This window comes from Nycticebus coucang, chromosome 9, assembly GCF_027406575.1.
Source record: "Nycticebus coucang isolate mNycCou1 chromosome 9, mNycCou1.pri, whole genome shotgun sequence".
Classification (NCBI taxonomy): Eukaryota; Metazoa; Chordata; class Mammalia; order Primates; family Lorisidae; genus Nycticebus; species Nycticebus coucang.
The window spans coordinates 38,907,840-39,029,735 of NC_069788.1; the positions used below are offsets into that span (position 1 = coordinate 38,907,840).

The 121,896-nt window shown below is 46.3% G+C and overlaps 1 long non-coding RNA gene across 2 annotated transcripts; it reads right to left on the reverse strand.

The window, feature by feature from the left end:
- Positions 1-69,372: 69,372 nt before the first annotated feature.
- LOC128594925 (uncharacterized) lies at positions 69,373-106,140 on the reverse strand. Of its 2 annotated transcripts, XR_008382657.1 has the most exons (6): positions 105,927-106,140; positions 88,951-89,022; positions 88,579-88,706; positions 86,200-86,308; positions 70,357-70,460; positions 69,373-69,655 (listed from the first exon to the last, which is right to left on the reverse strand). It is a non-coding gene; the product is annotated as an uncharacterized LOC128594925 (long non-coding RNA). The 2 variants fall into 2 exon arrangements; XR_008382656.1 differs by lacking the exons at positions 88,579-88,706; positions 88,951-89,022.
- Between the last annotated feature and the right edge of the window lie 15,756 nt (positions 106,141-121,896).

Consider the following 121,896-nt stretch of genomic DNA (forward strand, 5'->3'; position numbering starts at 1 on the left):
CCTTAACACAATAACTAAGAAAAATGGCAGGAAGGCTATGTTAACCAGTGTGATGAAAATATGTCAAATGGTCTATAAAACCAGTGTATGGTGCCCCATGATCGCATTAATGTACACAGCTATGATTTAATAATAAAATAAAATTTAAAAAAAAGTGGCCAGAGGGCACTGGGGCATGGGGTAAAGTGGTGTGCATATCTGGGGTTGGGGACGTGTCGGTGGCCAGGGATCAGAGATAGGCTTCAGGAATGGCTGTGATTATGCATGAAGACTATTGCCCATGCTACCATGTCCTACCATTGTGTCATAGACTGTGAGAGACTCTGCAAACAGAGACACAGATGGCAATAGGTTCTGCAAACCATGACACAGAGAGTGACACCAACAGTGATGTGGTTCAACAAAGAGTCACACAGAGAGACTGCCTCAGACACCAGAACTCCAACCATGACAGGCTGTGCACGCAGAGACCCAGGTGGTAAAGGGCTGTGTAGACAATTCCTCTACACAGGAATTGTGAGAGACTCTGAGCGTCCCCTCGGCAGACAGTCACAGTGATGTCAACACTCACAGGCTCAGCAAACAGTGGAATAGGAGAAAAGGGCTCTGTCGACATCATGATACCAACGGACACAGCGACAAATACTACAAACAGTGACACAATCAGTGTTAGCCTCTCCCCGTAATACTGAGCTCTGCAAATAAAACTCAAATTCCACAGAATGACAAACAATGCCACGCTCTCCAAATGGTGACACAGGCAATGACAAGCTTTGCAAATAGCTTCAAGCTCTGCAAATAATGACACACAGGCCCAAGCTCTGCAAACAGCGAGTGCAGCTGCACTTGGGTGTGGACAGTCACCCAAGGGCCACTCCCAGTTATTTCAGACACTGGCCCTGAAAGCACAACCCTCCTGTCATCTTCTCCAAAATTCCCCATCTCCCTCGCCCTGTCCCCACTGGCTCAACTCTCCTTTATTTTGAAAATCTGTCACTTGGTCACTTGACACGGCTCGTACTTCCTCTTACCTGTTGGTTTTCCTGCCTTTTAGAGCTCCGCCTTCAAAGGGAGGGCCCGGCCCAGGGCCCTCTGGAGCCCACCACTGAGCAGCCCGAGAAGAAGCGTCTTCCATCTGGACCCTCCCCCAGTTTCTATAGCTGAACTGCCCTCAGACTTCAGACTATCCTTTCCTACTTCTGGTTTCTGGAATCTGTCTGTATCTGCCCAAAAGAGAGGGCAGGGAGGGGAAGGGTGACGCCCAGAGCACCCTAAGCCTGTTCGCACATTCTCCACTTGATGCCCCCATACGACTCAGTAAGGATGAGGAAACAGATGCACACAGAGGGGGCTTCACCTGCCAGGATCCACAAGGATCCCGCAGTGTTGTCTGGCATTGGAGGGTGTGTGCAGGCCACAGGCAAGAACTGCTTACATGTTTGCTCCGTGATCTGTGGGACATTGCTTAACTTCTGCGCTCCTCAGATTCCTCCTCTGGAGAGTGGGGCTAAGAAGCATACTTGCCTCAGAGCGTTTGAGTGAGAACTGAACGGGTTGCTTTTCTTGCCCCAGCACCTTGTCTCTTGACTTACTGGCTGTCGTGTGGCCAGTGGTACAAGCTTGGACTCAAGTTACATTCTGCTGGCACCATCACCACCAAAGGTGCAGGCCTCAGGGAGGGCAGGGAGCCTGGAGGGAGGGAGTTGCCAATGTAAAGGGAACAGAGCAGGAAGAGCCTCATGGAGCTGGGTCTACGGGCAGTGCAGGTGCTGTGCCGTGCTCCCTGGAGCCGGCCCCGGAGGATGATCCCTGTCCTTGCACTCGCTCCCAGGGGTTCTGTCCTGTGGAAGGCGGGCAGTCTTTGGCTATAGCTGCCCGTTGGCAGGGTTCAGGAGGCGGCGAAGGAGATGACTTCTTTCCTAACCTGACTCTGATACTTTTCCCCTCAGCAAACAGATACTGGGGGCTGAGAGACAAGAAAACCAAGCTGTCCAGGAGAAGGCAAGCTCCCCTGGGGCGGTGAGCAGTAGAAGGGAGCAATTGTCTCCTCTGGGACAGCCTCTTCCCTTCTGCTCTCTGCCTGTGACACAGTTTCCCCCTCAACTCCCAGAGAAGGCTTGGGCTGGCAGAAAGGAGAGAGGGAGACTAAGGAGAGGACAGGCGGAGGGGAGGAGAAACCAGAATGTGCCTTCAGAGTGGTGCTGAGCTCAGACACGCGGGCTCTGAGTCTGGGACATCGCTGCTTTCCTTTTGAGGAGGTGTCTCCAGCCCAGGGGGAGGCAGGCTTGCTCAGGCAGCTGCCTGGGGCACTCTCTGAGGCCTCACGTTCCAGAAGTGCAGGGTGGCCCGTGTTGCACAGAGCAAAGCCTCAAAGCCCTAGCTTGATATGTCTGGACCACAGAGGGTGAGGACTCTGCCCTGCTTTGGAATGCAGTAAAGTAGGTACCTTCGTTGGGTATCACCATCACTGAAAGGCTGGCTTCCTATGAAGGCCAAAAGCAGAGGCCCTGGGTCTATAGTGGTCCTCTGAACATCAAATGCTGTAACAGCACTTTAGGCTTTTTTACTGCTGGGCAAAAATGCTGTAGGTCAGGCAAATGTCAACTTAGTAACCTCCCAGTCCTGTTATCATGTGGCTTCAAGGGCCTGGCTGGAGGGCTGCACTGTACCTTCTGTGGATCCAGCCTCTTTCCCTCTCCTGTCCCTGCTCCCAGTCGCTCATGCAGGAACTCTCCTTGTGAGCTCCTCTGCCGCCTGCCTGGTTATTCCAGAGCATGTGGGAGAGAATCAAAGCTTTCCTATAGAATCTAAGGGGTACAGGTTTCATATTCTGAATTATTACTAGAAGCAAATGAATAAGCAAGACCAGGACATGGGGAGAAGCAAGAAGAAGCAAGAGACAGACATCAGAGCTTCGGTCTGACCACGTGGGGACCTAAGAGAGTGGCTGGGGCAGAGCCTCACCACGGAGGTTACCCACCTGATCATGCTGGCTCACGGCTGATTCACTAACTTTGTGAGTGAAAAGCCCCATTCATTCATTCACCTGCCCATTCATTCATTCAACAGACAGTTACTGAGCACCGGCCATGTGCCAGTATGGGGCAGTACAGGCCATAGGGTGAATGAGAGACATGAAGTTCACAGTGCAATGGGATTGAGTTCCGAAGATGCTGAGTCCCCTGCGGGTGTGTGTGGTTTCTGCATATGTAGCCCAACTGCACATGGACATTGGGGTAGTGTGTGGGGCAGTGTGGATGGGCTCAGAGCCAGTGACAACTCAGGCACTAAGGATTTGCAATTTCAACTCTGTACACTGTTCTCTTCATAGATCCTTTTGATCAACTTCATCAAGTCTGGAGTTATGGAACCTGTTTGGGTACCATCAAGCACGTATGCCTGAAATGGGTAGAGAGGCCGTGATGATAGGGACTTCAAGTGCGTGAAGTCAGGGAGAGGTCTTTAACCCATGCCTTCCCCCAAATATACACACACACACAATTTGTACACATGTTCACACACAGACTCACATGCAGACACACACACATGCAACTTATCTGTATACGCAGTCACACATACATACATAAACTCACATAGACACCCACACACACACTGTCTCACACACTCTCCTGCAAACTGCTGTCTTAAACAGACTCCTTCCACCCAGACAGTGCTGCAGACAGGAGGCTTAGGAGAGTTCCAGTTAGAAGGTGGGCTCTCTGGAGTCAGATAGCCCTAAATCATGCGCTGGGCCTTCTGCTGCGACAAGCTCTGCATCCTTGGCTAATACTTCTGCCTCTCCCATAATGTTCTGATAAATGAGGATCACATGTCCACTTCTCAGTGCTCTTGCAAGATTTACACGGGAAAAACATGGTCGGGCACATGAAGTGGACAGCCGTCTTTCTTTTTGGCAAGCATCTCTCTCTGTGAGTCTAGAGATTTCTCCCTGTGCTGGGTCTGGGGTGGATGGCACAGCGTTGTACATCTCCACTGCAGAAGACTTGTGTCTGCCAGTCTGATGCACCTGCCCAAGACTCTGGGGGACCCTGAAACATTATTCTCTGGCTGCTACAACCGGTTTTCAGAGTTCCCAGGACAGTTGTGGCTGTGCTGTTAATTTGGTGGCCAGCATCCAGTTGGCATCAGTGTTGAAGTGCCAAGTCCAGGTCCATCCCAACCGCAGTGATGTCCAAATGTGGACCACTTTCGCAGCAGCATCACTTTGGGTGCTATTCTTGACTGTGTGGTACCAAACCTGGCTTGTAGAATTTTAAGAGGTTCTATGAGCAACCGAAGATGTTTTTAGTGAATCCTTTTTTCTGCTTAAATCAACCAGAGCAGTTTCTGTTGCTTGCAGTCAGAGCCCAGTGTATAAAGTGTTTGGATCAATGCCCAGAACACACATAGCAGGTGCTCAATAAAGTTAGCCATTGGAGACCACACGCATGCAGCTTGAAGGATAGATTGGTGAGGGCAGGATGGAGGGGATAGAGGGAGGAGGCTACGAGGATGGGACACAGCTGCAGCCCTCAGGCAGAAGTGATCAAGTCCCCCTACCCTTAGTCTTTCCAGCCACAAGGTACCAGAAGCCAGAGGGAGGTCCTTTTCCCTTTTCCCTGGTTCCATCCCAGGCAGGATCAGGTCTATTTAAACTGCCCCGCTGCCCAGGAGCAGAGGAGGGGCAGGATGGCAGGAGAGGCAGTTCATTGCTTTTACTTCCCAAGCAAACAAGCCTCTATCGGCTGCTTGGCTTCATCATCTCCATTTCTGCTCCAACAAATCCCAGATCGCTGAGCTTCAAGAAGAAATGCCAGGACGTCAGAAGGCTCCTGAAGGCAGAGGACTCACGGAGAGACCAGCACCCAGGGTCTGCAGGATCAGACTGCCCTCTGCCCTGCTGCCAGACCCCTCAGCTACGTGGCTCTTCCTCCAAACTCCCCTGCTCCCTGGGAGATCATGTCATCTTTCCCAGGAAGGCTGCACACGGTGCACACAGAGATGCCAGCTAAAGGTGATACATGTAGAAAGGTTCCTGGATCGAGGCTGGGACCTGGAAGAAGGGGAACATTTTTATCTCTTCAAGGGATTGTCCATGTCCAAGACATGCCTGTAGCCCTGCCGGGAGTGCTTAAAAACTTAGCATGATATTATTAGCTTAATTTGGAGGAGTCAGCTTCTCCTCATATTCTGTTACTTAGTGCTGTGGTTTGAATGTGCCCCTGAAGTTCCTGTGCTGGTAATGTAATCCTCAGTGCAACAATGTGGGGAGGTGGGGCCTGACAAGAGTTGGTTTTTTTTTTTTTTTTGGAGACAGAGTCTCACTATGTCACCCTCAGTAGAGTGCTGTGGCATCACAGCTCACAGCAACCTCAAACTCTTGGGCTTAAGAGATTCTCTTGCCTCACCCTCCCAAGTAGCTGGGACTACAGGTATCCATCACAATGCCTGGCTATTTTCTGGTGTTGTCATTGTTGTTTGGCAGGCCCAGGCCAGGTTCGAACCCACCACCTCCAGGGTATGTGGATGGTGCCCTAACCGCTGAGCTACGGGCGCCGCCCTACAAGAGTTGAGTATGGATTGATGTTGTTGTCTGGAGAGTGGGCTTGCTACAAAAGCGAGCTCAGCCCCCTCCTGCTGTCTCGTGCTCTCTTTCCCATCCACCTCTGCCTTGGGATGAAGCAGCAGGCAGGCCCTCCCAGGTGCAGGGCTTCCACCTTGGGCCTTCCAGCCTCCAGAACTATAAGAAACAAATCTCTGTTTTTATAAATGACCCAGTCTATGGTATCCTGTTAGAGCAACACAAAAGAGACTAAGACACTCAGAAATACTCCTTAAGAATTCCTAGGGGAGAAACCCGTCTCGAGCCTGGGAGTCCCTCTCAGAGGGACTTTTGTAGCTGCCATAATTAGCAGTGGCTCGCTCTGGTCAGCCACAGGGACCTCCATGGCAGCATGATGGGAAGGGCTTCATGTCCTGGTCCTAAATTCCCCTTACATCTCTTCTCAAGTCTTCCCAGCAGTTCTGTGAAGGTGCAACAGCAGGGCACTGCGAGGGCAGGGGCCACATCCGGGAGCACCTTCTCTCAAGAGGGATCTCTTGACATTGGGGCCTGTGCCACTCTCGGGCTAGTAGAACCTGGCCTGTTCTTACTGACAGAGCCTTTCCCTGAAGGACCAGAGCAGGAAGGAGGAGAGGAAAAGAGGCTGTTCCTTCATCCAACTCAGTAGCTGTTTCCTGCTTCCACAAGCCAGAAGCGCTTTCCAAATTACATCTTCAAAGGAAGGTTTCTCCACATGGTTGCTGTCTCCCCCAGAGGCCCTCCTTTGAGTCTCCTGACCTCCTCCTGCAGTGGCCTCCTCTTTCAAGCCCCCAGGCCATTTCCCCACTTCCTCCATGGAGAGCAGCCTTTCCTCTTTCAGAAGGAAGAGGATTCCCCATTCCCAGTTCAGCCCTATCCTCAGAACTTCTCTTCTGCCCGGGCTATGCTGACTCAGAGCAGATAGGGTGGTCTCAGATTCAGGGACAGACAGCCACGTGTCTTCTCAGTCTTTTTTTTTTTTTTTTTATCTCTGTTTTTCCATCCCCTTTTTTTCTCCTTGCAACTTACTGACGAATTTCTGATCTGGAGAGTTGTCCACTGTTTGGGTTTTGTTGCTTGTGTTGGGACTCAGAAAATAATACCCCACAGGGAGGGCTTCCCAGCAGTCTCAGAAGCGAATATTCTCTCTGACCTTCTCTTGATGTCCGTCTCTCAGTCCTGTTCTTCTCTAAGGCTAGACATAAAAATCAAGAGTTCTTCCTCCTAAAGGCAGGTCGTAGAAATTAGAACCCCTTTTCCCCAAAGTCTACTGTAAAACCTAAAATTATTACTCTAACTTTCCCTCTACCTTTCTGTGTAAAAACTGACCATAAAGAAGTTATCTGACCTGCCTTGTTTGTCTTTAGATCATAAAACCCCCATTTGAGAAAGGGCCCTGTTCAAGACAGCTCAGAGTTGCAAGAGGAATCTAGCCAGACAGGCCTAGCTGGGTTTCCCCGCTCTGTCTATTCACATTAGATCATTCCCTTTTTGTCCAATCATATTTCTGTATCTCTCTCCCTACTTTGATGAACCTTAGAATGAAAATTGACACTTTCCCCTGCATCTCTGGGTTTTCATTCCGGAGACTCCCATGTAGGCATTAATGAAATATCTATGCCTTTTTTCCTTTTAATCTGCCTCTTACCAGTGATTTTTAGCAAACCTTCAGAGGACAAAGCTTCCCCTTGGCCCTATCTGGTACTGGCACCATGAACAGGATCAAAGCCCCACTCTTCTAGAAGCCACAGTTAAGGGAATTCAGGACCCGATCGGTTGCAAAAAGATAAAAAATTTTTACCTGCTAGGCTCCCTTGCAGATATGTGCAATCTGATGAAGTAAAAAATCACTATTTTTCTGTGCAAAATGTTGATCGATGGGCAAAAAAGGATTTGTGTGACTAGCTTTGGTGTGGAAACCCTGGTGTACTTTTTGGTGTAGAAATTCATATTATTTGATACTTTTCCTCCTAGAAAGAGTCTTTGCATTGTTCTGTCATAAATAGGGGTGCTGGCTGAGGTTCCCTCTCACCTTGTTTCATGTCCTGGAGAGCTTTACTGTGGCCAAGTGTAGCACTCGCCCTTGGTCTTTGCCATCTGGGGGTATAATTTTCAGGTCATGTGAGGTGGCCAGTCTGAAAATGCCTGGGAACAAGACTCTTTGTCTAGGTCAAGCTCTTGGGAGGGTTTGTCTTAATGAGAAATCCCATCCACAGGGGCTTCAACCCTCATTGTGTGGTTAGTTTGACTACCTTAGCCTATTCCTGGGAGTGAATTTGTTTTGGGGGAAGGGGACTTTGGGATCGCTTCTTCTGTGCCCTTTCCAGGAAATATCCTGATCTGTCCATAGAGACTGTTGCCCTGAGTCACTAAGTACACCATGGGAAATTCTAATCATCAATGGCCAAAAGATGGATTCTTTAAATTAGGCTCCTAATTTAAAAAAGGGTTTCAGAGACTCTTTATTCTACACAATTGGTGAGAAGATCAAGTTTTTAAAGAGATAACAGGGTCATGGCTAGCCTTAAAAACTCCCTTGACAAAATTAAAGAGCAAAAATCTGACCCAAAATAAAGTGAAAATCCTGCTGCTCCTGGGTTCCATTCCCGGGCAGGAAACCAGTCCTTTTGGTCTGACATTTGGGTGACCCTTGACTTTTGGGGGTACTCATTCACCTTTCTGGAGATGTCCCATGTGTCCTTGGTTAAGGCTTATTGGTTTCACTTGTTAAACAAAGAAAAAATTCAAAAGCCAAAACTATCAGCATCAGATAATAGGAAATTTAAAAGGATTGTTTTTAAAGAGCTCTGTAGTCGAAAGTCAACTTAATTAAAACTGACGTGTGTGTGTGTGTGTGTGTGTGCATGTATGTATTACATATGTATGTGTGTGTATATATAGTTTTAAAGCCTCTGTTCTCTCTTGTACAAACTTCTCCATTGACTGAATCCCTTTCTACTGAAACCCCTAGCGGCCCTGTGCGCTCCCTTTGTCGGCTTCTCTATTGCCTTCTACCTGTCCTTCCTCTTACCACCTCAAGGCCTCATTTTGGAACCTAAACACTGCTACTGGCCTAAGACCCTTACGGCAGTGGTTCTCAACCTTCCTAATGCCACTACCCTTTAATACAGTTCCTGTGGTCGCCACCCACAGGTTGAGAACTACTGCCTTACATAAACAGGAAAGACGGCTGGGTGTTGTACTTCACACCTGTAACCCTAGCACTCTGGGAGGCTGAGGCAGGTGGATTGCCTGAGCTCAGGAGTTCGAGAGCAGCCTGAGCCAGAGTGACATCCCCATCTCTACAATGTAGCTGGGCCCTGTGGTGGGCGCCCGTAGTCCCAACTACTGGGGAGACTAAGGCAAGAGGATCTCTCGAGCCCAAAAGTTTGAGGTTGCTGTGAGCTGTGATGCCACAGCACTCTACCCAGGACAAGAAGTGAGACTGTGTCTCAAAAAAACAAAACAGGAAAGGCACCACAGACTCTTCCTTCCTAGAACCACTACGCTTGTATCTTTATGGCATTCTTTTGTATTTTCTCTGTCTTCTATAGCAGCCATGTATTATGAAAAATAGAGAAAATGTATTCAAGGGCTGGCTTTCCAGACAGCCCTCGTATTCTGGAAGTAGAAGCTGGATCCGGGAGCTTGAGCAGATTTTCTCTGCTTGCCCTCTCTCTCCCCAACCTCTCTCTTCTGGAACTCTGGTTCAGTCTCACCACTGACTGCTTTGGCTTATGTCTTCACTAGCCAACCCAGGAATCCTACACTCTGCTATGAGGGGCACTTGATAACTTCCTTAGTGGGCAGGTCACCTGTGCCTGTCAGTAGCTCTCTTGATCCTGGCAATGTGGCTGTAACAGTTTCAGGTCCCAATCATTTTCACATCTCCCTGCGGACATGGGAGGTGGAGAGTGGTCAGGCATTTCAGTTTAGCCCCACCAGTCCCATCATTCTAGGAAGTTTTTTCATTGTTTTGTTTTAGAGGCTTGCTCTGTCATCCAGGCTAGAGTGCAGTGGCACAGTGGTATCTCACTGTAGTCTCCAACTCCTGGGCTCAAGCGATTGAGCCTCCCACCTCTGCCTCCAGAATAGCTAGGATGATAGGTGTACACCAACATGCCTGGCTAATTACATCTATTCATAGAGATAGGAGTCTCACATGTTGTCCAAGCTGGTATCAAACTCCTGGCCTCAAGTGATCTTCCTGCCTTGGCCTACCGAAGTGCTGGGATTACAGATGTGCCACCTTGCCTGTCTCATTCTAAAAAGTTATCTTTTTCTTCCCATCTCTCAAATAGGCCCTTTCCCCAAAGACACATTCTTCTCCCTTCTCCACTACCTGTTTCCCAACCCATCCGATTACCAAAAGGGGCCCAGCAAGGGGATGGGTGGGATAGTATGGAAGACCTAGGGCCAAGCTCTGCAAGCAAGATGTTTATTCATCACAGCATGGGGCCCGATGATGAACAACTATTTTTCTACCTCTTCCTGGACTTAAACCTAATCCAATTTGGATTAGGGGATATTCTACTTTGAGACAGACAAAGAGCCATCATGACATTTTTTAAAAGTATTTATTGGTTGGAGTCATGATTTAAATAAGGTTCATACGTTTTGTGTGATTGATATGTTCTTTAAGTCTTTCTTTTTCTATAGGTCTTCCCACCTCTTCACCCCCCTCCATTGCAACTTATTGATGAAATTGGGTTGTTTGTTCTGTACAGCTTTTCTCTATTTAGTCTTCACTGATTGCATTGTTTTACTTATGCTTTAATATATTCCTCTATCCTCTGTATATTCTATAGATTGATAATCCACAGTCTTGAGTAGATCCAGCTCCTTCCTTCCTTCCTGCCTTCCTTCCTTCCTTCCATCTTTCCTCTCCTTCCTCTCTCCTTCCCTCTCTCCCTTCTCTTCTCTCTATCTCTCCCCCTCTCCAAGACTACCTCATGGTCATGGTGGGTGTTGTATTCTTATGTTGGAAGGCACAGAAGTCTGATGATGGTCTCTCTTTTTCTGGTATCAGCTGCCCTACAAGCAATGCCTGGATCTGTGAATTCATGGGGTTTTGCTAAAGGATGCTATTTTAATTTTATTATTTTTTTCTTCATTAATTGAGTGTGTTCTTAATTTCTTAGCTGGATTAAATCTATAAAGAGAAATTTTCCCAGATCTACTCTCTGCACTCAGCGGAATACCACGTTAGGAAACCTCCCCAGCTTCCTACTCGCCAGCACACTCACGGTTCCAGCCCAGGTGGAGGCTCAGTGTCATCTAGAGTGTCTACCTCGCAAATGCAGGACCCACCATCCTCCTTCACACCAATTTCCTAGTTCAAGTTCTGGAGAGAAAGAGGTCTTTGGCTTGAATCCTGCTCTCAGGGGGCCCTAGTCTGAGTCACAAATACTGATTCTTTAAAAAAGTAGTATGATTTCTTATTGCCACAGTGGCTCCTTCACGTGGGCTGTCTGTCACATTCTGTGTGATGAAGAATGTTTCTTTGTTTAACCCCACTCTTTCACTTGCTTTTTACACACACAACCAGTATATTTGTAGTAGCAGAAGCCGGAGGTAATGAGGGAGGAGGAGGTGGTGACATCATGCCATCAACAAGCAAATTACTTGAAATTGGATTTTAAACATCCATTTTCTTCAAATGCCTCTGCCTGGTCTCAGTGTCTACGCACGGGGTGCTCCATCCTCCCAACATGTTTTAGTAATTACTTGGTTTTCCTATCCTAGATCCTGGGCCGGCCCTGGCCTTGCCTCCTGTTTCTATCCTTTGCTTCCCCCCGTCCCAAAGAAGCTCTTGATGTTGTTGCAGCTCCCAGGGCCTCTCCTTTCAGACCCACTGTGATGCTTCAGGACTAACTCCCAAACAAAGAGCTACTAGAGCCATTTGCCTGCAGGGGAATTATGCTCTTCCAGCTGCTAGCCACAGTTGACTGGGGTTTTAAATAACTTTATATTTCTTGCTTTTAACAATAATAAAGAAAATGAAGCTCAGTTACCTTAAGGACTTGCCATGTTTCAAAGGTAGTAAGGCAGGCCTCGAGTTGAGATTCAAATATAGATTTTTAAGCTGTAACCCCCTAACATATGTCCCTGTCCTCCACTGCTTATCCACCTGTCACAGTAGCTGGCACCTCTCTGCAGGCTGAGAGCAGATATACGGCTCATCCAAGAGCACTCAAAGAAGGGCAGATTTATCTAAGGGGAATGGAGCCTGCGGGCTACACCTGGCTCTTATTTCGGCAGTTAAGCTGGACATTTTATGAGAGCCTTTAAAAGCGAGCTACTTGGGGCATAGCGTGGTATAGTTAATAGGCAAGAGTGCACACTCTGGAGTCATGCTGCTTAGGACCAATGCCAGTCCCGCCAATTATTATCATGTGGCCGGAGGCACCAATGTTGCTTAGCCTGTTGCCTTGGCGGCCTCCCTGCATAACAGAGATTATTATCACAGTCCCTACTCCATACGGTTGCTTTGAGGTAATGGCTTAAATGGTTGCACCATTAGTATCATCTGGGAGTTTGTTAGAAACAAAAATTTCCAGGCCCTTCCCAAGTCCCACTGAGTCAGAAACTAGAGCAGAGCTCAGTGGCAGTCTGTGTTTAACACATTCATCCCCAGGGAGATTGAATGCTCAAGTAAGTGAGGCCCGTGCTCAGTTCAGCATCCTGGGCTCCTGTGCGCTGGTCTGTCTTGTCCACTGCTGAGTGTCCAGCTCCAGGGCAGTGCCTGGAACGTGACGTGGACTTGGCAGTTATTTACTGTGTGGATGTGACATCTCTTCTCACTCTGGCCTTGAGTAGATGATGGGTCATTGGGGACTGAGGAGCGGACTTCAGCCCATACTGGGAGCACCCTACCTCTAGAAGCATTCTCTGCCTATGAAGGATTTGATTCTCATCCCTTTTTGTTTCTGTTAATTAGAGTAGAAGTGTGTGTGTGTGAGAGAGAGAGAGAGAGAAAGAGAGAGAGAATGTTTAGAGGTGTTACCAGGTCCCTGTGTTTATATCACAGTGTAGATATGAGAAAAAGACAGACAGAAAATTAGTATGGCCTCCATGGAGAGAAGTATGGAGACTCCTCATAGAGCAAAATGTAAACCTTCCATTTGATCCCACAATCCCATCACTAGGTATCTACCCAGAAGACAAAAAGCATTTTACTATAAGAACATTTGCACTAAAATATTCATCATAGCTTAAATCACAATCACCAAGACATGGAATCAATCCAAATACCTATCAACTCATGAATGGATTAATAAACTGTGGTGTATGTACACCGTGGAATACCATTCAGACATAAAAAGGTGAAGACTTTACATCTTTTGTGTTAACCTGAATAGAGTTGAAGAACATTCTTTGTAGTAAAGTATCAAAAGAATGGAAAAGCAAGTATTCAATGTATGCAATACTAATATGAAATTAATAGATAAACAACTACATGCCCACATGAGAGAAAAACAATTAATTTCAAAGGGGGTAAAGGGGGTGAGGAGATAGGAGGAAAAGGGGAGAGGAAGGAGAGAGGGGAATTGGTGAGCTCTCACCTAATGGACACCATGTAAGGGTATATAGCACACCCCCAGTGAAGGGTCAACTACAACTTGAACTTCACCTAACCGACACAATGTAACCTAATCATGTGTACCCTCCCATTAATCTGAAAAAAAGAAAATATTCTCAGGAATAGAAAAAAGGGAAAAGATAGATAATTGGAGAGGAGAGTGAATAAAAATCTTGTGCATTACTTAATTAGGGATAGCTGAATGGCCAGTAAATATGAAAAGGTGCTCACCATCATTAGTTGGCAGAGAAATGCACATTCAAAGCCTGGTGCGATGCCACTACACACCAGAATGACCAAAATGAAAGAGATGACAATTAGTGCTGAGGAAGATGTGGAGCGACTGACTGACGATTTGGAAATCTCTGCCAATGTGTATCCTGTGGCTTGGTATTTCCACTTCTAGGTGTAATACATCCTTCAGAAATAGACCTATGTCCTCCTCCAAAAGACATGTACTAGAATATATATAGAAGCACTATTTTTCGTAGCTCTAAACTGGAAACTACCCAAACAAACTTGTCTATCACAAGTAGAATGGACAAATTAAAAGTGCTATGTTTGCTCAATAGAATACTACGTAGCAATGAGATTTAATGACCTGCCACTACATTCAGCAATACGATAGAATCTCAGAAACATACCCGTGTGTGAAAGAAGCTAGACGTGAGAGAATGTGTGTATCCAGTTTGATTCCTTTATACAAAGTTCAGTAACAGACAAGACCAGTCTATGGCATTGGAAGGTAGACTGCAGTTGCCTGTCGGAGCTTAGTAATTAGAAGGCAGCGCAGGTGCTGGTAAGGTATGTTGACAACTTAACAAGTGCTAGTTCCTGCACTGATGTGCTTAGTCCGGGAAAATTCTTTGAGATGTGTATCTTTGATGTGTGCACTTCTCTGTGTGATTACTTTGGCAGAAAATTGAAAAATCTAAGAACTCATAGGATATCAGGCAATTCATGTCTGCTACTATTTCTGAAGAGGCAGCGCTTCTTCATTGAAGAGAAAGAGTTCAGAACCCAAGACCTAGAGCCTGCATGCAGACCCTTCAAGCATCTCAAGTCCAGTGTCCTTATCAGTAGATGATGGGGAAGTCCAGACACTAGAGGAGAAGGAAATCATCCAAGGTTGTATGTGCAAGGGCTGCCAGAACCAGTGGCTTTGTCTTGGCCACGTGCAAGAAGGTGGCCAAGGCCCTGGCCATTTGCTTTTAGAATTGGATGTGATGACGTCCTGGGCGTGGTTGAGATGTGTAGACAGCTACTACAGGAAGTACAACCGCATGGATTTCTCCATTACAAACCAACTTCATGCTCATTCTTTGCATTAATGTGCTCCGGTTCTTTTTTGAAATTGATTACAATTCCTAAATGAGCACACAAAAATATCATTAACTAGGGGAAAAATGTACCACCTGAGTGGATCGTGCATCAGAAGGAGAAGCACAGCAGCGTGTGCTGGACTAGCTGCCCTCGACTCCGCAGAGAGGTATGTTCAGCATGGTGGTTGCATGATGGGATGTGGTGTCTGGAAGCTTCCTTGTTTAGGACAGCATTTCCAAAGGGTGTTCTCAAGAACATTAGTCCTATGAGATGTTAATAGGTGACAATTAGATTTTGAGAACTACTCGGTTAAATGTTGTAAGATGCATCCTTTGCTGTAGGACTTTCTCAGAGACTTTATTATGTTAGTAGATATGATGAGTCACCATGATCCCCAAGATGGGGATCTGGTAAGTAGCATTTTTCTAACTTGTTTGATTATTCAACTCTTTTGGGTTTGTAGAATGCCTTGTGAAAAAATCTTTCCTCAATCCTAAAGTGAAAAATGTTGACATAGATATAACCGGGGTCAAGATTCAGGGGATCTGACTTGAAAATTCAGCTCTATTATCAAGCAGTGAGATACCTTGAGCATGTCCTTCTCTCTGAGCTTCAGTTAATTGGAAGGAAGGAACTTGAAGGAAAAGAGGGATGTGAATTTTCCAGAAAGTGGAGAATGGTATCCTAACCATTATCTTATTGCTTTTTGTTCTTTTATTTTTACATTTAATACCATGGCGTTAGGCAATGAGGCATATATAAACATGGGCAAATACTATTGATAACTTAATAATGGTCATTATCTTCCTTTCTTGATAAAAGAATCTTGATTTTTCTCATGTGATAATGGTTCCAGTGATTGGGTACAACCCATTCTTTTTTGTTTAGGTGCTACTTTATGAAATCAGTTCTGGCCAATGAGATGGTAAGAGAAAGTTTTCTGAGGAAATCTGGGCAAGACTTTCTTCTCTAATGAGATAGACCCACTTAGGAAGAAACCCTCTTTTTTCATTTCCTCCTTTTGATTAAAAAGTGGTCATGTGAACATGTGATGGTTGGAGCTGTGGCAGCCATGTTTTGGCTATAAGAACCTGGGATGGAAACAGCCAGTAAGCTGAGGAGGCATAGACGGAGGAGGGATAGACGGAGGAGGGAAAGAGCCTGGGTCTTTGATGATATCCTTGATCTGCTGACCTACTATCTGAACTGCCTACCTCTGACTTCCTGTCAAGTAAACAGGAAGTTTCCTCATGGTTCTAGTCACCATTAGTAACTTGCTGTTACTTGCATTACAGAAACTTACTGCTAATATTTGTGCCTGTTTTTTATCTTTCACTATTCTATTTTCTCACTTGTAGTTCCTTAGTTATAAGATGAATTTCCAGTTGATTTATTAGTAAGAATAGGATAGGAGGCTCTGATACAATAACAGAAAAAAAAAACAAAACCTGGAATCTTAGTGACTTAACCAAAAAGTAGCTTATTCTTCATTCTGTCATCATCCACCATGGGTTGGAAAACACATGGCATGTAACTCAGGTTAAACTGAGTTAAAACCTTGTTAAGCAAGATTTTAAACCTTTAAACAGGTTAAACCTTGTTAAGCAAGGTTGCCATAACAAACTCTGAAATTTCAGTGGTTTAATACATAAAGGTTTATTTTTGGTTCATGTAAATTCTATTCTTGGTCTTTTGGCTTTCCAAATAATTTCTCTTTCAAGTGGTGACTCAGGAATCCAGGCTGCATCTTATAGACATATTCTTTGGGACAGGAGACTTCCCATTTGCTGAAGCAAGAAAGGAGAGAGCTGAGGATCATGCACCAACTCTTAGATATTGTGATCTAGAAATGACATAACTTTTCATTATAGCCAATTTCCCAGAACTAGTCTTAACTTAACTACAAGGAAAGCTAGGAGTTATGTGGTGAGTACCAACTGTTCCTGATGCAATTTAATGGTAACAGCTTTTGCGATAACCTTTAATGGTAACAGCTTTTGCAATAACCTTGCCTCAGACTGAATTCATGAAATGTGTTAAATGGAGGCTAGGCTATGGTGCCCAAGAAGAGGTGGTGTGTGAAACTTCACACTGAATCTAGCTTCTAGAGGCCAGGTCAGGCAATAGGTTCAAGGTAGCACATGGAAAGACCCAGCTTAGGACCCAGAAGTCTGGATTCCAGTCTCTGTGTTCCTATTAACCTTGGGTAAGCCCCATTTATTGCTTAATCTGTAAATTAAGGGTTTTGATTCTGTTTTAGTCACTATGGCCTACATCACAGGTCACCCCAAAAGTTAAAACAATAATCATTTTTTATCTTACATGACTTCCATAGGTCAGGAATATAGAAGTGACTGGACTGAGTGGTTTCTGCCTTGGGGTTTGTTATTTGCACTCATCTGAAGGTTTGACTGGGGCTTAGGACTCCCTTCCAAGGTGGTCACTCATGTGGTTTGCAAATTGGTGCAGGCTATTGGCCTGAGGTCTCAGCTCCTCTCCACATGGGCCTCTCCACAGGCCTGCTTGAGCATCCCCACAACACTGGTTTCCTCAGAACAATCCCAGCCACCAAAGTGGAAGCCACATGCTTTTTTTTTTTTTTTTTTTTGAGACAGTCTCACTTTGTCACCCTCAGTAGAGTGCTGTGATGTCACAGCTCACAGCAACCTCCAGCTCTTGGGCTTAGGTGATTCTCTTGCCTCAGCCTCCCGAGTAGCTGGGACTAATGAAAAAGCTCCTGACCACAGTGCCACAACACCCAGCTACTTTTTGTTGCAGTTTGACTGGGGCGGGTTCAAAACTGCCACCCTCGGTATATGGGGCCGGCGCCCTATTCACTGAGCCACAGGTGCCGCCAGAAGCCACATGCTTTTCTGACTTAGCTTCGGAAGTCATACAAAAACACTCCACTGTCTTCTTTGGATCACACAGACCCATCCTGCCCATGTGAGAAGGGACACAGGTACTGAACACTAGGAGATGATATTGGCAGGCTGGCTTCCCATATGCTATTGCTAAATTCTGGCTTTCTTTACTTATGATCCCTGATGGTCATTCTTCTTCTCCTTCCAAGGACAGTGCAGGTAGGATCAGTTCTTCCTAAGATTTTCCTAAATGCTCCTGGGCCTCTGGGATAAAGCTATTTTTTAAAAACAAGAACCCTAAGAGGAAACTCATTTAATTCTTTGAAGAACTCTATGATAGAGGTGCTATATTTATCATCCCCTTTTCACAGGTTGGCACACTGAGGCCTGGAGATTTGAATTGCCTAAGGTCATGGGAAGCATATGCTGAATCAAATTTCAAACCTGTTTACCTTACTCAGGCCTGATGGCCCAGCACCAGGGGGGCGAACCACACATCTGTTCCTTGTACCCCCCAATGTCATCTCTGTAGCCTGGAGGCGGGGCAGCTATTGTCTCCCCCTCCCAGGAAGTGCTTGGCAGAGCCCAGGCCCACAAGGCGCCCATTTCTTCCCATGAGGTTCTCACCTCCTCTGGAGGGGTTTGGCACTTCAAGAACTTGCTGGAGAATGGAAGACCCTTAATCCTTTTGACATTTCTAATGCACACAGAGCTAATGGTGTTACTGGCAGAACAAAACTGTGCGTTCCTGTTTAAAGGAGTGATAATGGAGTCTGATAAGTCAGAACAAGTAGCGATTTCTTTGTGAGCCGGCATATGAGGGCTTAGTTGTAAAACTGACCTTTTCTTTAACTGCCACCGGCAGGTGAAAAAGCTCCTGACCACAGATTTATTAAATGTTGTGGACTTAGATAAGATGATTTAAAGTTCATGCATTCATGCTTCTGTTCCTAATCTGGCTATCACCAAGACGCTTGAACCAAGACATAGCCCCTCTGAGTAATTTGCCTGTATTTGAATGAGACAAATGAGCAATTTCTTGGGGTCTGAGGACAGGAGAGGAACCAATGAGCTCCTCCCAAGCAGCTTTGGAAGGTTCTTCCATTCCATGCTAGGGAGGGACCAGGAGAAACACGGGAAGCCACTGACTTGGCACGTGTCTCCAAAGCCTGTGAGGTCATGAAAAGTTGGGTGTGAGATGCCAGGAGAGGGACATGTGCGGAGAGGGGTGTGTGTCCTGGTGGAACCCTGGAGGTACAGGCCACAGAAACACAGTGGAATTGCTGCTCTCCCACAAACAGCTGGGAACCTCAGTGGGTTTCCTCACCTGTGAAATGGAAACAATAATAACAACTGCATCTATCTCAAAGAGCTTTTGTGAGGATTAAGCGAGATAACACCTCTAGTGCCTTTCAGACCTTGCCTGACATATTGCAAGCACTTATGATGATGGCTGGTTTCATTCTGTGTGTTTTAGGTACATATCCATGTGAACGATTCGTGAAGAGTGGACATGTACTTACCTGAATTTCTCCGGTTGTGTGTGTGCTGCAGGGCAGCTACGTGGAGGCGTGTGTGCAGCCTTATGAACCCTCTGGCTGTTGGGGACTCACTCTAGCTCAGCAGATAGTGACACCTATGCCTTCCCATTGAAGAGCTCACCTGGACCTAGGTAGCTACTCGAAGCTCTCCCATCACTGCTGAGGCCTTCTTTATCTAGGGTTTCACAGGGGAGCACAGGTGCGTAACTGGCTGCCCACCTGTCAGGGGAGAGAATAAAAGCTTTGCTTATTGGTGAAATAAAACTCACAGGGTTCAATGAAAATTCAGGTATAACTTTGGCTGATTATTATCACTGTAATTTTTTAGACACTAACAGATTGGGTGAGTTTGCTAAATCACCCTGCTGGGGCCCCCCTACCCCCACCCCTGCCCCTGCCCTGTGCTCTCTGCCCTTAATTCTCCCTAACGGGTCAGGGGCAGGGAGTCAGCCAAGGATAATGCCACTGGGATTGTCATATTCAATTTAAGGCTTTATGAGCAAGTTACCAATTCATCCCCCAGGCCCAGATTCAGGAGGGTAGCCAAGGTGGGTTTTGTAGATCAGAAAATTGGATCCTTAATCTATGAGATGGGTTCATCAGAGCCTTGGCCTCAGCCTTTCTCCCTTGGGTTAATGTTGAGTGTGCTATGGGGTAGTTTTATGGAAGGAAACAACAATAGTACTTTTTTTCCAGTCCCAGCAACTCGCTCAACAGGCTTAGTGTCAGGAGTGTGGAGACCCCAATCCTGGTCTACTACTGGATTCTTTGCCTGGCCTAATTCCACCTCACAGTGAGCCAGCCACAGGTTCCACCAGCCGTCCCTCTGCCTCTATTCTTTACCCTGGGAGTGACACACTGACCCCCAGCTACCTGTGAGGACTTCTTACAGCAGTGGGGATGAAGCACCACACACATCCTCTCTGGGCCCCTTGGGACGGATGTCCTGTTTGTGAGAGGACAGAGAGGCTGGGGAGGCTATGGTGAAGAGTGATGCCAACTGGGCCACTGGGGACTCTGTCATGACCCTGGAAGCTTAGTACAGGGGAAGGGATGTGGCCTGGTGGTAAGGAGCTATTTCTCTATCTGTGAACAAAAGGGCTTCCTCTAGATTCAGAACGATGGATCATAGACCTAGGAGAGCACAGATTCACCTGGAGAGCTTGTTGCAGGTAGATTTCCAGCCCAATCCAGAAGTCGTAGGGCAGCCCGAGCTGGCATCCCAGGTAATTCTGAGGCAGCTGAGAGCTTGGGCTGGTGTCTCAGGTAATTCTGAGGCAGCTGGGGCAGGTGTTCTATAGGTCATTCCAGGCCCCTCCAGCTTTTACATTCAGGAGCCTCTAGCCCTTGGTTCACCAGGGTACAAGGGCCATCTTGGGGATGTGCACTTGGGTGGGGGTTTTCACTGTGTTTTCGGAAACCAGTAATGTCACAGGCCCTGATCCCTGGCTCTGGCACAGGTAGTGGTCACCATGGCTTACGGCAGTGCTCTTTCCCTTCCTTCCTCCTGCAGGGAGCATATCAGAGTGGGTAGGTACCCCTCTCTCTGTTCACCTAGGTGTTCTGGGAAAAATGCTGAAATAATCTTAATTTTCCTTTTCTTATATCCTATATCCAGCCCCTCTGGCCTTTTTTGTCTGTTGCTCATAGAGCACCCAGCGGGATCTTCTTAAGGCATGTCATTGTCCTGTGAAAAGTCTCCCAGAAGCTTCATACCACACCCCAAATAAAGTACAGAGTCTTTATTTAGCCTGTATGAGCTGACCCCACCACCTCCCTGACCTCATCTCCTATCCTTCACTCCTGTTCTGATCAAACAGCCTCCTTGCTGTTCCTTGAAGATACTGAACCCCTCCTACCTCGGGGCCTTGGCACTTGCCATTCCCTCTGCTTGGAATGCTCTTTCCCCACAGGTCAGCATGGTTTGCTGTCTCCCTTCCTTCCTGTCTATCTCAAGTGGCAATCTGAGAGTTTTTACGTTCTTTGATGGATCTCTGTAAAATAACATCCCCTCCATGTGGCATTCCTATATCCAGCATTATTTTTCATATATGTGTGTGTGTGTGTGTGTGTATCTAATTCCTCTGGATCACTTGATATCTAAGAAAAAATAATCACCTTTCAATTTAAGCTGTATGGTTGGGTTTGCTGTTAATTGCTGCTGAAGGATTCCTAATGATACATTTGGTGAGTCAAACAGGCTGTCTCCAAAGATCAGCCTATAAGAGCCAAGAGATATTCAGGGATTCCTCACTTGGTTGTTAATTGAAGTGGCTTCAAGAATGTGGGGTTCAAGCAGGTCTTCCTCTACCTCTCCTTTCCTCTCTGCATAGTGAGAGGTGGCCCTGGCCCTTAGCAAACAGGTGGAATCTTGCCATCTTAGCCTTGTTTTACTCGACAATACCTTTTACGGTCTTGAAAAGGTCCTTAAAGGCCCAACTCTAAAGACTGTTTTGCACCTGAAGTTGCCAACTAGGGCCCGGGCAAGACTCTTCACCCACAAAATGAGATTAAAAATCCTCCTTCAGGGACTGTTGTGCATTGGCTGAGAAGATTTTAGAAAGGTGCTGGAAAATGTGAGAAATTGTTACTATGGGTCAATATGCATCAGAGTTGGGCTTTGTTGTTTGGTGATGTTCTGAGTTTAAACCCATGCTTTTTAAAGACTCTGGGGTCTTTAAGAGTATGGGAAATAGAAGAGGCTGTGAAAAAAGGACTTTTAGGAACCCCATCCTTACTGTAAGCTAAATTCCACTATTATCTGTTTTTGTACATTAGAAATGAAGTTTCCAGGTGTTGGCTGTACCCAGGGAACACTCAACTAAATGGTAATGGTAACTAATACTTGCTGGGTTCTTAATTCTTTGTTAAGTAACTTCTTTCACTATTATCTGAGTTGGGGAGAATATTCCTCTTCTCCTCATTTCCAAGGAAACTGAGGCTCAGAGAAGTGAAGTGTCTTAACTAAAGTAACACAGCTTTCAAATGGTAGGGATGAGGTTCAAGTGCAAGTCTTCTAACTTCAAATCCCCTGGAGGTGATAGCTCCCCCCTTGTGGAGACTGCAGGTAGCAGTGGAGATAAAGATTGTGAACTTGGGGAGCACCTGATCAGAAGGGAGAGGTTCAGGAACTTCTGAAAGAGTCAAAGGACTCAGAAGATTCCTGAGAGAGGAAAGGATTTCAAATCAAGAAAGGTCTTTGTCTGTGGCAGCCCTACACAGATGCAGAATATGGCAGGCAGTGGTGGGACAGGAATGCTGACAGCTTCCTGAACAAGGTGAGATAGGCCTGCTTCTTAAAGAGGAAAGAAAACAGAGGTAGAAAGAGGGCTAAGAATAAAGGTTTCTGGCCGGAGAAGCTCTCCCCTGGCGGACCACTTCCTCAGGCTGCAAATTTCTTCTGCATTGGAGTCTGTCTGCCTCACAGCTCTTCTCCCTAGTGTGAGGTCTCGCCAATCATCTTCAGAGACAACCCAGTCTCATGCTCAATGGGGCAAAGACAAGGACAAGTGCCAAGCCACCTGTGTCCCTAACAGCTGCATAGCCGGCTCCTGCTGGCTACAGAGGATGGTTTGGCAGGGATTGCAGAGAGCATCCCCATCACTGGGGCACTCTTAGAAGGTGGGAACTCTGTCTTCCTTATCAGACTGGGAGCTACCTGGGGTAGAAGCTCTGTCTCCCCTGTCCAACTGGGAGATCCCTGGGGTGGAGGTTCTTTTGCCCTCATCAAATAGGAGCCTCTTGAAAATCAGGGTCTGGGTCTCCATCAGATTGGGAATTCTCTGAGGATAAGGACCATACCTCCCCCGCTAGATCAAGGGCTCCATGAACACAGAGATCATCCTCTCTCTCCCACCTTTTTGTGTAAAGAAATAAGACAAACAGAACCCCCTATGGTGGGAGGGTGGCTGTGTCAGACTGCTCTCCCCTGCCTCCACCCTGCTGTGGTTTAAGGAACTAGTTCCCAGCAGATTGTTTTTGTTCAAGTCTTCTTTCCTAAAACAGCCTTAGGAAAACTCAACACTTCCATCTGACCTTCCTCACGCCCACTTGCGTTTCTTGGTCAGACGGATAGGAACCTAGCCTCGTTTCAGGCCCTGATTGGCCTTTGGGGCTTAGAGAAGGAGATTCTCCCTGCCAGCTCAGGAGCTCAGGCTGCTGCCCCAACGAATGAAAGCACAAGCAGGTGGAGGCTTGGGGATTCTGGGTGCTGCAGGGCCTTGCCGTTCCCTGCTCTGATCAGGAGGAAAGGGCTTCCGATCTCCAAGCAGCTGCTGTGAGAGGGCCTGTCCTCTTGCTTCAGAACCAATGGGAGTAATAGTACTCTTGGAGTTATGGAAACAGTTTTTTCTTTCTTATAGCCTGACACAGATTAGAGAGTTTCAGAGAGGGCAAATTGCATTAATACAGACCTGCAGTGCTGTTTTTGGTAAGCCTCTGTCCCCTCTCTGCTGGTAGAAATTACTATTTCCCAGTATGGTGTGTGTGGGGGCTGGGAGGGCCAGTGGGTCTGTTAACCCAGAGGCTGCTTGTGCTTTCCATGGAGACCCCACAGAGACGCACCATGGTGCTTGGTTCCCTGACATTGGTCCAGGCTGGTGCTTATTGAGTCACGGTGAAGTTTTACCAGTCCACTAAGAAATGAGAAAATTTTAAAAACGTAATGCACATGCCATAAAACTAAATTTAGTTAATTTAAAGGACTGTCTTTTGGACTAATGTTTTTCCCCATTTTTTTCAATGTAAAAATGTGATAAGAACGTGGGAGCGAGCTCAGTGAGGAAGAGGAGGGCAGTTGTCCCCTAGGCAATGTGTCTCAGAGTGATGGCTTACATACTGGGATATTCAGAGATACAGTGTTCATAAGTCAGGGCACGCTGCTAACCATCTGCAAATGCTTAATTGTGCTGAAATAAGGGAGAGGCAGGATAATATAGAGAATCATTCATTACAGGAGGTGAAACAAGAAAGGAAAACGTTGAGGATTAATTCAGAAAGGATAATCGACTTGCCCAAGGTCACCCTGATAGTTAATATTAGGTCTGGGACTAGAGTCTGTCTCCTAATGCCTTGCCTGGTACTTTTTAAAGCACACTCCCTGGGTTATAGTAATAATGATGACGGTAATAGTGAACAACCACTGAGCATATAGTTAAGCATTTCACAAGTAGTATCTCTGTCTGCTCTCATGGCTGCCCTGAGTACAGGCTCGGGAGTTTGCCTATTTACAGATGGAGGATTCAAAGATCATTTCAGTTCAATTGAATATATGGTCATTGAGCTTCTGTGAAGTTCCACTCCAGGTGCTGTACCAGGGACAGGAAATGGGAACATTAGTAAGACAGAGATCCTGGCCTGGAACGGCTCAGTGGAGAAATGGATGCAGCGGGATGATTTCGGGAAAATGTGGCAAGTCTCATGAGCAGTTTCTGTTTGGGAGATATATGGGAGCACACTGGGGTACAGGGCCGAATTTCAGGGAAAAGGGAGTTAGAAGAGGGAGCAGCTGTCCGAGGCCTTCCCGGAGGACCTGCGGCCACATCCTCCATGGGCAGGGGAGCCAGTGGGAGAGGAAGGGTAGGGTGGAGGTGGGCAGGAGGCTGGACAGGAGGCTGCACAGAGGCCCCAAGGTGTGACGACAGCATTGTACACAAAGGGGATGTGAGAGGTGGAGAGGGGAGGGACATAGGCTTGGGTGTCGTTCTTTGGGCAGTGGGGAGCATTGCAGTTTTAAACAGGAAGTAGTATGATCCCATTTATAAATTATAATGTGCTCTGTGGCAGTTAAGTAAGAATTAGAAGGGGAGGGCTTTCCAATTCTGCACCAGCAGTGATGCTGTCTGAGCTGGGAGCGTGGCAGTAGGGGAGAGGGGTGGATTCAGAGATATTTAGGAAATGAATCACAGCACCTGGGGACTGGCTGGGTGTAGGCATGAGAGGGAGGGAAGGCTTGTTGGGAAGGGGTAGGTTTCTCCTTTGGACAACTGGATGGGTGGCGAGCTGAGCTGGGGACTCTGTGGGATGGCAGGTGGAAAATGTGGATGATGGGCTCAGGGTGCAATAAGATGGATCTCAGTGACTAATGGCACGGTCACCTGCCATTTTCTCCCTCTGACTTCTGAAAATCCCACCTTCCTCTCTATGGTCAGCCATGTGGAGAAGGGGTAATGGCTTTACCTCCCAGAACTTGGTAAGCCCACAGAGTATGGCCATGGAGTATTACTTGAGACTTGCATATTTAGGAGAAAGGAAAAGTTGTGTCCTGTGCTGCCCTAACCCTGGGCTCAAGGGACAGTGAAGGGATTCATGATGACCCTCTCCCTTTGTGAACAGATCCCCATTAAGGGTCTTTCCTAGAGGACACTATTCTTGGCCACTTTTCTCACATTTCTTCCTGGGAAACATCCGAGAAGTGGCTCATCCAACAACTGGGTCATCATTTGGGGGCCTTTTTTACTCTCCTGTGATGACTCAGATAGAGGGATGCTTTAAATAATTGTCATTACACGTCATTTATTTGTTCTTCCCAGCAAACGCCTTGTTCGTCTTTGTCCTTGGTGTTCTGCTAGATGCAAGTCAAACAGATTCCTAAGACAGGTCTGTGTTCAAGGAGCTCACAGGTGAGCGGGGGAGACGGCTGAGTCCCAGACTGCTCCATGTAGAGGTGCACACACCTTCAAATGTGTTCTTGTGCAGAGGGAGACTCAAGGAGTCCTTGAGAGCACAGGCTGAGGAACTGTGTGGCCCCGGCTGGATCCTGGCTCTTCTTCACTTACTGGTGATGTGACTATGGGTAGGTTACTTAACCTCTCTGGGCCTTCACATTCTACCTACTAAATAGGGACAATGATGGCACCACTTCCCCCTACCCCCAGCTTGTCATGAGGCTTAAATAAGTTAATGCCTGAAAAGTGCTTAGAACAGTGCCTGGCACAGAGTGAGGGCTCCACAGTGTTAGCTGTTACTACTTTTATCCTCCTCCTCCTCTCTGTCTGCAGGGGAAGAGTTAGCATAAAGGAGAAACTTCTGGGAAAAGTTCATAGAGCACATGACATTCCAACTGGGCCAGAAAGCTGACATTTTGCCAAGAGAAAAAATCAGGTGCAGGGTAGCCAACCTGGGCAGAGCAAGTAGGCACATCGGCTGTGCAAGGAAGCGTGGAGAGGCAGGGTATCCCTGGAGAACAGAGAGGCCTCTGGGGTCTCTACAGTGCAGAGGGATGTGAGAGGGTAGGTTGGAGCCAGCTTAGGAAAGCCTTGAATGCTGGATTAAGGAATTTGGACTTTATTTCCTAAGCAAACGAGGTCCTGAAAGAGTTAGTTTAAGAGCATTAATGTACACAGCTGTGATTTAATAATAAATACTTTAAAAAAAAAGAGTTTAAGAGAGGAGACATGGTTGGCTTTGCCTTTGAGAAAGATTATGGTGACAGCTGTGGGGGTCTGAGGCAGGGGCCAGGTGAGACGGCAGGGTTTGAGCTAAGGCAGTGGCTGTGCCCAAGCCCTTGGCTACTGTGAAGCTGCAGAGACCTCCATCCCTGTCAATCATCAGGAAAGGTGTTAGAAGCATGAGGTGAGATGATTGGGCCTCCAGACTTCTTAAGCTAAGGCCTCTGGGCAGGCAGAACCAGACCCTTGGGATCTGCACACTCAGCATTGTCCGCTACAGAGCCACCAGCCTGGTGCAGCACCCTGGTGATGGCTCCTCACCTGTGAGACAGGACACGGATGTCACTACAAGGCTGATGGGTTTTGGAGGCCTAAATGGGCTACTCATACCTAGTTGTGTGACCAAGTTTTTTTCCCTCTCTGAGCCTTGGTTTTCCTCTTTTGTAAAATGAGGATAATAGTAGCCACTTTGGATGGTAATTTTAAGGATCACAAGTGCCTGCATGGAGCCTGGTGTCTATGACATGCTCATATCCCCCATTGACCTTGACTGACCCTCATCCCACCCATCTCCCACACCCACTGTTCAGAGCCTTTTCTCACCACACCATGTGGAGACCCAGCCTTTTCTCACCACACCATGTGGAGACCCAGGACTCTGAGACAAATTTCTGGCTGGCATAGGTGAGAGGTTTCTGCCCACCCGTGCACTGATCCAGATTCCTCTTCCATTTAACCCTTTTCTTTGCCTGAGATGCGTGGTAACTTGCACTTTTTACCCTTTGGGGTGTCTTACTACCTAAATAGAGTAAAAAAGATGTCTGTGCTGAAATCTTCGAAGTTCTTAAAGACAGAAGGATGAAAAAATGATCCCTGGACTCTGAGCTTTTGCTTAAGCGTCTCACTGCCCTTCCCTCTTACCTGCTGGCTTTTAGACGGGCCCTAGAAACAGATTCTGCTGCATACGTTGAGAAAGCCACTGCTGGGCGTTGCCCTTGTGTTTATTTCCAGTCAGTTTATGGGGCGGGGGAGAGCCATGGCCGATGCTCTGTGTCTCTGCAGTCCATCTCCTGCTACTGCACAGATCCTCCAGCTGATTGAAATGTGATGTGTGGGCTTGGGGAGAGGGAGGGAGAACAGCAGCTCAGACCACAGCAGTTGTCCTGGTTCCTTGCCCGTGCTTCCCTCCCTCCACTGGGTACCCCAGCTCTGCCCATCTGAGCTGCCAAGCCAGGCATGACACCTCCATCCAGCCCACACCTGGGAACCAAGCCAAGTGTCTTCTCTGCGTTCCTGCTTCATTCCAACAGACCTGGGTTGCAGGGAAGCACCCTGGGGCTCAGACCACCTGGTAGGGGCAATGATCAAGGCCCTTTCTGTTCATGAAGCTGACCCAGATCTATACCCCCACTGTCAGAAGGAAGTTCCCTATGGGAAGGACAAGCTTAGGCCCAGCTAGAACTCCATCACCAGCTATGTGAGTTATTGTGCCTTGTAAGTGTTTGCTCTGGTTAACAGCGTGGAGATGGGAAGCCTGGGTGGGCAGAGATCTTTGGCTGGTTTACCACATATTACTTGAAGCTAATTAATAAAGGAAAGAAAAGGGAAACCTATAGGGTAAGGGTAAAGCTGCAAGGCTTATTTTCTTGGAGAAGGGAAGTTGGAAAGGCTGAGAAAAAGCAATGGACTTAATGGGTATTTGAAAGAATAGGCAAGAAATCTGGTCACAAAGTTCATTCATTCACTCCTTCAAGGGCTGATTGGATACTTGCTATGTCTAGACCCCTGTTTACAATGGGGAACAATGACAAGCCAGCAGACATGGTCCCTGCTTTTAAGAAGCACTCAGATTACAGAAGGAATAGATATAAGCAAATTAGTCCTTAAAATTCTGGGTGCATAGGAGCGAGTCGGGGAGGTACACAGGCCTGTATTATAGGGAGGCCTATGTCAGTTAGGAGGAACCAGGAAAACAAGACTCACTTAAAGAAGTCATAATTGAAGTGATTTAATGCAGAAAATGGGTTAACAGGTGATGAAAGGGACCAGCTGACCTAGAAATTCATGAGAAGCAGCTACCATACCTCAGCTAGGGGCAGGGGGGCAAAGGCAAGAGGCAGAGTGATGAGATCCCAGGGTCCCCGAGCGGGTGCAGACGCAGTGCAGTGGGTGTGTGCAGGGAGAGCCATAGTCAGAGGGGATGCTGCTGCCAGCCCCTGAGGAAGAGACGGAGAAGAGAAACACCCTCCTTGTTCCTCTGTCCTGCTGCCTCTTCTCTGCCAGTGCCTCCCATCAGCTCAACCTGGCCAGCAGCCTCATGGCAGAGGAGGCTGGGAATCGCCCACGACTCAGAACAGGCCAGGGGAGGTGGAAAATGAATCTGAGGGTGCAGAGGCTCCAGGCTCACTCCAGCCTTGCGGGGGGATGGGTGGGGGTGGGTGTGTGCTTAAGGGAGCATGCTCGTGGGAGGAAGTGAGAAGAGTTGTGTTTTGGAGCACGGAGAATAGGGGTGAGGAGGTGGTCCAGGGGAAATGGGATGAAAGTGAAGGAGGAGGCAGGTCATGAGGGGCCTTGGCTTCAAGTCAGAAAGATTGGACGTTAATGCAAAAGCGTTGGGGGCCACTGGCTGGCTTTAAGCAGTAAGGGGACCAGATCTGGGTTTTAGGAAGATCATTCCAGGTGCAGGGCCTGGGGAGCTAGAGAGGGGTGAAGGGAGAGTGCAGGCAGTGGATAGGTGGAGAGACCATGCGATTCCACAGGCAAGCATGGTGGAGGCTGAGGGACTGGGAGAGGCACCCGGATTTGTGGAGTATTCAGCAGGGAGAACTGGTGAGGGAGTGGTCAAGGAGGGGAGAGCATGTTAGGGGCGAGTCCCACAGCTGTGGCTTGGACACCTGAGCCAGTGGAAGCACTTTGTGCTGAGACAGAAACACAGGCTGAAGAGCATTTAGAGGAGACATGCATTGATCTGGTTGTGAGACACTCGTGAGACATTCTTGGCAGCAGAACTGTTTTTTCCTAGACATGTCTGTGTTTATCTGGGTCTCCATGAAGAGCCCTTCCATTTTGGGACTGCAAGAGTACACCTTCTGTAGGCTAGACCAAGGACTCCTTCCTCTTGAGTGGCACGTGCTTTTTCTGATCCTCCCCATTTTAACCCCCTGTCCAACCTCAGCTTTCCTGAGACCACCCCGCTCCAAGCCTCTGAGGAAGCAGCAGCTCAGGCTGTTTCTTCCCAGTCCCATTTCTCATCCAGTCTGAGCTGTAGCCAGGCCCAGTAGCTCTATTTTTAATCTCCTGTGTGAGCTGGGATGCTGAAAGGCTCAGAAAATATCTTTTCTTACTTTGCCTCTTATCAACCATTGCTTAGCAATTTGCTCTAATCTGAACATGGAAGTCACATAGCGCAGACTAATGTGGGCAAGAATCCACATAGGAAGCCACGGTACACACACCACAAGGAGGCAGGCACTCCACCACGGGTGAGGGAAGGAACTACAGCAAGACGCCTGGCTTCTCTGAGCTTCATTTTTCTCCTATCAAAGATACGTATTAGACTCAGTCACCTAATGGTCACCCCTCTTCTTCTTGTAATCTGTAGAACCTAGTTTTATCCAAGAAGCAATGAGTTCATCCTCAGAAGATGAACCATGGCTGACCATGGTGATGCTATGCTCTCTTTACCAATGGATGATTTACTGATAGTTATGAACATATCGCTTAGTTCTAGCCAAGAAGTCATGTATTGGTTCTCCAGGAATGTCATGACAAAGTATAATAGCACAACCTGGGGGGCTTAAAAGAGAAGAAATGTATTCCTCCACCGTTCTGGAGGCTAGAAGTCTTCACTCAAGGTGTCAGCAAGGCCATGCTTCTTTGACAGGTTTAGGGAAGAGTCTATTCCATGCTTTTCTCTTAGCTTCTGGTGTCCTGGCAATCCTTGGCATTCCATAGCTTGCTGCTGCAGAACTCCAATCACTGACTCTTTTGCCACACGGTGTTTGCCCTGTGTTTCTCCGGCTCCATGTGGCCATCACCCCTCTGCACCTCTCTCCTCTTCTTATAAAGACACCACCATGTCAGATTAGGAGTCCACCCTCTTCTAGTATGACTACAGCTTAGCTCATTATATCTGCCATGAATGACCCTTTTTCCAGGTAAGATCACATTCTGAGGTAGTGCAACATTTCACTTGGGGAGATACAATCCAACCCATAATAAGACACTAGAGAAAGTCCTTTCTCATGAGGTAACATCATCACGGAGATCCCACCACACTGTCCCCTTCTCATGTAGGACCTGTGGTACCAGGATGTGCTGCTGGGGTTGGCAGCAAAAGAAGGTGGGAAAATGGCCTAGCTGAACCACTGTCCCCAAACTGCAGCTTCCTATCTGTACGTTTTATGAAGTGGGATAAGTGTGCAGATGTCACATCTTACTGGGGGTTCAGTTACAGTCTTAGTCCATGTCTACTGCTATAAGAAAATTCCTGAGACTGGGTAACTTATTAAAAGCAGACATATATTTTCTCACAGGTCTGCAGTCTGGAAAATCAAGGCCTCAGTGGTTCAGTGCCTGGTGAGGCCTGCTCGCTGCTTCCAAGACGGCGCTTTGTTACTGTGTTCTCACATAGTAGAAGGAAGGGAAGGAGTGAAAGTGGATGAACTTCTCCATCGAGCCCTTTCATAAGGACACCTAATCTATCTTTGAATCAGTAAGGATTCAATACATCCTAAAGGCCACACCTTATAATACTGTTGCTTTGGGGATTGAGTTTCCAAATTTTGGAGGGAATGCCACCATTCAAAACATAGCAGTTAGTTATAATCAAACACATCTTAACTCATCTAGGGACCCCCAGTTTCTCTGGTGAGTCTAGGGAAATGTAAGAACCACAGGATTCAAGAGCTAGAAGAGAATTTTGAGAGTCATCTAATCCAAACTCTTCACTAAATGAATGAGGAAACTGAGGCTCAGCAGGGGAAGGGACTTACTTGGCGCCACACCACAAGTTAGGGACACTGGTGGAACCCATACTAGGTCCCCCAGGCTCCCAATATATCATCATGTTTCCCTGATTTCTAGTCCTCTTTCTCAAGGGGAAAAGGGTGCTGTTTGAAAGGCAGGGCTGGCTGGGTGGGCTGCTGCTGAGCTGTCAGAGGGAAAGAAGTGAGTGGTGGCAAGGACGTCAGAAGGATTCCAAGGGGAGTTGTGCAGGAGCTTGCCATGCTGCAGAGCTGTGTTCAGCCTCAGGGACACACTTTTATTCTAATCACATGCTCCATGCAGGGCTCGCTGATCTGAATTATGCACCTCCAAAGGGCCTTTCATCTCACCGAGGGTTTGATGCCAGCCTACTGGGCTGCCTGTGCTGGGATAAGATTTAGCCTCCAGAGCAATTCAGGGCAAGGAGGTGGGAGGAAGGCAAATGAAAACACCTGGGACCTCTCCTTTCCTGAGGACTCCACCTTCCCCCTTCCTTTCACCAGGGCTGGTGGGGTGGGGCAGCAGGGTTGGTGGGGAGAAAGGAGGAGACCCACCCTTCACCTCAGTCAGTCTGGAAGCCTGAAAAGAATTCACACAATTGCTTACCAGGAAAATTTCCAAGAGTGCAGAGAAATCTACCTTCATCAGCTTAATCGAATTAAGAATTGTTAAATGTGAAAAGCCTAGAAGTCTAGAACACTGCATGGAAGGCCCTGTTCCATCTCCTACTCTGTACCACTCATTTTGTAGGAGGGGAAACCAAGCCCCGAGAAAGTTGAAAGAGGCTCCCCAGAGAGTCAGAGGGAGAGTCAGTGCCCAGAATGTCAGCCCCGCCCCCTTTCTTCTGGAGGACAGCTGCTGCCTCTTAAGGCCAGTCAACAAATATGTTTGAGCCTGTGGTCAGCAGCTTCTGACAGGAGCCCTAACCCCACTTCCTGGTGTTCATGCCCTTGTGCAATCCCCTCCCCTTACCTGTGAGCAGAACCTGGAGTGCAACCAGCTTCTAACTGACAGAATATGACAAAAGTGATAGGATGTTACTTCCCTGATTAGATTACAAAAGACCATGACTTCTGTCCAACTTACACATACCTTCTCTCTTCTTGGCTCCTCTTCTCTTGAACTTGCTTGGTTGAAATGATCTGGAAGGACCCAAGTGACAAGAAACTAGGGGTCCCTACCAGCCAATGGCCCGCAAGAAATCAAGACCCTCGGTTCAATGGCTGTGGAAAACTTGAGTCCTGCCAATGACCACAGAGTGAATTTGGAAGCAGATTCTTTCCAAGTTGAGCCTTCAGATGAGACCACAGTCCTGGACAACCTCTTGGTATAGGCTTGTGAGGGACCATGAGCAGAAGACCCACTTAACACTGCACTGGATTCCTGACCCATAGAAACTGTGGGAAAATAAAAGTCTGTTGTTTTAAGCTGCTACATTTTATTCTGTAGCAATAAATATCAACCCCCTACTTTAGGATAATATTTAGGATTATATGCCTAGCACATGCTAGGCAGTTTCAGAATGAGAAGCAATGGTTAATGTGGATATTTATAAGAGCTTGTAGTTTGATGAGCTAAGTAAACATATGAAATAGTAACTGACATTTTACTGTTTCCTTTGTCCAGGATTGTGCTAAACTCTTTACATGTACTAATTTCTTTAATTTTCTTAATCCTTACAACAACCTTGTGAGTCATTTTACCCCACTTTACAGATGAGAAACCAGAGATACAGAGATAGAAATGGCCTACCTAGGTTCAAATAGCTAGTAAGTGGTAGAACTGGGATTTGAACCAGTCTGTCATCAGAGGGAGACAAAACAGCAGTCTTTCATTTAGAGGCACCTGAGTGCCTCCTTGTGTGCTGCCTATTATTAGTTGCTGGGCATATAAAGATATCCCCTGTTGTGAAGGAGCTGGTGGCTCTACCTCTCACTAGTCATGACCTTGCTCAAGTAACTCAACCTTGCTTTCCTCATCCTTAAAGGTGATAAGAGTGACTACAACCCACATAGGGTTGTAATAAGATTAAATGAGTTGGTATTTGTAAGGCATGGGTAACAGTGACTGGTACATGGTAAGTGTTCTATGTTTGTTAAATAAAATTAAATAAGTGACCATGTCAGCAGAAGGTTACAATAGTGTGTGAATTATAGGGACTCTGTCCAGGGCACCATGGGAGCTCAGAGGAGGGAATGGCCTTCACCTCCTACTTTTTGTACATGCCCTTTTAAGTTCTGGGCTAATTGGTGGGCTTTCCATGCAATCTGTGGCTTTATTCCTTTATTAAGACATGATTGCAAGAGGGACTTTACCTAACAATTGTAATCAGTGTAACTGGCTTATTGTACCCTCAATGAATCCCCAACAATAAAAAAAAAAAAAAAAGATAATTAGTAGTTCTAAGGTCAGCCTTCTTTTGTCAAGATGCCCAATTCTCTTAACTGGCATTCACGTTTTTAATATAAGCTTCTCAGAATGAGGAACTTTTGAAAACAATCCTTTCAAAGTCCCAGGGTCCACTAGTACTTCTTCTAGCTGCCTATCCTGGAAAAACATAAACACTCGGAAGTCATGGATCTCACTCCCTAGGCTCCCAGTCCTCCACTTTTCTGATAAATTCTTCTCTGTTGGACAGAACAATAGTTCTTCTTGTTACTTTGCCCAAAGTCTAGAAGAACAAATTATTCTACAAAGAGGAAATGTAAGACTATGAAAATACTTAATGAACTACAAGTGCCAAAACGTACCTACCCCACAGATAATGAGAACTGTTGGTGGCCAGGCCAAGGGGATCCATGTAGAACAATGTGGCCAAGTACATCAAGAGGAAGCTGGAGTTTCAGTTGAGGCTTACAGTGTAGTGAGGATAGGGAGAATGAAGAGGGCGAAGGGTCACCATGCAGGGGGCAGAAACAGCAGGAGTGGCACGAGGGGCTGGGGGATGTTACAGTAGTTTACCCGTATCTGGGTTTCCTCTGTTTGGGGGTAGTTGAGAGAAGCACTTTCCCACCCCCCCCATCACTGTTATGTAGTGTCACAGGACTACATCTGGCCAATAGTTTCCAACTGAAAGTGACGGGTGTCACCTGTAGCTGGGGTGCTCACTCAGCCGTGCCATGGCCCCTGTGGAAGCGTGGGTTGAGATGGAGGAATCAGGACGCTGAGCTATCCCAGGGAGGACGGCTGCCCTGGAGAGCTGTGTGAGTGATGAATAAATCTTTGTCTTTAAGCCACTGAAGTTTGGAGGTGCTAATCCTTGCAGATGACTAGCCTTCACTGATGTCCATGGAGGAATGTGTGCTGACCAGTGGGACATGGGTCAGACAAGTTTTGTAGGACCAACAGCAGCCTGGTAGGGAGCATAAGGATCACGTGGGGGTGAATTTAAACCCATGCAAAGATTCAAATTCAGGTGTGAGGCCTGGGTATGACTGTTTTGTTAAGCTGTTCAGGTGACTTCAAAATGCCACCAGGGTTGAGAACCATGGACATAAGAGTCTTTACTCTTTAACAGATTTATTCTCCAAGCCCTATTTTGGGGGTCTGTAAAAGGAGAATAATGTTATAGGACTGATGGGGCCTGCAATGGTCTGCATGTGTCTCCCCAGAATTCATATGTTCAAACCTAATACCCAGTGTTAAGACTATTAAGAGGTAGGGCCTGTAGGTGGTGATTAGATTAGGAGGGCTCAGCCTTCATGAATGGGATTAGTGTCCTTATGAAAAAGGCCCAAAGGAGCTTGTCCACTTCTTCTACCATATATATGGGCACATAGAAGGTGCCATCTGTGGAGCAGAGAACAAGCCTTCCCCACACAGCTGCCAGCACTCTGAACCTGTGCTTCAAAGCGTCCAGCACTGTGAGCAATAGATTTCGATTGCTTATAAATTGCCCAGTCTAAGGCATTTTGTCATAGTAGCCCAAATGGTCTAAGATGGGCCCAAAGTTGACATTTCACATAATGTATGTGAAGGAGCTTTATAAACTGTAAAGGGATAACAAATGAAATTTGATTCTTGATGATACCTATTAAAAGCCCAGACAGGCAGGAGTTTGTACTCAATCCAGTGGATTGACCACTTTGATCAATCTGCGGCTGATGATTTTAGTCTGGAGTCGGCTTCTTGGCTCGCTGCTCTACACCCCTCCACATGTGTCAGGCAGGATGGGCCACAGGCTGCTCATTATCTGTTACCACGACTGTGACAACAGTGTCCAGCTGGTCTCCTTCCTCTGATGCTGCTTTGATACTTTATCCACTGGTGGGTTAACAACATGGCATTGTTATCGTCCAGATAGCAAAAGATGGGCAGGAGCCTCCTTTTATTAACAAATACATTAGTTTCAATTTTTATCAATTTTTAAATACATATTTAATCCCCCCAAATTTATGATATAAAAGAACAGTGCCCAGCTACGGCCCTCCCATTCAGAATTTTACTTAGGAGCAACTCTTTAGCTAATTCCTCTGTCATTTATTTCCATGTTATTGGCTCTTTCTTGGTATTTTACTTTGAGATAGGATCTTTTGACTTCTTACTATGGAGTTTGAGCTTCTAATATTCTCATATTTGTCCTCCTATCATACCCTGGACAACATTTCCCAACAGTCTTCCAATAGTTTTATCGTAGATTTTGCTTAAAAAAATATGTATTCGATGTTTACATTAGAACTTGATACTGTTTAAAAAGAGCAATGAATGATTACATTTTCTTTATTGGATTATTTTTAATTTTCATAGAGTTAAAGATTATCTCTACTTTATTTATCTTCCTTCACTCACATTTTAGACTTTTGAAAAGGATCAGAGGTAAATGAATGTCTTCCATTTACCACCTTCAGCTTAAAGCTACAGCATCATTTTCTACCACATGAAAGTATAATACAAATGAGTTTTTAAGATTCTCACCCTAATGTTTTAGAAAGAACCTTCTAGATGCTGTTTTAACATTTGTATCTTTCTCTTCTATCCAAGATTAAATAAAAATCTAAACTAAGATTAATAGAAATATTTTCTCTGTTGCACACAGAAAAATGTGTTTCCGAGTCTGGGAGAGTGGGGTCTATGGTTCTTTAGAGTATGAGTCTCCTGAGGGCAAGAGTTTCTCTCTCAATAGACCAGGTCTCCCCAAGGTCAGGGCCATATCTCTCTTCCAACTGGGGCTCTCTGAGGACACAGCTGTGTCTCCTTAGACGGGGCTCGCTGAGGACAGGGCTATGTCTCCTTAGACTGGGGCTCGCTGAGGACAGGGCTGTGTCTCCTTAGACCGGGGCTCGCTGAGGACAGGGCTGTGTCTCCTTAGACCGGGGCTCGCTGAGGACAGGGCTGTGTCTCCTTAGACCGGGGCTCGCTGAGGACAGGGCTGTGTCTCCTTAGACCGGGGCTCGCTGAGGACAGGGCTGTGTCTCCTGAGACCGGGGCTCGCTGAGGACAGGGCTGTGTCTCCTTAGACCGGGGCTCGCTGAGGACAGGGCTGTGTCTCCTTAGACCGGGGCTCGCTGAGGACAGGGCTGTGTCTCCTTAGACTGGGGCTCGCTGAGGACAGGGCTGTGTCTCAGACTGGGGCTCGCTGAGGACAGGGCTGTGTCTCCTTAGACTGGGCTCTCTGAGGACAGGGCTGTGTCTCCTTAGACTGGGGCTCACTGAGGACAGGGCTGTGTCTCCTTAGACCGGGGCTCGCTGAGGACAAGGCTGTGTCTCCTTAGACCGGGGCTCGCTGAGGACAGGGCTGTGTCTCCTGAGACTGGGGCTCGCTGAGGACAGGGCTCTGCTTCCCCTGAACTACAGGCTCTCTGTGTAGGGAGCTGTGCCTTTTCCCTTTATCCATCTCTGGTTCATAAGCCCCACTTCGGTTTCCAGGCAGGGCTCTATATTTGTGTCTGGAGTGATGTCATAGGACAGGGAGGCTCTGAGAGACTCAACCCGGTATTAAGCACCCCCTTGAGCTGCCCAAACCTCAGGAACTGTTTTTCTCCCTCTTTCTTTTTTTACTGATGACCTTGGATTCAGAACACAACAAAAACTAACTCCTCAGAGACACTGTCAAGGGCTCTGTCAGGTCAGCGACCGCCCGCTGAGGATCTGTCTTTTCCTCTGTGCCCTCAGAAGACATCTGCTCTCACGTCCTGCTCTGTCCCCAGGATAGCCCTTTCCTCTCCTTTCCTTTGCCTATAGTTTTTCTTCCATTTTGACGTCTGTGGAGAAATACTGTGGATGGCATGAATAACAGATTATTAATTTGGAAGCTCTCCAGTGAGTGAGGCTCGTCACCAGTGAAGACACAGTGTGTTATGTAACCAGCAAACTACATAGCATCAGAGGCAGCGTGTCTGCCGAAGAGCAATCAGAGGAGCTAGAGAAGCAGGGAGGAGGCCCCTTTGCAGGAGCCTCTGTAGGGAGCCAGACTCTGTTGTTTTCAGCTGTCTTCTATTTAAGCCTCATAATGACTATTAAGAAAATGCTGAAACCCTCCTCTGGAGAGAGAATGGGATGGTCAAAGCAGAAACTTTCTAGCACTGATGCCTGCTGAGTTCCTGGCACCTGTCCTGGACCTAGCTGGTCATGACCCTGACAGTTCTGCATCAAGCTAAGTTGGTCAGATCTATGCCACAGAAAGCCTGACAGAAAGGTCTCCCAAAGGAAACATGAAAATAGGAGAACCCAGACCAAGGAGCTTCTATCTAGCCATTCCCCCAAGCGACACTGGGTTTCTTCACTACAGCCCTTAGAAGCTGATATATGGCCAGTGGATCAAGAGGATCACTAGTGTACCCAGTCCTTCTCCAGCATCAACAGCACAGTGATGCCTCATGGTAGGGAATCCCAGGCCACTGCACTTGATAGGGCCCTGGGTGGGGGCGAGTATGTTGTTGACAAGACTTCTGGGAGGCCAGGGTCTAGCCTGTGGCAGCCATGGAGGTGTGTCTTTCTCAACTTCTGCTGGGAGCCTCACGACTGACAGCCCTAACTGTTGCTCTCGGAATCCAGCGCCACATTGATGCTAATGCCACACTTCCTACCAGCTGCTCCCAGACATCGAGTGAGACAATCAATGGCTGGGACCCTAAGGCAGACCCAGTCCTGCAAGATGAGAAAGAGGAGACTTGGACTTTGGCTTGAATCCTTCCCTCCACTATTGGACTGGCTTTCCTCAAACTTCACATCAGTCTAAAATATTTCCACCCAATAGTCCTTCCTTCCCACTCTCCTCTGCAGGGGTCAGACCAGCACTGTGATTTGATAGTTCTTCCAGTCTCTTCCAGCTTTCTTCTCCTTTTTACTCACAACCTTTTCCCTTGTATTCTTGGTATCTGTTTCTCAGAATACCTAGACTAACTCAGTCTATTTTTCTCCACCCCCTGGGTCAGGTAGAATCACTCACTGTGTAGGCCCTGACCAAGATGGAAGTGACTGGTAGCAAATGTAGTGTGTTTAAAATTCATCACGGCCATAACTCCAGTGCCCTGGGTCCCCCATCCTGGAAAATAACAAGGCCCTGAGGCTAGAGTAGGTCTGGCCCATGTAATTAAGGCAAAAAGTCATAGGTGCTGAGTTCAGACAGATGAAGGGGCCAGATCAGGTGGGGCCTGGTGGTGATCTTGGGACATCACTCTCAGCCTGAAGCCCAGTTGTCTCTCCTGGAGTGAAGACTTAGTCCTTCTCTGGTTTTCCTCTTGTCTTCCTTTTCTTGTTCATCCTCATTGGTCAATTTCTCTCAGGTGCTAATATCGGGTGTGGCTTGTTTCCTGGTGAGACCCCCTTCTGATGCTTCTTGATCTTGTGGTCATTACAGTTCAAGACTAGGAACCCAAATCCAGAATTCATGGCCCTGCTTGGCCATCGATTAGCCCTGGAGTCTGGGATAAGTTCATTAACCTCTTGAAGCCTTAGGTTTCTCATCTGCACAAAAGTGTTGCTAATAATAATAGTAATAGTAGCTACGACTAACAAGTGTTTAGCATGTACTGGGCACTGTTGTGAGACCCACATGTGTGGGGTAAGTACTGTAATGATTCCCCTTTGTTAACAAAGGAGAGAAGTTAACAAACGTGCCTAACATCATGAGCTGGTGAGGGGAAAAAGTGAGCTATGGATCCAAATGGCCTTGCCTCCTACCCCCTCCACTTCCCTGCCTTTGAGTGCCCATCTCATGAAACTGTTGGGAAAACCATGTTACCTAATTCATTCTTTTTAGGAAATTTCTCTAGCCCTGAGAGGGTCAGGGTTCTGGATCCTGAGACCTCCATGGCAGTGTGTATACCTGCAAACACGCACTTACTGGGGACTCTGTGTATGCTAGGCAGTGTGGCAGGTGCTAGGATATTCCAGTGAGCAGGACAGACTTGCTCCTGTCCTCCCTAACCTCAGTATCCAGAGGGGAAGATAGACATCAAAGAGACAATTATGCAGATGATTAATGACAGTAGGGGTCTGACAAGCAGGGGGGCCACTGTGTGGGAGAGGGTGCCCTCATTCAGCCCTGCTTCGATCCTAGTGTGAGGGGGAAGACATCCCCCCCCCCCCCCCGTCAGAGTCTAGTCTGACCTGTCCCAGTCTGATGAGAGAGGCGTAGCATGTATCCTCCAGGAGATTCCAGGCTGATGGGGAGGACAGTCCCTCATCCAGACTGATGGAGGGGATGAAGCCCTCTGGCCTACCTGTGTAATAACAGGGGAGCTATGCAGGGGCCTAATTCAGAGAGCACGGCTGAGGCAGGTGAGCAGGACACCAGACGGAGCAGAGCCTGGTCATAGCTGAAGCAGCCCTGCAAGGCAGGTTAGGGCTGGCATTTTCAGGTTCCGTTCAGACAGGGCAGAGCATAGGCCTAGAGGGTCTGTTTTCACTGGTCTGGTGGTAAGGAGGGCACAGGCAGAGGCTGAAGGGAGAGCGGGTGACAAATGTTAAATGGCACAGCCCAGCCCCTGGCCCAGGGTGGGAGCTAAATTAATGACGGTTGTTCTGAGAGAGTGAGGGTTGTGCTGTCAGCAAATAACGCAGAGAAGTGCCTGAGCCCTTAACTCTCCTGACCGCTCCATTATCAAAGGTCTCATTGCAGGAGTTTCAAGAAAGATTTATCTCCATTTTGGTACCTGGCTTTTTAGAGCTGGAAATTAAAGTGAAACTGAGGTGCAGGACCCGGGGCTATGGCGATGCACGTTGTGTAGGAATGGCTACTTATTAGGAGTATTAAAAGGAAATGCTAAGGCCAGCTCAGTGGCTGGCTGCTCAGAAGAGAGAGTTTTTTTTTTTTTTAAGACAAGAAGTTGGGGAAAAATTTCTAATGAATCCTATCCAACCATAAAATCATGTAGAAAATGAATTCTATCTGACAATAAAATAAAAATGAAACAAATTACTAGGTTCTCATATTTGTAAGACAAATTAATTTCATGTTTAGAATACTAATTGCTCACTGAAGGGTCTGTAACCATGTGCTTCCTGAATTTAGCAAGAGTTTCCAAGTTTGGAGGGTTGGGGAGGGGCAGGGCTGCGGGCCTGGCCTAGAGTCCTCTGCTTGGACCCTGCCTTGTGGCGTCTGTCTCCAGTGCCCGCAGCCCGGGTGATAAACATCCCTTGGCATGTGGGAGAGCTCTCCCATTGTTTCCTGCATTTCCTGTTCTCCTCAGACTGGAATGTGCCTGGGAATAACAGTTACATTTTCTTCATCAGATGTGAGCTATCTCAGGGAAGGATTATGTCTCCCCTCAGACCAGAGCTCCCCGAGGACAGGGCCATGTCTCCCCTCAGACTGGGGATCTCCAAGGACAAGGCCATGTCTCCCCTCAGACTTGGGCTCCCTGAGGACAGGATCATGTCTCCCCTCTCACTGGGACTCCCTGAAAATGGAGCTGAGGTTGCCCCTTAAAGGGTGTCTGTGGGGTTTGTCTTGCTTTGGTCCCAGTTCAGTCAAATACCAGCTGTCTGGCTTTAGAGCAATGTCATCCCCTCTCCGGGCTCAGTCTCCCAAGACATTTGGACTACCTGGTGTTGTTGAAGGCTTTCCAGGTCTGACACACGGGGATCTGTAGGGCCTTCTGTCTTAGGGTGAGTGTTGTGTGTGATAGGAAGTAGCCATTTTTCCTGCTCACCTCTGTGTCCCCCACACCTGCCATCGTCTGATGACCCTTGCACCCTAACAATGCTGAGAACATGGGTGTCTGCGTCAGGGAGACGGACTGGCAAGCATATGTGAGGCAGGCGATGTGATATCGGGTTGCTCCTTAAGGCCAGGACCACACATTGGCAGAGGCTGGCATGCTGCTCACGTGCAGAAGACAGTTGGTAAATGAATGACTACACGGGTGAGTGAATAAACAGAAATGATGAAGACTCATAGCCCCTTCCGTAGGCTCCATTCCAAGTCTAATTTCTCTTCCAACTCAGCCCTCATTCTGCCCTCTAATACCCTAATTGGGGGCTCCCCTCCTGGTATGTCCTTTTGTGTCAGCTGCCAAAAACATTTCATCAACAATTACACTCTGTCCCATCCCCATTCCATGGGCAGTTTCCATGTCTCCCCACTTTCACCATCCTCATATAAGAACACTTTCCCCCTCACCAGGTTTTGCTCCCACCATCTCCCCTCCTTCTCCAGTTTTTGCATTTCTTAATTATGATGCAAGTGCTCAGACAGGGAGAAAGGGGCTCTGGGAGAAGGGGCCCAGCCTCCTGCTTCCACGCAGGGATGGGGAAGGATAGGGACACCTGAGCAGGTGTAGCAGAGAGTCCTCTGAGGGACAGCCATGGAAGATTCCACAGAGCCAGTGCTAGAGCATGATTACCTTTCCATTAATATGTTAATCTCCCACATACAGACAGGAAAGGCATTACTTTACTTTCAATAATTAACTGCTGGACAGAGTGCTGGGAAGGTAGCTTGGGCTGCAGCTGAGTGTTTCACGTTTTAATTAAAACCTCTCTGATAAATGTTTACCATTGCTTCAGATGCTGCCTGGAAAAGAGGGCAGAAAGGAGAAAGAAGGTAGGATGGGGGGAAACAGGTGAAGAAGGGAGGGAGAAAGAGAGGGAGAAAAGAAGGAAGGAGAAAAAGAGGGAGGGAGGGAGGGGCCCCAAATGAGGAAAAGGTAATAGAAGAGAGCAGAAAGAAGCAGCCCTTCAGACCCCGACCAAACAAGCTTAGCTGGGCCCCTTCCTCGCTCTGATCTGCCGAGGGTAAACCAGACGTTGAAAAGAACAGGAATCTCTCAGGAAGACCAATTCTTGTCTTCCTGGCCTACCCACATCTCCTGGAGGCTCCATCCCTGGTTCCTCCCTTCCCATTCCTTATTGCCCCTCCGGGTGGTCTCCACTCACTGAATCCAACCCCCCAGTCCAAAGCAGCAGAGTGCACGCTGGCAGACTGCCTGGGCATCCTACCTGAAGGGGGGTGTGCTCTCCCCTGAGCTGGGCATCTCCTTGTCTTAAAGACTTGGTCCTCAGCCTCTCTTCAAAGTGCTGGGGACACAAGTGACAAACAGATGTAGCCATCTGTTCACTATAGCAGGTCAGGCTAGAGGGTTCATAGCCAGCGTTGACTTGGATAGGGAAGGGGCTCTGAGGTGGGAGCAGGAGTCTGAACTGCCTTTTCATGACTCTTTTTTCCAGAATTCAGCCAACAGCTCTGTCCAGGGCAGCTGACCGTTAATCAACAAAGAGTGTGCGTGCCCGTGTGTGCCCATTCTTCTCAGACCTGGCGTCAGCGTGCCTGGCCTGTCCTCTCTGCTGCCACCCCTCTTTGCTAGCCTTAATTACGGCAATTTAGGAGGCACACTTAAGATTGCAGAGTAAACCTATCAATATTTCACTTAAGAATGGATTTCTGTCAGATGGTATCAGAGGCCCATAAATGAGAAATATGAGACTTGTTCTCAGTAGCCTCACACACGTGCACACACACACACACACACACGCAGACCTCTGATGAATTATTAACGTGTGATTTCCTTTCTGTTTCAGGCACTGGGAACAGCTGAGGGCTTTATTCAGCTACAGAGATGAGCATTTCTACTGAAGCTATTTGCCTTAAACACAGTAAAATAAATATAAGAAAACTGTGGCTCTGTGGCTCGGGGTTTCCTGTTGGTAAGGAACCAAGAGAGGTTGCTGTGCCATGTGCCTTTTTCCCCGGGGTCTGTTGAGAGGAAGATACTGGGCTGGGGGTTCCAGGTCTGAGTCTTCTCCCCCAGCCAAGAGGGCAGGGTCACCACCAGGCCTGAGAAGCCACAATACTCACTTCTGGGTGGAGAAGAGCTCTGGGCTTAGGACCCTTCTTGCTTTCCTTAAGGGGTCCTGAACCCAAGGAGAAGATGCTTACATTGTCCCTTATTAACTTCACTGTCTACAGGTGCGTAGCTCACTGCTTAGCATCTCGGTGTTGGGAACAGCAGGTCATAGTGGAATGAACATGGTCTTTGTAATCTGACAGCCCAGAGTCACCCAAATCACAGCCTCTTTGAAACTCAGTTTCCCCAATTCTAAGTGAGGAGTAATCTCACCTATCCCACTGAGTAAGATTAGCAATGGTAAATATAAAGCCCCTATACAGGGGAGGGTCTACAGTAGTCGACTGGATGGTACTGATGACAGGGGTGATTTCTTGGTGGGGCTGGTTAAGTGCCATGCCTTGCAATTGACATTAAGCAATTATATTTATCTAGAAAGGGGCAATTAGCATGCTGAATAGTTGGAAAACCATGCACATATACAATCAAATAGAAGGGATTGGAAGTATTTAGCTTGGAGAAGTCACACCTCAGGATGATATACTTGACATCTTTAAGCAAACTCCTTTTTGAAAAAGAATCAGAGGTGTGATTGAAAACCCAGAAGGAGAAATAGAAATTACAGAAAAATCTCAGATTAATATAAAGAATGTTCTAACTATCAGAACCATGTAAAGGGCTATTTCAGATAGTACTGAATTTCCATCACTGATGATTTTCAAGACAGACTGAACAGCCAATTGGCAGAGATGATGTGGGAGGTGATTCAGCACTGCCCACTGGAAACACGAGCTCACTCCACCTCTGATGGCATGTGGAGGGACCTCCCCCAGAGCGACAATCCTCTTCTCCATCACTGCTTCTTTCATTGCCATCCTGGGGAGGATGTGGCTTCTCTGAGTGGCAAGTTTCAGGAAGGATTGACCGTGCTCCACGTTGGGAATCTCCCTGCTGACAGAAAGCACCTATTTTCAGCTCTGCCCCACCACAGGATGGGGGTGGGACTTCCTGTGTCCTTCCTCACCTGATATTCAATAAGTCTATCAAATTTAAGCAGGAAGTTAGGAAGCTCACCTGACTGAAAGACCCTAATGCCACATTTTCTAATGTTTTAGTAGATGAAAGGTTATATTTTGGTCTCCATCCACTTGATTCCTGTATCTATTTCTTAGAATACTCTGAACAAGGTGTAGAAGAGGGGATTTCATTGACATCCCCACCACGATTCTAACATAATTCAACTTCCTAAGGCTGGAACATGCATTGTTCAGTGCCTATTTGCTTGAAGATCTATTTCTGACTGCTTTCTTTGTCCATTTGTGCTGCTCTAATAGAATACCCCAGACTAGATAATAATTTATAAACCATATAAGTTTATTTCTCATAGTTCTAGAGGCTGTGAAGTCCAAGATCAAGGAGCTGGCAGGTTGGTCGTCTGGTGAAGGTCCAGTTTCTGTTTCTAAGATGGCACCTTAAACATGGCATCTGCTGGAGATGGGGAACACTGGCCTCACATGGCAGAAGGTGGAACTCCCTTTGCCACGCTGTTTTATCTAATCCCATTTGTAAAAGTAGAGCCCTCATGACTCAATCACCTCCAAAGAGCCACAGTTTCCAAGACTTTCGTATTGGGTATTAATTTTTGCCATTAATTTTGAAAGGAAGAAAAACATTCAAACCACAGCCCTTGCCCTTTGGCGTACTACATTTCCCAGCCTTCCTTGCCAACTGACTTCTTGTGAGGCTCAGCCAATGGGAGGGATATTGGGAGACTGAAGGAAATAAAAGGTGAGAAGTTGGGGTATTTCTCCCTCTCTCTTCCTGCTTAATAAGTATTTTCAGAGCAGCTGAACACCCAGCTGGGTTCCAGCTCCTGCCAAATAGCCTTGGCAACTGGCTTCTGGTCACACCACTTCTTGTTGTCCCTCCAGCAGACCTAACAGTCATAGTGGCTTTCTGTTCTTGCTAACATCTGGTTGTTTCATTTTCCCTTTTTTGGCTTCTGAGCTCTTTCAACACTTGTCTAACTGATTTCCTGTATTAAATTCCTTCTGTTAAAAATATCTAGAGTGGTTTGTTTTTCATGACTGGACCCTAACTGATAAACAACACAGTCTCCACCTGAGAAATTTATGTGGCTGATTCTCTGGTTGGCAAACGTCTCAAAGGCCACCCTAGGATTCAGAAGTTACCTGGATCTCTAAACACTAGGCTCCTGATCTCTATGCCACCAAGTCCTAAGTTTTCTAAGAAAGAAGTCTTTAGGGTCATATGGGGCATAGTCAGGGGCTCCACTGTTGACAGTTCACTGTCAGGGGCAGTCTTTGACCTGCTTTGGGGGATCTCTTGTCTCAGGTGCTGTGTTAATGACTGACTTCCCTAGACCTCCACCTTCTTCCATCCCAGGCTCTCAGCCCCACATTCTCCATTCCTGGTTGCTCACATGGATTCAGTTCACCAAAATGCTTACATTTTGGCTTCCTGTGTAGACCAGCAGTGCAGTATACCCCTGTTCTATGGGTCAGCCCTGGCTCTGGGGCTCTAGACCCTTTATCTTGTGGCCATTCTTGTCCATAGCCACATAATATAGGTCTTGTTGCAGACAGTGCTTTTGAGTCTCCCTAGTGCCTCACGGCTGTCAGTGTCCATCAGTGAGCTGCTGAAGGCACTGCTGGAAATGCAGCAGCCACCTAACATCTCCTTTCCATGGGCCTGGAAGTGGGCAAGCCTGGGGCTGCAGACAGAGAAGCAGACTCCATGTGAGACCTGTTGTATCAGCTTTATTCTGCATCACTGTCTGTGAGCAACTGCAGAAAGTTGATTTAGAGCTTCCTTGCCTGAAGAAAGAAGTAGAGTAACCTAATAAACTCATATTATTGCATGAACACTATGAAAGAACCATAGGGTTTAAATGTACAACTAAATCTTTATCATAATCATCAGTATTGCCATCCCCATCACTGTGATGGCAATGAAATCTATCACCACACCCCCAACATTGCCCTTACTGCCATTATGGCCACTAGAAATAGTATCACCATCATCAGCACCACCCCCATCACCATCCTTACCACATCCTCCCATGGCTATCATTGCTACCATTACAATGATCACTGTCACTATGGTCACTGTAACTGAAATCGACACCATCAACCTCAACATCTGACACATCATCCAATATCTCTCGTTACTCTTCCAGAAGCATTTGGGCCAAGAACTGCAGGGTGAGAGTGAGTTAGGGGCTGTCATTGGAGATGGTCATAACAACACAGGGAACCTGGCAGCAAAATGAAATCAAGACCGAAAGGAACAGAAAGAGGTAACCTCCTTGGCACAGGACATGCAGGGTGGAGGGAGAAGTGAATACAGGGATGGGATGGGAGGGGACTCCATCACTGGGAAGAGGGCACCAGAGGAAGCAGCAGACCCTCACATCTGAAGCTACATGGGGCTTCTGAGTAACTGGAAGGTGGAAGATAAAAGACCAGTTTCATTGGCTGTTGTCCTTCCCCTGGACAGTACACAGAGAGTCCAATTTCCCTGGGCAGGGAAATGATAGGGTGGTGAGAAAGAGCAAAGCAGCTCTTGATGTCTAGGAGCTGGCCTTGGCATTCCCTTGTTAAATACATTCAACAATTTCATAGAACATCAACATCAGACAAAGCCACCTGCGACAACAACAGATCAAAACAGAAATAACTCTATTCCATAATCATGCCTGAACACAGGCAAAACATGAACACCATCCAAACCATCAACTGAGACTCTCCCCATCCCACCCGGCTGATGTGAGTGACTGTGGCTTCTCCACACTTCACAGCTTTCCTCATTCCAGTCCGCCCTCCCTAGAGATCACACTTACTGAGATACCCAGTCACACCATTGTCCTTCCTTTCTGACGGCACTCAGTCCAGAGCGGACGCCTGCTTTCTTTCTTTTCTCCACAGATCAGCTAACCAAAGCCCAAATCCTGTGATAGAGCCTCTTTCTTTCAACTCTATCCTCTTACTGAAATGTCCTATGATTTCCCATTTTGTGTGTTCTTCTCTATGCAACAGGAAATAAACCCAACTTGACAATTGCAGGGGTGTTTCTGGGGGTCTTTGGCTGTAGGGCATTGACAGAGGTATGGGAAGGTGTTACCTCTGGTGAATCTGAAAGTGGTGATGCCCCCTTCAGAGGGCACTCTCTCACCTGGAAGGGCCCCCAGGGTGAGTGGGTGTGGTGCAGCCAGGCAGCCTCACAGGCTCTCTGGGGCTGGCTTCTCCAGCTGGGCACCCTGCTAAGGAAGCAAGGCCTGAACAGAACCCACGCTTCTTCTCTAATGCCTGTCAGTGGGTCCTAAAAATCCCCTGAGCTGCTTGTTGAACTGTGGAATCCTGGACCTCACTCCTGCACACCTCAAGACAAAGGACTCGAAGTCTGTTATTTCAACAAGTTACTCAGAGGTGCCTGTGTTTGAAGATTGCAGGTTGAGGGCCTGCCATTCAGACTCAGGCTGGCAGAGCTGACCTCTGAAGGCTTCGCAGAGAAAACTAAAAGTCATTTTCCACATTGGAAGCCATGTGCCCATCAGTAGGCTCAGGTCCTGGTGGCATGTCCCTCTATCCTGGAAAGGTCACACAGGGCCAGGCCCCTCCCAGCCTGAGTGGGCCCATTCCTTCTTCCAGAGATCAGAGCATGAAGCTGCCTGGGAACATTTAAGGTAAAGGCATGTGCCTCCAGCAACATGTGCCTCAAAAGTAACTCATTTCATTTCTTGAACTGAATGAAAATGTTGATCAATGGATCTATCATCCTGGCCCCAGGGTCTTTGAACCTCAGATGCAGGGAATGCAAACCAATTATGGCATTTACACACACACGCGCGCGCACATTCTCTCTCTCTCCCCCAGGATTGCTCCCTTGGGAGGAGCAATCCCTTCCTTTATTTATACTCAAAGCCTTGCACAACTTGTCTGCCCCCACCTCATCCTCCTGGCCTCTCATCCTACCCTGTCCTCGATAACTGAACCCTCCTCCATGAGGACAATACTGAGGCTGGTCAGGATCTTGAGGTCAGGCCACTTGCCGTGGGTGTGTCCTTGCCAACCCCACCCAGGTGTTAGACTCTGCCTTATGGAGCCGCAGCCCCAGCAGTATCCCATTTCCCACTTTGGACTCTCCCACCATTACTCATCCTCACCCATCTGGGGCCCTGGTCACATTCCTACAGTTCAGAGTTGATACTTGAATGGGTTAAGATTAGGGGGGCTATTGGGATGGGGGTAAATGCATTTTCCATGTGACATAAATTTGGAAGCTCTAAAGGGTGCAAGGCTGAATGCCCCCAAATTCATACACTGAAGCCCTAACTCCCAGTACCTCATAATGTGACCAGATTGGGAAATAGGGTCTTTAAAGAGGTCATTACGTTAAAACAGGGCTGTAAGTCTGGGCATGAATCTAACCTGAATTCTCTTTCCTTAAAAGGGTACATTAGGACACAGAGAGACACCAGGGGCCCTTGTGCACTAGGGACAGCTCTGTGAGGAAACAGTCTCAATGTGGCCCTCTGCAAGCCAAGAAGAGTGGCCTCAGAGGAAACCAGCCTGTTGGCACCTTGATCTTGGACTTTCAGCCTCCAGAACTGTGAGAGAATATATTTCTGCTTTGTAAGTCCCCCAGCCTGGGGCACCTTGTTATGGCACCCTGAGAAGACCAAGACACCCCTCCTCCCCCTTTTCATTCTGCTCTACCTTTTTCCATCCTCAGAAGTTTGGGGTCCCCATCACATCCCTGCAGCTCATCCTTGGGCACGTGAAAGCCACTTCCCCCACAGGTGTGAGGACATGGAGGGTCAACCTCACACAGTTTTGCATTTTGTTAATGTGCTGGTCCCTTGCAACTGGCGCTCAACACTCATGCCTGGGGCTGATTGGTGGATGTGGTAGGGGCCTTGAACCCCATGCAGAGGGACTGGTGGGGGTGCTTCATCCATTATGAACACTCTTGGTCTTTATTTTCAACCCAAATCTAATCCATAATTCTAACACCACTGAGCACTTCAGTTTACTTAATTAGAAAATGAGGAGATAGAGCAGTCTGGAAGGTAAGGTGACCATAATCCATTATTCAAATATTTTCAGGCTGTAGCTGAAGAAGAGGCACATGGACACCGGCAGGGGGGTGTTTGCCTTTGCCCATGCCTGGGTGAAGGTGCCCACACTGCCTCTTTCATGTAGCCCCTCTGCTTCTGGGTCCCAGACCAGAAAAGCCCGGGCACCCTGGATGGGGGAGAGTACAGACCAGAAAATCCCAGGCACCCTGGATGGGGGAGAGTACAGACCAGAAAAGCCCAGGCACCCTGGATGGGGAAGAGTACAGACCACAAAAGCCCGGGCATCCTGGATGGGAGTGTGAGTATTGAGGCTGAGGGGACTTGAGGATGATTCACCTAACAGAGAAAGGGATCCTAAGAACAGGGGGTCTTGGCCTAAGGGCTCACCAGGGTGGAGGCTGTGGGGTCTCCTCCCTTTTCCTAGGCCTGATAAAGCAGCGCATGGGGGAATCTTAGCTCAATGAGTAGGACAGACCCTTATTCTATCCTCTCATTTACACTAGATGATCTTGGGTAACTTCTTCACTCTTCTGAGGCTCAGATTTTTCACCTGATAAATGGGATTGTTGTGGGATGACACATGGTACCTGATGGAAGTGCCTGTGGTGGGAGCTGCACATAGCAGTCTTTGATAAATAGTAGTACAAGCTGGTGAGGTCTCCAGACTGCCCAGTGTTAGCGATGAGTGGCCATTCCCACAGGCGCTGTGCTCAGGCAGGAGCGGCCTGTGCCTGGGTGTGGAGCTTCACATGTCAGAGATCACTCTTCCTCCCCAGCCTGGCAGACCTGGATGGGTGGCTCTGGGCTGGTACCCAGCAGTTTGCTGAGCCCAGGAGTTTTGACAAGCAGCCCTGGAAATCCAGAGGCTCCGAGTAGAAGGAGCCTAATTAATCACTCTAGTAATGGTTCCGGCAGCCACCCCACTGCTCTGGGCCATGTGTCATCCTGCAGCTGCTTAGTCGCTTTCATACCCAGAAATCTCCAGCACCCTCACCCTATAACCCTGTACCCCAAGCTGCCTGACTAGGGTTAAATCATAACAGGAAATGGACAGCCGAATTCCTATGACTTCCAGAGATATGGATGCCCTGGGCACCTCTCCCACCCAGCCCTTCTCCTGAGGCTGTGTCTCTGAGGTCTTCCTTAGCTGAGGGGCCCAATGAGAGCAGTTGTTGGGAGACCGTGGCTGGAGGGTCTGTGCTGCCCTAACTCACTGTGTGCACTCGGGAAGACTTTCACATTTCCAAGCCTCAGTTTTCTTATCTGTGAAATAAAGATGAAATAAGACCCTTATTGCTTAATGTGAATTGCTTTAAGAGTCATCCTGAACAATAAATATCTGGAGGTTTTGGCTGCATTTCATGGGAGCCCCTCCCTGCAGGATGAGAGAGACCAGGTACCCTCTGGCTCCTCCCTGTGGACCTTTCTGAGCAGTACATCACCCCCACTGTGCCCACATCCTCCTGGTGGGTGAGCCTGGGGGTCCTGAGGATGTGGAGCTGGAGCCCTGCCTTGTTCCATCCTGAGAACCCACTCTGCACATGCAGTATGTCAGGGAAGACAGGACACGCCCCGTGTCAGGGAAGGTTCCCATGGTTCATAGCGTGGGAATCACTTCTCACCCCTCTCCCAAATCTGACCTGAGTCTTGTGGGCAGAGCCAATTTAGAGAGCAAAGAGGAGACCCACATGTACCTGGAGACCCTGCTCTAGTCATGAGACCTAGTTTGTGTGGGGAGTGTGGCCCACCTTCCAAGCTGTCTGGACAGGTGGAGAGCTCACGGTACAGCAGGCAACCTCACACTGGTCCAGTAAAAAGGCCCCTGAGACACCTGTCAGGGAGTTGAGGGCAAGTGGACCTTCGGGTGAAGCGACTGCCTGGGCAGAGGGTCTATTTCCCAGCCCAGCTGGGCCTCCTGTCAACTCCCCCATGATCCCCTCTGCAGGAAGGTCTGTCCCTCTCCCACGCTCATTTCCTGAGTCACAAGCACAAGCAGAGGCATGCTGTCTGGTTTGAATAGATTGGATCAAGGAGGCCAATCTCAAGGAAGGTACACGCTACCTCTTCGACTCAGCTCGTCTTTTGGGGATACTTCTTTTCTCCCACAAATGATTATTCCAACCTCTCCTGAGCTGGTGTCAGCTCTTCCTTTTGTGAAATGGAGGGAGAGCCTTTTGGTTTCCCTTTGTCCTGAGAGCAGAAAGCTTTAAGGAAAAGTGACGATCAAGACAATAAAACCTCTTTCAAGCAAAAGTACCAGAGGATTGAATAAATGAGTCATTTTAGTAGGGATAGACACATATACGTGCATCTAGCATTTACCACCTGCCAGGCTCTACCCTGACAGGTTTCCATGTATTAACTCACATCAATCTTATGAGGTAGGTGCTATTAATATCCCTACTTTATAGATGGGAAAATTGAGGTACAGAAAAATTAAGACTAGCCCAAAGTCCCATAATTAGCAAGTGGTAGAGCTAGGATTCAAACTCAGACATCCTGATTCTATAATCTGGGCTCTTGTGCTCTAGGCTAGCTCATCTCTTGTGTTTGTGGCTGTGTGTCTACTATGATTATTTCTGTGTCCATCTCCCATGATGGACAGTGAACTCCAGAGGCAGGAACTTGCCTTATTTCTCTTTATCCTGCCAACCTCAGGCATACTCCCTGGTCTACACAAGGTGCCCAGTAACTATTTGTTATAAAGATGGTGAATGAATGAATGCATAGGAAGCATGGTAGCAGATGCCACTGACAAGGGACATTTGGCTCTAGACTGAGGGGGATCTGAGTAGCAGGCAGTGAGGAGGCAGCAGGGAAGGCTGAGCTAGGGTGGGTTTCTCTCCCAATACTGACTGGACACACACCTCCTCAGAGTCCTGAGGAGGCGGCAGTGTTCCCCTGGGATCCAGCCACATTTCTGTGTCTTTAGAACCTTTCCACCCCCTCCCCCTCCTGCCCCACTGCAGCAATGTCTTTATGGTCCAGTGAGGTTCTACGTGCCTCCAGCCTTCCAGCCACCATCAGCAGCAGAAGATTCTGAGATCCATTGTAATTTGTATTGTTATTATGATCGCTAGTATTATTACTAATCCCTAAACTGTACTTTCCCCCTGGAGGAAAAGTCCCCCTGAAGGTGGAACACTAAGTGTTCTGGAAGGAATTGGAAATAATCATGGGAAGAAGCGGGGGGGGGGGGGGGGCATGTATGGCTCACAGCAGGCAGGGGGAAAGAGAGCCCTCTCCTGAAGAAACTGGCCTTCTCATGAAGTTGCCGGCAGGGCATGAAGCTTAGAGAAGAGGATGTCTTCAGGCTGGAGAAGCAGAGGAGGAGGCGGATGGTGAGGGTGGAGTTCGGGGAGGCAGGACTTCCCCTGGGGCCTGCTTGGATCTCCTCTGCATATTGTGGGAGAAGGAGGATAAATATCAAAGATGGTGAGTGTTGGTGGGGAGATGAGCAGGCCTGCAGCCCAAGAAATAATGAGTTAAAGGAATCATTCAGTGAGTAAAGAGAAATATCAGGAATCAAATTGCAGGGAAGATTTCAAGTAATCATAAAGGGTTTTTAAAATATATTCACTGCTAAGAGCTACAGATGTCAGGAGAGAAAATTGGTTCACTTACCAATAATAGTCGCGGAGGCTGGGGTAGCAGGATGCAGACATAGAAAGTACTTAACCAGCTTCCCCACCTCCTTCTCTCCTGGGACACTGGGTGTACGGGAGGGGGGCCCGGCTCCCCCACCACCACCGTGAATTCACTCATCCATTCAGGAAGATGGAAGGTGGGTGGGAGGGAAGTGGGAAGGGGCAGGTGGCCAGGGCAGGCTGGATGGGAGGGAAAGCGTGGAGGGGAGAAAGAAGGACACTGTGGCTCCAGCAGCCCCAGGATGACTTCCGACTTCCTCCTCAACCATCATAAGGACTTGAGAAGGAGGCTTGTTGTTGTCATCACCAAGAACTTCCTTATGGTTTGTGATGCACAGAGTACTCTGCCAGGTGTATGACAGACTGGAGATACTTGGAGAGGTGTGGGACCTGTCCTGGACTTATGACCTAGTTAGGGAGACAAAAATGACAGGTAAGGGGAGATGAGGACAACCTTCCCTTGGAGCTGGGAGATGTGGACTGACTGATGGGAGATGAGAGTAATTAGGCGCCACAGTGGGAAGACCAGGCAGGTAAGCTTCAGAGGCACTCGGGCAACTTCCTTCGGCCAAAATGCTGCCTCTTCCTTTCAGGAACCCCCCTAGTACAGCAGGAAGTATTAACAATTGCACAGACGCCACCTTTGCCTGCCAGGAAAAAGCCTAGGGCAATTCCATCATCTAGAACCATCCTAGGCAGTGAGTTGGAGCTGGTTTGAATACCTCTGAGGGCAGAATTGGTGTTTCTGATCATTTTTGCTGAAGTTCATGCTAGTTGCTCAAGTGATTCCCAATTCCCAAAGGGTTGTGAAGAGACTCAGGTGCCACTTGCACATACAGTGAGTTAGGTCATAGGAGAGAGGAACCTGAGCTTGGGGAACCTGAACCCTGAACCTGAACTGCCTGCCCTTTGCTCCAGGAGAGACAATGGTTTTATTAAACTGGGAAGTATGCCTGCTTTCTGCTGAAGAGACACACCATCTCTAGCTTCCAAGGGTGTTTACTGCATCTACATTCTTAAAAGGATAATCCAGAACAAGATGTGCAGAAATTCAAGAGGCCCAAGAATAATTGTCTCCCAACATTAACACGCTCTGAGTGTACTTATTTATGATGCTTATTGCTCATTTCTGTCTTTTCCTGCTAGAGTGGACGCTCCATTAGGGCCAGGATTCATGTCTCCTTTGTTCACTGATGTATTACCCATAACTAGAACCATGCATGGCACACAGCAGAGTCTCAAAAAAGTTTGTCACAAGACTACATGATTATATGAGAAAAGAGAAAGCCCCTGTTTACCAGCTTCCCATTCAGAAAGTTTTATAAAGGAATCCACAGCATTCTATGGGGGAGGAAAAACCTCAGTTCTGAAAGAGTAATCTTTACCTGTATGCCTTGAGTTGGCACCAGCCACATGTCTCTACGTGCTTTCCTATCTCTCTGCTGCTGACCGCTACAAGTGCCCAAGAGGCAGGGAAGGGCTGTCTGATTTTAACATTTTATCTGCAGCAGGCCACATGTGTGGACCATCAGGCCACACCTGGGCATCATCAAATAACACATGTGCATCACTAGGCCACATGTGTATATCATCAGACCACACGTGTGTACTGTCAAACAACATGTATGCATCACGAGGCCACACATGTCCATTACCTGGCCACACATGTGGGTCATCAGACAACACATATGGATCATTATGGATCATCAGGCCACACGTTTGCATCACTAGGGGACATATGTGCATCACCAGGCCCTATGTGCATCATCAGCCCACACGTGTGTGTGCATTACCGGGTCACACGTGTGCATCACCAGGCTACATGTGTGCATTACCAGGCCACACCTGTGGATCATTTGCCCACATGTGTGCATCACAAGGGCACACGTGTGCATCACCAGGCCCCAGCATCTCTCTTGGGCCTTCTCCCATCTCCCCTGCCTTTTTCAAGCTGGTAATTAAAAGTATCGAAGCAAAATAGGGCTGTCTCATTACACGTCCTGTTTATGTGACTCTAATGTGGTTAGAGATGATTTGAAGGGCTAGGAAATCCACAACAGAGTCTCTTCTAGTCCAGTCTAGAGCTGGCAACCCTGAGATAAGAGTATCAAGACTGGGCTGTGAATTAGTTCTAACATAAACAAATAGCATATTCATGTGGGTGAAGAATTAAAAATAACAGAGACATTGTACATTTCCCTGATTAATTAGTTGTTCTAGTTCACTTTGCTGCTTGTAGAGACAAATCGTTCATCCTAATAGTGGAGCAATTTCCTATTGGTCCCTATGGTGTTGGAAGGGGCACCATGCCTTAGGCCCTGTGGCCCAGCAGGGACCATGTGCGGCAGGGCTCCACGGAGGAAGAGAGGCCATTACAGCCACTTTGGAACTTTTCTTTACCTCTGGACTCTCTCCTGAAACACAAGAGAGGTCCACAAAGCGAGGAGAAAGATGGTGATTGAAACCAGCAAGCTCAGAACCTCCCCTTTAGGAATGTTTAGTGATTCCTAAGGCTAGGAGGCTGGGAGGGGAAGGGCAGTTTTGTGACTGCGCCAGCCTCCTGGAGCTTGTTACACAAGGCCATGAACTCTTGCTGTTTTATTCATTCATTCAACAACTACTTATTTATTCTCTTCCAGGTTGACGTTCTTCGCTAGCTGTGGGGATACTGAAATGAAAGAATTACAACTTCCGACCTCTATGAGAAGGAACTCCTAGGGCAGCAGTGGAACAGAGCAGCTCTCACCATGAGGTGGAGGCCTCTGTCCCTATCACAGGCATTTTGAAGGTTAGGGTCCAGAAAGGGGAGGCAGATGGGCTGTTTTTACCAAAATATGCAGGTTTCTGCCCACATACTCCCACCACTGTCTGAATTTGGACACAGTGGGCTTTTTTTTTTTTTTTTTAATTTGAGAATAGAAAAACTTTGTCTCTTTCCAGGGAAGGTTTTCTGTACAAACTTCCAAAGACTCAGAAGCTTGGTGCACTGGGCCAGGGACTTGGGACACCCAACTCTCAGTTGGGCTCAGCGGAAGACTTGCTGTGTAGCCCAGGACAAGTTTCTGCTCCAGTCCCAGGTATAGCTTCTGTTCATGTGTAAATTCTGCAATTCCAGGTTGCCGCATCTTTTCTCCACCTGGCTTTTGCCTTTGGATAGAAGTCCTTCCTGGAAAAGGCTCCCACTCCAGGCCTGAGCCAGAGAGTGATATTCAGGCTGGTTCCAGAAGGTCTGAAAGGGAGGCCAGTCTCCCCATTGCGCCTACTGAGAAGGCAGGGAAGACAAGCTCTTCAGAGGGCTGTGGGGACCAGCAGGACACAGTGTGGATGGCAGGAAGGGCTGCCTTGGGGGCTGTCACTCTGGCCAGGCAGTAATGTAGAATGAAGTAACGAAGTGGGCTTAGAGAAGACTGGTAAACAGAAGGACCCATAGACCTGCTGAATGGGTCAGCTATTATTCAGCCTCTTCCAATCTTGGTAGGCTAAAATTGTAGGCCCAGGGGTGTCAGATCTCTCAAGTTTTCAGAAGTCATAGTTCAAATTTTTAGGTGGAAAAAAGAAACTGTTCTTGGTTTTAAAATGCTTGACTTGAATTTAAAAGAGTTGAATGTTACAGTATGGCAACCTAAATCTGGTCCTATACCTGGGGACCAGATTTAGTTCTTGAATGTGTCAGCTAGAATGAGGTTTAGTCCATAGTAACAGAAAACAAATAAGCAAAATAACAGCAGCTTAAATAAGACAGAATTTTATTTCTCTCTCACTTCTAAGAAATTCAGAGTGCTATAGTAAGTGTCACCTGGTAATCAGGCTCCATCTATCTTGCCTTTCATTCTCAACATTACCTCATGGTCCAGTATGGCAGCTGGAGCCCCATTCATTATATCTATATTCTAGCCAGTAGGTCAGGGGAAGGGCAGAAGAAAAACAGCATGCTCCCTTTCTTTTAATGACATTCTCCAGAAGTTGCACACTTTATTTCTGCTCACGTTCCACTGGCCCAAACTTCATCACAAAGTCCACACCTACTTGCAATAAAGGATAGGAAAGATGGTCTTTTTTCTAAATTTAGTATTATCATGCACCCAAGTAAGAAGCAAAGGTGCTAATACAATGAGAAAGGGGGAGAGTAGATTTTAGGTAACGCTAACAGTGTCGGCCCTGGGTTGCCCTCAGTTTGAGACCTAGCTGACCCAGTTGGCTCTTCAGGGTGAGGGCAGGCAGGGAAAGGGGCATCGAACCTGGGCCCTTAGGGATTGCCCAGCAAAAAGGGCAGTGCTATTTGAAAGGTCTACTCTCATGTAGGGAACTCAGGTAGGACTGGCGCTGCCCAAGTGATTCGACTTCCATGAAAGTGTAGCTCAAGAAATGCCTTTTGGGTTACTTATTTCTTAATGTCTTTCAAGAGCAGGAGTTTTCCTTTTCCCACGAGTGTCTCTCAGTCACTGATGGTTAATATTTAGACAAGGCCACAAGTATCCTGAGACACACATTGGCAGTGCAGAGGTGAAGCCTCAATTTGGCCCTTGCACCAGAGAAAGGTGGTTTTGTTCCCGCCATGGAAAGGAAAGGGAGGGATGAAGAAACTTCAGTTGCAGTGAGAGTGATTCAGGTAAAAAATCTGGGTCTGAGTCGTGAGATAAACAGGAGAAACAGAAGAAAGGCGACATTTCCTTTTCTTGTGATGATGAGGCTCTGATGGCTGTCTGGAACAAGGCCTCGCATTCACCCAGCAAACATGCACGGTATACTGACTGTGCCTGGTAACCAGCCTCAGCCTGGGATGCAAGTGGGGGACCCAAGAGGAGAGAGACAGGAGTCATGTCCCCAGGGGTCTCACCAAGAAAACTGGAACCCAGGATGGAAGTACATGCCCCTCAAAGCTTCCCCCAGGGATCCCCTTACTTCCCAAGCCTGGTATAGGAAGAACCACCCAGGTCCCCTGACCCTTGATTTTTCAACTGGGTCAGTCAGTGGGCAGCTTGGCAGGAAATAGAAGGGCAGCGGAGAAAGAGAAGTGAATATTTCTTTCCCCGCTCTCTCCCTGTTCCAGTCAAGCGTCTCCGGCAGTGGCTGTCCCTGGGCCCTTCTCCCTGGCTCCAGGTCTCAGCATCTCCAGTAATGTTAGTCTCTCCTTTTCCCTCTGGGTGAGTGCGTAGTAATGGTTCCCACTGCTGCCGGTCCCTGTGGCCTTCACTCTTCTTTACTGCTTCCCTTAACCCTTCCCATCCTTCTGTAGATTTTGCCATTAAGCTCTCCTCTTTTGAAACATGTAATGGCAGCAAGGAGAGAGAGGAAGCATCTAAGATTTATCTCTTCTCTGGAAATGAGCAGGAAATACCTCTTGCCTCCCCATAGCTTGCATGAAAAGACGGTATTTGATGAAAACTATTTGTCCTTGCTGAGTATCAGTCATCACCACGGAGAGTTCATCATTGTTTCTAACATCATTATCAACATCTTCACTATCAGCGTCATTATGACCATCGTCACCATCGCCATCACTGTGGAGACTGACCATTATTATCACTGCAACCATTTCTTCCATCGCCACACTGTCTGCTGTTACCACCAAAAATCACATACATAATTTTGCAAAAGACTACACAGAGAGGGTAAAGTGACCCTCTCCCATCTATGCTACATTTTGTCATAATAATGATTATGACTTATAACATTTTATGAGCATTTACCATGTGCCAGGAACTGCTCTAACCACTTTACATATATTAACTCTTAATCCTTGAGCAATCCCTGCTGTAGGGACAGTTATTACTCCCATTTTACAGACGAGGAAGCTAAGGGAGGCAGAGGAAGACTTTGAGAGAGCAGTGTAGAATAAATGACCGTGTCTGGGCCTCTGGTGAGGGTGTTAGTCTGGAAGGGAAGGTGTGTCACCTTCTACCCAGAACAGGGCCAACAGGGCTAAGGGCATGTCTCCACGAACTGGCCCATAATGACTTGACGAGCTTTGCTGTTCTGATCCACACTCAGGGCCAGACTCTGCACTGGGGCCTAGGAGCAGCCTCTCACTTGTGATGAGAATTCTGGCTCCCAAGGCTCTACCAGCTTCACATGCCCCTGTTCCCACAGGGAGAAGAGGAACCCTGTCCCCAGTCCTGGAGGACATGGAAAAATTACTGATATTTTCCCAAGTTGATGAGCTAGCTTATTCCAGTTTTCCTGGAAAGGCCAGTTTGCACATCACTTCTTCTGGGACACTTTTCTCACCCTCCAGACCATCTGGGCTCCCTTCCTGTGGTTTTCTGAAGCTTCCTGGAGTTCTTGTGCAAAATATTTAGTGCATTTTGGATCACTAGTTTATAGTATATCTTTCACTTCAAACTGTCACCCGGAACAAGAACTAGGCCTTTGATCCATGCCCACAGCCCAGCATGGTGCCTGTAACATCAACATGGAGTTGCTGAATAAATGAATGAATGATAAAAGTCTGGGCTGTTCTCTGACACTACTAGTTGCAAATCTTAGCAGTTTCCAGACCCTCATCTTTCACCTCTGAAAAATGGGAATAATATTCCTAATTTTGCTATGAAGAATTAAAAAAATAATAACTATAGAAAAGTTTCTTGCACCCAAGTGGGTGCATATCTAGGCAGGTTATCTTCTTATTACGACAGCTCTTAGAGGCACCCATGGGAATGCAGACTGCCTCCAGCTCATAACAAGGATATGGGGACTCTGAGAGAAGTGCCTTATAGAGAATTCTGATCTCTCCCCATATCCTGACGGCTTCCAACCTCGGAGGCCTGTCTAAATGTCCATAAAACCCTTCTTCCTACCTGTCGCAGCAGTGCAGAGGCCTCAGGGAACCAAGCAGGAGTAAGAAGGGAACAGAGGGAAACCATGGGGTCCTGGCATCTCCCTGAGGGATGAGTGCAGCTTCCCCACTTCCTTATCAAGCTCCCACTCTGACTCCCCCTTTCCCTGGGAACTCAGGGGGCCTTCCACTCTGAACTGGCCCTCTAGTGGAGACATTTCTTATGGGTTATGGCCCCGTAGGGCCTGGGTTCTAATCCTGGCTCAGGTATACATTTCCTGCAGAGAATTTGTCTCCAATATGCCACTGATCATCCCAATACCAGGGAGGATGCCCATGCAGCCATTGCCACAGCCATGGTATGGTGGACAAAGTGAATTCTAGAGAGGGACAGTCAGTCTGGCCTGTTTAGTCATAGTCAGGGCTGATAGGAAAGCTTTGTCGCCTGACCCCCTCTCCAAGTCCCTTTCCAGTACATAAGAACGAAAGTCCTGATAGAAAAGAATTATAGGAGTAGATATCCTAATTCTTTTTATATATATATATTTTTATTTTTTATTTCATTAAATCATAGCTGTGTACATTAATGTGATCATGGGGCACCATACGCTAGTTTCATAGACCGTTTGACACATTTTCATCACAATGGTTAACATAGCCTTCCTGGCATTTTCTTAGTTATTGTGCTAAGACATTTATATTCCACATTTACTAAGTTTCACATACTAACTAATTCTTAAAAGAAAATTAAAAATAATTAAGGAAACAATCTCTATAGTTCAATACAAGGTGTCAAAGCCAAGTTCAGTGCACTATAATTAACAAGCTCATGACATAAGGTCAACGTATCCAGATAGGAGCAGGGAATACAGGACTCTGGTAGAAAACTGAAACATTCCAGATGATAAATGACACAGAGTCTTCCACCAGACTAGAGGCTTACTGAGGTCAGGCCGTGTGTTCCTCACCTAAGGTCAACTGAGATGAGTTGCCGGTGTTGACTTCCAGACATGTGAGTGAGGTGCCTTCGAGATGATCTATCTCACTGTCACTGAGAAAAACCCTGAGCAAGAACCACCCAGCTGAGCCCAATAAATTCCCCATTCATGGGGAAAATAAACAACTGTTTTTGTTTCGAACCACTGTTTCAAGGTGGTTTGTTAGGCACTAAAAGATAACTGTAACAGTAATAAATGAAATAACTTTATACTAACTTGCCTGACACCATTCCTGGCACATAATCAGAATTCCCTAAAACATAGTGCTCTGAGTTCAGGGTCACATTCTCCAGGATCCCTGATGCATACCTGATGTTTAAAGATGCAGAAGGAGAAGATAGAACAGGGTAGAGAGTCTGGAAAAAGTATCTGGGGCGGAAAGCAAAGAAAGTCCACATTGGAACTAGCTTGACTGACAGTCTACAGGCATTGCACTAGGCCTTATGAAACATTGCATCTTTTAATTCTTGTAATCACACTCTAGGACAGGTTTCAACCCATTTTGAAGAAGAGAAAGCCGAGGCTTGGAGATGTGATTTGGTAGCTTATCCACGATCTCTGAGCTGATCCCAGCAGAAGCCAGACACTGTCCAGCATGCCTGTGCCCTCCCTCACCACACCTCCCTTCCCATTCTCCATACGATGCCTTCCTCTTGCTCTCAGCCAATCAATGAATAAGTAATTAACAAGTGCCTTATCAGCACTGCGGAACCAGGAAGCCCTTCCTGACACCTCACATCCATCTCCACTGCTGAGATTTCCTTAGTTTGTTGGAAACCAAGAATGTCAGCTTGTTTTCCTTTCTTTAATAAATCTTGAGAGCCCTAATAATTCTTGCTGAGCTCCTGTTTGCCTTGGGTTCTCTAAGCCCCACTCCTCTGATGGAAGAATGGGCCCTCCCCTGGCTTCCTCTCGGCTAGGCTGGAAGATTTCTCCCTGGGATCTGTTAAGTCAGAGCAGAAACACCTCAACAAGGGTGATACAGACCCTATGGGGGCAAAATTGGTTCTTCAGGAGGAGGGAGAGGAGTGATCTCAGCATGACAGTGGTTTGCAGACCTCTGCAAGAGATACTATATCTCTGTAGTATTAATGTGGCAAGGGAGGCTGCTAACAAAACCACTTAAAACGTCTTATTGGGGGGAGCAATGATAAAGAAAAGAGACTGCAAATACTGATCGAGATTCCTCACCCCACAGGTTCTGGAGGCCTGTTGGCCTCTACTTGGGGTGAGGGTGAAGGGTGACAGAAGGGTGAGGGGGCCTCCTGGAATGGGAGGTGAAGCTCTTATTGGCTCTGATTTTCTGGCCCTGCCATGGTCTGTGGGGGAGGGACAGGGTGACCACCAGGTGCCAGTTCAGACGCAGGGCTCAAGTGGTTTCCTTTTCCAGGACTTCAGTCCCCAGCACTTGCTTCTTGTGCCAGAGTGCATAAGGAAGGGTTTTCTTTAGAAAATCAATTCTGATCGATTATTTATTCTGCTGGAAATAAATAGACCTGCTTGTCAGGGTCAGAAATGAACCAAAACTCTAAGCTGCAGCTGAGAGTTCAGACATCTGCATTTTAGACCCTAATTATCCCCTTTCACATCCCATACCCCATAGCCAGCACCATGGCCAGCACCGCCGCCATCATGGGTTGGGGTGACAGGTCCTCCCTAGGCCAGAGAGACCCCCACAGCCCGAACATCAGTTCTGACCTTCATTCCAACAGGAGGAGATGGCAGCAGGGAGCCTGTTCCGGCCTCTGCAACTGGAGTTAGTGCCTCAATGGGGCAGAAAGAGACTCAGGTTCAAGTGTTTGTCAGAAGCTCCTAAATCCCTGAGTGTCCCAGGCTTTGATTCAGGAGTCTTGAGGGAAGGGTTGCCCGTGTCTCAGTGTGGGGTAGAGCGTGTGCTGTGAGCCACTTTCTGTGGCGTGGGGAAAGGGAGTGTTTGTGAGTCAGTATCCGTGCGACGTGTGTCGTGTCTGTTTGCTCACACTTGTCTCTGTGTGTGACTACACGTGTTTGTCTTCTCTTGTCTGTGTCTGAGAGAGCGTGTGTAGACAGGAGCCTGTGTCAAATAACAGGCGGGGCAATTTGCATGCAAGGCACAGGCTGCCCTTATTACCTTAGGAGACAGGGTTGGCTTTTCTGAGAGCAATTAACTCATTTTTGAAGAGGTGTAAAATGCCTCCAATCTTTTAATTTCTCTAAATGTTGAGGGTGATGAGAAGCCCAGGTCCTGGGTTACAAGCTGGCTATCTACAAGGGTCCAGGGCTGGCTCCCAGCCTGAGAGTCGGACTGCAGTCAAATTGGAAGCAGATGTGACTTGAATGGAGGTGCTAACAAACCCAGAGGCAGAGGCAACGGAGGGGGAAGAGTGGCCAGGGAGAAAGGGCTGGTGTTGGGTCCCAGCTCTGCCCTGAGCCCTCTGAGCCTTCACATCTCATCCCTAGAGTGGCTGCATCACAGCCCAGCTGCACAGTATCTGGAGAGCATAGGAGAGAGCTCACATTCGGTGCTCAGGATGGGGCTGCCATGGAGGCCCTGGGGGAGGATGTGCTGGAGAAAGAAATGCGCGCACTCCAGGACTCAGAAGCAGGCTTTGCCATTCAGAGGCACCCATTCTTCTTGAATGCCAAGTATGACAGATTCCCTGACCTCCTGTGCCAGAGGCCCTGTGTGGGCGGTGCACCTGGCACCCCAGCCCCCACCATGCTGACTACCATTGAGCATAGTGGGTGCACATGTTGCACATAAGAAGTCCTCACGGCAGTTCCAGGGAACAATCGGAGCTTTCCTTTCCTCTTCTGTGAAGCAGGGAGAGCCACCTGCCCTTTTATATGGTACGCCGAAAGCTCTTCAGGCAATGGCTGGCCCAGAGTAGGCTCCGAGTCATTGTTACCATTCCCATTTTACAGAAGATGAAGTGGAGGCCCAAGGAGAGCAAGCAGCTTCCCGATGGCACACGGTCAGGGTTTGATCCTGGACATCTGGCTTCAGAGCCCCTGTCCTTCCTCCAGAAGGACCTGCTTTTGTCTGGACCTGGGCCGGAGACCAGAATCCCACTCTTTCACTGTCCCTGTGGTGCTGGCTGGCGGCCCCTGATTATTTGCCTGCCCACCCGCTGGGATTCCTGAGGGCTGCCCATGCAGCCTGGTCCCCGTCACTGCTCCTTTCCTGTCTATTGGCCTTGTCGTTCCCCTAGCACAGAACTGAGGCCTGCTCGCTGCCTGTCATGTTCTATCACAGGGAAAAGTCAGAAACAGATGAAATGAGTATTTCTACTTTTGTTGTCCCCAAAGCTTCTGTGGCCTAGGAAGGCACACATTGCAGCCTAAAGTGAAGCGCAGCAAAGTTCATGGAGAATTGCTACTGAGAAGGGCTCTCTGAGGACAGTCAGTGGCCACTGGAAATTTAGCTGCTTTGTATCATTCATTAGTGTGAGCTTTTCTAGGTCTCATCAGCTGAATTTTTTTGTTGTTGTTGCTTTTATCTGTTAATTCTTTGGGTTCAATTTTGCTTGTTCTTCAAACCTGCTGAGGACAAATTTTGTCACTGTGGGGAAGATGACCAAATGCCTCCTTTGAGTTTTCTTTTGGCTTTGCCCTGTTGTCTTAGCTCCTTTCCCAGAAATGCAGACAACAAGGACCCTTTGTTTCAGGTCTCAGACCCTTTGGCTTCTTCATGACTTGGAGAATGAGTCATGACATGCAATGACTCTGTCATTGCATTTGCACTAAAGGGCTGGGGTGTGGACCACATGCTTGCCACCTAGCCACGACCTTTTGGCTCTTGTGCTCTCCCCGACTGGGGAAACGAGGCTGTATACGGAGCACGTACGTGAGTGCATGTGTACACATCTGTGCCCAGTGTATATTCAGCCAATGGATATTTATTGAACACACATGCAGGCCAGGCACTATTCTAGGTGCTTGGATGTATTGGTCAAAAACAAACAAACAAACGACATTGCTGCCACAGATCTTACACACACACACACACACACACACACACACCACCTCCCCACACTCATCAGTCTCTCTGTGGCTTCCTTGAGAGGGAAGAGCAGCAGTGGTCAAAGTTGCTGTAGAACTTGACCATAGTCTGACCTTGCTGGTTAGGTCTGCCATGGGCAAAACATTCCCTGCCGTGCAGATGTAGGAGGTTCTCAACCAGGGGCCTCTGCGGCACCCTTGCTCCACTCCTTCCCGACTCCTCCCGTAGAAGTGATTGAGCGCATCCCCTACCTGGCCATCCCCCTTTAGCTATGCGCCTGGCATCTCTTCCAGGTGTGTACAGGAGATGTGGGTGTGAATGGTAATTGCTCATTTGTCTGCGGTAACAAAAATTGGGCAAAACCAAAGTGTCCATCCACATAGCAGAGAAAAACGACTGAACCAGAGCTACGGGGGTCACCATGGGGTGTCCCAGACACACAACATAGGAAATCAAGACAAAGAAAAGCAAGTTGCAGTGAATATATGATTTGTATAATGCTTAAAAACATACCAGCCGAGCTCTACATTGTTTGTGAATACCTGTATCCTAGCAAAGGCATGAGAGCCTGTACAGGAATGGATGACAGATTCCGCATTCGGAGTGTGGTGACCCTGAGCAGAGTTTGTAAGGACTTCAGTTGAAACTATAATGTTTCATTTTGCAAAATTGTTCTTCAGTATCTCCTGCTCATTATATCATTAGCTATTTTATTGTAAAAAATGTAGCATTGAAAGAGAAACTAAGGTGTGTTTATTCATAGATCAGAGTTACAATTGTAATGGAGCCTTTATTTCTCAAGTTGCAAGGCTTTTTTTTGGTTTTGTTTTGTTTTGTTGTTCTTGTTCTTTCCCCCCACCAGATAAGAATCCTCCACTTAGAGGGAAAGATTGGATTTCTTTAGTAAGATGGCAATGCCTTTCTGTGGGTGGCTGGCTCCTGTTACTCAAATACGGTTTGCAGTTTGCTTCCTGTGGCTAACCCTGTGCTGAGGGCCATAACAGCCCTCTCTCCTTACCTGTCGCAGCCTGTGGGATGCTGGTATGTGGGGCGGGGACATGTGGCTTTGTCTGCAGCTGGTAGGCTGGTAAAGGAAGGTGGGTTCTACCATCCTTGAAACTGAAATTGAACCTACCGAGGTTCTCTCTGAGAGCCTTGCTCACCACACAGGGTGCTGCAGCCTGTAACCTGACCCGGGCCCCACTCTGCCACCACTAGTCAAAGCAACCTTCTCCTGTGAACCTCCCTTATCAAACTTCATGGTCCCACACAGTCAGTGTCCTGCTCCCTATTAGGTAACCTGGTGGACTGGTGCTTGTGATGACACCTTCCCCAAATCCACTGCCATCTTGGGCTGCCTTGAAGGAAGCGAAGTGCCTTGAGGTTGTGGGTGTCATCTCCTCTTTCCCCCCAGGGTGACTGCAGTGAGGTCGAGGCTCACGTTTACCCCATCAGCTGGGATGTCCAGGCAGGATGGGCACCTGCAGGGAGTTGGGGAGAGCTGTGTCAGTAGGGGCCCTGGTGGGAACAGAGGCAGTTCCGCTCTTCTCAGGCCCCATTGCTCTTCCCTGCCATCTCATCCCCCTGCCAACAGCAGTCATTTGTCTTCAGCGACCGCTCACATTTGTGTTATCAGGGAGAATCAAATCTGGTAAAATGGCAGGAAAAGTGCTTGCATGGGGCTTTTCAGCAAAACTCAATTAAAGTGGGGAATTGGACTTGAAAATGAACCACTGCACTCCCTGCTCTACTCAGAACATTCCCTCCCCTTCCACATGTACTTGATATTTTCATGGAGTAACCCAAGCCTGGGTTGGGTCAGTAAGAGAAGCCCAGCTACCAGCCACTTAGCACTTGCCTCTCCTCCAATTCCTGCATACTCCTGTGATGGAGAATTACGAGTTCCACCCTCCAGATGGGGAAACTGAGGGATATACTTGTTAAATACAGTTCTCAATGGCAGGGGAATGAGGGAGCGGGAAAGGGGAGGAGGAGGGGGCTGGAGGTTCACGTTGTATGGCACACCCCTTGGGGGTGGGACACAATTATAAGGGGACTTTACCTAACAATGCAATTAGTGTAACGTAATTCTTGTATCCTCAATGAATTCCAAACAATAAAACACCCAAAATTAAAAAAAATAATAATAAATAAATAAATTCCCAAGACTCCATATGGCAGGGCTGAAATAAAAATCCTCGTACTGTAGCTCTTGAACACGGCCTATTTAACACTCCATTCTGGCCTGAGGAATTCCCACCCAGATCCACTAGGGTCCCACCTAAGCTAAGCTTCCTCCTGCCCTTCAGAGCAAGGGAGGCACAGGCTCAGCCCCCCTGGGGAGTTCTGCCTTCAAAAGGCTGGAAGTCTCTCCTTGGTGACAGTACCATCAGAGCCATGACTGCTGAGCCTGGATGCCTCTGTGGACACAGCCACCCACCTCCTGTGGAGCTGCCACCAAGGAATCTGAAGGTTCTGTTGGAGATCACCTTGCTTATTTCAGGTCAGAATGGAGCCAGACTACCAGCGGTAGCTGTCACTTCCCTAAACCCTATACCTAGATCCTTTCATTCTCACAATTCCAGGAGATGTTACTGTCCTCATTTTACTCTGGAGAACATTGAAGCTCAGAGAGGGGAAGCAACATGTCCAAGGTCACACAGCAAGTGGGGTTAGGGATTCAAACCTGGCCTTGGACCCTCTGGATAATGTTGCCTCTCTGTTCCCATTATCAGGCTTTGCGGGGCTGCTCCCTGCCCAGGGAGCTGACTTGTATTTATGCAGGTTTTCTTGTCGCTTACCCCTCACCCCAGATATAAAGTTTTTTCCCTTCTTATGTACCCAACATCTCACAGGGCCCCACAGAAAAGGTTTCTTAAAGTTCCATCTGTTGTTATCTCCACTTGGAACTAAAGGAAAGAAAGCAAGCCTCAACCTGTGTCTGGGGGAGTTTCTATAAGATATTATGGGAATTTTGTCTCCCTGGCAAAAGAGAAGTCACTTGATTGTCATTATCTAGAGTTATATAGTGAATATATTTTGATTTAAAATGTGCCATGAGTCAGAGTTAATTGTGTTTTGGTCATGGAGACCCGACCCAAAGAATGCTTTCATTTCTTAGATATTACCAAGGCCGTTTTTCTGAGCGTGGGAATGTGCTTGCTTCAGTACTAATTGGATCCCCTGTTTTATACCTCATCTTAGGAGAAAATAAACCAGCAAGAGTTGTTTTGGGTATGCTTTCTTAGGCAGCAAGGAAGCAAGCATCTGAACAAAAGTGGTTTCAGTTGTGGGGTTTATTCAGGTCACACAACCAGAGCTGCAGAGGAGGCACTCCCAGGTCAGGCTGGCTCCGGAGGCCATCACAGTCCAGGCTTTTCCTTCTGTCCACTCTGCCGGGTACCCCACCATCCTTGATGGTCGTGAGATGGCTGCCAGCTCCAAGCAGCAAGGTGGAAAGGGTGTCCCTCCTTGGGAGTAAGGTTCCTGGCAGCCCCCAGTAGGTGACAGAAAGCCTACTGGGGACTGCTAGTAGATGTGTCCCAGGGTTACACGCCCTAGAACAATTACTAGCAATAGGGAATGTAATCTTCACAGCCAAGTTAGACCAAGCAGGCTTTATCCCCTGTGGCTTGGTGCAGTCCCGCCCACCTGAACTCAGTGTCCTATAGAAAGAAGCCAATGGCTGCTGGATGGCCACAAACATCAGGGTGTACCTTGAGAAGGGCACCCTGCTGTCTGCAGCTATCTAGCTCTTTTTCTGCCTCTTAAATAGCCAGCAAAAGAGCTGTTTCAATGGCAGGGCCTGTGGCTCAAAGGAGTAGGGTGCCAGCCCCATATGCCGGAGGTAGCAGGTTCAAGCCCAGGCCCAGCCGAAAACTGCAAAAAAAAAAAAAAAGCTGTTTTAAAATGATAGATGGGGGCCAGGGTGGGGCTGGCAGAACAGAGAGTGGCGGAGAAGCCAAGAGGGTCAGGGCATAGCAGGGTCTGACATCTTTGACGTATTTACAGCTACATTGTTCACTTAATGCTCTGAGATCCAACCCTACTCCTGAGTCTGCCTAAGACAGGAGACATGAAGACCTTTGGTAAGAAGCCAGATTCCAGGAGAAGTGTCATGTCTGTGCTATTGTGCAGTGGTTGTGAGTATCCACTGGCTATGAAACCATGTGGACTGGATTTGACTGGGCTGCGTGATCTCCTGGGAAGATTACGCAACTGATCTGTGCCTTGGATGCCTTGTTTAAAAAATGGGAACAATATCTTTCTCATGGTATTTTGGTGAAGATTAAGTGAGCTGATCCATGTAACATGCTTAAAACACAGGCACCTACTAAGTGTTATACAAAAGGTTGAGGTCATTACAATTATTGTTCATTGTTGTCTGCTAAAGTCACATCCAGGTCACTGACAGGAAGGCCCAACATTAGAGGATCCTGTCTGGAGACTGTTGTGTTTCAGGGCTGTGTCAGTCAGCGAGGATGAGCTGGTCATGCTGCAGAAATAAACAGTCCCAATATCTCAGTAGTTTTGTGCAAATGGGGTTTTATTTCTTGCTCATGTGACATGTTCCACACAAACTGGAAGTGGGTCTTCTTGTTCAGTCATTCAGGGACCAGGCTGAGAGAGGAATCACATGGACACAAGCTCTAAAATTCCTACTGCAAAAAAAGAAGGAAGGAAAAAGAAAGAGGAAAATTGAAGTCAGGCACTGGCAATGCGGTGTGTCTACATTTCTGCAATCCCTTGCAATTCACTCATGAACACGCTGCAAGCAAGTCACATGCCACGCCTAACTTTAAGGCCCAGGAATATGCCTCCTTCCATGTGCCGAGGAGGAGAAAGCACCAGCATCTTTGTGAACAGCATTAATGACAGCGCCTTAAAGGCCTCAGGGGACTCATTCGTTTGACAGAATGAGAGCGTGTGTGTCCTCCTGGAGATGAGGCTGTCCCAGCCACAGTCTCTGGGAGGCCCTGGGTTTATCATCTGCAGACCCAGGAGGATGGTAGCCTGATTTGGGATTGCCATTCCTCATTGCAGAGTTGGGGCAATGGGTGTCACATTTTACAGAACCTCTCAGCAAGTATTTGAGAAAAGATGACTCACAGTGAGTCATCTTTTCTCAGAATGCTGAGCCCTCCTCTTGCGTGAAGGCTTCCTGGATTGCCTCCTGAGGTGGGCCTCACACCGCTCTGACTAATCTGGACATGGGTCCATCGGCTTTTTTCTCTTTCTTCCTCGTCCCTTAGATGCTGCCCCTCACTTGGTTGTACCTGAGAATAACTCGCCTTTGGACAATCATTTGCACTGTTAGTAACTGTGTCTGCACCTCACTTGGTTGTACCTGAGAATAACTCACCTTTGGACAATCATTTGCACTGTTAGTAATTGTGTCTGCATACATTCACGTTTAATCTCCACGACAACGTGAGGTAGGAATAAGTTTATACAAGAAACCAAAGCCTGAAGAAAGAAAGTACCTGGGTTAAAGTCTGTACCTGGAATCAGGTGGAAATCAAACTCAAGTCCTCTGCATTCAAAAATAGCTATGAAAATAATAAGAGCTGTTTTTAATATGCCAGACATTGGTCTATTATCTTATCTACCCTCATAAAAAACCCTAGGAGGCATGTTATATCATTAGCACCGCTGGACAGCTAAGGAAAGTGAGGCACAGTCAGATTAAAGGAGCTGCCAGAGTGATACGACATGTTGGTTCTAAAGCCCGTATTGAAACTCAGACGTCTGGTGCCAGAGACCGCGTGCGTGTTTAAGTGCCGTGCTACACTCCGAGTCTTCTGTGCCCACCATTCCACATGCAGAGGATTCTCGCTTCTCTGTTCTCAACAACTTCATTTCTGACATCAGGAGCAAAGGTGCCTCCTTAGCCCTTGGCTGTTGTGTGTTGTTAGTTACTCACTGGTCAGCTCACATTCCAGGCCTGTCAGGACTTATCTCCTGACCCCTAGTCTACTCCCATTCTAATCTTTGATGCATTCAATGATATATTCTCCTACAAAAAACGTGGCCGGAATGCCATTGGTCTCACCCAGATGTCAGTATAGAATGCTACTGAGAAACCTATTCCTAAAATCCCAGCCTTTCTTGTGTCTCAGACTGGAAGGGGTCAGAGGCCCTAGTTAATCCTGTCCATTGTCATCATTGCCAGAAACACTCAGGAAGCTCTCAACCATGTTGGCTTGGCCTGGTGGGATCCCCAGAGCTTGCTCTTGTTTTTTTTTTTATTGTTGGGGATTCATTGAGGGTACAATAAGCCAGGTTACACTGATTGCAATTGTTAGGTAAAGTCCCTCTTGCAATCATGTCTTGCCCCCATAAAGTGTGACACACACCAAGGCCCCACCCCCCTCCCTCCTTCCCTCTTTCTGTCCCCCCCCACAACCATAATTGTCATTAATTGTCCTCATATCAAAATTGAGTACATAGGATTCATGCTTCTCCATTCTTGTGATGCTTTACTAAGAATAATGTCTTCCACATCCATCCAGGTTAATACGAAGGATGTAAAGTCTCCATTGTTTTTAATGGCTGAATGGTATTCCATGGTATACATATACCACAGCTTGTTAATCCATTCCTGGGTTGGTGGGCATTTAGGCTGTTTCCACATTTTGGTGATTGTAAATTGAGCTGCAATAAACAGTCTAGTACAAGTGTCCTTATGATAAAAGGATTTTTTTCCTTCTGGGTAGATGCCCAGTAATGGGATTGCAGGATCAAATGGGAGGTCTAGCTTGAGTGTTTGAGGTTTCTCTATACTTCCTTCCAGAAAGGTTGTACTAGTTTGCAGTCCCACCAGCAGTGTAAAAGTGTTCCCTTCTCTCCACATCCACGCCAGCATCTGCAGTTTTGAGATTTTGAGATGTGGGCCATTCTCACTGGGGTTAGATGATATCTCAGGGTTGTTTTGATTTGCATTTCTCTAATATATAGAGATGATGAACATTTTTTCATATGTTTGTTAGCCATTCGTCTGTCGTCTTTAGAGAAAGTTCTATTCATGTCTCTTGCCCATTGATATATGGGATTGTTGGCTTTTTTCATGTGGATTAATTTGAGTTCTCTATAGATCCTAGTTATCAAGCTTTTGGCTGATTCAAAATATGCAAATATCCTTCCCATTGTGTAGGTTGTCTATTTGCTTTGGTTGTTGTCTCCTAAGCTGTACAGAAGCTTTTCAGTTTAATGACGTCTCATTTGTTTATTTTTGTTGTTGTTGCAATTGCCATGGCAGTCTTCTTCATGAAGTCTTCCCCCAGGCCAATATCTTTCAGTGTTTTTCCTATGCTTTCTTGGAGGATTTTTATTGTTTCATGCCTTAAATTTAAGTCCTTTATCCATCTTGAATCAATTTTTGTGAGTGGGGAAAGGTGTGGGTTGAGTTTCAGTCTTTTACATGTAGACATCCAGTTCTCCCAACACCATTTATTGAATAGGGAGTCTTTCCCCCAAGGTATGTTCTTGGTTGGTTTATCAAAGATTAGGTGGTTGTAAAATGTTAGTTTCATTTCTTGGTTTTCAATTCGATTCCAAGTGTCTATGTCTCTGTTTTTGTGCCAGTACCATGCTGTCTTGAGCACTATGGCTTTGTAGTACAGACTAAAATCTGGTATGCTGATGCCCCCAGCTTTATTTTTGTTACTAAGAACTGCCTTAGCTATACGGGGTTTTTTCCGGTTCCATGCAAAACGCAGAATCATTTTTTCCAAATCCTGAAAGTACGATGTTGGTATTTTGATAGGAATGGCATTGAATAGGTAGATTGCTTTGGGAAGTATAGACATTTTAACAATGTTGATTCTTCCCATCCATGAGCATGGTATGTTCTTCCATTTGTTAATATCCTCTGCTATTTCCTTTCTGAGGATTTCATAGTTTTCTTTATAGAGGTCCTTCACCTCCTTCGTTAGGTATACTCCTAGGTATTTCATTTTCTTTGAAACTATGGTGAAGGGAGTTGTGTCCTTAATTAGCTTCTCATCTTGACTGTTATTGGTGTACACAAAGGCTACTGACTTGTAGACATTGATTTTATATCCTGAAACATTACTGTATTTTTTGATGACTTCTAGGAGTCTTGTGGTTGAGTCTTTGGGGTTCTCTAAGTATAAGATCATGTTGTCAGCAAAGAGGGAGAGTTTGACCTCCTCTGCTCCCATTTGGATTCCCTTTATTTCCTTGTCTTGCCTAATTGTATTGGCTAGAACTTCCAGCACTACGTTGAATAGTAAAGGTGACAGAGGACAACCTTGTCTGGTTCCAGTTCTAAGAGGAAAAGCTTTGAGTTTTACTCCATTCAGTAAAATATTGGCTGTGGGTTTGTCATAGATAGCTTCAATCAGTTTTAGAAATGTGCCACCTATGCCTATACTCTTCAGTGTTCTAATTAGAAAAGGATGCTGGATTTTATCAAATGCTTTTTCTGCATCTATTGAGAGGATCATGTGATCTTTATTTTTGCCTCTGTTAATATGGTGGATAACGTTTATAGACTTGCGTATGTTAAACCAGCCTTGCATCCCTGGGATGAAGCCTACTTGATCATGATGAATGACTTTTTTGATGATAAGCTGTAATCTATTGGCTAGGATTTTGTTGAGAATTTTTGCGTCTATATTCATGAGTGAGATTGGTCTGAAATTCTCCTTTTTGTTTGGGTCTTTTCCTGGTTTTGGTATCAGGGTGATGTTTGCTTCATAGAACGTGTTGGGGAAGATTCCTTCTTCCTCAATTTTTTGGAATAATTTCTGCAGTACAGGAATAAGCTCTTCCTTGAAGGTTTGATAGAATTCTGGAGTGAAGCCATCTGGACCAGGGCATTTTTTGGTTGGAAGATTTTTTATTGTTTCTTTGATCTCAGTGCTTGAAATTGGTCTGTTCAGGAGCTCTATTTCTTCCTGGCTGAGTCTAGGGAGAGGGTGTGATTCCAAATATTGATCCATTTCTTTCACATTGTCAAATTTCTGGGCATAGAGTTTCTGGTAGTATTCAGAGATGATCTCTTGTATCTCTGTGGGATCAGTTGTTATTTCCCCTTTATCATTTCTGATTGAGGTTACTAGAGATTTTACTTTTCTATTCCTCGTTAGTCTGGCCAATGGTTGATCTATTTTATTTATTTTTTCAAAAAACCAACTCCTTGTTTCATTAATTTTCTGAATGATTCTTTTGTTTTCAATTTCATTAATCTCTGATTTGATTTTGGATATTTCTTTTCTTCTACAGAGTTTAGGCTTAGATTGTTCTTCTTTTTCCAATTCCATAAGATCTCTTGTGAGATTGTTGATGTGCTCTCTTTCTGTTTTTCGAATGTAGGCATCTAAAGCGATGAATTTTCCTCTCAAAACTGCTTTTGCCGTATCCCACAGGTTTTGGTAGCTTGTGTCTTCATTGTTGTTATGCTCAAGGTAGTTAATGATTTCCTGTTTTATTTCTTCCTTCACCCATCTGTTATTCAACAGAAGATTGTTTAATTTCCATGCCTTTGGGTGGGGTTGAGCATTTTTGTTAGAGTTGAGTTCCACCTTTAGTGCCTTATGGTCTGAGAAGATACAAGGTAAAATTTCAATTCTTTTGATTCTGTTGATATTTGTTTTGTGTCCCAGAATATGATCAATTTTGGAGAATGTTCCATGGGGTGATGAGAAGAATGTATATTCTTTATCTTTGGGATGGAGTGTTCTATATGCGTCTATCAAGCACAGTTGTTCTAGGGTCTCATTTAAATCTCTTATATCCTTGCTTAATTTCTGTTTAGAGGATCTGTCCAGCTCTGTAAGAGGAGTGTTAAGGTCCCCTGTTATTATGGTATTATCAGATATCATATTGCTCAGACTGAGTAAGGTCTGTTTCAGAATCTGGGAGCATTTAAATTGGGTGCATAGATATTTAGAATTGAAATGTCTTCTTGTTGTAGTTTTCCCTTGACCAATATAAAGTGACCATCTTTGTCTTTTTTGACTTTAGTTGCTTTAAATCCACATGTATCTGAAAATAAGATTGCAACTCCTCTTTTCTTCTGAATTCCATTTGCCTGAAAAATTGTCTTCCAACCCTTGACTCGGAGCTTTAATTTGTCTTTTGAAGCCAGGTGTGTTTCTTGCAGACAGCAAATGGATGGCTTGTGTTTTTTAAGCCAGTCAACCAATCTATGTCTCTTCAGTGGGGAATTCAAGCCATTAACATTTATTGAGATAATTGATAAGTGTGGTAGTATTCTATTCGTCTTATTTTGTGAGAGTCCATTGCTTAGTTTTATCTTTTGCATCAGTGTGGAGGTTAGGTTCTGTCCTTTAATTTCTGTGTTCTTACTTTGCTGCTGATCCATTGTGGTGGTCAGTGTGCAGAACAGGTTGAAGTATTTCCTGTAGAGCTGGTCTTGTAGTGGCGAATTTCCTCAATGTTTGTATATCCGTAAATGATTTGATTTCTCCGTCAATTTTGAAGCTTAGCTTAGCAGGGTACAGAATTCTTGGCTGAAAATTGTTCTGTTTAAGTAGATTAAAGGTAGATGACCATTGTCTTCTTGCTTGGAAAGTTTCATTAGAGAAGTCTGCGGTCACTCTGATGGATTTGCCCCTGTAGGTCAACTGGCGCTTACTCCTGGCAGCTTGCAGAATCTTTTCTTTTGTCTTGACTTTGGACAGGTTCATCACAATGTGTCTCGGAGAAGCTCGGTTAGAGTTGAGGCGACCTGGGGTCCGATAGCCCTCTGAAAGCAGTGTGTCAGAATCTTTGGCGATATTTGGGAAATTTTCTTTTATAATATTCTCTAGTATGGCTTCCATTCCTCTGGGGCATTCTTCTTCCCCTTCTGGAATTCCTATAACTCGTATGTTGGAACGCTTCATAAAGTCCCATAATTCTGACAGCGAACGTTCGGCTTTCTCTCTCTTCTTTTCTGCCTCTTTTACTGTCTGAGTTATCTCAAAAACTTTGTCTTCTACCTCTGAAATTCTTTCTTCTGCATGGTCTAACCTGTTGCTGATACTTTCCATTGCATCTTTAAGTTCCCTGATTGACTGTTTCATTTCCTTCAGCTCTGCTATATCCTTTTTATATTCTTCATATCGTTCATCTCTTATTTGATTCTGTTTTTGAATTTCCTTTTGGTTAATTTCCACTTTATTAGCAGTTTCCTTCATTGTTTCCATCATTTCTTTCATTGTTTTCAACATGTGTATTCTAAATTGCCTTTCTGTCATGCCTAACATTTCTGTATAGGTGGAATCCTCTGCAGTAGCTACCTCATGGTCCCTTGGCGGGGTTGTTCTGGACTGGTTCTTCATGTTGCCTGGAGTTTTCTGCTGATTCTTCCTCATGAGTGATTTCTTTTATCTGTTTCCTTGCCCTAATTTTCCTTTCACTTCCTCTTGCTCTTTAAGTTCTCGTGCCTGTGGACTAAGGGTTACAGGACCAGAAGGGTGAGAAGGTTGAAGAGCAAAAAAGGGATGAAAGAAAGGAGGACCGAATGATAAGAAAAAAAAGAGAAAAATAGAGAAAGGAGAGGGGGTGGGTAAAAGGAATATTGACAAAAAGAAGAGAGGCACAGAAAGAGGGAGACAGAGCAATATAGGTGTACAGTAGGGTACTTTGATACAACCTTAAAAAAAAACCACCTTCTGGGGGTGCCCAGTTGGGTGGTTCCCTTGAGGTCAGCAGCTCTTTGCTAACCTGATCAGACACAGTACCCCACCTCCACCAAGTAGAGAGGAAAGACAAAAATGCTATAAATCAAACCAAAACAAGCCAACAGAAAACCTTACGGGATAAAATTGGCTGGAAAAAACAAATAATAGCGGTAGAAGCACTAACAAAAATGAAGTTCTAATTATTGAAATAGGCAGCAATGGGAAATTATAATTAAACTAGAAAAATTGAGAAAGAAAAAGGATCTGTATGGAAAAGGTTGAACTTAAAAAACAAAACAACAATCAACAACATCAAAAAAAACAACCAAACCAAAAAAAAAAAAAAAAAACACAACCAAAAACAAAGCTGTATGTATATGTTATTGAATATTGTCTGGGCAACACGTGGTCTTCTGGGGTATGAGATGTTAATTACAGTTCTGATACGACTGGAGGCTGCTAGTTTCTCAAACCCCAGCAGGTAGACACCCTAAATCTCTCTTCAGCCCACTTAAAAGGCACTTTGAACTTGTTCACTTACTGAGCAGAAGCTTTCCCAGGGGAAGTGCTTGTCGCTGGAATCACTGCTGAAGTGGCTATCCACTTACCCTATGTGCCAAAACTGGTCTCCCTCTGCCCCCGAGGGTTAGGGCTGCAAGGCGGCTCAGACCCTGCCCTTAGGCTACTTGGTCACTGGCTTACCAGCTCCCACCCAATTCTAGCTCTGCGACCCTGAGGGCGGAGCTTGCTGGGGCAGATCGTTCACAATGGCTGCCTGTGACCCAGAGCCAAACACTATTAGCTCCGTCTGGCTCAGCGGCTCAGACTGGGGCCCTAGACAACGGCCAAAGTTCTCCGCACTCCCACTCAGGCTCTCCCCAAGGCAGTTCAGCTGAGTGCCAAGTCCAAAGATACCAAAACAGTTCACAGGTAAGGCCTTTCTGTTTTGCAATCTCGCTGCTACTGAACTTACAGTTGCGGGCGGGTTTAGACAGATTGAACACACGCGACCACTTGCCGGTTTTCCACTGTTTTCGTCCTCCTCTTGGGGTCCAGAAGTCTCTCGCTGACTCCCTGTATCCTCTCAGGGGTGATGATAGGCAGATCCCACCAGCCAGAGATGCCTGGAGTCCTATCTCCCCAGACTCACGGTGCCCAGATGCAAGGAAGCTGTTACTCGGCTGCCATCTTGCTCCGCCTCTCCTTGCTCTTGCTTTTGACCTGACAGGCCTCTAGAGAGCTTCTGCCTTGCCCAGTGATCTCTGCTTACCCAGACCTGGGAACAAGGCTTCTAGAGGCTATGCCTGGCTTGGTGGCAGAGAGACCCTCAGTCCTGGGGTGGCAGTGGGGGGACAGTAGAAGTGAGGCCAGCTTATGCCTTACTCCTATCTTTGCTCAGACCCTGGACTTGTTCACCATCACCTCTCCCAGCAGGCCCTGCCTGCTTGGCTTATACTCAGAGCACAAAGCTCTCCAGGGAAGATGCACAGAGCAGAGGAAATCTTCCTCTCTCCAAGGTCAGCCTGAAGGGTGAGTTGAGCAGGGAGGACAAAGGGGTCTCTCCCTCACCCCCATCCCTGCCACCTCCTTCCAAGCAGCCCAGTTTTGGCTGGCGCCTTCTGTCACCTGCCTTATGGCTTGGTGAGAAGAATGAGCTGCTTGAAAGACACTTTACAACTCCATAAACAATCACAGTGTTGAATACACAATATGAGAGCGGTGCCCTCCCAGGTGGACGGAGGGGGCTGGCGTGGGCTGAAGCCCCTGTTCCGGGCCCATTGTTCTGGCTCTGTTTCCTCCAAGGAGCCACTTTTAGTTCAGTGGTGTCAGCATCTCCTCCCACCCTGGGTGATTTTTTCCTGGAGGAAGCAAGCAAACCATGGAGCTGTTGCTGCAAGAGAGCAAGAGGTCCAGGCGGAGTGGGGAAGCTGCCGCTTTAGAGAGTTTTTCTGCAGACACAGAGATGGATGCCCAGGAATCGATCCCTCTGAAGATGAATCACAGCAAGATGCACAAAGAAAACCCCTTTGGTCTGAACAGGCAGATAATGTTCCTGACAGGGCTTCTGCTCATGTCAATTTGTTGTGATTGGTGAGAGAAAGACGGAGAGGGGGAGGGGAAGGGAAAGGTGCGGTGCAGCGGGTGGAGGTAGCACAGAAAGAGATGGTGGAGGCACAGAGAGGTGGACGGGGGCGGAGACCCCGAGACATATGCAGATGAGAGACCCTGAGACTGTGATAGTGAGACAGAAACAGGGAAACGAAACAGCCACGGAGAGTCAGAGAGGGCAGAGATGTTTCCTTCCTTGGATTTTGTTGAGGGCTTGGGGGTGGGGAGACTTGCATTTTGCTGGCCGTCAAACGTCACCCAGGCATTCAGGCCATGTTTGCCTTTGGCTTATTGAAAAATTAGTTGCAACCAATGTTTGGGTATATGTACTACGAAACATCATGTTGTACGGAATAAATACATAAAATGTTATCTGTCACGTTAAAAAAAACTAAAAATGGAAAAAAAAACACTAATGTTTGGTCAACTCTCAATTATCAATGAATTGCTCCCGTAGGCAGCTCCTTCATGACCCCACGGGGTCCCCCTGCTATCACGGTTGTGTGTGTGTTTGCGTATGTGTATGTATGTGTGTGTGTGTGTGAGAGAGAGGGATGTTGCATTCAATGGTCAGCCAGATTAGGTTTGGATTTATCTTTTCCTTTTGAATTACCAGTGCTCGGCTATGTCCATTCAGGTAATTAAATGGTAGCCATGAGGGAATTCATAGTACCCTCTACATGTCCTTGAGGCACCATGAGATCAGGCTTTTTCTAATAATATTCTTAGAGACAGAGGATCTCAGAACTTGGTTCACCAGAGTTGGGCAGAAACTGTATGAATCTTCCAGGTCAGCCCTTTCCTTTGTACAGTTAGAGTAACACTGCAGGGCCTGATCAGGGCACACCTGCAGATGCAGCCTCCCAGGAGCTTGTTCAAGTGAAGAGGTGGAGGTGCCTGTGTCCCCAGGGAAGAGGGTCCCCATAGCCAGGTTTTGCTGACTCAGAATCCTCCTTACTGACTCTGCCTGTCACTGACCAGTCCTTGAGCTTTTCATTCCTAGACTATGCAAAACTTTGTGGGGTTATTTAGGGAGTGGCCCTCAGAGGTGGCAGAGAAGCATCTCTCGTACAAACTATTTCTCCCTTGGCACATCAGGAACACATCATCAGATGGGGGGAGATAAACATCGGGACATATATTGAGGCCAGCTGGGGGGCAGGTTTCTCAGAGACCCAGGAAGGTGGAGAGACCATTTCTAAAAACTCTTTCCGGGAAGCAAGGAGCACCTAGCCTGCCAGACCAGCAGCTCTCCGCGAGGGGCAATTTTGGCACTGTCTGGAGGTGTTTTTGGTTGTCACACTGGGGTTTCTGCAGTCATCTGTTGGGTAGTGAACAGGGTGGCTGCTAAACATCTTATAATGCACAGGACAGCCCCCTCACAGCAAAGAATAGTCTGATCCCAAAATGTCAGAGGTGCCGAGAAACCCTCCTCTAGGGGGAACAGACAAGAAACCTCCAGAGGTGCCAAGGAACCCTCCTCTAGAGGGAGCAGCCCCCCTTGTTCATCTTCCATCTTCCACATACAACTGTAGGTGAAATGCAGAGACGGTCATTGTTTTGCCCTTGTAGACACAGGTCTGATTCGCACTGGGTCAGGAAGGGTGGACTCCCTAGTGCCTGGGGTGGGAGAGACCCGATGGAGATGGGCAGATGCACCCTGTTCATCTCTGCTTGTCTCACAGGATGACCTTTCCAAAGAGACACTGATTTTTCAAGGGCACTGTAGGAGTTGACTTGCCTGTTGGAATTCCAAACTTGTTTTCCCAGGTCATTTGTAGGAGACATATTTTCTAATGGGCATAACTCTTAATAAGGACTTTCTCTTTCTGTGTCCAGCTCAGGAAGAAGGAGGAAGGAAGACAGCCTTACTTACTGGCCGTCATCTTCCCTTTTCATTCTTCCCTTGTGTAGGCTCTGCCACTTCCGCATTCATTTTCTTGTCTAAGCCCTTGCCAAGTGCCCTTTCACTTTCTTGGTGGCTCTTTTCTTCCCAAAGCTAAATCTTATATAGAACAAAGCAAATTATTTCATCCTTTCCCTGAAAAGCTTGATACCCCACCCCTGTAGACAGCTTCACTCCCTATTCTTTGGTGTATTGTGTGAATGTTATTCCAGAATGGTCCCTGGTCCCCAGAGGATCCTTCAGAGTGGCTTCATTTGACTGACCCTTCTTCTTGACCACTAAACCTATTGATAAAGGGATGGACTGCTCAGGGAGTCTGGTGGAACACATGCTATAAATATGAAATATGTGGATCAGTGTTTATACCATTTACTGGCATGTGAGACTCGGGCAGTGAGAGCATGAACATTTGTCATGTGGAATGCAAGGGGCTGGCTAGAGGGGAGCACTTTTTCTTCCATCTTTGTGAACTACAAAGCCCCTCTCCTCTAAAGGTGAGCATGGGGAAGCAGTTGGAAGAATCGGGGCTCCTGCAGTGGTAGAGCCAGCCACTCATTCTTGCTCATTTTTGTTCAGGTCAGGGTTGTGTGACTCCAGAGAGGTATTGTGCACAGGGAGAAAGATCACTGTCTTTGACATCCAAGGGCCCGGGCTTAAATTCTGACTTGGCCAATTGCTAGTTCTGTGACTTTGAGCAGGTTATAATTTCTCCTATCCACACAGTATGGTAATAATATTCTTACAGGAGCACAAGGCAAAGTGAATGAAGTAATGTTATAACAGCACACAGTAGGTGCTCAGCTAATGTTACTTAAGAAAGCTCCTTCTGTCTTCTCAGTGACCAAGAAGGAGCAGTCTAAATATGTCTCATCCTTTCCTTTGTCTTCAGGCAGCCCAGCAACCAAACAGTCCTGGAGCACACAGTAGGTGCTTCATAAATATTAATTTCCTCCCCTTTGCCAGAAAGATGAAGTCACTGTTTCGTTTGCAAATTTGTATTCTCAACAACGTGAAAGTTCACACATCTTCACCCTTAGCATCTACACATACTGTGTCCTTGAAGTTTGTCTCAGAGGTGATTGACTGATTGTCCCTCAGGTGGGCCCCCAGAAGATCCTTCCCAAACTGAAGAATGGGCAGCCTGACTCCTTTTTGGTGTCTCTGCCCTCTCCCAGCACTCTTCACCAGCTCCCTCTGTCCTAGATGAGATGTGATTGAGAATGCAGGTCTGAGTGGCTAACCCTTCAGGTTCTGCCAAAGCCCCTGCTGTTATGCTAGGGTGGGATTAGCAAATATGGGTGCAGAGGGAGAGAAGGCCACAGAAGGGCATGGGCTGTACAGACCACAGACCTCCAGAAATTTAAGACTCCCTAGAGTTAGAAGGGGCAGGATTTGGCTGTGATCTAACCCAGAATGCCTTATGATTTTGAGAGTCTTATTAGCCAAAACTGATCAACTCCTAGATCAGGGAGCCACCAGTTGGCCAGATCTACACCAGAACCACACCCAGATTCTCTATGCTGTTTGGATTCTGAGCTAGAATAATAGCACATGGTAACTGCTCAGCTAGGGGCATCTCCTGGCCCAATGTTGGCCTTTTCTGGCTTATGTGGTCTTCCAAAAGTGGTCCCTGTAGGCCTCACAACCAAGCTCTTGCTGCTTCCAAACTGGAGAAGACCTGCTGTCTGCTTCTCCAAATCTGTGAGGCATAGTCTCCACATTCAGATCATTTATGGACTTAGGTGGCACTGAGACCAGGGAAGTGGGGAGGGAGCACTTCCACGAGTGTCACCATACAATTCTGCAAATCATAAGGGTCTTCCAATCCAGTCACAGCCATTCAGGTAAGAAAACCTGGGGGCAGCAGCAGGAGAAATCTCCTCCCCTCCCTTTCCCCTCTCTTCCTCTCTGTTCTTTTTCCTCCCCGTGGAGTCACCACCCTTCCTCCCTCAGCTATCTTTTTTCAAGTTCCATTTTTGGAACCTCAACTGTGTGTGTGTAAAAGTATAGGGCCCTCTGGAAGGTAGAGAGGCTTTCTTCCCAAGTATGCTGGCGTATGGCAAACCTTGCTCTTTCCACAACAAAAGTCAATTAAATCTAGTACAGTGTAGTCAAATTATAGCATTTGCGCATCATTTCAGCTTACAAAGTACCTTCATGTTTAATCACCAAATACCCTGAAAAGTATCTTTCTTAGCCCTGAATTACAAATAAAGAAACTGAGGCTCAAATAAGATAAGCACTTGCCTGAGAGCCCAGCACAGGTGAGGGGCAGCGGTGGGCCTGGAAACCACGCCTCCTGACGGCGTGTCTTTCCACCACAAGGAAGAGCTGGCAGGAGCGGAGGAAAAGGTGTGTCCAGCATCTAGGACCAGGGAGCTACTGCGAGTGAGCCAGGAGCACAATGCCGGGTTTCTGAGAGCTGAGCCAACAGCCACCAAGGAGAAGGAGGGAGTGAGACAATCTCAGAGCCTGGGAGGCAGCGGTGGTCAGGGGAGGTGGGCACGAGGAGTGCAGGGGCCTCAGGGCAAAGTCGTGCAGGCCCAAGGGGGCTGAGGGGAAAAGCACTGTGGAGGGACAAGGGGACAGAGCGATGTCTGGGTCAGCTCCCTCTGCAAGTCTCTCTCCCTCTGTCTCTGCCTCCATTTCTTGTCTTTTGTTCCTTCCAGGATTGGCCCTCAGCACCCCCGCCACCAATGCACACACTTTCCAAGACTCCCCGGGGAGCTGGGAAACTCCTAAGAGGTTCAGGCTCAGCCTTTCTCCCATGGCTCACTCCTGCAGGCACCCAGCCCCACCACAATGTGATTACAATGGGTGTCGCCTTCCAAGGATCACAGAATTATACAGGTCATCCTGCCAGTCCTCAGGGCACAATGGAAGGGACACACTGAGGCCTAGAGGACACATACTGGCTAAGAACTGGAATGGGTGCTGGCATAAGGCAGACTTTTTTTGCCCATTGGAAAGGGGGGGTGGTGGTAGCTGGGGTCCTGGAGCCACCAAGACACAGCCAGCAGGGCCATAGCCTGAGACATTGCCTGCCTCTTCCAGAGTCGGTCCCAGACACACTGTCTCCAGGGGCTCCCCTTCCCTGTAGTGTTTTTTTTTTTTTTGTGGTTTTTGGCCGGGGCTGGGTTTGAACCCGCCACCTCCAGCATATGGGACCGGCGCCCTACTCCTTGAGCCACAGGCGCCGCCCCCCTGTAGTGTTTTTAAAGCACATCTCAGTTCAGAGCTTTTGTTACAGTAAATATCTAATAATCATTTCACACACTATTACTTGCCTCACAAAATAGTGCCTGGAAATGGTGCTTATTAAATTTTGTGCTGAGAAAGAAAAGACTCAGGAGAGGCCTGTCACATCTCAAGTGCTGTTGACTGTTTGTGGTCCAGAGGGGTAGGGGGGCCACTGACTAGTGCCTGGCACTGGATAGCTACTCTAGCCATGGGAATGTTGGTGCTTTTCAACCCTGCTGAGCCTGTCTTTCCTTTCACAAAAGCTGCTGAGATTGTGTGTATGTGTGTGTGTGTATGTGTGTGTGAGAGAGAGAGAGAGACAGAGAGAAGAGCTTACTAACTTACAGGCTAAGGCATATCTCTAAGTACTGATATACAAATGTGTATGCTGTGTGTTACTCTGCGATGTGCGTATGTATGTGTGTTCAAACATGTTCACAACCATCCTCAAAATGGTTCCCACAAAAGAGACCACAGCCGGAAGTCAGAGGTCATAATAATCGCATCTACTTCACTCTTAGCAAATCCATCTCACATCCCTTATTTCCATGGATCCTCACAACCTGTATATTTCCATGTCCATTTTACAGATGAAGACACTGAGACCCAGACAGCTCTGGGCCTGGACCGAAGTGTAGGCCTTCCAGTTTTGACTTTGTAAGATCACACACATGACCAAAACACCAGATTCAGAAACACTAGTCTAATTTGAATCCTGACTTTAGCATTTATGAGCTGTGAGATTTGGGGCAGAGAATCTGCAAAATGGGCATTGCAGTATCTACCTGCCTATCTTACTTACAAAAGATAAGTGGCTGATGAGAGTGGTGAGAATTATGGAAGGTAACAGTTATAAATGCTCCACAAAATACCTAGTCTGTTACAGACACCTAACTGTCTTCTTTTTTAATGATAAGCTGGTCTGGTTTCTATGTTCTTTTCTATAGTCCCAGCTATATAAAAGCCCCCCTTCCTTGCCCTGGGAAAACCATTTTGTCACTAAATCAGCAGTTTGAAAACATTTTGGTGTTAGAACATCTTTACACTATGAGTTACTACTGAGGATTCTGACCAGCTTTTATGTGTGTGATTTACACCTATTTTTATCTTCTGACAATTTCTCAAAATATTTATTATTTTAAAATCATTATAATAAACCCATGGCATATTAACATAAATTATATTTTTATAAAAGATAACTGTATTTTACAAAATAAATTTGTGAGAAGAGTGGCCCTGTTTTACATTTTCGGAACTCCCTTTCATGTTTGGCTTATTAGAAGGCAGCTGGATTCTCATATCTGTTTCTGAATTCAATCTGCTGTGAAGTCACATGTCAGGCAGCCTCTGCAATATGCCACTGCACACACGAGAGAGAATGAGAGTAAAAAAGGCAAATAACATCTTAGTGTTGTTATAAAAACAATTGTGACCTCACCGGTCCCCAGAGGTCCCTGGACCATGCTTTGAGATCCCCTGCACGAGATGAACGCTAAATGTTCTCTCTGTCCAGGCAGGCTATTTTTTTTTTAAACATTTCTTTGACTATATCTGAAAAAGTAAGATTTTCTAAGATAAAAGAAACTGGTAAGCTTAGATTTCTCTTCCTTAGGACACTGATTCATGGACCTAATAGGGACAAATTAAAGTTGGCTACTTATGTTTAGCTGAGCTATGAATAGTTACCAGCTTCTTCACGTGCATCTACCATTGGCCTTGAGCTGAGAGGCTGTTGACTGATTGATTTCTACCATATGTTGTATCAGTGAGGATGTATTTGAATTTAAGAAACAGAAAACCAAGCTCAAAATGAATTCAATAATATGTGGATTATTATCTCACATAACAAGAATTCCTAAGCTTGAGAGGTTGCAGGGCTGATTGCTCCAAAAGATTAACTATAATCATCAATGATCCAGGTTCTTCTCATTTTTTTTTCTCTGCAGGCTTATTATACCAGCCTTGTACCTCACGCTAACAAAATGGCTGCATCAGTTCCTGCCATCACATATAGACAAACGGCACTATCAACAGATAAATTGTTGTTTCTTTTGGTGCTTTTTGTATTAGTAGGACACATTTTCTTAACTGACTTTTGTTCAAAAAGTCCTTGGCCAGAATGGCATGATGTGCTATAATAGTTTTCCAAGGCTTCTGTACCAAAGTACCACAAATTTTATGGCTTAGGACAACAGAAATTTATTGTCTCACAGTTCTGAAGGCGGTAAGTCTAAAATCAAGCCTTTGTGAGGGCCATGCTTCCTCTGAAACCTGAAGGGAAAGGATCTTTTCTTACCTCTTCCATCTTGGTAGCCTAGGGCATTCTTTGGCTTGTGGCAGTTCTTCCCATGTCCATTCACACAGTCTTCCTCTGCACATGTCTGTGTTTATGTCCTAATTTTCTCCTGTTTAAAAATTATCAATGACATTAGATTATGGTCCATCCAAACATAAGCAAAGACCCTATTTCCAAATAAGATGATATTTTCAGGTACTGGGGCTTAGGACTTCAACATATCTGTTGGGGGTGAGGGACACAATTTAATCCATAACATATGCCCTTTCTTATATCACTAGAAAAGGAAATAAAGTCATAGCAGTTGTTGTCCCATGGGCCTCAATGAGGGTGTAACTGTAACAGCCTGGCCAGGGGTAGAATTTGGACACACTGAAAGAGTTTTTGGAAATCATAACATCTGGGGCCTCTCTGAGCATACGGTCTCTGGGGTCCAGAAATGCTACCATCTGTCATGCAAATGCCAATATTGTCCCAACGAGAAACATGGGCAAGAGCATAAGGACATTCGCCTGCACACGTGGCCTCCGGGAAGCAGGTAAGCATTGCAATACAACCAAAGACGCAGAGACAGGGGGCAGATTCAGGACGGCCATTAACGATGTCTGTTGCATACTGGACTGACTCCATTGTGTGCGTCTTTCCCAGGGCCTCCCACCCAGAGCTTCCAGTAAAGCAACAATTATCTTCTTGTCTGCTGGGCCTCTCCTCATGGAGGTGAGAAATAGCAGTGGGAATACATTTTTGTGAGTTTGAAATATCATTCTCCCCCCCACTCATGCCCACCCTGCACCCAGCGTCTCAGGAATGTGGCTAATTTTGATGGGAGAAGAGGAAGCAGGAAAGGAAAACAAAATCTCTCATAGCGGCAAAATGCAGCCACGGTTTTTTGTTTACCAAACTGGGATCCTGTGTGTATTCATGACCAGGAATACTGCTTTTAAGAGAATAATGCCTATTGGCTCTAATTATAAAATTGAGGGGATGCAAAAAATGATAAATCTGATTTCTAGATCTAATTCCCCAGTAACAGCCACTGCTATCAATTGAGCTGGATCTGTCTAGTTTTTTTTTTCCCAGCTAAGCATTCTGAAACCAAATAGTTAAGATGGTGCTTTGTGTGTGTTTATGATTTAAAAGTTGCACAAAAAGGTAACATAAACAGCAGCTTGGTGGTCTATCATGAATGTGTACCACTAAGACTTTCATGACACTCTAAAAAAAGTATAATAGTTCACAACATTAGTGACCAGAATGCTAGAAGGAGCAGGGCCTCTTTGCCCAGGGCAGAGTGAACTGGGTGAAAACTCTGGTGTCTCTCTGTATCCTGTGGCCTTTATGGAGTTGTAGGGACAATCCCACATGTAGGTGGAGGCAGCAGTGTCCTCTCCAGGGTCTACTCTCACAGTTGTTATGAGAGTAACACCTCCCTGTTCCCTCCTGTAAGGCTTCAGGATGGAGAGGACAGATCCAGCAGGGCCCCAGTGATGTCTCAGAGTCCACCCTCAGCCCAGCCACCCACCTGGCTCAGCACCCAGCAGGCAGAAGGTGCCACTGCTGCTGAGTGAATAAGTGGCCTTCCGTTCCCTAAGCCGGTCTCCCTCGGGGTTAAGTGGGAGGAGACTGATCCTCTCCAAGGCCCTCTGGAGCTCTCTCAACCCAGCATCCTCCTCTCCCCCTGCTAAAAGCTGAATGGCTCTGGCCACTCAGCTCTCAGTGCTGAGGGCACCTCTCTTCTCCTTTCCCCCTCTCCTGAGCGTGGCAGAGAGCCAGACAGAAGGGCTGTGGCCTGTACCACTAAGACTTTCATTATACTCTAAAAAAAAGTAAAATAGTTCACAACATTAGTGACCAGAATGCTAGAAGGAACAGGGCCTCTTTGCCCAGGGCAGAGTGAGTTTGGCCCCTCCCGCAGACCCCTGAAGTGGCAGGCAGTGCTTTTCCAATAAGGATGGCCGTGGGCCAGGTGTTCCTTGAACACACCCTAAGGACAAGCCCCACCAGCTGGCCCTTTGCCTCCCTCATCTTCCAAGCTCTGCCCACAGCTGCCCTTGCTCGTCCACACTCCCTGGCTGTGCCTGCTCTCCTTCCCCATTCCTGCTCAGACCTCTGCTCTCCCGCCATGCCCACGCCCCTCCCGGCCCAGCCTGCACCCCTGGCCTTCCTGTGTGATGGGAAAGGTTAAGTGGAGACGTGCGCGCCCTGTCTGTTGCGATAGAGACGCAGCAACTTTCTCCCCTAATCAATCTGTCAGGCATGATTAGGCTGCTGGAGAGTCCCTGCTCACAGCCCAGCCAGCCCTGCAGGCTCACAGCTGTGGCCAGGACACAGGCATACAGACATACACTCAGTCTGCCCAGACCGGGCCTGGGGCCTCACCACTGTGACCAAGGAAAACTGTTTCCACAGAGAAGGCCGTCGCTTGGGTGACCATTCCTCAAATCATTTCCTCAATTCTTCCACAAGCCCCTCTGGAAGGGCTTCTCTCACAGGTCCTGTTCCTGCAGCTGTGAAGTGTCAGGAAAAAAAGCATGACTGACGAGGCTGCTCTCAGGGAGCCTGTAGGCTAGCCAGGAGCCCAGACAACCCCCTGGACGCTTGCTCCTACACAGGAAATGTCGCGTGAGAGAAGATGCTAACTGCCTGGCTGGGAAGGGGAAGGGAGAGCAGGGCAGGGGACCTGGATGCTGACGGGGCCCAGGCAGTTAGCAGGAATGAACTCTAGATTTCCTTATTGTGGGAACTGCTTACCAGCTGGAGCAGACAGCTAGCCGTGTGACCTTGGGCAAGTCACTTAATTTCCCTGTTCCTCCATTGCTTTATCTGTAAAATGGGGTTGAAAACATGAGTTGCTCTTTATAAGCGTATCATGAGAGGATATGGGTCAATCAATACATGTGGCCCACTTCCACGAGAGCCTGGGATGGGGTGAGTGCTCAGCAACAGTTTACTGCCTCGTATTGATTTGAGTTAAGGAACTGACCTCATAAGGCCATGGTCACCCAGAGGTCTAGGTATTAGCCTGAGGAGGCACAGGTGGACAGGGTCCCTCCTCCACAACAGGGACCTGAAGATGAGGGACTCAGGGTGAATGAGTTTGAAGACAGAGCGTGGAAGGGGTCAGGCTGGTTGGACTCTTCCAGATGGAGGCCTAGAGAGGTGAGGCTCAGAGCCAAATATGGGTCTTCCCAATTCTGATTTGGGTCAGGCCAGGCCTTCAGGCAAAACTGAATTCCATCCTCCAGGAAGGTAGCCTGTACCTAAACCTTTATAAAAATAATATGAAAATTGGCACGGATCGGCACATACCCTTCCTGTGGGAGTCCAGGAACTCTGGGGACCATTGGCACATTTGCTTAGCCTCTGTCCTGAAGTTCTCTGCTCTCTTCTCCTTCCCCACTTCCACCCGCCTCCTTCTTCCCCAGCCCTTCCAGCACTGAGATCCCTCAATGTGGCAGGTGCCACAGCCAGTGAACTCACTCTGTGTGGACACCTATAATTAGGTCAAGTGGAAAGTTACACAAACAGAATGAGGACGTCCTTACCTAACACTGGGGCTCTTAGCTCCCTGGCAGTTCAGGTCAAGAGCCCAACCTCCTTACCTCCTGACTTCCTTAAAGAGCCCTGAATCTGTTGTGGGAACCTCCAACGTCAGGGCTTCTGCTACTGATACCCACACTCATGGCCACAGTTAGCAGTGGTGGGAAGGAAGGACCAGCCTTGTCCTCAGGGAGCCCCAGTCTGAGGAAAACACTCCCTGGCTTTGGGGAGCCCCAGTTTCAGGAGAGACTTACCCCATCCTCAGGGAGCTCCAGGCTCAGGGGAGATTAAACAAGCTAACGAAAACCAGGCAAATGGTAATAACAAAAACATAAGACTAGAGTATTGTCTTGAGACAATGAGAATGAGAAATGCTGACAGAAAGAACTTGTCATGGCCATGAACTCTGCTACTGCTCCCGTGAGGATGAGGAAGACAGACAGGGACCTCACCCCTCCGTCATCACATCTGGGTGTTCAGGGCCGGGGATGCTGCCCAGGGAAACACAGCATATGCTCTCTCCCTCCCTTTACCTTCCTTCCATTTCGGGCTGGGCCGTGCACCCTCCCCTGGCTCTCCATGCTCTTTATGTCACTGGGCTTTGCATCCCTTCACTCTGTGGGAGCTTAAAAAAGCACTCCGGGACGCGGTGGGCCTGAGGATCATCCCCACTGGCCAAAGGCGCTCCCCAGTGCCACTTCCCCCGTAGCGACTCTGTTTCTCGTTTATGAAGCTGAGAGAATTGCACTGCCTTTCTCATGGAGGCACTGTGAGAACTGAATGCTCCGGAACATCTGAGCCACTCAGTATGTGCTTTGCACATTGTAAGTCTCAGTGAGCACTGCTGCTCCGGGTTGGTATGACTTGGTGTTATGTTCATGTTTCCAAAGCATCTCTGAGCCATGGATTTGGATGCAAGGAACTTGGGAGGTAGAGCCCAGACCCTCTTGGCAGGGCACGGGGCAGTGAGGCTGTAAGGGAAGGAAGCCACCACAGTGTGCTGTAGGGGAAGGAAGCCACTGAGGGCATGCTGATCAGCAGCTCTACTTTATGCTTCAGGGCCCAACTTTATTTTCTTATCTGTGCCTTTCAAGACACATAATTAGCCCTCCAGGGCAGGCCTGGATTCTGCAGCCTCATACCTAGCAGGGTGCTCGGCATGTGAAGTTGGTTTACGACTCACATGTTGATTGAATGCAGGGGATTCCTGGAGTCCAAGAAAGTATAGAGCTTCTTGGATGAGGAATGGAAAACTAGAAGCCAGATTACTCAATGAGCACTGAGGCTGGGGTCGGGTGGGCATGCTGTGGGAAGCCAACCAGAGGGGGCTGATGGATAAAGATTAAAAGTGTCAGAGGCACCTGGAGAACAGGCAGGAGATGATGTCTCATTGTCTTGCCAAATGGGCTTGCCTGTGGGATTTCCAATCTGGTCCCTGGCTTGAGAGAACTGCTGTGGAACCCATGCTTTTCAAAGAAAAAACACATAGGAATTTTTAAGGAATAAAGGTGTGCAGAGGGAGCTTTGTGAGCAAAAAATGAGGAGGCCCCAATAGTTATTATGCAGTGCTGGCAGTAATGAGGAGGCTGAGAACAGTGAACACAGCAGAGGGTCTGCCACAGTGTGAAGGGGGATGGAAACTGAGGGATGGGTGGCTTCTGTGGCCTCCTTCAGTCGAGTGTGTGATTGAGGAGAGCAAGGAGATGGGAACAGGAGAAGGACAGCAACCAGGGGAGCAGGGAGATCATCTTAGATGTTCTTTATGGAGCTCTGTTTACTCCAAACAAAGCCAACCTTACAATAGTGGCTGACAGTGAGGGATGATTTTAAAGGTGTACCAGTCAGCCATTGCCACTGTAATGCTGTGTAACAAATCACCCCCAATTAGTTGTCTAAAACATCATTCGTTTAATTTCAGCCTCTTTTCTCTCTCTCTTTCTCTTTCAGTCTCTCTCTTTCTCCTTCTACATGCCTCTCATCCTGTCTTCACCTCTTACTCTCCATGTGCATCTCCGTCTGTCTTTCCAGCTTTCTCTCAGTCTTTGTGAGTCTGTAGGCCTCTCACTCTAGACCTTATCTCGCCTCTCCCTTTTTCTCTCACACAAGGAGTGTTCAGCATACATGAGCCAAGGACTTGCTGACTTTCTGGGAGCATATGTTTGTCTCTACCAGTCTTTGTGAAGTCCTCCCTCAGTTTTTAAAATTTTAAACTCCAATATTTTGGGTCTAGGGGATGATAAACAACTTCAAATGGCATTTAAAGACAGATGAAATTTTCTTCTCATAACTGAAAAGGACCTTTATTCTATCAGCCATAGCAAAACAGATTCAGAGTAATGTGTTTTCATTTGTTGCAGAAGTTGAAATTGCATGATGTCATTTTCCTTAACTTCAATAAATTGAATAAATTTGTGAGCTGTATGAGAACTTTTCGAAATCTATGCCTTGCATGGTCAGTAGAAGAAATGACCCACATTCACACTGAAGGCCCTTCCCCAGGAGGGCTAAGATCTCTGGCCACCTGCCACACTTCCTGGGAGAGGGCAGATGAGGAAGGGCTCACTTCCTCAGGCATCTTCCCTCTTGCCTGATTGGCAGTTGTCCCCAAGCCCATTCCCCCCCTTTCCCCACTACCCCATCTGGAAGCTGAGCTGTCATATTCTTACATATTCAGATGACTCATATTGGAACAGACTTCTGGAACAGTGAACTCAGAGGGGGCAGCAAACTTTCAGGCTTGGCACCCTTCCCCATTCCCTGCTAGGGGAATGACATTTTCTGAAGGCAGAAAAGCTTTGCAACATCTGCATCCTGGCTTTCCTTGGTACCATTCCTACTTGCTTAAGCAAGCTTGAATATTTCAGTTAAACCTGTGGGGTTCCAGGCTTCCTACCTAGATGCAGTCCCTGGCACCTGCACTGGGGCAGAGGAGGTGAAGAATGGCTGGCAGGGCGGATCCAGAATTGAAGGTCTTAGATTTAGAGGTTCACTTGGGGCACTAAGGAGTTAGGAAGCTCAAAGGCTGAGAAAGACGGTTGAACAGAGGGGATAATTGGAAACTATCCTCTTACTTCCCTTTTTTTGCCTTTCCTCTCCCGTGGAAGGGTTGGGAAAGGACTGGTGGGGAAGGTGGGCTTATATGAAGTGAAAATTGGTGGAAATGCTCTTCTCTTAGCCAAGCTAAGCAGAGGCATTGTTTGACCTTTGTTAACCATTGGGGTCCTCTGGGGGAAGGGGTCAAGAGATCTACTCTAATTCTGTCCGCCAAAAGACTTCTGTCACCGGCACAGTGGCTCATGCCTGTAGTCCCAGGTGCCGGGAGGCTGAGGCAAGAGGATCACTTGAGCCCAGGAGTTCGAGATTGCAGTGGCACGGCCTAAAGAAGTGGTTTCCTTAGCTATAACAGCTGCTCAGAGGCTGATCATGGCATTGCCTGACTAATTGAATCAGAATCTCTAAAGGTGGCATCTAGGTGTTGATTCTTCAAAAATTATCAAAATTTAACTTTCTTTTAGAAAAATGTACAAATCCTAAGTGCACACAACTTGATGAACATTCACAAACTGAACACAGCGATGTGAGCAGCACCCACACAAGAGACAGAATGTTGCCAGTCACCCAGAATCCACTCCCTTGGGTTTCCTCCCCGTCACTTCCTGGAGTGAACCAATATTCCTTCTGACTTCCTAGATTAGTTCTGCCTGTTTCTGAATATCAGACAAATGGCGTGAGGAGCTCTGTCCTTCTCGTGTGCACAGCTTCACTTACCAGCATAGATTTGGGGGGTTGCCAGTGCTGCTGGGTGTCGTGTTTGTTCACACCCCCTGCTCCCAGCATCTCACTGTGTGCCTCTGCCACCCTTTGCTGACCAGTCCTTCTCTTGGCAGCATACGGATTGTTTCTGGTTGGGGTTACTCTGAAGCGTTCTCTAGGAACATTCTTGTATATGTCTCTTGGTGAATATATGGTGCCTTTCTGTGGATATGTACTTGTGAAAGCGCTAGGTCAGGGCACACGTGTATGTTCAGTTTAGACACCCCCAAGCAGCTTTCTGACGTGGCTGTGCAATTTACACTGTCACTAGCAATGAATAAGAGTTCTGGCTGCTCCACACCCCGGGACTTGGTGCTGTCTGGACTTTTCATTTTCACCAGCTGTGAAGTGTGTAGTGGGATCACACTGTGGTTTATTCTGTGTCTCCCTGATGACCAGTGAACCTGAGCACCTGGATGTGTTTACTGGCCATTTAGGTAGCCTCTTTCGTAAAGTATTTGCTAAGTTTTTCTCCAGACATCTGTATTTTTTAAAAGCTCCCAAGTGATGCTTGCACATAACCAGGGTTGAGAACTTAACCATTATGGTAGGAAGCTTGGCTTAGAGTGAGTCGATGGAGCCAGGGTGGACTCTGAGTGTGCGCGCACACTCACAGCAGGGGCCATAACCCCAGAGTCCAGGGTGCCTCTTGGGAGCAGGTGATCTGGCACCTTCTTGTAGGCACACTTGTCAATGGAAGGTAAGAAATTCTTTTCTAAAAGAAAAGAAAGTGTCATATGATAGTCACAGAAATTTGCTGCCACCAGTGGCCACAGCAGCAGGTGGGCTCTGGCTGAAGGGACTGCCCAGAGGCCCCAGAAGACTTCCTCTGATTTAAAGGGCTCTCCATAGGCCCAGCCCCACTGAAGCCATCTTTATTAGGAACAAAATAAGAGAAAGTCACTGATCCACATAAATCAGGAAAAGTAACATCAGATATTGACTGTAAGAGAGGGGGATTAATGATGGTTTGTTGACAGGAAGGCAGGAGCCAGCCTCAGCCTCCCTCCTTAACTGGGGACCTGGAAGCAAACATTTCACGTTGATGCCTGCCAGCATAGTCCAGATAATCAGATTTCCCTGGGAAGACAGGGCTGGGGCAGCAATAAAAAAAGGGCAGATTTATCCTCCCGGCCTCCTGAGCTTAGCATGGGCTGGGATCTTCCTCAAATTACAGCAACACCCAGATGTTGTTATCGTCACCTTTGCTGTCACCAGCACTGTCACCTGCACCCCTTGAGTTGTTAAAAACGTTGAGTAGGGATGGTGCCCCACCAGACGCTTGCCCTCCTTGGCTTACCTGGGAGAATGAGATCCCACCTGAGGCGACAGCTCCTCAATGCCATCTGTGTATATGCCCCAGGTACGCCAGGGTCCCCTACACTGGGGGATGATTATTCTATGTTCTGTAACAACTGGACTTCACACACAGTGAGGACTGATTGAGGGACTCCAGGCCAGGCCACAGCTGCAGGTTCAGAGATGGATCACAGGCCCCGGCATCAGAGGCATTCATGGCTTCCTCGCAGCGTCTTTAGTCAGGATCTGGACTAGCTGCAATTTACACAGGATTCCAGGGTCTAGCAGCCTCCCTGGACATAGATTTCCCTCCCTGGGCTTCTGGAACAATCTGCATTCTTCCTATAGTTTCTCTCTGTATCCAACCGGTGGAAAAATCAGGTTTCTGTACAATATTTAACCACTTTAAAAGCAGTGGTTATGTGTTTTTCTAGTTAGAAATGTTTCTGCAAGGATCAATTTGTGCTTTACATCACCACCATCATCACTTTTATCGAGAACTGACCACGCGCCAGGCACTTCCTCGGTGTGCACCACGTCTGCTCTTCTGTTATTCTTAACATTCCTACGAAGCAGGTGCTCTCATTACTGTCCTTTTGCAGATAAGAAAATGGAGGCCAGCAGAGATTAAATAATGTATCACATTATTTAATAATGTGGTCACACAGCTACATCTATAAAAAAATACTCTGAAAAGTAAAATAGCATTATCATCATAATTAACTGAGGGCAGATGTGTCAGAGGCTTTACCTATTCTTGAGTTTTATAAAATCCCTTTAGGGTGATGGATGAGTTTGTTAGGGTTGTCATAACTAAGTGCCACAGACTGGGTAGCTAAAACCACAGAAATGTATCATCTCTCTATTCCGGAGCTCAGAAGCCCCAAATCAAGGTGTCAGCAGGGCCATGGTCCTGAAGACTCTGGGGAAGGGTCTGTTCCAGGCCTCCCCAATCTCCCTTTGTACGTCTCTCCCTGTCCAAACCTTTCCTTTTTATAAGGACACCAGTCATACTGGACGAGAGCCCACACTCTCATAACTTGATTCTATCTGCAAACATCCGCTTTCTAAATAAGGTCACATTCACAGGTAGAGGGCTAGGATTTCACTGTCTTTGGGGGGTACTCCATTCAACCCATAAGAAGTAAGTATTTATTTTCACCGGTGAGGACCTGGCTCAGGCAGTAGAACTAGTGGTGAAGGTACCTGGGCTCAAACCCAAGGGTGAACTTTGGAATCATCTAGGGAGCTTAACAGGCCCCTGATGTCTGGATCCACCTGAAGAGATGCCATTGGTCCCCAGGTGATTCTACATGTGGCCAATATTGAGGCCTCAGACTCAAGCAGTCCCACCAACACCAGTCTTGCCTGTATTCTGAAACGTGGGAGAGTCGAAGCTGACTGCAGCCTGCTGGCTCTGCCCCAGTGCCCTCCTAGGTCCCTGGATTCTCATAATTCCCCCCTTAGCCCGCTCTGTCTGAACACCTCTCGCTCATTCCCACCACCTTTAAGCACCCTTGCTATCCAGGTTGGTGCTTGGCCCTGTGGTTTAAGCAGAAGCTCACAACTTTCCTGCTTTCTGGGGGTGCTGAGACATTGCTTCCCACTGCTGACAATTACCCACAGGAGTAAACCGGACGTCAGCGTGAAAGCACAGCGAGCAGTGGAGAAAGACCTTTTAGCAAAGCGGCACAGAAGGCAGCGCAGCCTAAAGGAGGGAATGCCCAGTGGCTGGCAGGGCAGGCCTTGACCACACAGGAGGCAGAGGCTTGTTCCCACCCCTGAGGACCTGCAGTGAGCACTTAGGGAGTATGCAGCCCTGATCCAACCTATATCACAGCACAAAGGAGACTCCAAAGGAGATTTGCATTTGCAGAGCCCTCTAACATCCACCCCTCCGTGTGGGAGATCTATGAGGGAAATTTTAGTATCCTCACTTAAAAGTTGTGCCTTAGAGATGTCATGTGACTTATTCTAGTCACAAATTGTACTTGTGCAGTCAAGGCCAGAGACCTGGGATTCCTTCTCCAGTGCTCCTTCTAGCATTCAAAACACAAAGTTTTAAAAATATATGTGCATGCATATATATGTCACCTTGTTCCACAAAAGAATCTGGAAGGCCTTACAAAAACACATACAGTACAAGAGGATAAACAGATTAGGAAGCACAGACTAAAAAAATGAGGAAAATGAGGTTCAGAAGTGGAAACCAGAGAGGAAGGCTGTGGCTGAAAGGTGCTCTCTCCGGTCCAGCTTCCCAGGAAGCAGAGTCTGAGAAGAACATTAGCATCAAAAAGCTGCTTTATGGCTGGGATGGTGGCTCTGCCTGTAATCCTAGCACTCTGGGAGGACATGTGGGTGGATTGCTTGAATTCAGGAGTTTGAGACTAGTCTGAGCAAGACTGAGACCCCATCTTAGTAAAAATAGAAAAACTAGCCAGGAGTTGTGGCAGGTGCCTGTAGTCTCAGCTACTTGGGAGGCTTAGTAAAGAGGACCCCTCAAACTCATGAGTCTGAGGTTGCTGTGAGCCCTGAGACCATGGCACTCTATGCAAAGGGACAGAGTGAGACACTGGCTCAAAAAAAGAAAATAAAAAAGAAGCTGGTTCATGGGTGCTCTTGGGATCTACCTGTGGAAGTGAAGGGACACTAGTGACAATGGGAAGAAGGAGAAGCTGGGCCATGACTCAGCCACTAAGACAAGCTCTAAAAGTAGAATTGGGGACATTCTTCTCCTGCATGGATCAGTCTTTGGGTATGAATTGCTGGGGAGGGGCATGAGACCTGAGCCAGGTGGCTCTCTTCAGCTGAGAATAGGGTTACCAGATTAAGCAAATAAATATACAAGATTTCTAGTTAAATTCATAGTTAAAAATGAACACTTTTTAAATATATCTCAAATGTATGGAACAAAAAAATGAATTTGTTGTTTATCTGGTATTCAAATTTAACTGGATGTCCTGTATTTTATCTAGCACCCTCGCCAAGGGCAAATCTAGGAGAGAATTTATTTGTGAGTTGCCAGCAGGCAACACGGGGGGCAGATGGGAAGGTGGGTATCTGAGTCCTGTAGGAGGGTCTGTTCAGCACAGGATGTGTCTACTACAGTGCTACACATTTGCAATGATAGCTTGAGCTCCTGTAGTCCCAGCTATCAGGAGGCTGAGTCAAGAAGTTCAGTCAAACCCAGGAGTTTGAGGTTGCTGTGAGCCATGAGGCCACGGCATTCTATGTAGGAGGACAGGTCAGTTCTCAGTTTCCTAGCAGGTGAAGAGTTATAAGCTTTAAACTTTAACAGTAGCCTAAGACTTTAAAGATCTCAGGCAATTTTGTTTAGGAGAAATGCAGATTGCTTTGGTCATGAAGCTTCAAGAAATTTCTTCCCGTGCTTTCTCATAGTGGACATAAGGTGATAATGTGGTGGACAGTTATTATAAGGGGAGTATGGCTAACGTCACATCTTGTGAACAACAAAATTTATTCATTCGTGTGTTCATTCAGTGTATGTTTGTTAAGCCCCTCTTAAGAGCCAAGGCTTGGGGTAGATGCTAGACATTTGAAGGTAAATAAAGCATATGTTGGTCCTGGCCTCATGGAGGTAATAGTCTCCACACTTAGGATCTAAAGACTATGCTGTTATGGCAAACAGGTTTCAACTCAAATTCCAATCCAGTGGCGGAGGCTGTCTGGACCTCCGCATTGGGAAGGATTCAGTATCAGTCAGAAGTTAGGTGAGACCACTGTGACAGACAGACTCCAAAATACAGTGGCTTAAATAAGATTGAAATTTACTTAATTATCACTTTAAAATCTTAAAGTAGGTCACTGGGGAAGCTAAGACTACTTAGCTTGTTGCTCTTGTAGGTTGGCAGGGATTCAAACTTCTATTTTGATGCTTCAAGATAATGGCTCACCAACACCCTATTGGCATTCCAGCCAGTGGAGGGGGAAGGGGAGAATATGCCTCTTCACTTTCAGGGCATAGCAAGAAAGCTGCTACATCTCTTCCCTTCATACCTCATTGGGAAGACTTCAGTCACATGGTCACATAAGTATTCCCACAAAAGAGGTTAGGATAACTGTGTATCCAGCTAGAATGTGGGGAATTCATTGTTACAGGATGGAGGAGAACGCCAGCAATAGCTGTCTCACCTACAGATGCTGAGAGAAACAAAGTGCCTTGATGACTTCATGAAGCCTGTCATTGCAAAGAAAGGCACTCCTGGCACCTGTTTTCTCTTCCTACCTTGTAACCCACAGTGCTGAGGCTGCCTGGTCCCAGATTCCTAACAACTCCTCTGCTACTCTACCAAATTATTTGTCAAGGTATCCAAAAAATAAAACAGGATTGCTTATCAAAGTCTCACAAAGTCAAATTCTGGTAAGTGAAACAAAACTAGGACCAGGAGACCTCAATGAGGCAGCCAGGACTAAGAAGAATATACCAGAATGGGCATCCCCTTCTCTCTTGAGTCTCTGCCCATTCATTCATCCATTCATTTCCTCCTGGCTGATATCAGATCTCAAGGAGAGGCTGGAGTGCAGAAGGAAAGCACACAAGAGAAAGATAACTGATATTTTTAAACATTACATATCCCAAATGTTTTATGTATTTTTACATTCTTATTCCATTTTCATTGTTATTCAATTCTTATTCAATTTCTAACTTTTATTTTTGTTTTCAATAACCTAGTCCAGGCAAGAAACCAGAAGCAAACATCTGACTCAAGATCTGAATAATGCCAACCACCTTGATCTAATTGATATTTACAGAATAGCATATTCAGCAACTGTACAGTACATGCTCTTTTCAAGTGCCCGTGGTCTATCCTATATAACAGACCATATGCTGAGTCATAAAACAATGCTCAATAAATTTGAAGTATGGGAATTATATAAAGTATGCTTTCTGACCACTATGAAATCACATTAGAAATCAATAACAATAAAAAATCCACAAGTATTTGGAAATTAAATATTTTTTTCTAAATAACCACACATTAAAGAAGACATTGCCACAAAATTTAAAAATACTTCAAATGAATTACATCATTTTTTATGATTATTCACTTGATGTGGTGACAAACACACCACATCAAAATCTGTGAGTGATAGCTAATATAGCTCTTGGGGTTGAGGGTATAGCTTTAAATATTTATATTAGAAAAGAAGAAACATCTTAAATCAATTATTTAAGATTCCACCTTAAGAAACTGGAAAACAAAGAGAAGTGAACCCAAAGCAAGTAGATGGAAGGAAAGAATAAGGATAAATACAGGAATCAATGAAGTTGGAAACAAACAATAGAGAAAATTAGTCATGAAAAGCTACAACAAAAATGACAAACCTCTAGCTAGATTCATCAAGAGAAAAGGCACAAATCACCAACATTGGAAATAAAAGAGAGGACATCACTACTGATCCTTTTTTTTTTTCATTTTCTCAGCACTGACTATGCTGAGCAAAGCTACAGATCTTAAAGACATTGAAAAGATAATAAGGAAATATGAATAACTTAATCCAATAAATGTGATAACTTAGAGTAAATGGACAAATTCCTTGAAAGAGTCAAATGATCAAAACTGATTTAAGAAGAAATAGAAAAGTAATAGTCATTTTATATCTATTAAGAAAATTGAATTCATAATTAAAACCTTTCTGCAAAGAAAACTCCCAATACAGATGGTTTCACTGGTGAATTCTATCAAATATGTAAGAACAAAATATTACCAGCTCTACTCAAATTCTGCTACAGACTGAATTGTGTTCCCCCCTCAAATATCATATATGGAAGCCCTAACCCCCAATGTCTTTGGAGAGGAGCCTTTGGAATATAATTAGGTTTAGATGAGGTTAGGAGGTTGGGGCCCTCATGATGGGATTAGTACCCTTATAAGAACAGACACCAGGGAGCTTGGTCTCTCTCTCTCTCTTCTATGTAAGGACACAGGGGAAAGGTGGTCATCCACAAACCAACTATTACACCCTCACCAGAACCCAAACATTCCAGCTCCCTGATCTTGGGATAATAGACTCCAGAAATGTGAGAAAATAAATTTCCATTATTTCAACTCCCCAGTCTATAATATTTTATTATGGCAGCCTGAGCTGACTGATACAAATTCATAAAATAAAGGTGAAGAATCAGCTTCCAACTTATTTTACAAGGTCAGCACAGCCCTAACACTAAAATTAAGGCAAAGAAATGAGAAAATGAGGCGGCACCTGTAGCTCAGTGAGTCGGGCGCCGGCCCCATATACTGAGGGTGGTGGATTCAAACCCAGCTCCAGCCAAACTGCAACAAAAAAATAGTCAGGAGTCCTGGTGGGCGCCTGTAGTCCCAGCTTCTTGGGAGGCTGTGGCAAGGGAATCACCTAAGCCCGAGAGCTGGAGGTTGCTGTGAGCTGTGAGGCCACAGCACTCTACTGAGGGCAACAAAGTGAGACTCTGTCTCTAAAAAAAAAAAAAGAAGAAAGGGGCGGCGCCTGTGGCTCAGTGAGTAGGGCCCCGGCCCCATATGCCGAGGGTAGCGGGTTCAAACCCAGCCCCGGCCAAACTGCAACAACAACAAAAAAATAGCCGGGCGTTGTGGTGGGCACCTGTAGTCCCAGCTGCTCAGGAGGCTGAGGCAAGAGAATCGCGGAAACCCAAGAGTCAGAGGTTGCTGTGAGCCGTGTGGCTCTACCTGAGGGCGGTACAATGAGACTCTGTCAAGAAAGAAAAGAAAAGAAAAGAAAAGAAAAGAAAAGAAAAGAAAAGAAAAGAAAAGAAAAGAAAAGAAAAGAAAAGAAAAGAAAAGAAAAGAAAAGAAAGAAAATAAGAAAGAAAATCACAGACTGATATTCCACATGAACACAGACTCAAGACTCCTTACTAAAATATTAGCAAAATGAGCACAGCAATACATATACAATGTATTTATATTAATCATGACTCAGCTAAGTTTATTCCACTAATGCCAGATTGGTTTAACATTTAAAAATCAATAGAATAGAGGAGGAAATAATGATTATATCAGCAGATGCAGACAAAGCATTTAACCAGAATGCAACACCCAGTCATAATAAAAACTCTTAGCAAATTAATAATAGAAGGGAACTCCCTCAATTTGATTTAAAACATCTACAAAAATCTTGTAGTAAACTTCATACTTAATACAGAAATACGTAATGCTTCTCTTCAGAAAAGCAGAAGCATCTGAGATTTGGCTCTATTAAAGCCAACAGCCTACCACAATTTCATGGATGCTGTATTAGTCTCCTTGAGCTCCATACAAAATATCACAGATTGTATGGCCTAAACAATAGAAATTTATTTTCCTTACCCACCAAGTCCTACCAGGCCTAAATGGATGTTCTACATGCAGTGGGTTACTGTCACAGCTGGAGAATCCCCAAGCTTAGAGAACCCCTATCTTTTATAAGGGGCTGAAATAAACTTGCCCAGCCTTTCTCCTGGAAGTCCTGTCCTTTACAACAAACAAATCTGCCCTCTCATCCTTAAGTATTTGCAGATATTATCTCAGTCTTCCTAGGCTGTTTGCTATATAAACATTCTTGAAAAGATCGTCCAGAGCAAAAGGTGGTTGGTGATTCCATCTGAAAGCATTTCTCTTACAGAAGAGAAATGTCTTAAAGAAATGTGAGAGATTATGGAGAACTATTTCCCAATATTCCTAAAGATGGAGAACAAAGCAAGGAGATCCACTCTCACCACTTTAATTCAACAATGTATTAAACCTGATGACCGGTGTAATAATGTAAGAAAAGCATAGAGAAAAGGGAGAGATAAAACTGCATTTTCAGATGACATGGTTGCTTATATATAAAATATCAAGGCTACGAGAATTATTCCACCAAACAGCTACCAGAACTAATAAGTGAATTTAGGACAGTCCCAAAAGATAAGGTTAAACACTAAAATCAATTGGATTTCATCTACAAAGGCAACAAATCATAAAATAGGAATAAATTTAAGCAAATACATGCAAGACTAGAAAAAAGCAAAACATGAGAGAGAGTAAAGAGATCTAAATAACTAGAGAGATATACCATGTTCATGAACTGGCCAGATTAAAATTGTTATGATGTCAAGTCTCCCAAGATTAAGTTCTCCTTAATGACAATCTCAATAGATACTTTTTAAAAAGAAATTAACATGCTAATTTTAAATTTTATATATAAATGGGAAGGATTTATAATATCCAGAGGAATCTTTTAAAATAAAAAGAATAAAGTTGCAGGTATAATGCTAATTGTCTCCAAGACATATTATAAAATCTCCACTAATCCAAATAGTATTAAATGGCATAATCATCAATAAATAGCTCAATAGAACAGAGTAGAGAGTCCAGAAATAGATAAATATCTGTATGCATTTGATTTTTGCCAAGGGAAACAAATCAATGTAATTGAGGGAAGGAAAATCATTTTAGCAAATGGTGCTAGAGGAATTAAATCTTAACATAGAAAAAATGAATCTTGGCCCTTGCCTTACACATATACAAGTTTTTGAATTAATATGAATTCTAAACTATAAATAAAGCTCCTATAAGAAACTATAAAGAAACAAAATCGTTGTCACTTTGTAAGGGTTTCCTGGATAGGATAAAAGAAAATAGCCTTAAACGAAATCTGATTAAATCAGGATAAAAGAAATTAGCCATAAAATAAACATGATTAAATTAGCTTTCATAAACATTTTTAAAATTCTGCTCACCAAACAGTGTTACTGAGAAAATTAATAGGCAAGCCACAGATTAAGGGAAATATTTGCAAAACATACATCTGAAAAGGAACTAGTATCTGAAATATATGCATCACTCCCACAACTCAGTATCAAAATGACAAACAATCGATAAAAATAGACAAAAGATTTGGACAGACACTTCACAAAGGGAGGCAAATGAATGACCCATAATCACATGAAAAAGAAGCTAAACATTACCAGAAAATGCAAATGAAATTACAATGACTACCACACACACATTCAAATGACTGAAATTAAAAAGCCTGACAGCACCGAGGCTGGTGAGGAAGGAGAGCTGGAACTGGAACTCTCATTTATTGTTGATGGAAACGTAAAATGGTACAACTACTTTGGAATGTTTTGGCAGGTCTTTGCATAAAACTAATCATATGTCTACCCTATAACCCAGTGATTTATTTCCTGGATTTCACCCAAATGAAATAAAAGCATATGTTCATAGGAAGTTCATTATTCACATATAGTAATTTCCAAAACCTGAGAACAACCTAGGTGTCCATCAGGAGGAGAATGGGCGATCAAAGTATGATGCACTCATCCAATGAACCACTCCACAGCCGTCAAAGGAGATATGTTATTGAGTCACACAACATGGATAAAACTCAGAAACCCAATGCTCACTGAAAGGAGCCTTATGCAAAAGAGTATGCATTGTTTGTTTCTATTTAGATAATTTTCTAGAACTGACAAACTAATACACGGTAAAAAAGAAAATATCAGAACAATGGTTACCTTGGTGGGCATGTGGAGGAGATGAACTGGGAAGAGATGTGATGAAACTTTCCGGAGTTATAGTAATGTTCTAGGGGGCTGGGGGACATGCAACCATGCATTTATCAAAACTGAGCAAATGATATATTTAAGATTGATGAATTCACTACATATGTATGTATATATATTATCTAAAACAACTAAATATTATTTTAAAACAAGTTAAAGAAGCAAATATTTAACTCTAGTTGATGATGTGTATATTGAAGTATTTAAAAGTTACTTGCTCTTGATGTTTGTCATATACTTTGAAATACAAAATTTTTGATAATGAAAATTAAGGTGTATTAGTGTATAGATAGATACATAGTGAAGCAGATATTCTAAAATGCTGATTGTAGAATATAGGTAATACGTTTATGGGTATTCACTAAAAAATTCTTTTCTCTATTCTGTATGTTTGAAGATTGTCATAATGAAATGTGGAAAATGTAAAAATATTGTTGACAAAAAAAATTCATATAGGATAGACCCTACAACTTGTGGGAATAAAATTTGCCTTCTAATGACATCTATACCAGCATGTCTGGCTTTTCAGCAACAGATTTGCAGCAAAAGGCTGCCCCAGAGGACAGAGATGGCAGGCATTAATTAAAGAACTTTCACATAAACTTACAACCTCAAGGCTAATCTCTTCAGCTTGCAGTATGATGATCTGGCTTCATCGAAGTCATTAGTGGGGATGAGAATGTGATTATGTCGCTACATGTCTGTTTATTTTGCACAGCTGCTAGTCAGGCTCAGTCAACACTTCCACATGCTAATAATTGTAATCAACCCATTTGTTCATTTAAGAAACACAGGATTCCTCTTGGAGAAAAAAATACCTTGAGTCCTAATTTGTTAATTATTCATTCTTATAAACATTAGCCATTTTTTCTCTTTTTCACTCAAAACCTATGGAACTACTGAGCTATCTTTTCTCCTCCCTAGAAGGTGGGTCCAGGATATTTTTTCTATGCCCCATCTGGTTTGAAAATGCCCAATTAAAAGAAATATGCAGTGGGTATTTTATATACATACACATGGTAATGGAAACAGGAGAGGGATTTCATTTTAGTGCACACATCGTAGTTTAAATTACACTTCAAAGTCTTTAAAAGCACATTACAATAAAAATCACAATTTGCATCTATATTCACGCCAGGTGGTAAAGGGGCATCCAATCCCCTGTGCAGGTCTGACACACCCATTCAGCTGTGTCTGGACCCTGACCCCAGGAGCTCTGTCTCCCCATGAGAAAGGTCCAGCTTAGAAAACACATGTTCTTCACCTTCTCTGAAAATGGAATAAGACCCCAGAACCAAAGATGTCTGTGTGTCTCATCTGAAAGTGGAATAAAGACTACCAGAAGCTCATTGACACTCTTCCTCTGGGTAGACCTCCTGAAAGAAGTAAGATTTGAGATCAGCGGAGAATGACAAGAAAAAAACGACAACCAACAGAGAGGGGGAGAGATTGTTTTAGGAGACTGGATGAAAAAGTGGAGGGAAAGAACACACACATATTGACTACCACACATGGAGAGGGCGCTCACCTTCCCGCATACCAGCTCCGGGCGGCTCTAATCCTGGCGCTTCCTGCTTCGCGGCCAGGTCTTCACTTTGAGATCCTCTGAGATGAGCAATGGGCAATCCTGATAAAGCTATGAGGTCAATGCCACAGGCCCCAGCCCCTTGGTCAGAGCACCTGCTTCCCTCAACATCTTCCTTAGGAGACGGCCAGCTTCCTCACTCTTTCTAATACGCCTCTCTCACAGGCACTCTGCCACCCAGCTCTGCTTGGTTTCGGTGTTTGTCCCTGTGGCCAAGGAGATGTTAATGATTCACCTGTTTCTCTGTTATCTTCCTTTTGTCCTTCGTGCTGGGACAAGTACTAACCAGGAGACTTTTAATCCAGAAAGATTTTTATTTTATTTTATTTTAATTATTTTATTTTTTTTAAATTTGAGACCGAGTCTCACTTTGTCACCTTTGGTAGAATGCTATGGCATTATAGCTCACAGCAACCTCAAACACTTGGGCTCAAGCAGTTCTCTTGTCTCAGCCTTATGAATAGCTGGGACTACAGGCACCCACCATAACACCTGGTTATTTTTTAGAGATGGCGTCTCGCACTTGCTCAGGCTGGTTTTCAACCTATGAGCTCAGGTAATCCACTTGCGTTGGCCTCTCAGAGTGCCAGGATTGCAGGGTGAGCCACCGTGCCTGACTCCAGAGGGATTTTGAAAGAGTGGGAAGAAAGATGGGGAGCAGGAACTTGGGCCCTCTAACAGGTGGGAAAAGACAGTTCTCTAGAGTGACCGGCGCATCCTGGTTTGCTCACAATTTTGCCAGTTTAGCACTGAAAGTTCTTCATCCCGGGAACCTGCCTCCTCTACTTTAGTCCCAGGCAAACTGGAATAGTTGGTCACCGTACAGCCCTCCTGGGCTAGAATATTACTGATCTCCTGCCCCTGGCCAGAGGCAGATAGTCCTGCAGACTGGGAGGGGGTCAGGGCTAAAGCTCTGACTATCCAGAGGGGCAGAAGCCTGTCACAAAGAGCAGAAGCCTCTAGCTGTGAGTTCCTTCCCTTCCACCCTCTGCCCTCCTGGATGGTCCCAGAGGGTGGTGGTGGGTACATCTCACCGCTGTTCCCTCTAGGCTAGCACTGCTGCAGGGAGTCTGAGAAGACAGTTCCCTCCCAGCCTGGGTCACTCTGCATTCTGGGCAGTCATTCAGAGGAGGGAGGCTTCCATTCTGAACATCCTTAAAGATTGACACTAATTGCCTTGGCAGCCAGCCTCACAGCTCCTCCGGGTCCCTGGCAGGAGTGTGACAGTCATGTCAGCTTCACGTTGACCCTCCCCTTCCAGCTTCTCCTCTGACCACTGCAGTAGCCTGAATCATTGCTGCGAAGCATGGCCATGCAGCTGGTGCAGGAGTACAGAAGGGGGCGAGCACGTGCACAGTGCTGGCTCACAGGAGCAGATCCACTTCACCATCTGGCTGGGTGGCTCTGCTCCTTTACACCAGCGCTTCTGTCGCCTCTTCTGCTCACTTCCAGATGCTCCTGGGCTTCCTGGTGCAGGGTGGTGGGTGACCTGAGCCATCATTCCAGATTTTCCAAGTGCCAGCAACACTATCTGGGAAATGAATTTGTAACTTAATGTAGTTGACCCTCGAGCAAGATGGGTTTGAACTGTGCTTAATACACGAATGTTTTCAACCAAATGCAGATGGAAAATACAATACATGTAGATTCCACAAGGCTGATTCTGTGATTTGAGTGTGCCTTAATTTGGGTGTATTCAGGGGTCCTGGAATCAATTCTCCATGTATATTGAAATACCACTGTAATAAAATACTTAAGAAATGATGGGTCAGGTGAGGGCTCACTCCTGTAAGCCCGACGCTTGGGAGGCTGTGGTGGGTGGATTGCCTGAGCTTGCAGGTCCAAGACTGGCCTGAGCCAGAGCGAGACCCTGTCTCTAAAAAGTAGCTGGGCATCGTGGCAGGCACCTGTAGTCCCAGCTACTTGGGAGGCTGAGGTAAGAGGATCACTTGAGCCCAAGAGTTTGAGGTTTCTGTGAGCTAAGACTTCACAACCCTCTACCAAGGGTGACCAAGTGAGATTCTGTCTCAAAAAAAAAAAAAAAAAAAAAAAAAGCGGTGCCTGTGGCTCAATGGAGTAGGGCACTGGCCCCATATGCTGGAGGTGGCAGGTTTAAACCCAGCCGTGGCCAAAAACCGAAAAAAAAAAAAAAAAAGACTTAAGAAATGAACTAATTGATGGGCACTTTGGGCTGTGGCACTGGGATGTTAAATTGTACAAGAAGCCCGGAGTGACTCCGTCAGCTGATTGTTCTAGAATTATTTACAAATCACATTTGGTTACAGGTGTTCACTCAGCTGACAGCTTAGGAGTGGAGCACCCACAGTATGTACCCACTCTGAGCTGGGCATGAGGATGGTAAGGAAGTAACACTTCCCTTAGGCAATGACACAGGAACTCCTAGGAAGGAAAATTAATTTAAAACCAAGAGATGGAAAAGCAGATTTTGTTAAGCACCAGATATAGTGCCCGGGGCCCTTTATAAAAGGATATCATTATTGTTATTTTCTGAGAAGCCAAGAATGAGAATGATTGAGGCGGGGGTAAGGGAGCTGGCAGAAATGGCCACAGAGGCGGAGACGAAGAAGAGTCCAAGGCAACAATTGTATAGGCCTGCCAAGTGGCATGTTAGGTGACAATCAATAAAGCTTTCCAAGGTGCTTTTATGGGATGCAGGTTGCTAGAAAAAGAAGTTCCAGTTTATCTAAGAAGATGTCAGTTAAGATCCAGACCCCTAGCTCCAAAGACCATGTACTTGCTTTCTCTTTCTGTTGCCTCACACTTTGGTATCTTGAAAGTATGGAGTGAGTTTGTGACTGCTGTTAACTTGGGAACTTTGGGGACATAGAGGTTGTGTTGCTTCCATCAGACTGGAAGCTGTTTGAGAGCATAAGCTGTATCTACTCCATTGGACTGGTGTGTACTTGAGGCCAGGAACTGGGCCGAGCCCTGACCCGGAAGTCTGCACTCACGGCAGCTTGTTGCAGGACAGGGTAGAGGGCGTGCCCTGCTATGAAAACCACACTGGGCTGGGCACAGGCTTAGTGAGCTTCTTGTGCGGGAATAACAGAGACTGCTGTAGGGCCCAGCCAGGGTGAGAGACACAGCCACACCTTGAAGGGAGAGGACAGCAGGGACAGGCAGAGAGCATGTCAAACTGGGAGGACCTGCTGCTTCACTTCCTGCGGGGCTGTTTCCTGAGCCTTATCCCCAGCTGCTGCTCCAGGAGCAGGCCTGGGCACGTGGGAGGAGCTAGCCCCCGAGTCTACAGATAAGTGTGTTATGCTCTCTGCTAATGCCTGAGTTATTGCTTTCCCTTCTCCTCAAATGAAAGGAGCATTTTACTGGCTTGGGTTTAGAAACAAAACATAAAAAGTGGCTTGTTTTTATTTTCTGACATTGTGAAGCTAAGGCTGGAGGGAGAAGTACTGAGGAGGAATGAGGAGGGGTGGAGAGGAGAAGTGGGGGGGAGCCAGGATGAAAGGATGGGGCCCAGAGAGGAGAACTGAGGAGGCAGAAAGGGCCGTCTCTCAGGAGGGTGCAGGAAGATGGCAGCTGAGGGGGCGGAGAAGGGGAAGAGGAGGAGGAGGGGGGAAGGAAGGAATTGACACCTCACACTAAGAGATTGGCATCCGTCTCTCTAGCACCTCCTCCTAGGGGGAAGGCGCTCGGAGCCAAAGGCAGCAGTCAGTTTCAATTGGAAAGCTTCGACTCCCTGGAGACACTATCCAGCTCTGATGCCAGGGTTGCAGAGAGTGGCTTGGAGGCCGAGCAAGGGAGGACAGGGTTTTCTCAGATTATTCTGGCCTCAGGTCATTTCTGCACCTGGGATTTGAGGCTCCCAGGGATAAGGCGCAATTCTCCCTTCATTTTGTGAAGCAGGAAGGACACAAGCTCTAATTTGCAGTCCCTTAAAAGGGCTCTTGGTTTGCTAATCGTGCCACTAATGTTGGCAATGGAGATGGGTGATGCAGGGGGTGAGGCTCCAAACCGCACCCCCAGCTGCTCTTCAGACCCAGCATGCACTCTGCACGCTCCGCACCTTTGCCCACACTGATGTTTCTGCCACATTGCCATCTCACGCCTTAATGGCTTGTCCAGTGCTTGTCATTCTACATTTTGACTCAAACCTTGCTTTCCTTCTGAAGTTGTTTATGCCACCCCAGTCTAGTTTCCATACTACCCTGCATTTATCTTTATCACTCCACGACTCCGTGACTGTTTGTGTCATGTTATATTTTGATTGTAGTTCACGTTATCAGTTAAGCATTGACTGGGAGGTCTTTGAGGGCAAGAACCATGTCAGCTTAACAGTGTGAGAAACATCGTTAACATCCACCAGTGTCCAGAGAATTGCAGAGAGAGAGTTCCATGTAGTAGGTGATACGTGAGCCTTGGGTAGAGATGGCCACAGATGCATATCGCTCCTCTCTTACTTAAACTGTGTGGCCATGAAAGACTATTTTTCAAGGTTTCCATGAAGACTAGAAATAACGCATGTCAATTACTAAGTATACAGCCTGGGACATAGTAGGTGCTCAACAAATAGCAATGATGCCATATGCCAGACCTCCTGAGAGCTGGGGTCCATCTTGCCACCCTGACCCCACCATCAGCTCCTTCCACGGACTCTCTGGACTATTTTTTTCTTTTTTCCAGGAGGCAGGTGTGGATTTTTTTCTTGGGAGGAAGCAGTCTTCCTGCATCTTTGTCAGCATCGTCAGAGTGTCTGCCATAGGACTGTTGATAGGAGGTGCAAATGTGTTTCCTAATTTGAGATGGTGGTGTTTGGAATGCCTGTCATTGGCTAAATTTAGCTTTGAGTTCCCCAAATAGCAACAGGGAGGAAGAGCCTCCCAGCCGAACATCTCTCTTCCAGCCGGAAAATATTATATTAATAATCATAATTATTATTTTTGGTTTGGATGTTGTTTATTGACTAAATGAATTGATGGAACTTGGGTATCCATTAGCATCTAGAATGATACATCTTAAGATATCAGGGATCAACAACCCTTGCATGTCATACGGTCAAATATGACACCTGTTCTACAAATAAGGAACCTGAAGCTCAGAGAAGAGATACGACTTGTGTACTTAACATCAGAGCCAAAAACGAGAGCCCAGAACTTGAAACTCTCAATTTGATGCTCTTTGTTAAAATATTAAGGGATGTCATGTGAGGGTACTTAGCTGGCATTAACCAAGAAGCTAGCACTTCTCTGGTCCACTCCAATGTCGTCCTCTGCCTTCCAAGGCCTTCTCTCACTGCTCTGAAGGCCATGCTGAGCCCTGGGCTGAGAATCAAAGTCCTCAATTTCAGTTTCAATTCTGCCCCAAAATTTCTGTGTAAACTTGGGTAGGTTATTTAACTTCTCTGAGTTTCATTTTCTTAATTCACCTGGCCAATTTTTATCCATCCATTCATCCAACCAAACAGTTGTATGGAAAATGTATGTGCTCAGCTGGGAACACCGGGGATCTGAGGAAAGTACTAGCATCATTCCTACCTTCCAGGATGTGCAGGCAGCCCAGTGGTAGGTGGTGGAGAATTACCTGATACATCCACATAGAAGAGGCCTGAAGAGCTGGCCATACTAAGAAAGGCAGCAGCAGAATGGAGAACTCCAAAGAATAAATACCCTATAGACTCTTCTGTCTGGTATTGAAAGGTAGCGTACAGGCTGCGTACACCAGTATGCACACACGCTGCACACTCATGCCTGTCTCCAGCCCCTCTCTGTGAAGAGTGATCCTGAAAGATTTGGTAAAGGAAGGGCCAGGGTCACAGCTAACTTAGCACAGGTATACTACCCATCGCAGAAAGGTGAGGGTAGAGGATGCCGGGAAGAGTGTGTTAATTGCCTCCCAGGTGCCGGTTCCCCGGAAAGCAGGAATTGTACTTCAGTACTCCTTGGAATACCCCAGAGAATCAGGCACAGCATAGGGTAAAACACTGTTCATTGGTTCAATTCTACTTGTGGACCTTGAGTAAGTCTATTACTTTCTTGGACCACAGTTTCCACATCAGTAAAATGGAGAAGAGGTGTTAAATCAGATAGCATCTGAGGTTATTTCTAACTTTAGAATCTCTTATTTCGCAACTGAATGATCTTTAAACACCTTCCCTCTTACTCTTAATCTAATTTTTTATCTTATGTTCTCATCTCAGATTCCGGGATTTAACGTGCCATCTGAAGCCCTTACTCTTGCCCTTTCATTTTGCCCCCGTCATTTTCTCTATCCCAACCCCCTTCTGTTAATGCCAGGCCCTTTCTAATCTCTTGGAATCTGTTAATCCGAGTAGACCCATCTGCAAAACATGATGAGCCCAGGATCCCAAGAGGGATTCCAGCTCTTGTCCAAGTTAATAGGAGAGGGGATGAAAAGAGAGGGACTGAATTTCAATCACAATGTGATTATTGGCCTTTTTGAAGTTTCGCTGAGGTTTTTTTTCACCTGGTTGGCTTGATATCACTAACCAAATGCTTGTCTCATAAATCAGTTTTGGCTGCAATTCAAATTTAATTACATTCTAGCTAAGTGAAAGCAAAAAGGAAAGCAAAGGAACAGGAGAGAGAAAGAGAGAGGGAGAGAAGAGAGAGACAAGGGGGGAGAGAGAGAGAGAGAGAGAGCGAGCTTATATTTATAGACCAAACAACTCTGTCTTAAATCTTCAGATCTACCCAAAAGCAATAGTCAATGTGAGCCAGACACAGATTGGTCATCCCTGAAATGGATGGGAAATATTAACAAGCTTCTTATAATTTGAAGCTAGTGAACACTGCATGCCAAGTCTGGGAGAAAATAAGGAAGTCGGTAGAGTTGGATTCGAGTGCTCTGGCTGTCTGGTTCTGTGCCTGGGAGTGTCTCTTTGTTCTCCATTTAGCTATCATATAAGGCCCTCAGGCTTTCTCCCTGCATCCTTACCAGGGATTTTCTTCTAGCTGAAAATTTATTTACACTAAAGTGTAAATGACTAAGAATAACTTGTCCTCTTTTGACCTAAAATTGCTTTTACTAATAATCAAACAAAAACAGAGAGATGTGTGCGCACACACAGAGGCACAAAGACCAGCACCTAAACATCAAATGAAAAAGCTTACTCAGTAAATAAATGAGGGTATTTTGGATGAATACAAGACTAGACATTTAGGGAACTACAGATCCACCTGTCTCTATGCTATGAAATATGGATTCTTATACTATGGAATACTGGTGTAGGAAGGCCTGAGGAAGGTTGGTGATGGGGGGCGGAGTCTAGTAGGATAACCAAAGTTACTTACAGATAATAAGAAAAGAAAACTAGTTTTGGGGAAATGGGTGTGATCATTCCTATGGAGAGTGGGATGAATTTGAGGCGCTTGTGAGGATCCAATAGGAATGTTCCATAGGCCTTTGGATTCAGATGATAGGGCAGAGCTGGGATGTGCAATTGATAGCAATTAACTCAAGAGTGAAACTCAGGAGTACCGGTAGGTTGGCCCAGGTAAAAGGAGAGAAGGCAGCTAAGGGCAGGATACTGGGAAACACAAACACTTTAAGGACAGCCGAGAAGAAGGGACTGAGAATGTGTGATCCCAGAGGCAAGAATAAAAACCAGTGCTGTCATAAAAATCATGGAAGGAGAATTATTTTTAAAGTACTCAAAAATGCAAAATGGTAAAGAGAAACTAAATAAGAATTGTGGGGTGGAGGGCTTTCACTTAATGTGGCAATTCTGAGGTCATTGGTGTCCTCGGCAGAAGCCGTTTTGGTGGAAGGATTAGGCTGGAGCAGAGCCCACAGTGTAATATCTTAAGGGATAAATGAGGGAAAGGACATGAGCATAGGGAGTATAGGCTGCTTTTTTAGAAAATGTGGCTTATAAATGGCTGCGAGAAAGGAGATGATTAACTAGGAGTGGCCCTTCCCAAGACAGCAGAAACTTACACTTGCTTCTGTGCTGAGGGGTATGACTCAGTGGGAGGGAGAAGTTGATGAGGGAGAGTATGGATTATTGATAGAACAATTCCTCACTGAAAGAGAAAAAGAAAGGCTCTACATTGTGTATAGAGGGGTTATCTTTGGGCAGGAGAAGGGACACATCCTCTTTTATGAGAGAAGGTGTAAGCCACTATTAGAGGAGACCAATTTTTAATGGGGTTGAAAGAATCCATGTGCAGTAACCCAAGTCTTCCTAATTAACAGGGAAGACTCATCATCTTCTGAGAGGAAACTGAGAAAATGTAATGGTCTTTAGAGAGGTGGAGGAAGGTTAGTTAACAAAACCGCCACAAAGGTAGAAAAGAAGATTACCTACATCCAAGTCCTAAGAAGGGATAAGAAGCCAGATAAGGTGTGAGAGCCAAACTCTGGTTCCAGTTCAGTATCTGACCTTTCTCCCTATGGCTTGGCAGCAGAGGTACAGGGGGAAATAGTTGGATAGACTAAAGATGCAAGTTTTCAGGATGCGTGTGGCAGATTGATAAAGATGCTGGAGATTATGTTAAAGGTGGTAGATATAGATATGACTAGATCTTAAAACCATGGAGAGGCAGGGGAGGGGAGAGACAGGAAATACTATAAAGACTAGATGAAGGAAATAAATTTCTTTGGGTCAGTAGAGTGGCTTTTAGTTTGCCCCATTAGGATTGCCTATAGGACATCCTTCATACTTGGCTGGCTACTTTCTGGCTTCCCCCTCCTACTTCCTCCATTTTCTCTCTTGTTTCATTTAGCAGAGCTTAACGCGATTATAAAGGTACACCTGCAACCCCTTCCCTATCCAAAATATGGCTTCAAATTCAATCTACTCTTAAAAGAGAAATTATTTTGTATTACATGCTATTTGGAATTCTGTGAGGTTCTTCTTTTCCATTGACACAGGTAATCAAAGCCAAGTTATATTTGATCTTAAATAGCAGGTATAATCACATCAACCGAGCAATTCTATTCACCCTCTGGGCCTCACATCCTTCACCTTTACTATGGGGAAAGAGGTAAAATAAATGGTTCCAAAGCTCCTGCACTGCTCTGATGACATTCTGAGGCTTTACCCTCCAGCAGCCTGGTCTAGCTCAGCCCAGTCCAGCCCATCAGCCACCCCAACCCAGGTTTCAGCACCAAGGCCAGCACGCAGCAGCACCAGCAGCTGCTTAAAAAGGGCATACAACACAGCCTTCCGGGGCATGGACACAAAACTTGTTTTAACCTTTCTAGTCCCAAAATTCTCAGGAGAACTGTGTAATTAACCTGAATCAGGGCTGCAGATCCCTGCTGCCCTTAGCCGGCCAGACAGGCAGAGTGGTGTGAAATTGTTGAATACTAAAGTAGAGGAAAAAATCATAATGAGATTTATGGACTGTAGGTCACTCCTTCCCTACCATCCCAACTCCATGCCCTAATACTAGTGGTGCATTTCCAGTGATATAATTGCCCAGGGTTCAACAAGGAGGATTTCATGAGCGAATGGGAGCTGGACTAAAAGTGGAGACATGAGCGGCTCCAGCCTAGCTCTGCCAGGTATGACCCTATGCAGTTCACCTTTCTTCCTGGAACTTAATTTATTCATGAGATGGGTGAATCAGATGACCTCTAATGTTCCAAGTGAATTGTCTTTGCCTGGTTTTCCCCAGAAGCAGACCCTGAGACTAGGATCCAAAGACAAGAAGTTAATTTGGGAGGTAAGCTCAGGAAGCATCAGTAGAGGACTGGGGAAGTGAGACAGGAAAGGAAGCTGCTATGGTTTGAATATCTGTTCCCCTTCAAAATGCATGTTGAAATTTATTCCTCGATGCACAGTATTGAGAGTGGAGCCTTTAAGAGGTGATTGTGTCATGAGGGCTCTACCTTTATGGATGGAGTAATCCACTCATAGATCAGTAGGCGAATGGATGGATGATTGATGGGTTATTATGGGAGTGGGACCACCAGTGGCTTTATAAGAAGAGGAAGAGATGTTTGAGCTCAGTTCCCTCACTACATGATGCCTTGATACTTTTACAGAGAGTTCCCATCAGCAAGAAAGTTCTAGCCAGATACGGCCCCTTGATCTTGGACTTTTCAGCCTCCATATCTGTAAGAAATAAATTAATGAGTTTCAGATACTCAGTAAAGTATCTGAAATCAATTACTGAGTTTCAGATACTCAGTAAAGTATCTGAAATAAATTACTGAGTTTCAGATACTCAGTTATAAGCAATAGAAAATGGACAAAGATAGAAACCAACATAGATCTATAGATGACCGGTTTACCACTGTGAACAACTGGTATTCAGTTCCACCGGGAGCTTCTGGGAGATGGTGTAGGACACGTGCTCCAGAGGATTCTTACTTGAGGGATGATGAGATCGTTAACCATCAAACTTCCATTCATCACTGACTGGGAACTTCTTTCTGGGTCTTAACTCCCAAGCATTTATAATCATTTCTATATGGGGCCCAAGCATGTTTTTACTACCAGAAAAAGCCTTCAGGCAGAGATATGCAGGTGCTTGCAATAAAAGACTCTCAGCAGGCACAGAACCAGTGAGTGCTAAGGGGATATTACAGGCACTGACAGCATCCACCATGCATATTTAATAACCTTAAAATTCTATGACTTCCTTTGGCCAAACAAAGGATGAGAAGGACCACCCACCTGGGAAAGAATAGTAGGAAAAGAGATTTTTTACTTCAAATTTCTAAAGCCTCCCTTCCTCTAAAACTGAAAGCCCAAATGTTCTGAAGACCTTTCCTGGATAAAGAAGGAAGGCAGCTTATATTATAGTCTCAGGCCCACTAGTTACTACAAGCAAATTATTCAACTTTGTGAGCATCAATTTCCACACTTGCAAAGAGGAAATACTAGCAGTTACCTTGAAGTGTTAGCATGATAATTAACTGTAGTGGATAAGTGGGCAAAAGGAGGCAGGGGCCAGATTTGGCTGGAACTTGGAGAACTGTTGGGAAAATGTCCAAATCCTCCAGTAAATTGTTCAGTAGTTCATATTACAGCACAGAAAGGGGAGTAGAGAACTGGAGCTAGATCTGGATCAGCTGTTATGGCCAAGAAGGCCACCAATGTGATGGTTGGGGACAATAGTAAGCATTCATGGTAATGGGGTACACTGAATTCTGTGGGGGCAGGGCATACTCCTGGCCCTAGTGAGACCTCTGGTTTGGAGCATCAGACATCAAATTTGTTAGGCTAACATGGAAAAATAGGGCTTAGGATTAGAGAAAAGGAATCACCCAAATCAGAAAACATGTCCCAGAATAGTCCCAGCAGGAAAGCCAAAAGTGAGTCATGATCAAGGGCAAAAAAATGGGGGAACCATGATGATATGTGTGTAGGACTCACACCAGAAACTTTACTTAGAGCTGAAGCAGGAGCAGAAATATTCGCTCCAAAACTTACTTGATGGGAATGAGAAAGCCAAACCATCCAACTCCATCTCTTCAAGGATCCCTCTTGCTAGCAGTCACCCACAAGCCACCCTCATCACAGATGGCATACAAAATATGGCTATCCTTGGTAAAAACTGTCATGACTTGGAAATCAGGTTCATGCAGGCAGTACCATAATCACCTTGTTTAATAGAAAAAAAAATTCAGGGTATATGGAAGGGATTCCTAAGCCTTCCAATCACATGCATAGCCTCGTATTGCTCCTGAGAAATTGAGGGAGTGTATGGAAACACTTAGAATGCGTTCTATCTAAGAATCGGGGTGACCTCTTAGATAAAAGGGAAGGGTTTGGAGATTCATAAATGAATGTTTGTAGAGTGAATAATATTGGGAATAGATGTCTAAAACATCAGGCCCATGAAAACAGAGAAGAGCAATAATGGGGTATGGCAATGGTAGGCTGGGAGAAAAGAGACCACAAGACAAAACAACAAGAGACAGTGAGAATGAGGATGGGAAGACCCCAATGACAGACTTGTGTGTAAATCTCTGGACAAGAGGAGCTACAGGCCAATTCTGAGCCAGTCTGGTTGCAGTAATAGTAGGGATTTTAATTATTGTTCAGTGCCTGCCTTGCTGGTCCTAAATATCTCAGCACCAAGCCAACACAAGCACCACTGTGCTAGAGTTAAGCCTCATCCTACCCTTACCATAATGTGTTGTGACAAATAATCCAACTCTATCTCTTCAAAGACCCCTCTCCTTTGCAATCACTACAAACCACCCTCATCACAGATGGTATCCAGCAGGTGGGATCAAAGAATAGAGTTAGAGAAAAGATAGATTCTTTATTGAAGAGGAGAGCACTGAAGTGGAGAGATGCAGGAAAAGGAGGAAAGAGTGAAAACCTTGGGGAAAAGGAAGATAAAGAGGATAAGGGGATAATATGGAGGGTAATGTTGCAGAAGAATGGACAGAGGAAGCTCTTTCAGCAAGTCAGGTGTCCCCTGAGGCTCCGTGATGAATAAGGAGAATGATTACTGCTCTACTTGGCAGTGTGCTATATGCCACACAGATGGAGAGCTGTCCGTGACCCTGAGCAAACCACATGAAAACCCCCATGCAGCAGGCCCAGGAGAGTGACTCTTTCACCCAGTGGTGGCAGCCATCCGCCCCATTTTGAGAGCACACAGCGTGATCCTATTCATCTGTAGTTCCACTACACCCAGCCACACACCCATATCGGGAGCATTTATCACTCTGTGTCACAGTTAGCTGTCTTCCCTGTGCAAGTAGAACTTCTTTGAGAGCAGCAGCCTTGTTTAACGTATTGTTTACCTTTGAGAAAACTAAGATCTGCATGGAACATAATGAGTGCTTGAAAAGTTTTGGGAATAAATGTCATTTTACACAGGAATGTTGGCGTATGTGCCGCACAGATGTGGTGGAGGGTGAGGGCAGAGAAGTTGTGGTGGAGAGAAAAGGAAACTGAGACAGGGAGTGGTTCCAAGGCAATGTTTCTCAAACTCCTTTCCTCTGACTAGTGCAGAAGAGCCAACAAAGATGAACGTTAAAAATACACATTCCCCTGTTCCTATCCCAAGCCTGCTGAATCAGAACTCCACAGTTGGATCTGGGATATACAGTTTTTCTCCTTCCACAGGTGGTTCTGATGGCCAAGCTGATCTGAGAACCATTGTTCTACGGGCATCAATTGCATTTACAAGCAATTTATTTATTTATAGGCGACCAAGTCTCTGAAGGTCCTTTGAGAACATCTGGAGCAAATTGTTTGCAAATGAAAAAAAGAAAGCTGAGACTTGGAGAGGGGATGGGTCTTCCCCCAGGTCACACTGCAAGCTGGTACTCCTCCCGGGAGTATGTTCCCCGCCCCCGTCCCTCCTCCGTGCCCACACAACCTCCGTAGTTGAGGGCAGGGTTATTCCGCAGAGCCTCCCGTAGCGCGCAGCGCTCTGTCCAGCTCCGCATGCTCCTGAAGCACGCTGGCCTGCCGCTGAATGGACTTGCGTTGGGCATGGTGTTGAATTAAGCGACTGTGGACCGCCCCGCAGTGCAGACTGCTGCAGTGCCCGCCTGCAGCGCCCCCGGCCACAGCCCTGCACCCGGCAGCGCCCTCATCCTGCTGCCCCGGCCGCACCCCTGCACCCGGCAGCGCCCTCATCCTGCTGCCCCGGCCGCACCCCTGCACCCAGCAGCGCGCTGATCCTGCTGCCCCGGCCGCGCAGGACCGTCTCCTGCCCTGAGTTATGCAACTTCAGACCGGTTATAAATGACCACAGCATGGAGATGGTGACCAGGTCCCTGGCAAGTTAATCTGCTGCTCGCTGATCGATTCCCTTGTTAAGAGACCGCACAGGCAGAGGAAGTAGATTAAAATATAATGTATTGCATTGAGATTTAATACAGTGCAATGCATAAAATTCAGCTCGATCTGCATAGTCACATCTCTCCCGCCCCTCAAATTTCTCCTAGAAGTTCCCATCGGGCCTTTCTTGTTCAGCTTCTATCACCGCCCGCTGGACAAAGAAATTAATGACTCGAAGGGCTAAAAGGACCTTCAACAAGTCATTTACTCCAGTGCCTGTTTCTGGCCTAGAAATATTGAAATTCTGAAGGGCTATTTCCTCAGCCCTTAAACTTGGTGACGAGGGAAGAAGGAAGGTCGACAGAACCGGTGGGGTGCTTCCATTCCACCCTGGACCCCGTCGGCCTCCTTCCCGTCTGTCCTCGCAGCCTCAAACCTCCTTCTGCGAGTTAGAAGAAACAGCTGGTCTTTGCTGCCCCAACTTTCCCGACCCCACCCCCTGACCTCAACAAGCTCCTCTGACTCTTTCTCTGTTTCATTAGCATCCCTCTCACTTGATTAGGAGCTAAACTCCCAGGGGCTGATGTTAGATAAATGCCGAGTCCCCAGAGCCTTCAGGCGGCGGTAGGACAGGTACCGGAGAAAGGAGCTCGTGTGTTGAAAAGAATGACAGCCAAAGAATCCCATTTAATTTGATGGCACGATGAATATTTAAAGTTTTATAAAGGAATACAGGAAAGCAATCAGGCTTATTCAGGCGTGTGCTCCGAGGAGCAGAGTACGCTCCCCATGTGTTGGCAATATGGGGATAAGAGATGGAGGATGCAGGTGGGGGTGGGGGACACGGACATAAATAGTCCATATTCTTCCCATTCTTTGTATTGAGGTAGAAAAGAGCTTACTAGTGCAGTTCAAGAAGAAACAGGGAGGAAACAAAATCCTAACAGATAATTATCATAACATGCTGACACCCTAAACAGTTTCTTTTTAAAATTGAATTTCTAATATCATTGCTTTGGAGATTATAATATGGAGACATGAATCCTTTGGTACGTGATGCAGGAACCATACACGCTGTGTGATAAAAGCACCTGCCACAGACACAGAAGGGGACACAAATCTCCTACTGGGAGTACAGAGTACCTCATGGTGCCACCCCTCTGGCAGAGTGGGGTCATCAGAAATCTCCTAAACTGTCTTTCTAAGGGCATCAATTCATTAAAAATGTGTACAACATATTTTCATTTTGGATCAGCTTTTATATCAGATCCTGGCATCAGAGAACTTGGTGAGATAAAACCTCTGCCTTCAAGAAGCTTCCAGTCCTCTTGGAGAGAAAGAACTCATGCATATGCTATCAGAATGCTGGTCTAGCACAGAGCAAAGACAAAAGGATAAGTTAATGTCTAACAGGGCACAGAATGGGGAATCTATTAATGCCAGTTGTGGGGAGAGGGGAAGGCATCATATTAGTCATGATAGCAGTTGCTATTATTGCTCTGATGTTATTTCTTGAACATTTACCTTCATACAACTAAGTCAGGAACACCTGAGACTTTGCTGCATGTGACCAAGGAAGCTGGTTGTGCTGGAGAGTTAATGTCTGGAAGCCCTCAGCCAAGGATAGAAGGCAAATTAGTCCATAAACACTCCTTCACTCCTCAATGGGACAACTCAAGGTATACTTCACACTGTATTCCAGGGATCCCCTGTGGGAATGAGTTTCACTTGAAAATAATTGTTTGATAATACACCCTTTACTAGATTCTTTCCTTTCTTTTTTTCCATCCCATTTCCCTATGGACATGTTCTAGGTCACCTCCCAGATAGAATACTTGTACTCAAGGCCTGATTTAAAGGTCTGTTGATCAGGGAATCAGACTAGCTCAATATCAACAGCTGTCATTTATTCGAAGTCAACCATGCCAGACACCATGCTAATTTTTAGACTACTTTTAATACTATTACAACAATCTTGAATGGTGGGAATCATTGTTTCCATCTTATAGATGAAGAAACTGAGGTTTGGAGAGTTGAATTGAATTTTGTGAGAATCAGCAAAAGTTAGATACCTTGAGTAGAGTAGGTTCCTAAAACTCCATCAGTACTCTCTTCATCTCCCATGAACCACTCTCAAGGTGAAAGGAATAAGGATCCCTTTGAAAGTGTGATAATATGATAGCTCCTCTCTTGGAAAAAAAATGCACATTCATGTGA